Genomic DNA, 144,179 nt, shown 5'->3' with positions numbered 1-144,179 from the left:
ATGCAGAAACCTTTTGCAGTTGCTTTCATCATTAACAAACAAAAAAACCAAGGAACATCCCAAACACCACACCAGAAAGCTTCCTCTATTGTGAGAGTATTATAGTATAACTACTGATGCAATGCTTAACTGTATCCACCTTGTAGACCAAAACTGGAGAACCTGAATTTATCAGGATGCTGATGTCTAACTAGTTTTCTAAACAACTAGAAAAATACAGTGTGATCTACAAGTCATTAACTATTAGCGTTTTTGTCCAGATGAAAAGATTTTTTTTGTTTTTAATCTTGATTTTATAATGGGATTGTTTGACAAAGAATTTATTCTGATGTTGTAAATAGTTTTATCCACTAAGATCCATAGGATTCATTTAATACCTTGAAATTTATTGTGGAGAAACTTTTTTTGTTTAATTCTGATTAATAGAAGACCTTACCTTTTTTTCCTTTTTTTTTTCCCCCTTATGTAAGCCACCATAGATGCATATTCCCTGCACAATAACTTTGTTCCTTTTAAGAAGTTTGAAAGATATGAAACATAGCAAAATTCTGCCATATTTTTTATATTCTTAAAAACAGTGTCTTCAGCTAAAAATAAAAGAATATAGAATGCCTACTGGAATCTGCTCTTGGAATTCTTAAATGCCAGGGTGTGACCATTAAAACTGCATGTCTTAAATAATTTTCTTTTTATAATTGTTAACATAAACCTAGAATTCTGTGTCATTAAATAGTGTGCCTCAAGTATAGCTTTATTTTAGAACCACCATTCATATTTACACTTCTGATTATGACTGTGCAGCCATCATAATTCTTTATAAGCAGAGAGGTTACATTTATTAGAAAAATCAACATTGTATTGTTCCTAATTTGTCCAATATCGCTTTATCATAAGTCTTTAAATATTGTAGGAATACAGGAAGGGACTACTGAGGTCATAAAATTGAGATGGTGTCAGCATTTGTTCAAGGAAGACTAATACTTATTTCAAAAGAACAGAAGATCTGCTCCATGTGATCATACGCTGTTCCTTAAATTCTTTCATCAGCTGCAAATCTTGACCCAATTGGGAAACCAAACCACAAATACATAGACAGTTTGAGGCATCTATCACAAAGCCAGACACCAATGAAAATTTTTCTAGTATGGAGACAGTGCAAGCAAACAGGCTAAAATAAGACATCTGAATTCAATTGTTGCCTACAGTCTTTCTTCATTTTCCTGTTAGAGGACCGGTTCCAACAAGTCAGTGTAAGGAATTCATGCACTTGAAAACAGAACAGTGGCGAAGATGTATTACTTAAAAGTTACATGAAGTAAAATTCTAGGAATAAAACAAGGCACTTAATATCGGCTGCCTGAAAGCAAAACAAGAAGAGTATCACTTTGACCCTAGTTGTCCATATGATTCATTACAAGAGTCACTTTCAAAATCTTATTATGTATTCTGGACTCCAAGGACAGTTCATCCAAGGAGGATCATGCCTTGGAAGAACAAGCCTGCAAAGTTAGCAATTACACAATTCTTGGAAAATAAAATACCCTTTATCAATATACTAGCTGGGGGGTTTTGTTTGTTGGTTGTGTGGTTTTTGGTTTGGGTTTTCGTTTTTGTTTTTTTTCCCCAAAATGGAACAATTTCATTGCCAAGTCCTGTATTCTTATAGTTAATACATGGCTTTTAGACTGTAGCCCTATATACGCCTGTAGGCACACAACTGGTCCTGTCACTATCTATCCAGCCATGTCTCATTTCCACATGCAGAAAAACAAGCAAGTACAGGTGTGAAGATATAAACAAGGCTTATACTTGACTGTTGGGATCCATCTCCATGATCACATTCACCACTGTTCATTACATTTATCATTAAAGTAGCAAATATGCTACGTTAACTTAGCATACATTATCATTAGTTCAGAGCTTTCATTGCCAAGATGGAAATTTCAGTTATTGTCTGTCTTCCATCTACTTCAGTAAATATGAAGGCACCAGATGGCCTTTCCCTGGAGGGAAGGAAGATATAAATGCATTCAGCTTTTCTAGTACTACACACTATATGGTGGGAAGGATTTACCTTAAAATTTATCCAAGAGAACTAGGAATAGTTCAGCTTAGACACTTCCATTTACACTGAAGAGGTGTTGCCATCTGAGGTTTTGGCCAATATTCTCTTTACTGATCTCCATTAGTCACTGTTGTCTTTGAGAGAGAATTATTATTCTCAATATTTATTCCATTTAAGCACAAAATATCAAAACAGGTACAAGTTATGTCATCAACCAGGATGTTTTCCCCAGTACTTTTTCTTTTTTTTTTCCGTACACGCAATAGTCACTGTAACTAAATACTTTTAAAATTTTAAAATATATGCAATTTTAAGGTAGATCTTACCTGCAGTAACCTCACTAAACTTTACCCAGTGGTGACAAGGTATTAACACCTAATAACTTATAAGCTGTCTCAGAGAAACGTAGGTTTTGTGTGTGCCTGGTTTCTTTGATGTTGTTTTGTATTTTCGTGAGGTTTTTTTGTTGTTGTTTGGGGTTTTTGTTTGCTTTTTTTGTTTGTTTTACAAGCAGCTCAACAAGAGAGTTGGAAATCTATAGATATTAATATAGATGTGTGCATTATATGCATAGCTATAAAATACTGTACTACTATCTTCTTAGTAATGCATCACTTCATAGTATGTCAAGAATTCAGAAGAGCTAAAGAGACTGGAAAAGCATTAAGAAGTTTCTTGGATAATTCTTGGATAACCTAAGCTAGTCATAGAGTCACAGGTCATGTTTGCAGTCTTGGGTCACTCTATCAGTGCCCAGAACTAATAGTTTAAAAGGGTTGTACAGGTGTCTCAAATGCTTCACATTCGCCTAATATTTTTGTTATTTCAATGGCCATTCAAATGGTTGCATTTAAAAATAACACTTTAAAAAGCCATGAAATAGTTAGAGAATGAATGACAGTCTTTGCATCTGTTCATAGTGCATTATTTCTTACGTTGATGGATAGGAAATAAAAAGAAAAACTTTTGAAACACACTTGAAAATTAAGGATGCCAGTGAAGCCATTCTTCATGGATTAAAGCATTTGTCTTTTCCTGAGAGAGATTTTAGTCATGTATTATTCAACTTCTGTAGATTTAGTAGCAACAGTAAATCCAACATTATGCATTGTTAACACAGTAATTACACTTTCCACTTCATAAACCAGCATGTCGTCATCTCAAGATCTGTGCCATCTGGACAGACAGCTGACAGCAGAGTCACCTGGGACCCAGCAGGAAGTTGAGCTCCAATTGCATCTCACTCACATTGCATTATACAAGCAAATAGCAAATTTTGTCAAGCCATTCATAGTCCCTTGTATTGAAAACAAATTTTGTCAATTAAAATGTAACTATGAATGCTCATTCATTCAAAACAAGAAATGAATTATTCATACTTTGAACATTCCTTTTTCTGGACTCTTTGTCTCTTCTCATCTAGAATGATTAGAAGTAGTCTCAACTCCCAAGGGAAGGAAGGCCTTGTATGTTGTTATTTGTTTGGTAATCGTGATGGAAAATAAGATTTTTGAAAGGGACCTGCATAACTTAGGAACAGAATCCACTTCTGAAGTTGGAACAGGGGCACATAGGCTGGACTATATATTCTGGATTATTACGCTCCTTGTTAAAAAACAGATCTGGGAAATAATAATACATCAAAAAAGTTACACCCTGCCCTGAATCTCTCCCCAACTTTGTAATCTTCATGTCAATAACCAAAAATTAACAAACCCTACTGACAAGTTTTGAATCCTTCTGTAAGACAGTTTGTCATTTCTGTATTTTTAATAACTATATGAAAAGTTATCATAACTACTTCCCAGCAGGATAAAATCAATTAGTAACCAAAAATACAAAATGGGATTCAGAATTTTTCAACTGATACCTCTGTGGAACCCATATGCCCTGTAGCATCAGCTGTTACACATGTTCTGGTAAAGCAACTAGATTTCTCTGTGTATGCTTCAGCTGACAATATAGCTTCTTGGTTTTGTCCTCCTATCAAGTTCTGTATAAGCTGATAAGGAAGATTCCATTGCAAATATCTGTACTGAATACACACTGTCTGTACTTATAAAATATTTGTGCACAATTAATCTTTACTGTTATCAATCAATTAGAAAAGTCTGGGGCAAAACTACTCTTACCTTTTCAAGCTTTACTGAAGAACAACTAATTACCTCCAGCATCCCAATAAATTCTGACCTCCTCCAAAAGCCTGGAGAACATCTCAGCTCAGACTGTGCAGCTTAATTAAATATCAGGAACTATCACTACAAGTTAAATACTTGTGAAAGCAAGATTTCTGAACCAGGCAGGTCAGAACTGCGCTACAGAGGGAGCTCTTTGCTGGGACAGGAATAGAGCAATGTTAAACTGTGATGAAGTGTGCTCTGTACAAATATACCACCCAGAGGAAACCAAGCTATGGTAATAACCGTTTTGTCTGCATACCTGCAGCTTCATTAGGAGTTTTGTAAGCACAATGATACTGATCATGATTTACTGTTTCCTGCAGGGGACAAACTTAAAGAGGAGGATATCATTGATTCCACAGTGTCATTCACAGCAGACACAAACAATTCTCTTGGCCAGAGAGAGAACTTTTTCTGTAGAACTCACTGCAGAAGTTTCAGGTAAGGCACTCTGCTGACATCTTGCCCTCATCTCTGATTGTCAGCAAGATGTTTTCAGTACAGTCTCTTTTCCAGCTCTTGAGCAGCTCAACCTCCAAGACTGAAGACTAATTACCTATTCTCCTATACACGACTGTTCTGCACCACAGAGCTTGCACTGTTTTCAAGGAAAATTTTTTCGACCTTTACAAAACTGTGTGAATAAGGTTCCTGCATAATTACTTTATTTCTTAGCATATGGATTTTGCTCCCTGGCGTGCTACTGTGATTCAAATTCCCTTGAAAAAACCCCAAACGAACAAAAAAACACCCAACCAAACAAAAAACCCACCACAACTGTGGTAAAAACAAGTGCTCCGTGTCATGATCAGTCCCATAGTCCCATTTTCAAGTCTGCCTTCTGTCATTTACATGTATCATGACTTCTACATTGCTAAAAGCAAACTGATGACTGCAGTACATTCTGCCCAACATATGCACTAGTGATAGCTCTCAGACACTGCCCTAGGGAACTACATGGTCCTCTGCTCTGAGCCCATAGTGTTATACCGAGAGCTTATTTTAAGAGTAAGATGTTTTCAGTTAAGCAGCTATCATCCCAGAAATCATTCTACTCAATAACTCTTGAACACTAGATGTGCTTGCTGAATCTTTTTAACTTGAAGTTTTTCCTCAAAGAAAAAAAAAAAAAAAATGTTCAGTCTATTATGTTTCATTGAATTTAGGTAGGGGAGGAAAAAAAACACAAAGGAAAAAAAAAAAAAAGGACCACTGTAAGAAACAGAGGGGATAAATGGTGGGGGTTTTTGCTTTTTTGATTAAGGATTCTACAGAAGCATAAAATGAATTATCCAAAAAGAGGGGGGGGCGGGAAAGGCAATCTTGTTACCAAATAGACACCTCCTTATTGTAGAGTAGCACTCAGTGAATTAACATGTCACAAAAAGACTCAACTATAAGCCGACTGCTCAGAAAACATTCAGTTATAGGTGTGATAGAAAATAAACAGGGGAAAAAATTTAGAGGCCTCAGCCTTCCAATAGATCCACTAATATTGACATTTCCTGTAACATTTACTCTACCAGCTCAGGACTTACTTTCCCAATAAATGGTTTTCATGTTCCTAATGTTTCTTTGGCATCATATTTTAGACAAGCAAGATTACTTAGTTATTAAAAACAGAGAAGACTGCAGCCTTAGGAAGAAGGCAATAATTATATTAAACATTTGGTCAATAATGAAATAAAAAATAAGGCATACAGCAAGGCAAGTGCCAAAGAAACATGAAATACCATTGAAGATCTTTAAAAATGCCTTAGAAGATATTGATGCCCAATCTCATTCCGTATGACTGAAAAATTCAAATTGATTATAGACCCTGGATGGTCTGGGCACAGATGTATTAAGAATATAAATGTTAGATTGGGTGAATTTTTATCAGTGACAACTGTGGTGGAGAAAGTTTACTGGGGAGATTTAGGAGGAAGAAGTGCTCTGGCTAGACCAGGAAGCAGTTAGGTTTTTTCATAGGTTACCTTTACATTGCAAATAAAGTCTTTTTAATGAAGTGTACCACAGGAAAAAATCACATTACAGCCAGCTCCACAAATTCCATTAATTAAGGCAGTCAGTGCTTTACGTTAATAGTCTCTTTTCAGAGAAATAACTGTTTGGATAATGGATGAAAACAGCCTTAAATTACACTGAAGGTTTTTTATAGAGCTGTGATTTGCCATGGTAATTAAATTTTACAAGAAAAACCTGCTACATTTTACAACAACTAGATGGCACTGTCCAAATAAATGGTTATGTTCATGCTCATTTATATCTGCTCATTAGACCAAGTTTCCTATTTAAGCAATTAGTTATATTTAGAATAATAATTGCCAATCTTCATGAGAAGAATTTAAAATAGGGATTTTTGTAAAAAGGGGTCCTTTGCTAAAACAAAGACTACAGCAAATTTATTGTAATTTCAAGTATTGACATAGAAATTCTGGCCTGACAGAACTCAATGGCAAAATTCCCAGGGGATTTGGGCAGAGCCAGTGTTTGACTCACAATGCCAGCATTCATTAGTGGGATTATACAAGTTTCCCCAAACTTTGGCTTCTTTTAGTCCCTCTCCCCACCACGCTAACACACAGCAATTATTATAATATTCAAAGCAAGAAAACCATTGACATTTTCCAGAACATAGTGGAGTTTGGTCATGTTCTCTCTCCAGTATAACTAGGCAAGGATTCCGGGTACTTTACTGGCAGTACTGCTCAGTATTTTGGAAATTGCCTGTTAGTAAGAAAGGAGACAACATAATGAATGAACCACCAGAAAGTCAATTTTCAAAAGCCTTCAAGTAATAATCTGTACAATGGAATGGGATAAAGAAAACCTGACGCTTCTGAAAGGGTTGAAATTAGCTAATGCTAGAGGTATATTTGAAGAACAGATGCATTGTCTCTATTTTTCATGTTTTGCTTCTATTTTATACACATATGCAGTTATGTATAGTTTAAATTATAGCCTAGTGAGTAATACAGCAGATATAAAGGACAGCATTTGGTGCCTATATGCAGGACTTGAGAGAGCATTAGCAGTAGCTACTGCCCCTTGGAGACAGGCTGATGGGGTTAAGCGTGTGTCATCTTAAGCAGGGAAGTTTTATTATTTATTAACTTTCAACTTCCATGCTCCAAAGTGCAAAATACACAGGAAGTAACTATTTTCATGCATTACAATCACCGATACACTGCCCGCTACAAAAGTTAAACCCTAGAAAGTTAAATAACAGCCTAATGGTCTTGATCCAGTCCTTGTCGCTTTATAAACCCAAGTTCTTCCTACAAGCTTGCTGCAGAGATGCACAAGCCAGGTCCCCAGAACAAAACATAAATTAGTGGGCTTTGCTGACAGCCCTGACTTTCAGGTACAGGGAAAAAAAGCCCTCACAGAGTCACAGGGAGGTGCCCGTCTCACACAGTCGCAACCCTTGTAAGGAAAACATTGAGATAAACTGCACCTAATTCAACGAGAAAGCAAAGAGAAAAAATATAAGGGATTATACTGGTATTGCTACATTTATATGACAAACTTATTTGCTCCACAAACAAGTAGTGATCAATTTTGAGCAGACAATCCTTGCTCACCACACTTTTGCACTGATCATTGCCAGCAGCAATTTTCCCAGAAATACGGAGTTGCTCTTTGTGAAGAGGTCACTAGCAGTAGTGCTATCCCCAGGGACCTGAACGTCCCTGGATTGAGGCACTCATGCATATTGACAGAAGGAAGAGTTCAGTTCCTTCCTCTGCTTGACTAGATTCGGTCCCACATCCTCCCTTATCCTGGAAATGCCCTGACCTCAGCGATACAGTAAGGTGTCCTGGCAAAGTCTCCTTTCAGTAATAATGCTTTGCCTCTATGCTTGCTTGCCTTCCCCAAACATACACAGTGTAGTCTAATGAGAAATTTTTTTCTTTATGCAAGCCAAGGTCTGCATAGAACATAAACAAATAAATAATAAAATCACTGGAGCAGAGAGTAAAACCCTGTCTCCTATCTCAAGAGCACATCCTTGCCAGCAGGCTGAAAAGCTATTCTTCTCTTGTTCTATCTCATCAGCTATCTAATTCCTTTATACAAGATAGGACAGCTCTAACAGGAGGTTAAGGCATCCTCCTGGGTGGCAAAAGAACATAATTTCAAGTCTCCCACTTGCCAGGTGGGTACCTTCACTACTGCATTATTACACAAAAGAGCTGCCTGTTCCTCCAGCACTACAAACATAGATCTTAGTTATCTTTTCTTGCAAATTCAGACATAAGTTGTTCCACACATCTTAAAACCTGTGGGTTTTTTTATTTTTAATATTACTTTTTCTTCTTAAACACCTGCTCAGGACACAAAACCAGATTAAATTGATTCAAATCTGGTTGAGTCACTACCTTTCTTTTTCTTCACCTCTACAACAGATACAGGGGTGGTGAGGATGGAGCAAATAGCCCCTCCTCACAGGACTCAAACAGATTTCTCTAACGAAAAAAACCCAGTTGGGTCTGCTGAGGTCTCACAAGAGAGTTGTGAGCCAAGGACTCTGAGTACAGTGAATACAATTTTATGGGAAAGAACAGGCACAGGCCTGTGAGCTAAAATTTGTATCCACATAGAGGCTACACAAAGGCTCAAAGAAAAGGCTTGCCCTCTACCAGACAAATCACATCACACCGCTTTGGTTCACTAATCCTTTTACAAACCACACACTTTCAAATGCAAACACAGTGAATGTTTTAGGGGAACTCTACTAAGAGTGTCCAAAACCCAAATACTTCAGGATATTATGCAGATTGCAAATTATTTGCATTTTGATTGACTAATCAGCTTCCTGAACAGAGCTCTCTATATACTATGATTACTGTCTTGATTGGAATTCAGTTTTTCTAACCTCCTCTATTTTAGTAAATCTACACATTTATCTTGAATAACAAAGATTCTGGAGCTTTTCCTGTTGTCATGATTGCTGAGTTGTTTTTTCCTTTAGACTAAGTTAAAAAACAAAAAAGAAAAAAAAAAAAATCATATGTTGTCCAAGATCAGTAAAAGCTTTTATTGATTGTGCTTAAAATGAAACACGGCCATATTTAGGCTGGCAGCTCCTGTGACACATTCACAGTTTGGAAAGCATCTGAAAGGTTTTATTTAAGAAGGTAATTTTCCCTTCATGCTTGCTTCAGCTCACAGCCCAATTCTGAGGCCCTTAGACTCAGCTCTTGTCATAAAGTAGAGAGTATTAATCTAGCACTGTTGTTTTCAAGCGACCTTCTGTCCTTGAAAAGCAATGGCTTTGAAGGAGCGACATGCAGAGTGACAACTGTTTAAAGTAAAATGGAAATAAAGTGAGAGCTCCTACTAGCTTTGGGCATCAGGAGATCCAGAAACAGTATGCACTAAAGAGCTTCGCAGCTCTGGTAAATGTGCTCTTGTTGATTTATCACAACGTTCCTTGCTTTTTATGACGATATTGTTCATCTTCCTGAGAAAATTTGCCATGATGCCAGAGCGAACACTAGCTAAGCGGAGCACACCACAAAGCATACACTGGATCTGCTGGAGCACCACTGGGGAAGTGGCAGGGAGAACAGTACCAGACACAACAGGTAAGAACTCATTTTCCTAATGGGAGAGAAATAACATTTATGATTTAATTTGCATTTATGCAAAGCATTAAGTTGACACGTAAACAACCTTTCACCTACTGAGTACACAAATTACAAATAAGTAAATAAATTCACAGTTTGACAGTGCCACCGTCATCAACTCCCACCAATCCTCAAACTTCCACTGTCCTAACAGGGGCCATTCCCTGCACCCACTGAGCAGAACTTCATACCAGTAGTTGCATCCTCTTCCACAGTCTGTATTTTGCTAAGGAAAAAAAAAAAAGAGAGAAGTTATTTTAGTGAGTCATGGAAGCAGCACCTGCAGCACCTCCTTTCTGAACAGTGAAGACACTGAGCAACTTCTGAAAGATGTTTTATATCATGAAAATTTAGTTGCCAATTTTTACTGGAAGTAAAGCTTTTGCCTACATATTCTAAATGAAGTCACATGAAAAGACTGGTGTAGGAAAGGACAAAGCAGCGTAAAAAGGGAAAAACAGATCCTGACTACTATCAAATTGGTCCTTTTTGGAGTATCTCACCAAACCCCCCCCCCCCACCAAAAACAAAACCACCACCACCACCACTACCACAAACCCCACAAAACAAAAAAACCACACACACAAAACCACCCCCCCACCCCAAAATAAAAAAAGCACCCACACACACCACACCACCAAAACCAAACAAAAAACCACCATACACAACCACACACTCACACCCCTAGGAAGATGAAAAGGGAAAAGAAGGAAAAGAAACCAACCACACCACAAACAAGTAAGCTCAGGAAGTGTGGAAAAGCCAGAAAAGCCAAAGACAACAGCTACAACACTCTTTACATCACAGCAGTGCCAAGCACCTCAGTGATGACAGGTAGAAAAAAGGGAAGAAAAAAAACAACAGGAAAAAAAAAAGCTAAAAGCAAAATATATTAATGAAAACCAGAGCTTTCTCTCCTCTTCTCTTAATACTGAGAAACACATCTGGCTTTCCTCCTACAGCATCACTGTCAGGATAGAAAGACAGCAGCTGAAAAACACCATATTCTAGGAGACAATTCAACAGGGGAAAATATATGCTGCATGCAAGGAAAAGCCAATTAAGTAAAAACTGAGAAAAATAACAAAAGGTTCCATTCTCAGCAATTTGAAATAATACACATGACACCGAACAAATTAGTCCCAAAAGTAAAATATGAGCATTTTTGGTTGCAAGAGAGCTTTTAAAAACCCTCTCAACCATCTGCTGTCATTATTTGATCTCTGAAGTTGGAGAAAATCCTTCCTTCCAGAATAATTTTGCTACATGGTAGTTAACACACAGATGTTTTCTTTAATTTTTTACAGCATACCTGGATTCTGACAGGGATGAAGTTGTCACTGAACTATTTGTGGGTTGTTTTTAGTTTCACTACTAAGATTTAAGTTTTTTCCCATCCAAAAATTGATGAAAGTTTCATAACCTTTGCCTGGCAGGTTTCCTCAAGACCATGGCAAATTAAGTACAGAAAGCCTTTTTGGATGACACCAATAATGACACACCGAACAAAGCAGCTGAGAAGGCAAACAGAATGCTAATCGTCAAAGTGTAACTTCTGTGAACAAAATGACAGACTTGTGTTTATTGACACCTGTCTACACTTGTAATTTTATCGCAATAGTTATCCTAAAATAACTGTTTTGGTTAAAACAAAAGTAACTATTCCAGAATAATTACTGAGAAGGTTTCTTTGGTATATTTCCAAATATAAGCAAAATCTCAACCCTTGAAACTGATTTAGTATGACGGAAGATGTGCGACATTTATTGATTTTCTTTCTAACTCAATTAATGTGTTTGCACATCACCCAGTACAAGATCACCATTCAATCTTAGCCTTTACTCATCTACTGATATAATAAGAAGTGGGACTTTCTGTAAAGGCTTACTAAGATGCACAAGTTGAAATATGAAACAGTAAATTTAACAGTAGAAAAAAGGCTGAAGAAAGCTTAGTAAGAGTTCAAAAATATTTATTTTGTAATTGAGCTACTGAGAGAACATAAGCATTTGATATATCTCCCATCAGATAAGCTACGACTGAAATAGTTACAGATACTTACAGGAAAAAAAAAAAAAAAATTGTTCCAATGGCAGCAGGTGCTTCTCCCACGTGGAGCACTGCAGCACCATTGAAACAAAAAAAGGAAGGAAATTTTTGGCCTTTCTTAGAATTTTTCAGTGTTTTACCAAGCAAAACCAACATCTGCCTTAAAGGCATTTTTGTGTAAAAATGTAAATAAAACAACTGTAATAAAATGTGTACAGAATAATGCTTTGGTTTATATCTGGGGGGAAAAAAAGTGCCACAGTAATCCTTTTCAAAAGCAATAGCTTTAGACAGGCCCCCAGCAGAAGCACTAACACCTCAGTCACATCTGCAGCTATATTTTCCCAACAGCTTTGAATATTCCCTAAAGATGAACTATTAAACAAAAGAAGTTGCGTCAATGTAGTCACCTCTGAAAAGAGCGGCTTATCAACAATGACTCAATATGCAAACAATACCACAGTGCCAACATTACGCTAAATGATCCCAAAATAAGAAAGTGAAACACCAGTTGACAATCCTTTTGGGTGTATTTTACAGTCCAAAAAATGATGCCCACTTTATATAGAAAAAAATTAGTATGACTGTCAATAAAACAAGATGCCTTGAAAGACACCAAAAGTGGAAATTCTGCCTTGAAATTCCACACTAAAAATGTATTATAGTCAGTGGCATGTACTCTACTTAGTACAGGATCAAAATATTTCTGGCAGTGAGGCAGGAACACCACACTTTCTGTACTATGACCTCTGTATCATAACAATTTATGGTATGATCTCCAAACAGAAAACAAGGCATGGACCAAGCATGTAGAGGTTCTACAGTGAAGTAATCTGACCCCTCAAAATAGAAGGAAAGGGTCAAAAGTAGAACAAACCTAGGTTTCAATTGTCTAGTCTGAAAAACTTAACTTGTGTCACATTGAAGAGTCAAGCCTAAAAGCAGGTTGAAACAGCCCTGGAGGAATGTCACCTGCATGAGGAGACTTTAGCTCCATCAAAACTTGACTGAAACTTGTATGTCTGTTCCCAGGGAGGTGTCCGCATGATGATCTGGCATTTCATGATTCATGGCAGAAACAATAAAAGAAGTAAGGCAAAAATTCATCAACAAGTCCCAGAATATCAATACATGATTAAGACTTTCAAAATTATTTGAGCAGAAATAAAAGCATGTTCAATAGATTTACAGAACCAGTAGACCTGCTCTCTTTTGTCTTCACTGTGGTCTTGACCTACTTCTAATATAAATATGCACATTTGAGTTCCAGTTTAATGGCAGTAGGCAGGCAGGTTATTTCAGGCTTCAAGGCCAGGCTGAATTCGTCTAGGGTACTGGTGAAGGCCAGCTGGCTGCCTTCCTTGCCTATTGTTGTGCTTCCCTTCACAGCTCCCCCTTTACAGAGGGGAATAAAAAAAAAAAAAAAATTTAAAAAAAAAAAAAAAGAGAGAGAGAGAAAAAAAAAAGCATATTAATTGTCTGATCAACTATCCCCCTCTGCTTCCCTCTAAAGGAGTGAATTATACCAACAAAAAAAAAAAAAAAAAAAAATCAAGATCAGTGCTGCTAGAACAGAACAACACTATCACTCAGCAAATGATGTCCTGAATAACTGAGGCCACTACTGTTAAAAATAGAAAGTAACACAGGCAAATCATATGCACACTCTTGAGCATCACTTCTCTTATTTTGTGTGCCCATTTGTTTTATTCATGCTTGAGGTTGCCCTTGCTCTTAGCAGATTTTCTCCAGGTTGAAAGTACATGGAAAAAAAACACACACACCAAACCACAAAACTTCCACCACTGAAAGTACAAATAATGTGCAGTTATGTCAGGCCAAAATTCAAAACTGAAAAGCAGTAGTCCGTTGGGAGATTATTTTTGTAGTTTTGATTAAAACTTTTGTACACTGCTACACAAATTTAAGCAAAAAATATGTTCTCGGAAAAGTTATTAGAAAACTAGAAAGCTCATAAGACAACATTTCTCTGATAAAGCATAACTAAAGAATTTTATAATTAAGAGACAAGCAAAATTATTTTGGAAGAGTTCAGGATATTCTTTTTAAAAGGAAAGGGTGTGACTGAAGCCAGTACAGTAAAAATAAAAATCTTAAACACATTTTTCCTGTCTCATATCGCCTTAACTACACTGTCTCTGCAGTTTTCTTTAAAGTATTCTTCTATTCAAGTGAAACTACATTTTTTGCTACTTCTTTACTGTTAGTTTTCTCTTCTAAACGTGGCTAGGCATCAGCCACAAATGGGAATATATTGTGATAAGCATCGCAGACAGAACAGCAGGTAATTTAACTACTCCCATTGCAAGCATATGAGAGAAGTAGGATGTGAAGAAAAGAATGTCGAGTAACAAATGCAATGAAAAATTACACATGCAAAACTAGAGTTTGCTGTAGGCGAGATGTGGCTAAGAAGATATGATAGAGTCATGAGAAGTGAATGCAACCGGGTGGAAATGGAAAGAGAGAGAAACATGAAGCCAAGGTGAAATGTTCAATTCTTGGCAGTTATTCAGCTCCCAAATACATTGGCTATAAAACTGCAAATCATGAGTATAAAGCCTGTTTGCATATAGAAGCTAAATCTCATTTGATCCAGAGTTCCTATTAACCTCACGACATTACACATCAATGGGACACTACCTCTGTTCAACTGTCACTAGTCTACAATGTCAACAATCTACTAATAAGTCATATTCACAGTATGCTGATTGCTTAATAAGTTTCATTTTCAAAGATTCCTAGTTTGAACAATTTAAAAACCATCCTAGCAATTATGTTTGCTAGAGTTTTCACAAATCTTTCCCACATGAAGGCTGTTTCCTTATTAGAAATGAACTGCCCATCTCTCACCATTACAGCTGTGGAACTATTCTAAACAGGTTATAGCATATAGTCCTGAAAAGAGAAAAGGAATGTTTTTCACCTAAATTCTGAAATGAGAATATTGTGTTACTGTCTTTGATGGGGGAGAAAAAGAAATGAATAAATAATATTAGACAACAAACACGCACGCAAGAGCTACAGAATGGAAACAGTGATTATAGTCTGTTCCACACAAACTTTAAAGCTTGAATGAGAATGGTGCAAAATCCTTCTTGTAATCAACCTGCTATTCTACAGCTCCCTGTGAAGGGACTGGAATAATCCAACTAGTTTCACATCTGCGAGCAAGACCTGCTTGACTGCATTAGCCTTTCCTCAGAAGTAACAAACTTATCAGATGAGTCAGGAGAAAGTCATTTGAAGACATAAAACCTGTTCTGCCTATCTGGTACCTAAATTATTCTTTATATTTGATGCTTCCTATTTTAATGGGATACCACCTACATGAAGTTACTATCTGCCTTTTCAAAAAAAAGGAAGTTTTATAACTTAACTGGGGTTAATTGCTGTTCACATGAATTCACAAAACTGAGCAAGCGGCAAAGGCAAAATCATTCTCATGCAGAACACACTGAAGCTGAAATATAATTCAAGTAAGCAGAATAGAAAAAATCATCATGTAACAAGCTACTTTTTGAACCAAAGAAACAATTTGAAAGATAAGATTCACAAAAGCTAACTCCAAAGTCTGCCTCTCTTGCTTTTAAATAAACTAGACTCTCTGAGGATTACCTTACTATCATGCACAAACTCTACTCAAGCCTTTTGTGTTTATTATGTTGTTGTATAGTTTGGTATCAGGTTGCATCATTTGATTGGGTTTTGTTGCTGTTGTTGTTTTTAATATATGCAGTTATGTATCCTCAAGATGCCAAAGATATACATCCATGTTGAAATCCTCTAAGACTACAGTTTAAAAAGTCAATTTCTTCACAATCAAAAATGTAAGGAATAAACGGTGTTTCAAATGCCTCAGCTGTATCTGACTTAATTGAAAAAGCCACTCGGTAATAGCCCTGCGTAACAGAGTTGGTGGTTATCAATTAATTTCACAGTAAGACACAGTGGAAAAAGTGCATCTGAACCAGAAAAGGAAGAACAATTTTCCAGTGAGCTACTTGGAATAGTGCATATCCAGACCAGACATCCAGGCAGATATCCAGGCATAATAGTAAGTGATATTTGCTGATATTATAGTCTTATCTCCTTAGAGAAAATCCCAACAGAGCAGAAAATAATTTAGAATAAATTCATCTTATTTAGGCAACATAGGTTAACTTTAATTAGTAATTAATCCCTCAAGATCCTTCCTTTCTTCTGCTCCATGAATAGATAATCCATCATCATTTATAATTCTTCACTTGAGTAAATGAGGGCCTTATTACAAACCAGGGTGAAATATTATGTTAGATTTTTTCATGTACTTCATGACTGAAAAGGTTGATTCTGAAGTTAAAACCATCCATTGTCTTTTTTTAATTTCTGAAATATTTTTTCTAGTTTTTCCTAATAATCTTATATAAACTGTAAAATGGCTGTCATTAAACTTGTCATACTCTTGCCTTGTCACAGACCAATTACTTGGAAGTTGTTTGAAACTTGAAAAACATCTAAAAATTATAAATTAAACTATATAATATTATGGTTGATTACATGTGAACCCTGTCTTTATTGTTTTTAAACAACATTACTACTGACTACATTTATTTCAAATGCTATGGTGTTTGAGCCAAAGCTGTTCCTTAAAATCATTTTGCCTTGATGGAAGCCTGTTGTAACTTTCATTTTTTCACTTTGTGAACTACAAGGCATGCTAGACATGCCAGCCCTTCTCCTCAAACAGGGAAAGAACAAAGGCCACATCCAGCCCCATTTAAGTCAGTCTTCTCCTTAAAATCAGTATATACTCTTATAGAGGTGGGGGAAGAAACGCACAAACAAAAAGTAACTAACAAAAGAAACAAACAAAAACCACAACAAAACAAAAATGCCAAACAGGTATAGTGGTCTTCACATACAAAGGTGGAAAATGTACCACTGCACAGAAGTAAGCTTTCTGGGCATCAGTGAGTCAAGCCTAAGAAAAAAGCCTGTAGGCTATTTTTTTTTTCTTCTCCCAATTCTTTATATAGATTTGACTCATTTTCCCAATATGTTTCCAAAGCAATTTTTTCTGCATGGTTGGAAGGGATACAATTGCTGAACCATTTGTTCAGCTCAGCTGTGCAAATCTATTGTATTTCAGTGGTTATTTTCAGCAACAGAAATATTCTGTGTTTGTCTTCATAACTCTAGATAGGAAACAGAGAAATGTTTAGTCAAGACAATGACAAGCATAACATGATCTTTTTCCACCTCCCAACTCTCAAGCATTAAGCTCTCACCTGATGTCACAGACAGTGAAAATCCTAAGTGCATTTGCCATTCCCTTCCAAAGGAACAACTTCATTTGCTAAAACATTCTGAGCCATCAAGTTTAACTAATCAGAGGGTACATCCTGACACTTTCCAAACAATTGCAGTAATCTGACACTTTAAGATATCTGAGGTGTCAAATGTGTTGTTATATTTCAGCATCAGCTGTTAAAAAAATCAGAGTAAAAGGCAAAAGAGTAAAAAAATATTTCTGTGTCAAAATAGCTATTATGAGCAGGCTAAAATTGTAGCTAGTTTGGAAACTGTTTCAGGAGAGAATAGGTTACAGCTTTATATAAAGCTGCAAGTTTTTCCCTTACAGTCTTGAGATCCCCTGCTTTTCAATAGCCATAGGTTCAGTTGTGAAATACAATAAGAAGCAACTCAGAGATGCCTTTACTGCTGCCATCAATAGCAGCACATACTTGCATTTACTGACTCAGCAGGGCTCAAACCAGCTGAAATCCAACTTGCAGAAGATTCAATATAGATATTATCCTCTACTGACAGCAGGCCCAGTTTTCTATATCCCATGGAATTGGGATGGCATTACCCTCTCTTTCTTGAAGGACTGAGAGAAAACAAAGCAAACAAACAATTCAACAACAAAAACCCACAAACAGGTAGAAAGATGCCTTTTAAGAACACAGAGGAAAGTACAAGTCCATTGTAGGGAGCCTACAACAGCAGCCACAAGCCCCCATCAATAGTTTCTTCAGGTTCAGAGACCTTTGGTCTCTTTTTATATGGATCACAGAGAGTGAATGCAGAAAGAGTTAAGGCAAGCCTTAAAGTTTCAAGTTTTGACACTCTTAATAGGTTCTTCAGAGAACTCTCCAGTTATTGGGCTACTAATTAATACAGTCAATCAAAACCAGCAGAAAATACAGCAAAGGATTAGAGCAGAAATCATTTTCATTCCACTGCCTCCTGAAAAGGTGCATTTCCTGGTCTACTTTGAATAAAAAAGCTGAGAAGGTTAAATTATGAAGTTTGTCACATTCTTCTGAGTTTTCAACTATTGTTTCCAAGGAAACATAAAACTAACCATCCAGGTAAATTATCTCTAGCTCAGAGCTACCAGAGCGCAGCAAGAGAGAGCCAGCAATGGCAAAAATAATGGCAGCTTGTTTTGTCCCGTGTAGTGCAAGAGCAGCTTCACCAAGAGCCAGAGGAAAGAAAGCAGGAGGATATAGGTGGATGAACAGGTGACTGAACCAAACAACTAAGGCAAAGGAAATGATTTAACATGAGAAGTGTGGCTGGCACAGAGATGAAACAATTAAGACGGATCATCACAATTCAGATAGAGAAGAAAGCAGACAGGTGAAAACCAGAGGAGGTATGAAAAGCTGGCTGTGGGACAGATGAGAAAAGTGACCACAATCAGAGTACATTTTTGAGTATTAATAGAGTAATAGCAGCCACTAGACTGCACAATGACTTGACCATCCCAATGAGACTGAGGGATACTGATGGTTAAAATAAATAAATAAAATTAAAGCAACAACTAGACCAGGGATGTCAAAATCATTTTCAGTGGGGGCCACATCAGTCACACAATTGTCTTCAAAGGGCTGATGCAAGAGCCAGCAGGCTCTGGACTTGTCTACATCAGAAAAGTTTCCATAATAAATTCCTTTTATCTCAAAGTGAATACTTCAGCAAGTTTTGCCACAAGTACTTTATTCATCTTTGATAGTATTCTTCTGCCAAGTCATTTTGCAGTCATTTTCCAGTGGGCTGTAGTCTATTTTTCCTTGAAGTAATAGAATCATATCAAAGAGTTAACTCTGAGTGCAAGGATTTAAGATTTAAAATAATGAGATGTGTAGGAGGAAGCTGAAAAGAAAGGGAGTCTGGAACAGCAACATGACAAATGTCTTAGAAGATCTCACTGCAATTGATGGTTTATAACTTATTTTTAATAAGTACCAGACAACAACTTATTTTAATGCTATCTTTTATAGACATGTACATAAATGGAAGTTTTCATGTTGTAGTGTTCTTATGACTTATTTATTGAGTCACAGGGCCTCTTTTTAAAAGTACTTTATAATAAGCTAAAAGAACAAACTAAAATAATATTCACATATTATGGTAATCATAATGCAAGCTGGACCTTTGTGCTATTATCTCATATATAAAACGAAGCAGAGCTGGTTGAAATTTTGAGTGAGATTAGGAATGGAACAAAGTGGCAAAATGCTGAAATTTCTGCATGCTCAGTATCATATTCTAGTGTCAACAGCATCACATCACCATAGTCTCTTGAAAGTACATTAGCAGCATGGAAGAATGTTCAAGTGGATCACTGTGGTGGACAGAATTACACTGAGGTAAGGGAGATTTGATGATATTTTTGGTTTGGTTTCTCTGTTCCTTCCTTTCTCAGAAAAGTTGAAAACAAAGGTCAGCAAGAAACAGAGATATTACTTGGCTGAGGGAGATGCATTTACTCAACAGGACGAAAACCCAGAGTTTGATACAAAGTCACTTAATTGGCACTAGTCAAGCTAATATGTTATACAATTATACAGAGCACCCTCCACAAGAAGACAAGATGGATATCACTGCAAACTCTCTCTGATATGAGATGTCTAGAGACCAAAGGTTTGTGAGACTACACCTTGTGCTTGCTACTGGCAGGCAAAGAAGCATTTCATCATATATAAAGAGGTCTCAGGTTTAAGAACGCCTGAAAATATCAGGGCGTGATCCTGAGGAGAGGGACATCTAAGAAAATGAGTTCTGGACACCAATAGGTGCCATGAAGTCATTGTTTTACCTAGCTGTACAGTCCCAGACCTTCAGCTCTTCCACTTCTTACTCTCTCATTGCTTTCTCCTGATGTGCGGGAGATCTTAAGCAGAAGTCCCTAAGGATACAAGGCTGGATCTACTTTTGGAATGAAAGAAAAAGGAAGTGTCTTATTCCCTCATTCATTTAATAAGACCAAAATTCCACTTAGCTTACAATACAAAAAGAAGCTCCACACTTCTGCAATAAGACCCAGTTGAAGTTCTGTAATGATTAAGTTCAACATTAGAGAAGTCATTTCATAAGCTACACCTGTGCAAGACTTCTGACTATTGTAACCATGCTCCCAGTTCTATTGGGACTTTTTTTTTTTTTACTTTAACAGTTTTCATGAAACACCCCAAATTATGGTGTTTTTCATAATCAGTTAAATTGATATATACTGAATACTAGGTGGTAATTTTAGTTTTACTTGATAATGTTACCTTATATTAATGTAAATGAAGTACAATTCAGTAGTGTTACTTACACAGAATTCTTCAGGCACTGTAACACTGCTTAGGACAAAGAATGCTCAAGGAAAGACTGAAGTTTTTGCCTAACCCACACACCAGGAACACACAGAGCTAATAAAAACTCTTCTCTGTCATTTTTGAGAGTTTAATTTTAGGGAATAGATGTTTAATGAGAAAATTTTCAGGGGCATTATAGAGCAAACACACCTCAAAAGATGCAGACCTAGTCTCTTGGCAGAAAGACGTGGTGCTGCCTCAGGCTGGGGAAGAACCACATTGGTGAATTTTTGACCATCTTGTAGCTATTGAAAACTCAATATATTTCATAGAGACACATGACTGCAACAGATGATAAAATTCTTTGCCCCCCCACCCCCGTCCCCCGTATTATCTGTAACATACATGGATGTAATACAGGTGGTGGGAAGCTCTTTAGGCAGTGACAAAGCAGAGTTGAGTGGTTTTAAACAGGAAATTTACTTAAGGACATTATCAAAGGAATCACACAGAAACTTTACTGCACTTCAATCAGCAGTATCCAGCGAACATGCATTATAAAAACATACACTACCAACATTTCTTGCATAAATATAACAACTTCTGCCAAGTGATTTATATATTCAAATTATAGAACTTGAGCACTTGATTGGTGTTAAAAATATATACATACACTCTATATTAACAGGCTGTCCTACTCTTTGCATTTAACTGGTTACAATTCTATAAAGTACTATAGCAGCTTACTTTCACCTCAGTGAAACTCTCCCCCGACCATGTTTGCTTGCTCACTTTTAATGAGTTTTTTGCTGATGAGATAAAGTTCAGTGGAAATACATCAGGTAAACAAAACCTTAACAGCAGCAACAGAGCTTTTCCCCCTTGTCTCAGATCCAGCAGCCAGCTGCACCTACACACCAGACTGAAGCACTAAGCCCTCCCTAGGAGCATCAACTTCTCTTGCCTCATGCTCTTACAAGTTCTTCAACAGGCTAATGCATCTGTGCCACCTTACTTCATGTGGCAGAGGACCAGGAAATACTGGCAATGCACAACCAAGAGAAACAAGGTCATCTTCTGTGTCCCAGTGACTGCAAATTAAGTGGTTTTCTTCATTTGGAAAGTTTCAGATTGGTCCATTTAAAATCTTTGCTGCCTGGCTATTACCAGCTGCTCAGCCACCTCCTAGTTCCCTGTACCTCACACAGCTGATAAACTGTATTGCTTTTTCTCCAGCTGTAGTGCAAATGGTGCTAGTGGTTGAGATGAAAAATGAGTGCTCTTATGCAGCACAGATTTGCAGACAGAGTCAAGAAATGAGTTACTGGCATGGATCTGAGCAACTTAATTGCAAGAGGAAATGAAACCACTGTAATTCCATTTCCTGAATTTAATTCTGTCACTAACAATCCCCAGCAAAACTATATGTATATTAAGTGCATACATTAGTATGTGGTAACCAGAAAGTTAAAACGATGATGTGTCTATTTCCACCCCACCAGCACATTTGAAGACACTTTTCTTTAGCCCATCAGTCATGTTAGCACTTGTCATGCAAACTTGAATGTTTATGCGTACAGGCATCCAGGTGAAGAGAAGTAGACATAGGCAGAGATAGATCAGGCTAACTTTAACGTAAAGAACCCAAAACACATAAATGTTAATTTTAAGAGTCAATTAGAAGTATAAATAAATACATAGCAACAGTAAGGTCAAGTATCATTTAGAATCAGAGCTGTGAATACTGCAGTTACCTAGGCAACATCTGCTGCTTTTTCTATTTAGATTTTCATCTATGTAAAGTGACAGAAAAAGTAAATGAGGATTTTCACAAATTATTCAGGTCTCTTTAATGGAAGTCATAATATATATATGTGCGTGCACATAAAGTATTGTCTTAAGGGGCAAGTGTCAGATTTTTATACACAAAAATATACACTTAAAATACCACAAAATATTGTTTCATGAAAAAAGAATAACAAAAGCTTTAAGGCACCTGAAGTTAATGCCTAGGTCAAAATAGTCACCAAAATTATTTCAATACAGTGAACAACATGTGAATGATTTGTGTCTTGGATAACTAAAGCCAGTTCATGAATTATTTTTATTCAACTCAGCACTTTAGATTTCTCTGAAAACAAATAAAACTCAAACCAAGAAATAAGATTACCAAATCATGAAAATCTGTTAAGAACATCCAAGAGCATGTCAGATTGTCAAGACCTATTCAGCTTCAAAATCCAGTGGGACCTGCACTGAAATAGTTCAGAGTTAATGGAACAGTCAAATCAACCATCTATGGTAACTTGTGTAATAGAGTACTGTAGGCAGAGAAATTATATGATTGAACTTGGTTTCCTTCAACAGTAATATTTACTACTGTTAAAATCTTTCAGTTTAAAAAGAAAGTGCTCAAAGGCAAATTTGTATCCAGGAAGACAGATTACTGCATTAATTGAAATTCACTAATCTGCTCTTGCTGCAAAATGAAAAGAATAGTTATCAGATTGGAGCAAAGAACAAAATGACATTTCTGAGACATTAATCTTTACAAGATGTTAAATTACTTGTAAAAATCTCAAGAAAACAGGAATTAGTCAGACTATCATTTTCTCAAGAAATGAGAGTGACTGAGCTAATTGGATTGTGTAACATACTGAGAATATAATTCTTCAGTAAGTTTGGTGAATTAGGCAGCAAGGTTCAGTAAGGACAGCTGTCTTGTCATAGATAAGTAATAAAAGTAAAAAAAAAAAAAAATCAGTTTTTTTTTGTTGTCTGTCACCTGTTAATTTCGCCCATGTCGTTTCCAACCTGGTCTTGAGCAATACCTTGTGAATCTGAAGAGCATATGAACATGACAGTGCATAAGTTTTTGGAGCAAGGTGAGAGAAAGGATTGACTGCATAAATTCATAGAAAAAAAAAGTCCCTAATGATGTGGAAATAGAAGTAGCTGATTCCATATATCTATATTGGCTCATAGCTATACTGGTGATATCAACCCATTTATATAATCACTGTACATATCCTAAATCCAGGATAATTTCCTTGTCTGGCTGTACCTCTAAACCTTAACTATTCATAATGTTAAAATTACAGACTGTTAAAACCTTCAATCAATCACTATGAACTGGTTTTATTTTGCCATTATGAAGAGATGACACACCTGTCCTTTTTATCTCTTTGAAAAGATACCTTGTCTGTTGTTATTCAAGTGCAAATTATGGTTCCGAAATCAGCTTGTAATAATTTTCCAGTAGTCCTGTTCCATGGTTGTTGACCAATGACTTTTTTTTTTTTAAATAGTAAGAGTTTAAGAAGCCTTTCTTCACCAGGTCTGTTAGTTTTCTTGAGAGCTTTCATTAAACATTTCCCTCTCATAACAGCATCAACTGCTAAAATACCACTAGCCACAACAGTAAGAGTTCTGTCTGAGGAGAAACTAGTGGTTTTAACATTTGTTTTCATAGCATATGAGGGGGAAAGGAGACTTGAGGAGAGGGGAAGAGGGAAGGTAGGGAGGAGCAACTTTGCTGAGTTGTATGACCGAAAGCCTATACACAAGGAAGAGAGAGCCTGGTGGTAAAGGTACCATCTCCTGCTCTCTTCCTCCCACCCTGCTCTCCAACAGCAGATGCACTGCATCAGCTGACAGCACAGCAAAACCACCACAAGCACAGCAACATCTAAAGACAGACAGTGCCTTTCCTAATCTTCATTTACTCAGCTTCATGCCCCAGCTGCCTTGAAGAGTTCTGTAAACCCACCAGGCTCCATGGTCACTTCCAAAGAAAACTCAGTGCTTCAACTTGGGCAATCTGCTAACATTTCAGAGATGCAAGCTCATGTCTATACAAAACAGACATCCAGCTCCTGATTTGCAACTGCACCTAAAGTGCTTTGTGCTTGCAATTTAAAATTCTCCAACCCTTGAGAATGAGCAGGCAGCACGCAGGACCAACCTGGCATAACCACAACAGTTGCAGTTCAGTGTAGTCGCGGTATAAGGCTATATTATAGTCAGAACACAGAGGAGACGTGGTGTCAGCAACTTCTCTTAAAGGTGGAAGTGTGCATGAGCAAGGTAGAATATTTCAGAATTACATAAAAAAAAGAGTGTCACAATTGCATTTTAACCTCATACACAGCCATTACTTATTGTATGCATTTTCTTAAAAGTGTATGGGATTTTTCCTCTAAAAGCGCTTTTTTCCTCCCCTGAAAAGTTTGTCTAAACAGCCTTACTAACTAAAAATCGAGGCTGGCAACTGATGTTTAGTACTCTTGCAGAACGACAGGTTAAGCAAAACTCATGTAAAAAATTACATTTCCCTCTCTTAACTCTGGTCACTCCAAGAAACATCCAAGAGAATTTCTATTGCTCATTTCCATTTACCCATGGAAATAAGTGTCTCTACAACAAGCCTGATAAGTCCTGTTGATTCCCACAGTGCCATCAGCCCACTTTACACTAACACTTCTCAATTACCCTTCATTACATGTGAGGTCCTAACAATCTCCTGTTTAACCACTGAAGGGTTCTATGGGAGGCTGATATCCACATCTGAGCAGTGAGGACTTGCAACAAGTGCTAAAGCAGGACACAATGTCATGCTTTGAATCTGAGAAGACCCAGGAAGTTGAGAACCTGAAGCACCTTGTTTTAGCCAAGTCTCATAGCACTGCCACACACCCCAACCAATCTGGCAGCACAGTTACACTCAATGCAAACAGAATTACCTGCATGCACCATAAGCTTCAGAGAGTGCAAGTAAAGAGTCAGAAAAGTCACTGTATACTTCAGGATTTTCAGATATTTATTATATCAGTTTCAGCAAGAATCAAACAAGTACAAGCTTTTACCAAGCAACCTTTACTACATTTAATTACAGAGATATGGCAGATGTCATCAAATAGAGCCTTTTGCACACACATGTGGAGAGAAACAAAATGCAGGCAAAAACATCCTTCTGTCAGATCCAGCTCTGTCCCTCCACATGTATTTCAGGAAAGAGATGCTGCAGCTCTTGGCTATACTTCTTTCTACACCACTTAATATCGCTGGCAGGTTTTACTTTAGCCATCTGCTGAAAGTGCTATCCAGAGGTGTCATGATGGAAACACAGGCAATGAAGTTCAAAGTTTGAATAGAAACACTTGATTATGTATTGGCATGACTCATGCTTGCAGAAACTAGATCTATCCAAAGCAATCATGGCTTATTGAACATAGCTGACTTACAGGTAGAGCTGTCCTTCCTTCCTCTGAGTTGCTTGAAGTTTTAATCCCAGCTCTTAGCTGATAGTACTTTTGCAATTAAGTTCTTATGACACTTTACAAGACAAGTGGCAGACGAATTGTACCCTTCCTACAAACCTCATGTGTTTCAACTAAAAACTTGGTATTTCAGACTGTCACATTTCAATGAAAATTGTTACTTCCCACTTAGGCTGCTCGCAGTAAAAGTCAAAGGAATTACAAAATTAAACAAGTTTAACACAAATCTTAACAGAAAACCACACTCCAAGCCACCTATGGACCCTCCAGTTCCCCAAATCATTCACACTTCATGCAACTGTCTCAAGCACATTTCTCCCAGAGCAAAGCATTTGTTTCAGATGTGTCCCTATATTTTGTTGTTCTAAGTCAGTCTTTATACAAGCAAACACATGAAGTCACTTGCTCAGACTCACCACAAAAGGCTTCAGCTAACCTCAATGTCACCTTTGATGTAGGCAGCCCATCACTTGACTTTCACCTGTGTGACCTCAGGGCAGCCTACCAGCTCCTACCCTCTCCTTCTAGCTTCTACATTTGAGCCCTTAGGAGCATAGGCAAAACAATTTGAAAAAATAAAATAAGGTTATTTTTTCTTTCCACCCTCACCAGCAGTATTAGAGATTAAAGCAGAAACCTATGCAGTATGCCAAAAGCCTAATAGGCACTATACCCACAACAAACTCACCATCACACATAGAAAGTGACCTTGCAGCCCTGCACATCAATCTGATCATGGGTGAGCCTCATAACTTTAGACCAGAGCTTTACCATGTTAGATGACAGCTTTGATTGTTTGTGTTTCAAGACTGACATTTGAAACATTTGGTAATAGAGATTTTGAGTAATACAGAATTAATCCTTTAGGTTACATAGTGTTCTGAATAGAAACATCTGCAAAGTTATCTGTGTGGGGAAAGGAGCAACTTGAGAGTGAGACTGCAAAAACATTACATTTTTCACATTAATATACCATATGACCAAATTTTATTTGGAGTAACCAGATAACAGGTTTTCACTTGCAATTACATGAGAAAAGGAAAACAAAGAGTTCTGTTGAATATTTGGTTAAATTAATATCCTTTTACGTCTTAACGACACTATAACATTTACCTGCACGTTTATTTAAAAATCTGCTTGCCGAAATACAGACAAAACCAACACATTGCACTTGTGAAAGCCCAAAGATTAATACTAACTTAACTGAATTTTTAGTCAAGTATTCACTTCCATAGCAATAAATACGCAACCCAACACACCAGGAAAAGCACTAGGTCTTTTCATCCACTGCAGAAATAACTGTTCTTTAAAACCACTCACTTTAGTTCTTATGTAAGCAGAGAGCCCTTTGAAATGAAATTTTACAAAGCATGGGCTAAATAAAGATCAGAGAACTTGAAAGACTTCTGGTATTTTTATCTTTCTCTATCCTAGAAGATAAAGTCTACATCAGAACCCACTTCAATAACCTCCCAGACAAACAGCAAAAACACTTTACAGATGAGTGAAAATATTAACCTCTTGAGAAAAATAAGATTTAATACAAGATGCAAAGAAGAAAATAAGCACCCAATTCTTACCTAACAGAGAACTGGAGCTACACTGGTTCATTCCATGCCTTCGGCAGACAGGGCACCAAACTTGCGCTCAGTAACGTAAACCTACACCAGCACCCACTCCCTAAAGCTTTTTCTCTTCCATCCATCATAGTACAGAAAAGACACCACAACATATTATACCACAACACATCCTTTCTCTCCAATCCCAGAAAATCTATCTAGTTAATTACTTCAGCTGCAATTAATATCTCTCAGATCAGACTTCAATACCAACACCTGAGCAACTTCTCAGACATCAGGTTATCTCTGCAGAGACACCTGTGAACTCTCACACTTTTAATGAGTTTACCTCAGTAAATAATGCTGCTGAGAGTCCATAGAAGCAGAGCCTAGCTCACTTTCTATGTGCTCAAATACCTTATATGTGACTCCAGAAATTCGCAAGGAGAGTTTTTTGTCTGGAAGTGAGAGAAAGTGACTTTTTTACTTTAATACAGTTTTTCATTTTCAGACACGCAAGCAGAAAGACTTTGAAGTCACATCTTAATCTCTAAATAAACTGCACTTTAAGGCAGTTCAGCTGTTTATTTTGCAAAGGCTAAAATGTTTTATTCCTGGTTTGATCCAGAATTTTATCGAATAAATCAAACAAAAATAATATTTGAAACTGAAATTTAAAAAGTAAAATTTAAAAAATATTTTTTTTAAAAAAAAGTATTTCTTCCCCAAAAGATCAGTTGAACAAATCACCACTGCCAACAGCTTTCCAGCCCCCCAGCTCGGTCCATGTGTGGAGGTTTTGCCAGTTCCACTCAATTCAGGAGGGAAGCCAGTGCAGGTCCCAGCACAACACAGCTCACATCACTAAGTTTCTTTAAACATTTTGAGAAGGTGTTTCCTCTCGAGAGCAAGAAGCCCACGGGTCTCGGCTTGCCATGTTGATGTCTTATCTCATCTTAATTGTTTCAGTGCATAACCCAAAGCTACCATGCTTGCGTGTGGATTGCAAATGCATAGATTGCATGGCAGAGAAGATGCATTTAGAACAGGCAATTAAGATTTCTGGGGAAATTCATATCACCTAGTTTCTCTACCTGAACTTCAGTAAAGTTCAACTTTAGACCTGAGGTCTGGGATTACTTATATTAATAATAACAGGTTTATTGCTACAGTTAACCCTTAATAACAAGTACTGTGTCACATCTTGCCACTAATGAATTGTCAAAAGCAATGGTAAAAAATGTCAGTTCATGATGCTGATTCAAAACAGTGGTTCTACTGAAAAAGCTAAAAGTAAAACTAGAAAATCATTCCATTTGAATTACTCTGTGTCTTCCAAGCTGTGGGACAGGGGAAGGAGAATCTATCTTTAGCAGAGATATGGCACTTGCTTTGTCTAGTGTTTCATGTAACACAAACCTCCTAAGTACAATTTCACACTTCTCTGTGAGCAAACAATACTTATGCAATTCGAGCATCTGTAACCAATCACCTATTCTTACTAATTGTCAAAGTGCTGTATACCCCTGTTTGGTCTTAAAGATTTCATAACGTTACGAGCATCATTGTCGGCAGAAGTTGGTAAATCTTTTTTTTTTCTGACATGAGATTTAATAGTCTTATTTGTGACTGCTGCCTGTGTGAAAACCTCTAAAGTAGTCTGCATATCCCATACTCAGTCTAGTGATCAGCTATGAAACAATTTCTCCTGATACCAATTAATTTTGCACTTACCAAATCTCATAATCTACATGGCCCTGGAGATGTTGTCAAATGGACAAAGCTGAAAACTCACATGAAGCTCTATCTGACCCCCTTCCAAGTGTTGCCCTATACACTCATGGTATAATAACAAAGATTAGCCTTTCCAGCTCTACAGCTTGTAGTATTCTGACAGGTTTAAAAGATACACCTTACACCTCCTTTTAAAGCATGAAGTTCCCAGACAAACCCTCAGAAGAATTTCAACTCCTACTTTACAGAAAATCAAGGCCTGAATTGGTGGGCAGGCATTGTAACGTGCACAGTTGTTTCATAAACTTTGTACATGCATAAGAAGAAACTTTCATTGTCTTGGGTCGTCTTTAGCTGCAATCTCAGCTATAATTCACACCTATTAGATGTTCAGAACTTAGTCCTGAAGAGACTGGCTCACTGGATTTCTGTTGAACATTTCTAGTTCTAATATACTTCAAATTGTGGTGTGTAAATCAGTTTTTATTCCTCAGTGCAAAAGCAAGGGTTTTTTTAATACCTACATTTTGATTAAAAACAAACAACATCCTGTAAACTCTAAGTAATTGTTTCGAATTGAAGGTTTTTCACTCTCAGTCTTCAGCAGAAGGCTGATACTTAAAATAAAAAAGTGTTTCATCTGTGTCTAATTGCCGTTAGATTACATCTTGTCCACATGAACTCCTCAATGAGAAAGACTGATAGGTAGCTACTCAGAAAAGTGAGCCCTAAACATGACACATCAGTAGCTCTAAGAAAGGAAAATATTTAGCATGGGACTAGGGAAGAGAGTCTTACCTTCAGCTGTGGTAAAACCACATTTTGCTTTTCCAAATTAGATAATCTTTAAATGTTCTCACAAACTTGCTGAAGCATTTAATTCATTATGGCAAGATTATAGTACAGATATGTACAGCAAGATTTTATAGTTACTTTTCATGTCATTATTTCTAATGTAAGCCATTATTGAGCTAACATATAGTCTAATGGGTTTGAAGCCCATTTACTGCATTAAAAAAAAAAAAAGCTGTATAGCTATCTTATTACCAAGATAGTGTTTATTCATTATCTATTGCAGTGATAAGGTTTGTATGATTTATTACATGATGACATTCATCATTGTGGATTATCTCATAAGGAATGAGATCATCCTGCAGTCTTCTCCTCTCTTCTCTGTCTGGCTACCTACTTTCATGAAACCTGTGAGGGTGTAGTAATTTTCACATGTCCACTTGTGGATTAAACAGTTAAGATGTGGACACACATTGTATGGTTGTATAAAGTCTTATCTCTTCAGGAAACCAAAGAAAAAACACCCACCATCTGCTGTATTAGGTTGCAGACCTCATAACTTATTTACAGCTGTGCTTTGCCATGACTTTATCCCAGAAGAGCTGTGGGTAACTCCAGCAGGACCAGAGCAATACATCTTCCAAAAAGGCAGACGTGTAAATCCACTCACCAGGTGAATGGATGCAACTGCCACAGTCACCGTACACCCATCTGCTGAACGCTGGGCAGCTGGGCTGCCCTCCAAGCCACTAGGCACATGCTTTTAGATTTTAAGCCTAAAGAAAGTCCAAGAGTGGCCTCTAACAAAGTGCTCTGGATGTACTGCCAAGGTTTTTTAGATGTCACAGGAAACACACAGATCCAGATACACTGACTTGCAAGTATGGGATCTTCCCACACTTCAGCTTACTTTACCTACTGAAGAAAACAAGAGGATTTTATTATTTCTTAGGCAGGCATCAACATGTTTTATGCTGTTTTTCCTTCTGATGAAAATATTTAAAAATATTTTTGATTCAAAAGGCAAACAAAACTTTCAGGCAAAGACAGAGAGAAAGAACTTGAAAAGATAAAATGTAAACTGTGATTAAGTTTCACATTCAGGGAATTTCAGCAGTTTGAGGCATCTCTGGACTTGTCTGGACAGACTTGCTGGAAGCTTTGCCTTCCTCTCTGTCAGTGTTGTCTCAATACTCTCCACTCACAACCCCACTACCTCCTGCAAGCAGATATTCAGGCACAAATCACACTGTAAGGAACAACAGCATAGCAGATAATTCAATGAAAAGCTGAAAGCTCGTCCTCAGAGGCAAAAGGCTCTTGAACAAACTCACAACAACTGCAAACCAAATTTTTAAAGAAGTTTACTTCACCACCAATGAGAGCCATCTGCCAATGGCTATTAGTAATTATTGGTATATATTGGTAGTAAATAAGGCACAGACTAACCATCTCATAACCTGGAAAAACATACCTTTGCCCTATTCTTGGTGGCACTTTTATTACAAAACTCCCTTTAGGACATCTTTTTTCCTTCTTCTCCGTACCTTTGATTAAAAATAAGCCAAAAAAGAAGGAAAAACACAAAACAAAACAACCTCCCCCACACACACAAACCATAAAAGTAGTGCTTTGGTTTTAGTTTTGCAGTTTCTTTAGAGAGAGGTAGAAAGATATAGGATGTTTCACTACAGCTCTCATGTAATTTGGCAATCTCTGCAAGCATCACTGACCCACATCGCAACTTTCAAGAACAGATAGCATTTTGCAGAGCATTACAATTACATACTCCAGACAAACATGTAACAAAGAAAAAAAAAATCTTGGAGTGGCATCTAAATCCAAAGAAAGAGGCACTACATGAAAGTGGGAAATTTACGAGAACCTTGTTAAAGAGCCTCAGCTCTTTTTCTCTTTATGGAAGAGAATCACACCAATATATTGTACTCAGTATTTTTCACCCAGAGTAAAAGCTCAGCATCCTTTTAAAAAAAGCAACCAACCAAAACGAACCAACCAAACCACAAAAACCACCACCAATCAAAAAAACTTTCATAGCTACACAGATATTTCTCAAAGGAAGTCAATATCGTTTGAGATAAGGAAATGTGAATGTTTCCACAGGTGTTTTTCACCACTTCCCAGGATACTAAAGCCTGGCTTTCCTTTGGGTTACCTAATAAAATAGTTCTGTACTGGTTCTTATTTGCCCTTGCTTAAACAAAGAGCCTGCCAGGGCACTCCAGTTGTCCCTGTGGCCCTGACCAGGCTCCGCCATGACCTGCTCCCACACTGTGCTGTGGGATGGGCCCTGTCCTGGCACCCCCAGGGTCTCCCTTGGCTCCCTGGTCCTCAATGCACCCCAAAAGAGCCAGCGGGGAGAGAAGAACGTCGCACTGTTCTGAAGAAGAAAATGCTAATGGAAGTGGAAGGGCCCATCAACTTATTACCAAGTCTTTCCCTTGCACCAGGCACAACACAAATCAAACGGCTTTCATTCTGCAGAAACACAGCTGGTTCTGTGTCTTCAGTTTAATTTGCACCAGGTTTTTATAGGTGTCTCGCCAGAGGGTGTGCCTATAGTGACCTCAAAGAGAGCAGCAAAACTGCAAGAACAGCTGTCATTGCTTTTCTGACTTCAACATATCCATCCCCAGCCCTCCTTTGTACACCTTTTCCTGCTGATTTTGAAATACGTTTAGTGACATAAAGGTCCTACTCTAACAACATCATGAAGTGATAGGGCATTTACCCTCAGGTTCATAGCTGCCAGACGAATAGTGATGATGATGAAAAAGGGAAAAGACACAAACATAGAAAAAAGGTTACTTGGTAATGAAACTTGTAAATCTTGCTGTCAAGGAATAAGTTCGCTGTGTAATTGGTACCTTATCTGGTGAGTGAAAAGAACTGGGAGTTTCTTTAGCCCTGACAATTTCAAACCAAAATCGGAAAGCAATGTTAAACAGGGGCCCTTCTAAAAGCAGAATATTTACAAAAGAGAATCATTGGATACCTGCACATTGTCCTCTGTTGTGGACATTTCCAACCATAGCACATATGCAACCACTATGCTTGGAAGGTGACTCTTACCGTGATTCACAGCAATGATTTACACAAAGATCTGGAATTGACCTACATGACCCTCATACTACTCTAGCCACCACCTGTGATTGTCTGCCCATCTGCCTGTTCCTTCCTCCACCCCTCCAGAGAGCATTTGAACCATCATTGCAAAGTGGGGGGAAAAAAAAAAAGTCAATAGGACAAACTGAGAAGGGCGTGGTAGTTAGGTCTGGGTTGTTATGAAATCGAGGAAACCCATGACCACCGGTAGGGTGTTAACCAAGGTGATCTAGGGCAGGAAATCTCCACTGGTGGCTCTTATTTTGTAATTCTAATCTTCTGTTTCCTTGGCTTTATTACAAATGCTCTGAAATCAAGATGTTCTGGTTTGCATCAAGCAGAATGTTTTGTTCTATGCAGAATAACATATGTTCTTGTTTATTCCAGAATCGATAAACTCAAAACTGATCTTAGCTGATCCTATTATACTGATCTTCAAGGTATTTTCCCCATTCAGCACCCACGTTATCATCACATTAACAGCCATATTATTCTTGCAACCTTAGTGCAGATTCACCAAGATATTTTCCATGAGTATCCAGCTCAGCTAAAAATCACTCAGCGTTTTCATTTGCTTAGACTCAAGCAAGTATCTGACTGAATCAAGGCCTAAGCATAACACAGTCAAGCTATATGAAAAAGGAGAAAGACCATTATATCTTCTTCCTTTTCCTAAAAAATGTAAAGCTATTTATAATTAAGAGCCACAAAGTTTCTTGAAATATATTTATTTTAAAAGGCAGCTATGCTAATTTCAGTTTTCCCTAAATAAGGAAGACACTACAGAGACATTTTATAATACAGTTATTGACACAGAGACAAATTGCTTTATATGATAAATAAACTTGTTTAGTATCGCTTGCCAAAACTGCTTGGATTTATTATAAGATTAAGTCCCTGTGAACATTATACTCGGTTATACCTTGACCATAGCAGGGAACAGACGCCTGCTGTCTTTCTGGTTGTGAGAATATAAACCTCTGAAAGCATTGTTATCTACCAGGTAACAGCTGCTATTTCAGACATATCCAAAGACATGCCTCATCCAAACTACAGTTCAGAGAATTCTCAATATAAAATGATGCCTCTCAGAAGAGCCTTACCACCTTACTGTACTTGTTAGTGCAGTTATGCCTGTGTTTTCCAGCCAAAATACAATATATGAATAACAGCTGTATACCATGGCAATTTAAACCAGTTTCTGTATTTCTATGAGAAAGATGCAAAAGCAGAGAGCAGAAAATAGAATGAGACACAGAAGACATATATGGAAAGTGCTGCTGCTCGACAACTGAAGAGTTCAGGACAGATGGAAGCTGAATAATTATAGAATCATAGGGTTAAAAGAGTTAGAAAAGCTACTTTACAGCTCATAGCTCTACCTGCCAATTCAGACTACCTCCCCACGCACAGGTAGGCACTTCAAATGCAGACTGGAAAGGAAGGTTAAGGCCCTTTACAAGACCTACAAGCTAGAAACAGCAGAATCATAGAAATGGCTATAATTGCTTCTTTATACAGTATATTGTTGTTACAATAAACCAAATAGCTTTATTTTCTGAATCACTTATTCACAGCTTTCATGTTTCTTGTGTTGCTTTTTCTACCTTTCATGGCTGTAGAAGACAAGTTATTTGAACGGCTTAAACTGATTTCAGCTCTTTGGAACTGGCCACTGATAGTCAAAACTGTGTCCAAACCTGCTCACTCTAGAGCTAACTTAAGATATCTTTTCTGGGTGTTGATGATGCACTTATTCAAATTGAGCTGCAAATTCCACTTGCCCTTTTTACTCCCACTCAGGGATTGCCAAATAGGATCATTTCTAAGTATTTTCACATCACAGAATGCCTTCTGTGGGCTTCTGTCTCCTCTTGTGGAGCACCTGAGATGGCATCGCATGCTGCCCTGTGCTGATATTGCAGATAACAAGAACACAGGTACCAACAGCCTTTGCTGACAGGCACTCGCGTTTGCTTGTTTCAGGTTTGAAGGCAACTAAGACCAGAAGAATTCGTATGGAGATGAGACTGACTGACCCCTTCTCAGTCTCAGATTTCTTTGAAACTGTTTAGAAGAGACCAGACTGAACCAACTAAGCTGTATTTGGCTAAAACATCTTCTCTAGAAAGGAGGACAACAAGCAGCGAGTTTACCTGTTCGTGCAGTGATACACTAGAAATACTTAAGCCTTCTAAGTCTAAAAAGTTGTGCTTATTTTCCCATTTGAATTGCCTTGGTCTCTGCGCTCCTAAATATTGATTCAGGTCTTGCATTTTTCATTAAACTCAACATGTTGGTGTCTGAAATGCAACCCTGAAAAGGCACTCATTGACACTATATTCCAGAAACATTCTTCCTTTCTGTAAGTGTGACCTTGCATACATTGCTGCTAGATGCTTTGCATTTAAAACATATTTCAGTTGAATAGAGCTGAGCTTAATTCTATGATTTACCTCTCAACGTAATTTAACAACCTGAAACTTTGTAAAAAATTTCATATACCTTTCTCTGTTGTTCATAAAAAATATCAAGTTGTATCAGACCTAGCACTATTCTTTACGGTTCCATTGGAAATACTGCTGTTTAATGATGATTTTCCGCTAACAACCACTTTTGGAGATTTGCCAGTCCCTACACCATTTCTCCTAGGCTTTGCTGTTATAGTGCTATTACCTTTTGGTTGGTTGTCTGTTTTTTGGGATTGTTGTTGGTTTGGTTTGGTTTTTTTTTTTTTGGTTAAGTGACACTATAAAGTCCCTGAGTACTTGAAAATTGACAGGATGCCTTTGAGAAACGTTACCGAACAACATCTCCAGCTTCAGTGGGAGAAGGCACATCCCCTCCCTGTGTGGAAAGGTGTAAACAGTATGCAGGAAAACAGCCATTTGGGGCATTACCTCATCGACAGGAGTCATTGTGCATATTTTCTCTGCCCTTCAGAGAAAGATACACAGCAATGAGTAAAATCCTCAAGCGATCAGTGCAGAAAATGCAGAGCAAAACCAATAGAATGTCTTCTGCAAAGCCAGAGGCACTCAAGGGACTGGTCGAAAAAAAGGCAAAAAGCTATTTCACATTATGAAGAAAAATCATGCACTTTTTGTGCCTCCAAACAGCCATTCTTTTTCATAAAAAGCCTGCCTACTGTGCCTTGCATTTGTGTTTGGTTCGAAATGTACTTTGGCTATTTAAATTGAATGTGAGGGAAATTTCACTCAATTCTCTGATCCCCATTTCCAACATCACCAAGACCCTGTCAGAGGTAGAGACAACAATGACAAGAAAAATACAATTTGTAATAGGGTACCTTGGAGTAAATGAAAGTTTTTTCCTTTCCCTGCACATGTACGTGTCTCACTCTGATAAGACATTCAACTCCTTTGTAACCAGGTTTGGCCAAACACTCCATAGGACAGTGTCGGTACTCCAGACATTAAGGCCAGCAGAAGGTTGCATGAGGACTACCACATCAAAATTCAACTTCTCTCTCCGACAGGGGTCCCACATCTTCTGTGGCATGTTCAAATCTGTTTGTTTTCTGGAAAATAATTAAACAAAAACAACAAAAAACCCCACAAACAAACAAAAAACTCTAAAACCAAAACACACAACCACCAAATAAACCAGTTGTACCTGGTATTGTTGACGTAAGGCGAATTCAGTTCCATGATTCTCAAATTCAGTAATAAACAGTGAAATACCATAAAGTGGGAATTCTAGATGTTAGCAAAAAAAAAGGAAAAAAGTTTGGAAAGAATCTGTAATTTTCAGACTTTTAAAGTAAATTATAACACATAGTTACAACGCCTTTCTAATAATTTACACCCGATTTTGAGTTCAGGCTGCTTCTTCCTATCCTCCATGACACAGACAGAAATTTTTCTGAAGATCCAACTGTACCATATAGTTTAGCAGCTATAATTAAATGAGAGGAAGCTTGACCTGTACTCTGTGACACTGGGTTGTTTAAAAGATTTGTGAGTAATTGGCTTAAATGAGAACAGCTGTAAAATTATGCCAACAAGTCAGACAGAGCAAAGATTTGGCTACCATAATAGAATTTGAAGTTTAAAAGTCTTTTTCTTCTCCAAATGTACACACAGGTACACTTTATTTTATTTACCTTTTTTATGCTGAAACATCCTGAAAGGTTAAAATGAATTCCATAAAATAAAAAGAAAATACCAATAAATCTTACCCATAAACTGCCTCAGATTTACTCCTTTTGACAGATCACTCTTTTCCAAGAATCCTTTCTTCCACTTGTTAATGGAAATTGGGACACTGAACTCTGTGAAGGACAAAGTTTAACTGAGACTTGGGACTTTCCTAGATTTTTCAAAGATGACCTCATGTGATTTTTCTAGGAGTTTTAATTAAATTAAAATAAAACCAGATACTGCCAAAGATAACAAATCATGCTATATGACACCACACTTGTTATCTATTTTTTTACTCAAAGGTAGACTTTCTCCTATGCTTTTTTATAAGTTTTCTAAGAAAAAGATGTTTACCAAGGTGCACACCCCAGCATACCTCAGATTGTAAGGGAATTCAAGGCAAAAAAATGCTTTGTACATAAATTATATGAAGACAGACATAAAGTAAGCTGCAAATTCTTTACTGGTGCAGGGTTTTGCATCATAATTTTATTTGTATGTCTCTTAACACAAGTTTCTAAAAGGGAGATCAAATAGGCTGAGATGAAGGTATGGCCTTATGATCTCTTCTGGAGCATTTTTGCTTGCAGAGTGAAGATAAGTGACCAAGATCCACATTAGGGACAGTTGTTCGATCCACATAAACCCTTAATTTAGCATTGTTCTAGGGGCACTAATATATTTGCCTTTTACGTCCTCAGCTGAAGTAAACCAGCAACTATCAGTATCCGAGTAGAGTGGACAATCCTTGTTTACACTTTCAACACAACTCAACTAAAGCAAAACTGCAATTGAAGGAAAGCTTTCTCTTTGCACAGTCTAGTGCAATTTCTCCCTCCTTCTATATGGTTGTGTAGAAAGTAGCTCAGGAAACAGATTTATGGCCAGTATAAATCCAAGAATGAGCTGCTGATGGGCTGCACACAACCTAATTTGTCGGGGATCCCCGAAAGAGTTTGCTAAACACTAGAAGATCAGCAGTTCTCAGCCTAATGACAAGAATGTGCCTTCAACACTGATAAATATTCAGAGACTATCAGCTGCTGACTGCTTGCTGTTTCCACAGAACTGGGTAGATTAACTCCACAGGGGGCCTGAGAGGGACAAGCTTAAACTATATAAATTCTGAGATTTTGGCATGCCACAAGGACTGAGCAAGCCACAAGTTTAAGAATTACAGGCTGGAAGAGAGCACAGGGCACTGTTCATCAGCACAGCTGAGCTGATGGACAAGCTCACGGCCCCATGGACCACTCCTGCTGCTCTGCACAGGCTCTGCACCCAGCCGCATCCTGCCCCTCCTCGGTGCTCCCGCTGCAGCTGTGGTAGTTGTCCACTCCCTCACCAAGACAATCCCCCTTCCTCAAGACACGGAAAGACTGACTCGCTTTGCTCCTGGGGAAGTTTCCTGTGGCTCCTCTCAAATGGTCTGTTGGGTGCTGGTGCCAGCACTACATATGGGAGCAAGAAGAGGGACAGCAGGGACACAGAACTTCTGTGTCTGACAGTGACAGGTCAGTAGATCAGCTCACCTTCATCACTGACTCCTGGCCAGAGACATTTGCAACTCTCAGAAAAGAAGCAGTACTTAGTCTAAGAACAGCCAAAGAATCTTGAGTAAGAAAAAAAACAAAACAAGTCACAAACAGGATCAGGCCCCCACAACACTTCAAAAGGGGAAAGGTTGATATATTCTACCAAGACAAGGTTATGTATAAAAAATACCAAAACAAAACAAAATCCCCCTCAAAACACCTAAAATGGGAAAAGCCTGGCAGAATCACCATGTCAGGGAAAAACCTAAAAACAGTTCCTGAAGAGACGGAGACTCAGCAACATCTGATTACTGATGAGCAGATCAGACCTGCCTTTTCTATTTTAGATGTGTTATTCAGATTTTACCTTAGTTTTCCTTGAGTTAAAAGTAATTTCAATGTAACCAAATAACAAGAATCTCCTCCCCAACCATAGATCTGATAGATTTATAAAGTGGCCACAATAGGGCATAAAAGCTCTAAATTCTCATGCAAGACGAGGATTACAAATAGAGAAAATGTCACTTAGTAGACTAACTTATCTTGTACAGATGGAAGAATTAGAAAAGCCTTTAGATATGTAAGCCCTCTTGATCTTATAAGGACAATTACAACCTTGGACCATCACAGCTACCACAAATCCTGTATGTTGGATGATATATGTGCTATATATATATATATATATATGTAAGGAGCCATTGAAGGAAGAATGTTGTTTTTACAATTGATCTGGCATCTGACCCCAGTGCAGGGAGGACCGAGAGACATCTGGCTATGAATCTTTAACGTAAAACAAAGTCTCTTTGAACCAATCCTGGCGTGCAAACTGATTACTGTATTTAAAAAGTTAAAAAAGTATTTAAAAAGTTTAAAAAGCTAGGGGGAAGGGTAGGCAGAGAGCCAGAAATCCATACTTTAAATCAATAAGGGGAGAGGGTTGTTAGAACTAGATGAATGAGATGGGTAAACTGAGGCAGGTGTCGGGTAGTCTGTAAACCCTGCAGTACCCAGCCAATGGGGAACAGGGCAGGGAATTTGTGGCCGGGATTAGGGTGATGTAAGCAGGGGCTGTTCACCCTATTCTGTGTGCTTACCATTAGGACAGCCAGTTTTAAAAATTGTTAATAAAATATGCTTTGCTGAGAGATCCTTCCTGAGCCTATTATATTGGCAAGATCCTACATATATATGTCCGTGCCTAGCATAGAAGATAAAATCAAAATTGCTGTATGAAGCAGTAACTAGAAAGTGGGGACTGAGTATGTGTGCACACAAGCTTGTCTGATTTTTTTAGAAATATCTGTCAGTCTAAAAAATATCTCAAATATATTACCTCTGTTTACAGAATCTTGTTATGCACGTTGTTTTGGGCCTTCATAGCTACAGACAAATCTCATGTTTTAGCACAACTTCTAGATCCCCCGGAACATACCAGGCTGGGATGACCTGAAGGAAGTAGAGCTGGCACCTCATACTGACCAGGAGAGAGAAACGTTTCTTCCCTCAAATAAGGGATAATCAAGGGAGTGAGCACAGGGAATGAGCAGACATCTAGAAAACATGACCTTTCAAGAATGGCTGAAAACCAGAGAACATGAAAGGCCATCTTCAAATACATCCAAGTAGTTATAAAAGGGTTATATGCTATTAGGACAGAACAAGGAATAATGAACTGATATGGTAGTATTGGTATTTAGAAGACAAGTAAATCTAAGGGTAAAGAGGATGAGCTCTTGGACTAGGTTTCCAGAAAGGCCTGGGCTCCCATTCTGGGGGGCTTTGATGCTGGATGGGGCTACCATCCATCATAGATACAGCAGAGTGACCTAATTCTTAGGAAACTCATTCAGTCTGACCCTCTTCCAGTCTCTTATTCCTATGGCTTTTTCTTTTATCTTCTAGTTCTACATACTGCCATTCTTCAGGCTATTTTGACTGCACTCAGTAATCCTTTTCCTAAATTTTCGTAGAGATAATCCACCCTGGTTTTCCCTTAATTTTCTGTTGTTTAGTTTACTGAAACACTCAAAAGACAAAAACCACATGAAAGGCATTCGAAGTCAGCAAGGTCAAAATACATTTGAAAGGCTTATGCCTAGATATTTTCTGAAGGTTGTGTTCTTTAAAAAGGGAAAATTAATTTCAGAGAGATATGCAATGCAGGACGTTTTTTGAAGATTGCATCCTGCAAAGGTTGACTGCAGCTACCGTTGAAGTTAAAAATTAGCTTTATCCTTGCCAGAGGTGTGCTATTCTTTTGTGATTTTGTTGTACCCCTCTAGCAGAGACCACACCTGAATAGCCTGCAGACACTGCTGATCTCTACTAGAGGAAAATAACCTCATTGACTGTAGAAAGTCTTTTTGCTGATGGGCAACAGATAATACCACCTCCTCAGATTGTCAGCCTCAAGCTCCTACCTTTCCTAGTTTCATGGATAAATTCACAGCTGTCAGATAATGGCTTTGACAGAATACAGAACAGACTGGGGAGAAGTGGGAGTTCAGCTTTCTACCACGCTGGTTTTTGTTCTCACTGGCCACTGATGGAGCTCTGTGACGTTTCTCTGCTCCTGTCACTGTTGACACCATAACTGAGCAAGAGGAAGTCCACGTTAAATTTTTGAGACAGACTTGTAGAACTTTATTTTTGGTCAAAAAGTATCTGGTGTTCACTAAAGGCAGGAGGCTAGAAATGTGGCAATTTTGTTTAATTCATTTGTTTTTCATCACTTCACTGTTTGCAGTGCTACAAAGCAGCACTACAGAGACCAAGTACCTGCTAGTGAAAAACTTTTTCAAAGACATGAGGTAGTTTAGCCTTTATGCTTCTGCTAATTTTGAGGTTATACTCTTACTAGCCGTTGCTATCATCTTCTGCAACTCTTTGTTTAAACAAAATCAACTTGTCAGCATTTGCTTGTCAAGGAACCTCTGGTAATGCCAGCAAGTAATTCGGTGCTTTAGGAGGTTTTGTTTGACCAGCGTCTATGAAATTGTAGGTTTTTTGCTGTTTTGGCAGGCTCTAGGCCACAAATTTCTTACTTTTCATTCAGAACTCAGAGGTTATATCTCCTAAAGTATTTGCTTCTGAATAGAGTCCCTCAGGAAGCCACAGGGCTAAATTCTGCTTGCAGGCAAATTTCCATGGAAGCCAACACAATAGCATCTGATTGCATTTAAGGGCAGGTTTTGGAACTCTGTAGTTAACACAGCAGTCAGTCAGGGTAGGTTGGATAATATAGCAGCTAATACATATTGTTTATCACACAGGCAATTTGTTCCAATGCAATTTACAAATTAAATCACCTTCCAAGTTGGGATAGGATACTCTAACAAAAAGGTATGTACGTTCCCAAATAATGACATAGTTTCCTCTTCCTGCATTAGTCCTTAGTGTGCATATCTTTGAATCACGGCATTGGAAAGCAAAACTGTGATGTATGAAAAAAATAAATCAATTATCTAAACTTTTAAAATTGGTGCATTCTCATATCAGTATTCTCTGCAATAGTCTTTTATCCAAGTACCTGATGTTCTGCAGTGTCTCAGTTCTGAACATATTTTGGGGGTTTTGTCCATCACCGCATCTGTTATGAGGTCTTTGAAATCACTGGCAATTAGTCTTACTATTACATGGACTCGTGTTTCAAGTGTCTTCAGCTAATGCAAGAAAAACTGATAGCAACCAAGAGAAAAATACACCGCCCACAGTTTTAATCCATTGTTGTCTATGTAGTAATAATTTAATTCATTTTCAGTCGTTTGAATCTTGACGTTAAAAAAATACCATTTAGTGACTTATTGCATCTGGAAACCAGTTTTTTATTTAAACAATAAGATTGTTAACTAATAGAGTTTACAAAATCTGAAAAATAAAATTTTAAAAATATGTCACAAGTCCTATTGTGCTTTTCTCTAGCAATAAGATCTCTGTCAGCAAAGTTAAAAACAAAGCCAAGATTGATACTTTGATTCTCTATATGGGCTGGAAGAAAAATAGCAAAGTCAATTAACGTTACATAAAAAGGGAACTGAGAGTCATCAGCTGTAGTAACTAACTGTAGTAAACAGGACCCTCAAGCATTGTTTTACTGTAGATGATATTCTGTTGAACTATAAAACTGAAATACTGATGAAGAGCATAAATCTTCGTAAGAGAACAGAATGAGCTGTGGAATAAGCACTGCCTCTATTTCGAAAGCTGTGGCATGTTAGGAGAAAAAGCAAGGGAATGGGGAGAAGGAAGAGTTGAGGACACATCTACCAAGACATTTGTTTCATCTCAAGATAGTATGACTTCAATACTTTATAGGCACCTTCTCCTCATCTACAAAAACAGAACAGCCTCAACACTGTGAAGTTAGTTAGCCTTTCTGCAGTAATTAAAGCTGCTAGTCAAAAAACATTAGCCCTGTCTGGGAGTCGTGTGTGGTGAGACACCTACTCCTTAAGCCACAGAACAGATATATAGATGGAAGGCTCTGAGGATGTAGTTATTCAGACCAGCATATGGGTATGGGGGCACCACTGCAGCTCTGAGCAGGCAGCAGATATTGCTTAGCAGCGCAAGTTCATCCGTACAGCTATAGCTGATTTGAACACGGGCTGATCCCTCTGGTGGTCCAAAACCACTCCTGCCATCTCATGACCAAAATGTTCAGCTGGCAAAAATTCAGGTACTGACCATGCTATAGCTATTTGAGTTTATGGAAGTTGAAGTTCCATGCCCAGGAAAAGAGTATAGGTAAAAAGTTGAGATTCTGGACATTCTTCTCTATGGCTTAAAAGAGAATACCTGAATGCCTTTACCTGGGGTTTGCATACACCAAAATTATCTTCTCCAAGTCAATGTCACCACTGAGTAGCCCACACAGTTTGTAGTATACTTACTTTAGGAGCTCATAGCATTCCTTTGCCTAAAGCTTTGTTTCTCCGTCTCCACAAGTCATGCAGACTCCTCTGCTTCCTTTTTACTACCCTCCTCCCTGCTCCTCTAAGTTCCTTGTTTAACAGGATTCATGTTTAGTTCTGCCATGATGCTGTTTTGGTCTCTTCACCATGGAGAGACGGGTCTCTTGCTTCCTTTGCCATGTAATTTACAGAGGAAGGCAGAAAAGCAGGTCAGGCCATCTTCAGCTTTGGATACTTGGGATCAACTTTCCCACCTTTGAAAGGGGGAGTTCTTTATCCCTTCCCATAGAGGCACCCTCCTCGCACTGATGGTGAGCTGCAAAATACTCCAGGGGAGTGGGAGACAGGACAGGTGATTTCTTGAAGCCTTAAATCTCATACTAAACCACCACAGCTCTCCTGTGTTAGTGGAAAAACTATCATCAGAGGGCTGCTCTCTAAGCTACGTTGGTCTCCTAACAGCCTAGGAGCATTTACTAGATCATTCAGCTGCCCCTGCTGCCAGGGAAGCAGGCAAGGACACACAACTAGAAGTGGTTTCTGTGTCACCTATCCTTGTTTAACTTGCCATGGACTAATTTTTCAGCAGTTGAATGAGGGGTGTCTGCATGAGAAAACCTTATATGAGAGGAAACATTTCAGTCTCTTCCACTAACTGTTCACACGAGCTTCGTGATACTTCTATTCAAAAACTGTATCAATCGGCAAAGGTGAATACAGCACAACACTCGTACTTCTTGTAAACCCCAAACTGGTCCAGATGAGCAATTTGCAGACTATATTCAGCAATGCTGACAGACAAATTGGTCCACATAGTGAAATAGGCTGCTAATGCCGTTCCATCAGCTCCTTGGAAATGTTTCTTTTATGCATTTCCCTAAATAATGCCATTACTGCTAATTTATTTAAAATCTTAATGCAAGAAATGGGCCCTTACTGTCAACACTAAGACAAAGCAACATTCAATAGGAGAAGCTATCTGAAGATCCAGCTTCTGCTCCCAGTATCAGATTGACAGATAGGTTCCAATCTCCCTTCAAATTCCTGCTGAAAGAAGCACAATTGCTGATATAAACTCAAGATGTACTAATATAGTCAAAATTAGAAACAGTTGCACACTCTCATCAAGCTATAAAGTAGCACAAGGTATCACATGATTAAACTGGGAACCATACCCTTGAATTCTACATAAAGTTGCTCAGATGGTCTGGATTTCGAGGAAGAATGTGAGAGCAAAAATGCATAAAAACAGTGCACAGCACTTTAAATGTCTGTAATTCCATTTATTCTCCATTTCCTAGGGATTAAAAATTACACGCAACATCAACGCTTACGAGGTAACTGTAAAAATGACGGAGGCAAAACAAAAGTCAGAAGAGAGGAAGGCAGTGAAATAGATGTCAATACCTCTAAAGGCATTCAAAAGGGATATAAGATGATACTATTTGATACAAAATATTAGTTTTAATATAGTATTCTTCACTAGATTGAAATACTCCATATTTAGAGAGCCCGCTTTTTCCCCTGACTTCATCTTGTTTGCTGGAGAGAATAAGGAATCTATAACCATAGCAGTTAGTGTCCATCTTGCTTTTTATCTGTAGAGCACTGACCTACAAATGAAATATTTTCCCTAGTGGCTATAGCATTAAAGTAATGGAGAGATAAGAAAGGTCACTTTATACAGAATTCATTTTTTTTTTCCCCTGAAGTAGAAAGTAAATTTCAGAATTCTTTAGGAATGAAATATTATAAATTTGTTAAAGTAAGTAGAACATTTCATTTCTGTTAATCACAAATAAGCAAATATGGCCTGCATGGTTTGTGCGTGTATATAGATTTCTGGAATATAGATTTCTAGTTTCCACAACGCTGAAATGTATAAGTTACGAAGTACTTAGTGTTTTGGTAATATCTGTATAACAGAAATTTCCTCTTGCATCAGTTATGTTTATTGCATTAGCAAACAGGAGTCACTCCTTTAATGAAATACAACTTCAGGGTTTTTCTTTTAAAAGCTGTCCTGAGACTTAAAGAGACTGACGGCATCACTAGAGTCTGACTATGTTTATGAACTTTAATTCACCAGGAAGAGAAAACTTCCTCTGTGTGAGATTGTCCAAGAGATTTCCTACTGGGAACTCAGTGCTCCAGCTTTGCTTAAGCAGTGCCTGCAAGAGAAAGCACTACACCTGGCCTTTTTGCATAAGCAATAAATTTAGCAGTCAATATTAGTGATGAGAGCATCTATCTAATCATCTTAACATTATTAATAGATGCTAGAAAAAATTAATGCCATGTGGCATTTCACACATTGTGGTCATATGATTAAAGAGATGACAAACTCTAGGCATTTTTTCCAGAATTTGGTTCAAAGTGTTTTAAATTGTCATTTGAAAAAACAAGGATTATTCAAATGTATTACTCAGATAATAAGTTTTAGCTGGCTGAACTGCTTGGAAAGAAAGACATCTAGAGCACCTTGCACACAGAGTTTCCACAAAGCAATCACTTCTCTAATTTCAGAATTATTCATCAAACCACTGAAAGCAAACAAACGGAGACTGTTTCTTAGTGGCTGTGGAATGCTTAGTGCTCTGAAAGCTGTGAACCAGGTGATTTACACTTCATAAGGTGTGTTTTAACTTCATAAGTTAAACAGATGACTGAGAAGTAGCCTCTTTCTCCTGACCTCCCATCATAGTTCAGGACAGACAAACACTTTAATAACAAAGAAGCTAGAATGTGTCCAAGTGAAGTGTTTTCTGGGATGTTCCTGTTGGTTTTTCCTAAAACGAATACATCATACTGAAGTATCCACATGAAGCTCATATTTAATAATATCAAATCAGGGCTAGTGAGATTCCTTCCCGCCAAAAGAAGAATAAGTGACTTTTTCAAATATGCGTGAGCACAGAGACATCTCTATAAAACTACTTTCCTCAGGAATTCAGTCATCGCCTTTACTTCAACACCTACCTACACTCAAAGAATAATACTACTTAAAGCCACTTTTCAAAGACATCCCTATACAGCAGCAGTATGCTCCTTCCGAGAGAACTAAAGGCACAGATTTTTTCATCTTTTCTCCAAATGCCTCTTCCTCGTCAGCATCTTAAACCCTAAATACAAAAATACAGATAAATCATGTCCAAATTGGCATGGCTCTTAAAACCAGAGTTCCTCATGGGAGAAAGGGACGATGTCAACCTCTGCAGCAACATCTTGGCTGTCACTGAAAACCAGCTATTACCACAGATGATCGTAAAACTTTCTTCCCCAAAGGAAACACTTGGATCTGCGATGGTAACATTTACTTCAGAAGAGAAGGTTGTGACCCCATCTGTGCGGAGCAAAATCCAAGTCCTCCAAACAGCTCTTGTATTTAGAATTCAAATCCCAGTTCCACTGAAGTCAGTAACACGGTCTAAAAAAGTCATTGAAAACATGAAAAGTAACATCATGTTAAATGCTGAGAGGCTGATGTAGCTGATAGTAAACACAGGTAATTTCATTCCACTTATCCCTGGGCAATAGGAATCTCAGAGACTTCGCAGAAGTGACAAAACTGTGAGTTTCAGTTCCTTAGCTGACTGCTACATGGTGCTCATGGCCAAGCTTTGGATGACAACACTGTAGCATCCTGGAGGGTTGCAGAGAGAGGAGAGTCAGTACTGTCTAATTTTCTGGGAACATCTAGTAGTAACAGAGTACTACTGAAAAGAAGTTGTGTAGTAATAACATCTCACTTGCCTTCATCACCTTACAAAGGCCTCAGCTTAGATGGAACCCACCGACAACATGCTGTCTTAAATTGTCAATAGCTTGTTAAAATACCCTATTAACTCACAGTGATAAAAGTGCTATGTTACATGTTTCCATTTAAAAAAAAAAAAAAATGAAGCAACTTATTTTCCCTGCCTGTTGTGCATTATGAAAATGCACACAAGTAAGTCTGAGACTCACCAAATGCAAAGGGGCATTTTATAAAAGGTCAATTTTATAGCAGCAAAACACAAGATCAGAGTAGTAAATAATGCACTACTGCCTTTTTTTTTTTGTACAATGGAAACTAGCAATTAGTCTGTTACGATAAAAATGCAATTTTTTTTTTAAAATAATGGTTCTGTGATATGATTGTGTATTATGAAATGTTTGATATGGACAAAAGCTCTGTTAACATCTCTTATTCAGAGTTGTTCACTCTTAGCCCTACAATGTCTTTGCCTCTAATGTCACATAGACAATAACTTGCAGATTTCTGAAATGGAAATGTTTGCTCAAGCAATTTACAGGTTGCAGTTAATCAGAGTCAGCTTCAATGGCCTCACCAATCATTTCAAGCTATAGTGTTTCATTTTGCAACCTGGTCCTGAGGCATTCTGCTCTCTGCTGGAAGCATTTGCCCAGGTCTCGTTAATACTGGAAGGAGACAGCAGGTTTTATCTGAGTGAATTCCTTTTTTCTAGGTCCTTTTGTCTCTCATGTTAATATTAATGTGGTTTTTGTTGTTTGTGGGGGTTTTTGTGTTTTTTTGTTGTTTTTGTGGGTTTTTTTTTCCCCCCCCAATCCTATCCAAAACACAAACAAAAAAAGTATTGAGGAATAGATGTAATACAGGCATTTCCCTGTGGAGTAAGACATTGCATGCATCCCCTTAGAGTAAGTAAAATAAAACTTTTTAAACCAGTTTCTGCCAAAGTTCAAGCGGTGTTATCTTGTAACTTTTTCAGTTTAACTCTAAAAAACTATCTTTATTCCTAGATAAGTTTCACAACTCATCTTTCAGCAGCAATTTGAAAGCACATGGAGTTTTCAGTGCACAGCAGGAAAAGTACAACTGGCTTTTTTATGTTATAAGCCAAAGCTTACTTCTCAGATTTCTTATTCTCATAGATCATTCAAAAAAAGAAAATTATGGTATAGCATGACTATATAGTCCAACTTTATCCTTCAGTACAAAGATCTATAAATATTAAAACCAGCAACTTTGGAAACAAACTCTACCTTAACAAATCTGATCTCATACTTTTTCTTAAACCTTGGAGGACCTCTAGAGTTCTGCCTAATGAATTTTCAGTGGAAGCATCCTTTATCTTCATTAAAAGAGGAAAGTTCATCAACTCCTGTGAAATGTTAGTGTGCAGCAATGGATGAACAGGTTACAGTAGACATGAGTGCATATAAACAAACATTTCATCTCAAAATCCTAACCTGACAAGCAAAATCCCATATGAGGGGGCTATATGCTGGTTTGCTTGTGTGCATAGCATCATTGTAGCAGGAAAAAAATTATCAGGAGGACTAGGACTTTGCCAAGAGAATGCAGTCCAGCAAGGGCCCGTTCTGAACTTTTTAATGAAGCTTGAGTAAATGGGATGAGAAGTGGGTTAGCTGAAAACCAAGTAAAACCTTTCTTGCTGCCCCGCATCTCTCAGCCACAACTCTTGGTGTGGAGACTCGAGATCTACAGCAGCATCTCGGCGCCATCTCCTGGGGGTTCTGCTGTCCTACACCGGACACTCAAGAACAGCCCAAGTAGGCATGTTTCATTAAGGTTTTTATTTTTCTTCTCTCACAGCACTAATAAAATTTCAAGAACGTTCGACTTTGTGGGATTTGAGTTCTCTTAATATATTAGCACTGCGCAACCTTATTTCATATATGGAAGCTCTTATTCCCCAGTGATACATGCACCATACAACATTGTTTGGGTACAACATTCCTACAGCCAAGAAAGTTCTGAAGAGCAAAAAGAAAATTTAAGTATTACCAGATGTCTTCTCCATGTCAAAATACAGACCAAATTTCCATTAAGTGCTGCTTATCTGAGTCATTGCTAGGTAAATAATTGAGCTCTTCTCCATTCATAGACTGAAACTATTCTTTGCTCTGCAAGTTGACTGATGAACCTTACACTAAGTTAGGAGTAAAATGAAGAGGCATATTCATGCTCAGATTTTAATTAGCTACAATACTTATCAGAAAGAGTCCAAAGACAAAAGGGAAATGTCCTAAACCAGCTTTTTGCTTCATTCTACAGAAGAGCTGAAAGGAGGACAATACCGAGGTAGCCTTCAGTCTTGACCAGCAAAACGTATTTCCCATTACTTCCATAGAACTGAAAGTGAAGCATGATAGCATCAAAAAAACCTGCTTTCTTGGATTATTTTTTTTTCTCCTGTCATATCATACCCATGTTCTTCTTGCTCAGGAAATAACTGATAATTTTGACATAATCAAAGGTGGTACACAAAGTATGATCCATTTTCTAGGCTACTAACATATAGGTTCAAACTAATACCTGTAGGAAGTACGGAAATCACAATCCCTTTACAAAAGCAAAACCAGCATGCTTCATTTCTGTATGTATTAAAAATCTGTAACTATGGAGTTTGATAACCAAGCCTACACCTATGAATGAAGTTAATTCAGTGCAGTTCTTGCAATTGCAAAGGCTACCCCTACGGGGGAAGGAGAGTGAAATAGACAGAATTTTGTGCATATGTAAAGCTACTCTAATCCTCAGACTGTAATGAAAACACCCATCCAAATAACATCCAGAAAAAACAGGTTTTCCTATAGCCTCCAGATAGCTCAGCAACACTGATAAAATTTTAGTGAATATAAGAACTTAGAAAAAATTGGCAATACGGATAGAAGTATGGCAGCATTCCTGAGTGTCATTAATGGCTTGACCAAGTTGAGAGACTCTACTTCCTAGCTAGTTGCACAGATAAATCATGATTTACCAGAGTAGTTGAAATAAACTGTTAAATGCCTTCTCACTTGTTATTTACCCACAAAACCAGAAAGAAGCATAAGTTATTCGAAATGATGAAATTTTCTGTTTGATAGGGGGAAGAACAAACACTGTCAGTCAGCGATTTCAGAGATGTCAAATGGCTGAAAATATTTCTATTACTTTCCAAACATTTGAATAAATTAAAAAACCATACATAAAACAATCAATTAATTCAGCATCCTTCCAATCCTGCATTTACCTTGCAAATGTTTTTTGGTTAGGTAAGAGCTATCAGGCCATTTGATGATTTAATAATAATCAAACTGTCATTCAAGGCAACACAATGGCATATGAATTTCACTGCAGGCAAGTGCAAGGTTATACACAACAGAAGGAATGATCCAGCTAAACAGGCACATCTTGATAGCTTCTAAAATTTGTGGAAACTATTCAGAACAACAAGTTAAGGGTCAACACAAACAGCTGACTGAGAACATCTGCTAAAAATGTAAAAATATAGACAATATGTCAAGAGAAAGACAAAAACATTTCAAGTGCTGTCCCATTGTTTAAGACTGTTAAATGACTTCAACTTGTATATTAACTGTGTCCAGCTATGAGACTTCTGTAAAATGAGCAACTTGTACCTACATGAAGTAAGAATCTTCACTGCTCTGCTCCTCTATAGCTCTGAAAGAGATCAATCCAGATACCTGGACCAGAGATAGCAGAAAACAGAAGTTCTGGGGAAGGACAAAGGGGATCAAAGTGCAAAGTCCTTCCTGTGAAGAGGTATTAAGTCATATCGCATTTATTTTTATTTAGAATTATCTGACCATCACCTGAATTTTACATTTTTCTGTTAGAATAAAAAGAGGGAAGAAAGAATATGGCAATACCAACCATGAGCTTATGAAGAGGAAATCTAAGTTCTCATTTGCAGAGAAAGAAGATGAAGTCAAAAAGCTGAAGCAATGGAAGAGCTGAGTGATTTGTGAATCAAGCTTACTGCCACTTTCAAGTTAGAAAGAACAAAACATCAATCTCCCTTCGTTCAGGACAAGATATGGAAGACTATAGGTGTACAACTCCATTTTACAGTCAGGAAACTAGAGAAATCAGTGCAAGAATCTAATCTTAACAAGTCAGGATCTACAGAACTGAACCCTGCATTATCCTTAGGAAGAGACATTTCATGCTCAGACAATTTACTAGAGAACAGTAGAGAAAACCATATCAGAGTTTGTTGCCACTAAACCAACTCTGTTGTCCACATTTAAGCTATAGTCACATAAAAAATGAAGGAAAACTACTTCCACTAAAAAAAACCAAACACACCACACCAAACAAACAAAGCACGCACAAGAAGATTCAGGCACAAGCTTTCTTGAACAATATTTCAGCTTTAATGGAGTCAGAACTGGAAGACATCAATCAGAACAATTCTGTACATCTATATACAGACTTTAGAGCATGACTAAGTATTACTTCCTATGTACAATGAACCAAAATAATACAATGGAAATATGCCCTAACTAGGAAATACAAGCACGCTTTTGCAAGGTTATTTAACTGGTTTTGATCGTAGCCGTCGCTTGAGGATCATATGATCACTTTCCTTCTCTTTTTGTTCTATAAGGATCTGAAAAAGACAATATTTCAGGAGTTACTCAGCATTTCTTCAGACACAAATGAGATGTACTTCTAGACCCATGTAATGAACAACTTTTTTTTTTTTTTTTACCCCCAGAAGCTGTTTTCAGAATAAAGTTTGCTTATTATCTTTTATTCAGAGGTTTCCAGCATAAAGAGACCATTTTAGTACAACATAAGAAGCAACAAATACTGGGAACATGCAACATTATATTTTTGCTGAAACGAATACCCAAGCCCAAAGAAAAACGTGATCTGAAAGCATCTATCACTTCTATACTCTACTACTTATTTGATGAAACAGGGAGTGTTCAGAAAACACATTCTTAGTTTAAATTTCTTTAGCTTTCTCTGACTATCCTAGGATTCAGTCTTTCACTTTTCTTTCACTTCCAAGCTTAACTTTTTTTCCTGCATCTTCCTGTGGACAGCATTTTGGTTTCTGACACACCCATTCATACAACTTACAGAAAATTCAGCAGGATCTCTCAGTATGGGCAAACACTCACCATAATGACAGGAAGAAAGGACTGAATAGAAGAGATGTACATCCGACAAAGCCAGAGTACACTCAGTGCTATAGTTACTGTCAAAACCATAAAGTTGGATTTCAGAGAAAATACATCAAGCTCTGGCCTATAAGACTTTTTATAGGCTGTCTTAGGGCACCACAGTTTACACATACCCAGCAGGCTATCTAAACTGAGCTTTGAAAAGTATGGATGTATCCAGAGACTAAAGTAACCCAAATACTAGCTGGGCCTAAATAGAATCGGAAATTACTTTAGGTGCAGACTTGCCCTGCAAAGTTAATTGTACATGCAGACCTTTAGTGTTTCAATCATGCTGTTCCAAATTTATGGATCCCTTAATGGTGTCTATTTCTATTCTCCCTTTACGCTACACTTAAATGAACACCAACTACTGGAAAAACAAATTAAGATTCAACTGCTGTAATACAGGAAAAAGTAATCCTTCACATAACACAACTAAGATATCTATGAATCCAAACTTAAAGATACCTCCACGACTGCTGTATCACCTATACAGTAATTCAGCAGTCAAACACATAGAAGATAGGTGAGAAAAAAAACCAGAAAATTAAGTAAAACAGCAGGAAGAAAATATCAAGAGGAATGGTTAAGTAGAATCAAGAAATAAGTCAGTACTTTCAAGCTCTTCTGCAACTTGATTAGATCTTCACGTTTGTTCTGTCCCTTTATTAGTTTAAGACAAGATTACAGAAATACTTTACAGTGGACACAACAGTAACCTGTAATCACTTACTGAAGAAGCAGGGATATCTAGAGGGCAAGAAATGTCATTTGAATACAGCTTTCTCTTCGCTCGTTTTGGCTTGAGCTCATTTTCTTTGATGCCTTCTGGTTCTGCAGACTTGGGAGAGGTTATTGTCGCAATCAGTTTCTTTGCTAGAAAAAAAAATTATTGTAAATCAATGTCTTACTGGTTTTATGAGTCTCAAAATTAATGAATAAAGCAAGCTTTATTAAAAAGTTTAAAAATGAAAGATGTAGTCTGCAGATGTAGTCTGAACTTTAAATATAAAAATTCATAAGTGGTACTTGACTACCACAGTTTTTTATACCTGTAAAGTTTTCTATAGCTTCAGATGCAAAAGCTTAAGGACACATTTAAATAGCACATTAAAAATCAGTTACGATTCAGATTTCACTGGAAGTTAAACACCTCAACAGGAGCTGAACAACAGACCTAAATTCTTTGTGCTGACAGAAGCACAGGGTAGAGTAAATTTTCTTTATATACTTGTAAACTTTTGTCAAACTAGTACTAGCTTGATAAAGAGATTATGAGCTAGAAGGACAGAAGAAATACTGAACAATGCTAAGCCACACAAAAGAGGAAAAAAAAAAGTACAGGACATAGTCATAAAGGTTACAAACTAGAACTCATTTGCTCAAATTAAGTATGTTCAGGGTGAAATTTTGTGCCGTCTGACTTTGGCTTTATTGATAATGATATGTTGTCCTTATGGAACCAATCTGACAAACCTGGAAAATTTTAAAAATCTCACTATCGTCATCTAGACTGTCTTACAGCAGTTAAGTAAGATGTACTCTGTAGCAAGTCAAGTTTTCAAGCTGGTACAGAGACCTTCATTTTAAATGCCCACACTGAATAATAACTGACCTGGTTTTAACCAACCACATAATAGTGTCTTTTAGAATTTAATACTTGTGATTTCTTGTGCACTCTGTTAATTTTAATCTTTCTTTTAAAAACACCAACTCAGAGATCATGTCTTACTGTAGGAAAGAATAAAAATATGTTCTTCAGTAGTAAGACCTAGCAGTTATTCTTCCCAAGACTATGCTTAAACTTAATGAAATCCATTAATAGCTCCATAGTCAGTTTATTGAAGTCCTCCAAATATTTTCACAAGACATGGTCTTTCAGATTCTAGAGAACTAATATTCCCCTCTCACATACATACATCAAAAAACATCAATAGAGTTTCCACAGAAACAAAGCAGGGCAGGGGGAAAGAGATTGCTTATAGAACAAGGTAAGATTTGGAGCTCAGATTCAGCTCTTGATTTTTTTTTTAAGCAGCACGGCAAGAACAAACTCAGACATTTTGAGCTTAACGGTTATGCTTCTATGATAAATTCATATGCACATATTCCATGCTGCGTCTCTTCATTCCAACCAGTTTACCTTTTGCACTTATTCTAAACTTTAGAACCAAGTGGTCCTTGCAATCAAGACAGTCTTTTCTACTCTGCAAGATTCAATATAGCAGGCCCTGGTTCAGACTCCATTGTTTCATAAACAAGAGAACAACTCAATGCAGCAGACATGTCCTTCAACAACATGTGCATAAATCGATTAAAGTAAAAAAAAAAAAGCCATTCCACAATATCCAGAGAACATGAAATAAGCCTTATTTATTCTGTACAAACCTTTAGAGTGAATAATAGTAGGAGAACTTTGGAAAAAATCTCCAATTTTTTGTAGTGTTCCATCTTTTTTAGCTGACTTTTTACTTGAAGAAGATTCTTGCTTTCTTAAGGTCCTTTCTTTTCTCAGTGGCTGTGTAGTAGACATCTATACAGAAATACAAGATCATTGTTTAAGTTCAAAATTAACTTATCTTCAGGTTTAATTCCACTTTATTTGACTTCAATATTATTTTCAAGCTGACATTTTGAGCTTTGCTACTGACAACTCTGTTCATTATACTAATGATACTACCACAGTAAGCAATGTAGACAACCTCCTTTCATACTCTGAAGCAAAAAAACTATCCAGGTTTCACAGAATACATTTAAGGGTGTGAGTAATACAGGAAACAGAAAGTTTCTTTAAAAAAAAAAATAGATTCAAAATTATAGAGTATTTCATTAGACAACTGGTTCTAGTTATAAGTAAACCAGGACAAAACTGATGGGGAAAATAAATCTACTACCCGCCCTCTGAACCTGACCAAGTTACTACTAAGGCCTAAAATCATATTTTTATAATTGTCATGCATACAGATGACATGAACCTTAGTTTTACTTCAAAGGTATTGCCTCTAACATCATATCTACTAATAGTATGTTCAAACTAGTCTTCATAACTATTCAATACGCAACATCCTTCCCTTTGAGTCATAGTACACTGCAGCTTGTACACATGCTTGGCAAATACAGAATTACTCTCTTTGGTTAGCTCATAGAGTTTAGTAGGAAGAAAACCTAAGTGTTTAAGAATCCTATTCAAATACATAGACAATATTGTGCTTTATAAGAATGTTTGTTCCTTTCACAAGTCCACCTTTACAGAAGAGGCCAAACTAACTTCAAAAATAGAACAAAACCAAACCATTTTCTTGTTGCTTGTAGAAGGCGAATTAGTCATAGCAGGTTTTGCATTTTTCTTGTTCTCATTTTTCACAAAATCCTAAGAAAATAAATATGGCAAATTTTAACTAGGATTCTTCTGGAACAAACAACAATTATTTACATTACAGAAGCAACCACTGTTTGAATGCTATGACTAACAGCAGGGAGGCAATGGCTAATACTGGATAGAGGTAACTATTGAAATGTAAATGAAGCACTAAAACTTGCGGAAGGGAACTAGAAATACCAGTAGTCAAACCATTCTGACATTTACCATTTTCTTCTATTATTTCCTGTACTTTTGCCTTGAAGAGATTTGACAAGCGAACACACCAATTGAAATTAGCTCAATAAATCTAAATGTAAATTCAGATTCGTGGTAACAATGATAAAAACAGGTTTGTAGCATAGTATCATTGTTAAGCTGTCATTAAGCTTCTATCTTGTGAAGCAGTGCAAAGAGATTTCAGATAACCGATAGCCATACTGACTGATAACAGTATCAGAAAACAGGAAGAGGATTTTGTTCTTTGTTTAATTAGAACGTAGTCTCCGCAAAATATTTGTCAAAGAAACAAACAAAACCAAAAAAAATAAAAGGGGGTTTGTTTTATTGTTAAAAAATTGAGATGAATACTACATGTTATTTGAGCACCACAGGTTTCCCCTCAGTCCTTAGTTTTAGTGCCAACAATGCAGTTTTCAGTTTTAGGAAATTTAAAAAACAAATTGTGTCTTCAGGAGACTTGTTACAATTTAAGATATCGAATCATTTTATAATCTATTTCTGTTTGGCATATGTAACATGAAAACAATACTTAAGAGTAACATTCAGGTGAATAAAACAGCAGTAAGATACTTTTAAATTTAGTTCCATGCTATTGAAAATTTACTTAGCTAAATGTTATCCTATAGGGCTATGAACATGGACTGCTACACTATAAAAGGATTTAAATGGATTGGTAAAACAGTCTTCTCTAAAAACATGGATAACTACTTTAGATGAAATATGTTCATCTGTAAACAAGGTTCAGTATTTTTTCAATGCTTTCAGAAGGGTGTTTATTTTTACACCTATTTTTCCAGCAGCCTGAGAGAATACTACTCTAGAAGAAAACTGGTTCAAAACACAAGAAGTTTAAGTCAACTCCGGACATTATTCCATTATGAAGTGTTGAATTCCAACAAATAAACTTAAACAGCTTTTAACAGTTACTTTTGCAATCTAAGTTTAACAAAATGAGTTTACTGAAATACTGATGAACACTAATCACTGAAGTGATTATTTCCATTAACTATTTTACCAAGACATAAAAAAAATATATCACTTGGGAATTCTTGAATGAGAAATGCTAAAAAAAAAAAAATCAGATAGTTCACACTCCAACTGAGACAAGCTCACTAGATCACTTACACCTAGCCAAACCATCTCCCTCATCTTCACCTGCCAGATTCTAAAGTTCTTGGAAGTATAAAGCTCCTTAGCCCCACAAGGAGGACTGCAAGTACATCAGGTACCACCACAATGTGGTCTTAAGGTCTCATGGCCTTAGTAAGTGTCTGGGAGGCAGTTGTGTTGGTGCTAATGCTGATACAAGGGAAAGGAATACACAGTTCAGGTAGGAACAGTGAAGATTTTTACCACCTTGGACTGCTGTGGCACCTTAGTCTCACATGTAAACACCACAGCACATTAAAAGGCTGGAGCATATAAACCTAGCGGAGCATATAACCCAGCACAGCGAAAGGAATTAAAGTGGAATTAAGGTCTACACAAAACAGGGAGATTTGGGTACTGTGCAATTAGTTCTGTACAGACCCTTTAAGTACCAAAAAAAAAAAATCATCAAGAAAAACACAGGCTGGAGAAATAAAGTCAAAGGAAGTGGTCTTGAAACTCTGAAATGCATTAAACCCAGGGGCTTAATCTCTTCCAATAGGCAATTACAAGTTATAATTGATACCAATGATTACCTGTACAAAAAAGACCCAATTCTATAAAACTGGTCTGTAATCCCACAGATTGGAGTTGGAGACAGGAGCAAATGGTACCAGCATGGAGAGAGAAATATATAGAAGGTAAATAGAAAGTGCAAATCCGAGACAAGGGGCCAGAGTCTGAATAAATTGAAGTCAATGACCTCGTTCACCACAGGGGAGAGATCCACCACTTCTGGGGGAGGGGACGAAGTAGTTTAAATACACCCTAGGCATATCCTTAGGATCTCGGTGAGAATCAGAAGATAAATATAGGATTTTAGCAAATTATCAGAATAATACACTGAAAAATTGCACACCATATTTCATCAGTTGGTCTAGGTCATACCTCATCCATCTCGTCACTCTTCCTTTTCTTTCTTGGCTTGAGCGTTTTAACTCTAACTGGTAAGGTGCTGCCCTGGTGCTTCACCTCCATCTTATTGGGTTGCAGAGGTGTGAACTGGATTTCCATCTCTGGTTTTGGGAACCGACTAGTTTTTCCATTTTCTGTGGACACTTCTGAAGAGTCAAGAACAATTTCCGAATGGTCCTGAAAACATATGGAAATTTTAAGAAAATGAGTTTTAAAATAACTATGAATTAAAGCCACCAAACTAGACTACATATCCCTCCCCAGTGGATTTCAAAGCAAGCATTCCATTTTCCAGCTGTTAGCTTTCACGACACTTAATAGAACTGAAGAATTCTACTTCAACTATAGTAGAGTTTAACTCTTATTTTCTACAACTTTTTTGTTAAATTTAAAAAAGTTAACATTTCTATCTATGATCACAGAACTTAGAAGTTTTCCTTGCTGAACTCAGCCTCATACTTCACTTCCAAGTCATTTTTCTCAAGGGCAGAGACAGCTAGTCACAATTTCCACAGCTAGAATTGGCATGATTTCCTTCATCTTATCTCTGCTGCTCCTCAGGAACTAGGAAGCAATAGGAGCTTTTGAAAGAAAAGTATCACCCTTCTCTACCTTTAGGGAGCTTCCCCTTCCTCTTCTACACCAGAGAGGTTAATTGTGCAAGTAACAAGTTCCAATGGGCAATCAACAAGCCAAATTCAACCTATGAGAGACTTCTACATCACTATCTGTTCTCTGGAAGAACAACAGGCATTCAGGCACCACGACTGCCTGCAAGCTGAAGGCCTTGTCTTGTACCTGCTTACAGTCAAAATGCAAGAACTGCAGAGTGAGGGTGGGATGGAAAGGTCAGGTCACGTAACTCCCCTTCCCCAGCAGCACTTACCTTCCACCATCCACCCAGCCCTCTTTTTCTTAAAAAAAAAAAAAAAAAAAAAAAAAAAAAAGCTAGAAAGTCCTGTGGTCTCCTTGGCTCTTGCAACTTTGTGGCAGCAGTTCCACTGCAGGCTAGCACACAAAAACGAATTCAGCAGCAGCACGAAACATGGAAGATGGGCTGCTGGGGTTGGTGATGGTGAGAAATGACAGGTGGCTGCTACTCCTGCTGCTAGTAGGGTCCCAAACACACCAGCTGCTTCTTATGCTGGTTCACCCTGAAGTATACCTTTCTCCTCTCTAAAAGGAAAGTGATCAAAGCTCATGGAAAGGCAAAAGGTAGCCACCTTCTTCAACAGGCTCTGCTGGGATTTTTGGTGGGAATACCACCACTACTGTATTTCTAAGAACAGAGTCGGCTAATAAACACATTTTTCTTTATAACTGCTATTTCACGAAAGAGTTAGCAATCTAAAAGTTACATAGGAATTGTTAGTATCATTAGCTAACTAAGCTACACACAGGAGTCCTGCAGCGGAAGAAAGCAAATCTAATTTGCCTTGCTATTGCTCATTCTTTTAAGATTTTTTTTTCGGGTGACTTATCTAATAATCCACCACTTCATAAGCATTGGTGAGAGGTAAGTTTTCAAGAGAACACAGTTGAAGTCAGATATAATTGTTCACATGATTAAGTTATATAGCTTTAATTTCTAGCAAAAGCCACTCAATCAAATGATCTGATCACCAAGAAAGGGATTTGCAGAATAAAATTTTAGAATTCTTCAGGCAACAGGCCACATTTTCTTCTCTATTCTGTATTTAGCAAAATCCATACAATTGCATAGAATTTTCAAATTTAAAGTTTTATACCAACCTCACTTAATGAAGAGACACTGCTAGAACATTGAGGTAATGAGCAATTCTCTTGAACTTCATCATCTCTTACTGGAATTGTTTGTCCAACTACAGGATTAGTCTTGCTTCTTTTTTCCATAAACTGTAAATATTTAGAATGATTAGAGATAATGATGGACTGTAAGCCTGAAAATAGCTTGAGTTTTCTAGATTTACTATATAAAAGCTCAAGCACAGACAGCTAATGAACACCTGGGCTGAAAGACAAGCCATGTTTAAGTCAGTAACATCTATTGACAATGTGATCATAAGATGTGACCTATTGCTTCTCACCAACAGCCCATCTATTATAGTTCAGTATTTTGTCTCTAAGAGTGGCAAAGGTAAATGCTATTTAGGGATAACACATGTGATCCTGGTCACCTTGTCATCTGTTCCCTCCATACTCTCCCAGCACTCTCGGTTGTTGCATTGGAAGTATCAGAGATTACACCTCTGCTTAATCCTCAGAGTATCCATTTACAAATACATTTCTGGATTTCTGCTACAAATTTTTCTAATCCCCGATGACAGTGCCTGTTTCTACTGCCTCCAGAAAAATCACTAGCTGCTTCATATTGGAATATGTTATTTTAACTGTTTTAAAATTAACTCTCCTATTTGTTTCATCAAGTGCTGCCCAGTTCTTGCAGGATTTTAGGAAGGACAGTTCTGCCTTCTGTTTACCCACCACAACCATGATTCTGTAAGCCTCAGCCCCATAGCCGTCTGGTGGCCTTAACATCTCCTAATCAGAGTGCCGGCTTCTTAGTCTCTCCCTCGCAATGCAGGAGACGCATATCAACCTTGATCACCTTAGTTTTTCTTCTTATCTCCAATCTGTCTTTCCTGAGAACTATTTGACTTCTCCCAAAACTTCACCCTATTCACTTCAACACTACCCTAACAGTTTCTCACATGATAATCCTGTTAGCAGCCTCTCATTCGTAAGAAGTATTTTGCTACTGGCTTGAAGTAAGTACTTCAGCATCAACTTTTCACAATGATTCTCTATAACTGATTTTACAGCAAAAATAACTAATTTTATGGTGCTCTCTTAACTGCTATTACAAAGCTGTATAAAGCAGTAACCCTTCTGAGAGCTATTCCTCTCTCACTCATACATCCCAAGATTTATCTATACAGCATTACTTGAACTGATGAAGCAGCAAGAAACTAGCCTGTCTTATTTGGCAGCAGGCAGGAAAGAGATTAAGAGGTGCATTTTGTCATCCAGTCCAGTACTGCAACAAGAGAGGAGAATTTTATCTTCTAGCAGCCAGGGGAAGGACTGCTAGGAAATATATGTTCAGTCCTATTCATTAGTAATGAGCAATTGAGCCACGTAGCATTAATTCAGTTTACCAGGAGAACTCTGTCATTAAATACTGTTCATGCAGCACACAAGGGTTCAGTCAGAATCAAGAGTCTCAATACAGTTGCAAGTCTTAAGTTTTGTTCAGGAAATATGCAAAGTTGATCTTTTCTTTCGGTAAACTGCAAAGATTGTTTAGCTTTTGTTTTAAATGGGATGCAAGATACTGTTCGTTTGGTTTTTTTTTTTCCTTGTGAACCCCCATATGGGCTGGGAGCTCTAATTACAGAATCATCTCTATTACCACACTATAGGTGATATCATGAAAGTTGTTTGAGCCAAAATCCCCTTAACACTGATATAACCAAACCGGAGATGACACTACAAGTATTATGTCTTCAGATCTCTAGAACCTGGATTAGTTAACTAGTTTTTCCCTCAGGTATGTAAGTTCTATAATGTAGAGGGAGGTGGTATTCTATTAACTAAAGTACTTTTTTGTTTCCCTGAGAACAAGCGTGAAAGAGGGAGATGGAAAGAATGAACAAGAACTCAGAACTGAAGATAAAGTATGAAGAAGCACAAAAAGTAACTTTTGGAGGATTCCCAATGTTGCTGAAATATATACTAAGAAAACAACAAAACAAAAGTTATTAACAACATATAATTAGTACATACTTTCTATAAATATAGCAAACATACCTCTTTGTTTACAGACTGATCTATTTTATCTCGTCCTTTTTCAGGTGAAGGTACTTTTGCCAAAGATTGAAGACTTTCATGGTTAATGAGTTGTTTCAATTCCTTTATAACATCATCTTTCTCAGACAGCTGTTTTCTTAGTTCTTCTATATCAGTTTCCTTATCCTAATAAACATAGCAAAAATAGCCACAAATTGCACGATTGGGAAAAGAAATTAACAAATAACGCAAGCATCGTTATGATTACTTGCTAACATCAGTTTTGGAATTGCAGGCTAAAATAGTCAGCTATCCAACAAAGTCAATAATTTCATGTAAGAGTGGCCACTATTTAAAGTCAAGTCACATAATAGCCTAGGAAGATGTAATGCTACATTTTTATTTTACTTATGTAGAGTTATAAGAAGTTCACCTCCCATTTGTTCATTAAGTCCTTTGTGCTGTGAAAAAGGCAGCAAATGTGACCGTTGTTTCAGATTTCTAGTTCAAGTTTGTAATCAAAGGATCAAATAGACTTGAGTGTTTATCTGAACCACAAATATTTTGAAGCTTCAGTTACTATTACATATTCAGTTTCAAAACAATATAAAGCTTAAAAAAAAGCTGCAAATGGTTTCAATATGACAGTGTTTATGAACAAAAAATAAAGCCAAAATGCAAAGAGCAAGGATAGTGTTTGGCAGAACTAGTGGATACCCCCCTCAAAAAGCAAACAAACAAACAAAACAACAAAAAAAACCCCACACAGGAATGAGAGAGAGAATTCCTGAATCCTTTACCTTTAGTGCAGCCTGTTTCAGTTCTGCTATTTCTTTATCTTTTTCTGTAGTGTTAGAAGCCAAAGTCCTGAGCTGCACTTCCAAAGCTTCTACTAATTTATCTCTTTCTTCACGCCACTTTTGAAGATTGCTGTCCTTTTCTACCAGCTGTGCAGCAAGTCTTTCCTAAACGGGGAAAAACAGGTTAGAATTGAACCCCACTTCTACACACTATCGGAACTGTTCTGATAGTTTAGTTTCATGTAGTTAGTATTTTGTGGCTTAAGTAAACTCAAGAGCATATATAGATCTTAAAAAGCACACATAGAACTAGTTTCACTACAAATATGCAAAAGTAAACAGCAAATCATGCTTCACTTAGCAAGTCCATATCTATACTTATAATCTTTGTGAAGATAATTTTTGTAAAAACTACCACTCCTGTTTGCTCACTTTGTGATTTTATTACTAACAAGTCTCAGGCAAGTGAAGTCACAGACAAAATAAAAGTAGTCCTAAGCTCCTAGCACCCTCTTGTACTGATTGTAGGTCCAGAAAGTCATTGCTAACTACTTCTAGATGCAAATATAGTTTTAGATTGTACAGATTTGTATAATCATTTAATATGCTTAAGAAATTACAACCTTGACACAGTCCAGTGAACAGACAAGGTATCCACCTTGTAATTAACTATCAGTCACTCTACTTTGAAAGTGACATGGGAGCAAAACCACTAGAATTCAGACCAAGTATTTCTACTCTATATCTGCAAACGAATTTCTTTTTTGGTCAACTTCTACTTGTTTTTTCTGTTCCTTCTAAAGCAGCATAGTCTTCCCCCCACCCCCCGCTCGCCCCACCTCAGAAAAGCCAAGCAACAAATCTTGTTTTTCAAAGTATGTTTTCTTAGCTTCATTAAGTGGCAATTAATTTCAGTGTAGGTTACTTATTGGTGTTTTACACACAAGATGAAGTTTGAAAAATTCATACTGAGGTGGTGGTGATTGGAAAGGAACAGACATGTCAGCTTCCATTACGTACTAAGCTTTTTCATTTTGTGACCCTCCTATTCTTCCTTTTTCATATTGAGGAGATCTCATCTAGGCTTTGCTAATGCGATACGGTGAGGTGACTTTGACAAAGGTCAGCTACTCTCAAGTGCCTACACTTCTCACTTGACATGAGATTTGCTCTGTACTGAAGACTTAAACCAGCGGCCTCTTCCAAGGCCTCCAGTCACTTACAATTTCTGCTTGTTGCTCTACATGACGTTCTCTGTCCTCTGCAAATTTTCTCATTTCTCTGTTGCGATGGCTCTCAGCTTCTTTTACTTGATTTATGAGTCCCATTTTTTCTTCCAGCCACTTCTTTCTATCAGTTAGATACTTTGCCTCATTTTCCTATTTTATTTAACCAGACATAAAAACATAAATAGAGATTAAGCAAAAAGTGTCTTAAAATCCAGATTACTATTAAATGGATTCATTTCAGGTAACAGAAATACTAGTACAGTTTTACTCCAGCATATTCCCAAGTATGAGTATTTGAACATCCTCATCTGTTGTTCTCTATTAAAAAAACCCCAATTTTCAGCACTTCCTATTCAGTCTGGCACATCTTCATGGAACAGATTTTTTTTATCCTCTAAAAATGCTCTGGATAAGTCTATAAAAAACCCACTATAAAAGTTACACCGAAAGTAATGGTAAAGAGACACTTTTAACTTACAAATTCCCAATATTTTATAGTGCCTTACAAGACCTGTTAGAAAACTTATTTATACTTCAAGACTGAAAGACAAAGAATGCAGTACAATTTGAATGGTAGGCAGAGATAGTGTGTACCTAAGAACATCACTTGAATCCACAGCAACTTTGCCTCCTTTTCTATCACAATCAAACCTCTTGTCAGACATTCTCCCACATAAAACAGGAGGCACCTGAAAAGCTGCTTGGAAGAAAAGTCAGCTTTCTAATCCAAGAAGTAGAGGTAAATCCTCAGCCTAACAGGAAGGGTTTATATGTCATGCAGTCAGCACAGGATCTTCAAAGAGTTTGATTTAGTCACCCAAGCAACTGTCAGGTAAGAGGTGCAGAATGAATATCAGGAGTTGGATTGGTTAAGACAACTGTAAAAGGAGCTCAGCTACAGAAGCACCATCAATGGTAGCATAACACAGGGAAGGGTGCACTCCATTATGGGGCACCAGTGATGCTGCATATTACAAAGACACCGCATCCAGGCTTTGCTGCACTGGTGTACTGCAGCTTTTACAGGAGGTTTCCTTTACCAGTGTAACAACTCACCATATCACGCTCTACCTCTTGAAGATAGTGACACACAAAAAATTTAGACTCCTAAATGAAAGTTATGGCTTTAAGACTAAGTATTAATTATGTCACCATATTTTACCTTCAGTTCTTTTTGCAGCTTTATTAATTCTTCATTTTCTTTTATGTTTTCCTCCTCATTTTTGCTCATCTTTTGCTGGCAGTCACTATCTCTCTGGTTATTCAGCTCTCTGTATTTCTGCTTCCATGCTTCCAGTTCTAGCTCAGTACACAAAATGAGGTTACATAATGTAGAGTTTCAAATGCATGTGTGACCACATTCACATCCTTCTACTAAAGTTACTTGAAAATATCAGCTATGACCACAAAGAGACAACAGAAACCTTTAACTGTTTCAAGTTCATTACGTACTATGTAAAATTAATGCCTAAATGGCAGTCAACAAATAAAAACAAATTTAAAGCAGTTATCACAATACATCCAAAATAATTTGCTTCCCTGAACCCTTTCCATGGAGAGATTACCTAAAACTAATCTGTTGATCTCTTCTAATTTGGCTTCAAGCACTCGATCTTGTTCAGTTTGAGTTTGCTCTTGTTCTTCTAGTGTCATCCGCATATCTTCAATGACTTTTTCCTTTGCGCACAGATCTGAAGATTTCAAAATAAATTTACAGATGAGCCCCCTCCTAGATCCCACCACTTTGTCTCGAAGTGCCTTCATTACAAGTCACTTCCTGAGATTGAAAGCTCTGCTAGAAAGAAATCGAACAGCTCTACTAAACTCTCCAAGTCCAAATTCTTAAGTGATTCTTGTCAACTTGATTTAGGTGAGTGTTTCAGTGTTAACGTCAGGCAGACTATGGCTTGTATTATAGGAGAAACTAACCACTATTCAACCACTAAATGTTTATCAAACTTGCCAAAACTGTTATTATGCTAGTTCATGTTTCAGTGTTTGATTTTGTTAAAATGGCCAACTAGAAAGGCAAATAAATACCAGCATTTAATAAGTTAACACTGATACAGCAAATCCACACTTTCTCTGGGGCTTATGTTTCTTATTCTGAGACTGTTTCTTTGCTTTCAAATATACCTGCCAATAATGATACAATAAAAATTAGTTCCTGACTGTAAGATTTTAATGTCCAGTTTTTAAAATACCAGTGTACAAGACACTCCAAATTCATTAACAACATGATAACTCATTATGTTGCCATTCCACACCAAAAAACAGGAACAATAATGGCGTTTTCTGACCTTTACGTGTTTTCTCATACTGTTTGGAGATTTCTTCCAGCTTCTCATTATTCAACTGCTCCTAAATATCACATTGAAAGCAAATTAAAGAAAACGTGTTGAAAGAAACAAATATATGTGCAAGAAGTGAGTAGCTTTTCATTCTGAGCTTTAATAAGTAATGAATAAAGTATTTGAGACAAATAGTCCAGAATAAATAAGTTTTTCACATAGTGTAAAGAAGCATTCAAGCTGATTAAAAAATGTTTTGAGGAAGACATTACTACTAACATATCTAAGTGTCACTGATCAGAATCAGGATATCTACAGGTGTTAATTATGTATTTATTAAGCAGATTATTTAAAACAATTTGACAGTGTCCTGCAGTGAGAAGTTCTTTCATTCATCCATTAAAACTTTCTTTCATTCATCCATTAAAACTAATTTCAGCCGGCTACTCTCATTTTTACCCCAATTTCTGGAAATCTGTCTCCTGTTGCTTGAAAAACTTGTCTTATTAATGGATTAGTTAAACAAATTAAGAGAAAGTAAAATTTTAAATAATAGAATACCTGTTTAAGTTGCAGGATCGTGCGCTGTTTGATCTCTAATTCTTCACTAAATTTGTTTTTAATTTTCTGAAGTTCACTAACTTTATTCCTCAGGGATTTCTCCTCGGATCGCATTGTACATACCTGTAACAATGCACAAACACAGCAAGTAAAGCTAACATTTAGCTATAAGCCTTCTACTATCTCTGTAAGTTATCTAAATAACCAGATACTTTAAGAGCCAAATTTTTGCAAGCATCTTAGCTAAATTTCAGGGGCTGTAGGAAGTGCACTATACTGTACATCCTTCCTAGGAAGAATTTTCACTGTAGAATAGTCTTACATTTGGCAGGGGGGAAAAATGAAAAATACAATAATAATGATTAACTAAATATATATTTTTAAAAAGCCACACAAACACCAACACAAAAAACAACCCAACAACCACCAACAGCAACACCACAAAACAAACACACACTATCAGAAAATAACCTAATAAACTACAAGTTCAGTTGTCCTTTAAGAAAAAAAAAAAGAATGTCTTCTGACATGTGATCCCATCCACTCCTTGCTACTTCTCAAACAGGATTATACACTGAATGTTGAGTAGGAAAAGGTCTTCAAACGTTCGACTGCTTGGGAAGACAAGAATACTTTTCTAAAGCTTACCTTTCAAGCCCAAACTCTTGCTTGGATTTTGGAATTTAAATTCTCACAACACCCCACGAAGTTCTGAGAAATCCTACTGCTTGATAACTAAGCTACTAACAATTAACATTAGTAAAAGTTATTGCATCTTTTCATTTCTTCTCCCCAAACTTAACAGAAAACATAGCTTAGATTTAGAAGTTATTTTAAAATTTGGATTTAGCCTCTAGAACTTAGTGCTTTCCTTTCCTGATTAATCCATCTCTTCCTCCCAGAGATCAGCATTTTCCATAAGTCCAAAGTCTGAGGCTTTCGATTCAGCACAAATAAAAACATATGGCACTGTACTGTTATGAAGATTTCTACATCCTTCTCCATAACTAGATTAGTCATAATTTTATTCATACACTTAAAAAAGATTTGTGAAACTTTACTTCCTTCCTTCGATATCTGTACTAATCCATGTTTTGACATCTAGTCTTATTTTTAGCTTACATCCTCATTGGCAGTGTAACTTAAGATTCACTGTTACTCTAAATGTATCATTCAAAAGAGATTCATTAATAATCACTTTTAATAGTCATAGCTTGAGATTGGTGAAAATAGGTTTTAACAACAGAACCCCAAGCATAAACTTGTAGAAGAAACATTTGGCCTATAGTTACCAACCTCTTTTTGTACTTGCTGAATTTGTTTCTTGGCATCAGAAAATTTCTCATTCAAATCTGTATATTCTTCCTCTTTCTTCTGCAAATCTTTTTTCAAACTCTGTACAAGGGCAGAGCTCTCAGAAAGATCTTTACGTAGCCTTGTGTTAGAAATTAAGAGACGTAAATAACATTAGTATTATATATCTCAAAGAATCAGCTTTTACACATTAACTCAGGCTTGACTGCTAGTATTATTCATGAATTGAATTTCAGATCTATCAGATCAATTGCAAGCTTTAGAATTGTACTTTTGGATTTCAGCTTCTTATTATATGATTCTGAAGTAACAAACGGCTTAGATTCACTTCTGGACACTGGAATATTTATTTTTTTTTTTTAAAGCACATTAGAGCAACTATTTTTATTATTAGATGTCCTTACAGAGTAACAAAAGGAACGAGGTTAATATCAAGTAAGTTTAAACTTGATATCTACATCCCAGACCTTGTAAGGATCAAGATAAGTAAAAACCAAAAGAAAATAGAAAAAACAATAACATGGCACCAAGTACTGCTGTTACAAGTGCTACAAAGTAATTAAGAAGTTCAATAGGTTTATTTTTAAATGGCCATATTTATTTAAGTTTACAGTAAGACATCTTGGATTTTTACTTTAAAACAAACTAATAGAAGGTTTTTTAGATTCTATAACTGACAACACAAAACAAGGCCTCACAAAAGGTAAAGCTTTCAAAGCTTTACAAGCACAGGGTCAGTGATCCCCAGACCTTCACGCTAATTTGTACTTTAGAATATATGCAGGTACCCACTGATATGGCACTAAAGAAACTCATCAGAAGAAGGGCTACATAACACCTTAAAGCTATATTTACATGATTGCAATTCCCTTACCATATAGCAAATATAATCCCTCAGACACATTTAATGTCTTATTTTTTAAAAGATTTTAAAAAATAGAGGGGGCCGGGGGAAGTTCTACCCTCCTAGACCCATTATTCCTTCAAGTTCTTATAGTAGACTGTGTTCACCTAAAATAGCTGTTACCAAAACTGGCTGTCTACTGCTTACTCCCTAGGGTTCTTTTTTTCCTTTCTCCTTTTCCTTTTTACCATTCAGTCCTTTTCAAAGAAAACATTGCCTATTTTTACGCAAGTTACAGGATATAACATTAAACTACGTCATTTCCTTCAGCAAGGGTACACAACATAAAATTATTAGAAATCCCCAAACAATTCTTCATTTCCTTGCATGCTCCTGTTTCCCCCCACAATAATTCCTAATGACATAGACCTATATTTTTGAAAGAAAATACAAACAGGTGAGAAAAATATAGCCAACAGAATATACAAATATGAAAGTCAAGTAGTGTATTAAAACTTCATAGAGAAACAGTTTGGTTAATGAAATAGAAAAACATGCAAATGTGTTATGTCAAAATAAACTGATGTTCTCAGAAAGTAATTTTGAGTCTATTCTCAATGGGCTATGACATCTCATTATTTACTTACAGTTTTATGGATTGTATTTGCTCATCCTCATTTTTCTCCTTTTCCTTAAGAGAGTGTTTCATGTTCTCCAAGCTGTTCATTAACTGCACAACTTCCTCCTTCAGATTTGCTTCTTGATCATTTAATTCTTTCAGGTTCTTGTCTGAATTAGCACATTTCTCTTGCAGAAATACTATATTACTTTCTAGATTTAAAATAATAGATTCTTTTTCTTTAATTACTACTTCTAACTTTGTTATGTTGTCATCTTTAGCTCCGAAAGCCTCTAAGAGGCATTCAAGCTCTCTTATTTTTCCCTTGTATCTGGTAACTTCCTCCTCAAACTCTGCAATTATTCTGTGATCTTCTGCAGCCTGTCTTTCAAAATCCTGGGTTTTCTTCTGGATTTGCTCTTGTAACTGATTCATAAGTTCTTTTTCCTTTACAGACTGTTGATCTTGATTTGCGATCTCATTTAATTTTATTTTTAGTTGATTATTATACTTCTTAGTGTCACCAAGTTCCTTCTTTAAGTCTTCAACTTGTTGAAGTAGTTCTCGAATTTGCTGACTTTTTTGTAAAGAAGCCTTAATAATATTTTTGCATTCTTCCCACATGCTTTCAACACTACAGTGAAAGGAGCTTTCCCGTCTCAGATCTGCTGTAGAAGCAGTTTGGGACTGCACACATGCAGGACTCACTTGAGCTCTCTCTGGTTCATCTTTTTGAGAGTTTAAGGAATCCTTTAGAATAACTAAATCAATATCCATAGCATAAGACTCTAAGTGACATGTATACAACTCATCTACTTTGGACTGCATTATTTTAATTTGTGACACTTTATCAATTATATTTTGTTTGGCAACTTCTACTTCATTATTTAGCTGAATAATCTTTTCTTCTTGCTCCCTGTTTATAGTTTTCTGTTTGTCCAATTCAGAAACAATCTCTTGACAGTCAGTTCGACACTGCTGAAGTTCTTCACTTAAGTCAGAGGCCCTTTCTTCAGAAGTAGAGAGCTTGAGATGCAAGTTTGTTATTTGCTCACTGAACTCTTCCTTTTTGTTTTTTTCTCTTCTACATTGTTCTTCAAGTGCAGCTAGCTGACCTTCCAAGGTTTCAATTCTTTCCTTCAGTGTTAGTATTTCTGCATAGTTCTCAGAAGTATTTGTTTTCACATATTCAGTTCTCTTTTGCTCTAGAAAGTCATCTTCACAACTCTCCTTTGTATCTCCTGAAAAAACCCACATCCATCCAGCTCAGTTTGATTAAAACCAATAGTGCAAGTCACTTGTAACACCAAACAGCAATTGCTATATGGAAAATGGTCACCATCTGAAAGCCACATCCTCATATCTTATGACATTTTGAAATCTTGAAGTAGTTGAAGCCCTCCGAGCAGTTTAACATGCAATAAGTGCCTCTTGCGCTTCTAGGCATACTTTGCAGCAAGAAGCATTCAGGAGCCTTAAAGAACACTTTACCATGGCTTTATCTCTGCCTTCTACTCTGTACCACTAGTAGAAAAATCTAGCTAGTTCTATTAACATGTAGAAATACCTATGAGCTAGATAACATCCACAGTTATATCTAGTTTCCACCTTCACTGGTTAAATAATCCCTTTAATACATCCAGCAATCACCCATTCTACATTTAGAAGAGCAACAGTATCGTACACTTTTCCGAGAAGTTTCGTTCATACTCAGTATTCCCTTAGGTTGAAAATGAAGCTAAAAATCCAGCACAAGTTTCTCCACTTAGTGTTTGGGACCTTCCTCTTTTTTTTTTTTTCTCAATTGCTTTTTAAACTAGAACATGACCAAATAGCCTGTTCTTCACAACAGGAAAAAAAAGTTCTCAGTGCTGACATTAATTGCAACTGTAATTTCCTCTTTGAGAAGAGCTATCACTTTTCTATTTTTGTTTTGTTTGTTTAAACAAGCTTCAGTCATGAGATTATAAACAAACCTACTACTATCTAGCATATCAAGGACTCTACATCAACTTCATTTTCCATCCCCTTCCTGTAACTTTTATATAAGTGGCACCAAACAGTCATGCTAGGACTCAATATTCATCCCAACCAAAGACTGTAGAGACAAATGAGCAATGTGTCTGGTGCAGAGACAGAAGCTTCTCTTATGACAGACTTCAAATAAGATTTATTTGAACAAGTTGTACAAACATCAGAAATGCCCTACTGGATCACACACCCCATCGCTTGACCCACCTAATATCTTACGATCTTTTGCTACTGTTGGTAGGCCCAGCCACTTCCTACAGACCTTTCCTGACATAGAACAATTGGGAATGTTAGAGGAATGCAAGACAATACATCCCTGCTTAACTCTTTTAGTGTTCACATATCAACCTGTTGGCTGTTAGCTTAGCTAACCACTTCTGGAATATGAGAATTATCTGCCTCTCCCACCTTCTAGTGCAGCAAATATTAGAAGCTCACTACCCACTCTATGAAGTGCTTTGTTCCATAAACTTAAACTCATCTTCTATTGGACTGAGTGTTCCTTAGTTCTTTCACTGCAGAAAGTGATGACAGTCCAGCATTCAGTTTATTCATTATCTGTATCCTAGTTTTCTGTGATCACGTGAATTTGACAAGTCTCCTTTTAACGTGTTTTATCTCTCTTCACAGAGATAGATAATTTCTGCTCCCCATTTTTCAACCTTATTACTCTTTTTCTACCCCACCCTCACTCAAACAATACCTGGAAGATATTCTTATTTGCACCTGTTCTGCAGAAGGCGGGCAAGAAAGTAAGGGACAAAGGGAAGACTTTCATTCTCCTTTCATATATGCTTTCCCTAGTTCTATGAGAAACGGAAGCCTAGCTGTGCGCTGAAGTCAAGTCAGTCCCATATAGCTCAATCTCAGTGATTAATGGACTCTAATGAAATGGATAACATAAGTAGTTGTGTCCTTTTAAGTTTCACCCTTATCTTTGGATGTCTTCAACTGCAGCTTGTTTATTCACCTATTCTAAGACTGGTAAGCTCACAGATAAAGCAAGGAAAACAAAAAGACTGGAAGTGCAAACGAGAGAGCCGCACATATATGCCACCTTTGGACTTAAAATAATTTTACTTCTATTTAAATGGAAAGCTTTTCTCCTTTGCCAGCACTGCCACCTTGACCAGAGCTAGTGTGTTCACAGCATGCATACAGAAGGGAAGTCCAAGTTTCACAGCACATACTGTGTGACTGAACAATCAGTAAGTTATTAACGCTGTTAACACCTGCTTAGACAATTTTTAGAAACTGGATCAGGAGACACTGCTTTCCCAGAAGTCCAGCAACAGCAAGTTTAGTACAAAAAGAACAGTTAAGACATTGCTTAAGAACTACAGCTGAGTCCGCAAGTACATTAACAGGTGAGAAAAAGCAGCAGAAAGGAAAGAGTCCAAAAACTTTTATTTTAAGCATTTAGGAGGGAACAGTATAGGACCTTCTGCAAAACAGATGATATTTACATAAGTTACTTCCATTTACAGTTTAACATAGTGGATTTTCTCCCCATACCATAATGTTTACGCTTCACAGCTTTTTGCTTTTGTTCTGGAATAGTAATCAAGTTTTTTTGGTAGACCCCCTGTTGAGGGATGGTAGAAATTGTACCTTTCTTTGTAGGTGGTTCTTCTTCCACAGTAGTCTTATTTTCAAAGCAACGTTTTCTTCCCACTTCCAATACAGTTTTGTCACAATCCTTGAACTGCCTGCTTTCGGTCACTTTGTTATAGTTCTTTTCTGCCAATTTTCTTTTAATGGTAGTTACAGTGTTGTCCTGTGTTAAAATAAGATGAATTACTTTGAAGTTTTACAAAGTGAGCACTTAAAAGGCTTAGTAACCTTTTATATGCAAATACTTTTACAAAATTATCTGGGTAATACATATAGGGGTTGTCAGAGGAACAAGTCAGTTACTTAAATCAAAAGCAGGTACACCTTCAGATATTAATAAGCACAATGCTTTGCACTGTACAGAAAGCAGAGCAAGAGAGTAAACTAAAAAAAATGCAAGACTTCATGTAAGAGGAGTTTGTTTACCAACTGAAAACAATTTCCAGTGTCAAAAGAGTTTATGAAATTCCCGATTTGTTCAAAGGGCAAATGGTCAGCACTACACATTTGTCACTTTCTTGTCATCATTGGTAGAGTTGGTAGTTTTAACCACCTTCGGCAAAGCCACATATCATTTTTATTATGACAGGTCTAATGCAATTTGAAAGCCTAGTCAGTTCTGTCATACATACTTTAGGCTATATATTTCACTAAGAACAAAGTGTCTTTAGTTGCAGGATGAAACAACTGGCAAGCCATGCTGTTTGCCAAGGACCAATTTCTCATCTTTCAGTAAATCATTAGAAAAAATTTATAAAGCAGATTTGAGGCTCATGGTCATGTTTTAAGTTTCATGACACGCAATCCCATAGAAACACAGGACAGAGTTGTAGCCTTGCCCTTGGAAGAAGTAGTAATAGGAAGCAGTCATCACAACTCTTATCACTCTCAAAGCACTCATACTATTGAAAAGCTAAGTTGCTCTGGGGGCCAAAACCTTACATTTACAGTAGAAGAGAGAAATGGATCAGAGTGCAGACTAAGTTTCTTTTAAAATGTTATCAGAACTACTTCATGTTACTGGACATCAGGCTCAAAAAAAACCCTTACCTACTTTTTTTTTTAACCCATATACATTTAGCCAGACTAGTCTTCTGGCATTCAGCAGCTACCAGCAGACTAATAAGTTGCAAGCTTTATTAATCACATCCTCTTAGTTCAAACTCTACTCAATATATTCATATTATTGCTCTTCCTTTGAAAGTGTTTGTGCATAGTGGTGGTGGGTAGAACACCCTGATTTTTGTTGCCAATTTATGCACTGCCCTCATATTAACTTCTAACTTCAATTAAATTTGACTGTTTACTGCAGCAGAACCTCCTTCCCTCCAGGCAAAAATAAAGAGACAGTGACATAATCCCTCTATTCCAACTGCTTAAATCCTTCCAGTTTGAGGTTGGTTGGTTTTCTCTAGAATGGCTCTGCAGTTTCATCTACAATCCACCACTAATAACTCCAGATCACTGGTTCCAAAAGTCCCATTTTTCACAAACATTCCCCCTCACATTTTACTCTAACTTTAGTTTCAGTACCAACCTCACCTGCTACCATTTCAAGCAAATAGCAGTTACTTACAGAAACTTTCAACTTTCCAAATAGTTAGGTCCATTATAAGCATATATTTAAGGTTTTGTATAAAGAAACTTGAGATGTTTAAGACTTACATAGTCTTTTATTGTTTCTTCTAAATGAGATATCAAATCTTGTAGTCTTGTAATAACATCCTCTTTTTGCTCCACAATGTTCATTAGTTCTTGAATCCTTTTATTCTGTGTATTCATTTTCTTGGAAAATAAAGTAGTTCGGTCAGTGTTAAGCTATATCATGCATTTAGAAGCACGATCAGTTAAGCTATACTTGATATAAAGAATTGCTGTAAGTGTACTATAGTATCATTTTAAGCTACTTGAATTTTGTATTAAAGCAAGTAATTCTGCACAAGTTTTTCCTTAAAGTTACCTCAGTTGCTTCTTTAAGCTGGTCAGCAGACTCATCCAATTTAATCATTTGCATTTCAAAGTCTGTAATATGAAAAGAAGCCTGCATCAAACAAACAGCCATAGTTCACTCACTAATCCATTTTTCCAGATCTTCTGGTATCTCATAGAATCATTCCAGTTGGAAGAGACCCTTGGGATCATTGAGTCCAACCATAACCTACCTCCAGCACTAAACAATGTCCCATAGCTTTTAAATAAATTGATGTATTTTCATGTTGACTTCTACTTATTATTTCTATTTTACAGCAGTCAGTCATTTCTTTTTTCTGCCTTTCACATCACGCTTACACCCAGCTCACCTTTGGTTTTCTGAGTCAGCTCTTCTTTAGTTTTGAATAGTTCATTGGTTTTCTTTGTCAGCTCTTCTTTGGTCTTAGTTAGTTCAGTGGTAGTTTTTCCCAGTTGTTTCTCAAGCCAACCTATAGTCTTCTGCGGCTCCTCTAGGGACACAATGTATCTGTGTGCTTCTTCTGCCTGCTTTTTGATATCGGTGACATCATTGTGCAGAGAATCAATAATGCCTTCAAGACCAATGTAGGTGCCTGGCCCTATGCTATGTCCTTCATCCTGAAAGATAATTTATATCCATTTAGAAATAGCAAATTATTACACAATAGTCATTATTTCTACAGAAAAATTGGAAGACCATGAGTTCAAACAAGTACAGTTAATTCTGGCTTCAAAGTCATCTTGTAGGTTCATATGCAATTTGATCACTAACTTGTCTACCTTCACACACGAGTCTCCAGTATCAACAGCTGTTTTATTTTTATAGCATTTAATAACCCACCACATTCCCTTTTATATTACTTCAAAAGCATTACCAAATTTATTTTAAAAGCTAGTATTTTTTTACCCAATTAGAACACTGAATGAACATGGCAAGTGAACAATTTTAGAAGGAATATATCTGAAATTTTCATGTATCTGTAAAAGTTTGTGAGGTGAAGTAAGTTTGTGGTAACTTGTCAAATTAAGTTGTAAACAAAACAATGACTTCATATCTTTCACCTTTGTTTTTTAAAAACAAAGGTTTCCACACTCATAAGAGCTGGCCTCAATTTAAGAGTCTAGATATGGCTCAAGTGTATACGCAATCCTCATTGCTTCAATTGTAGTTTCAGTAGTCTTAAGAACGAAAAAGTCTCTAGGACCACTACAGTACAGTCCATATATGAGGCCTAAGGAGGCAGTTTCAAATACTTTAAATAGACATTTAATGCAATAGAATTTATACCATAATGGCAGCTTTTCCCCTAGTTTCTTTGAATATAGTAATTTTCACTTCATGTTGCAGAAGTGCAGAAAACCCCAAAGATTCCTAAATGTATACCCAAGGTTCAGCAACTACTCCTATTAAATATGATAAACACATCTTGCTGTGGACATAGTTACATAGCTTCCAATTCCTTGAAGCCATCCTTCTAATCCTCGAGACATACCATCACCATAACAGGTAGTCAATAAAAGGAATGTTATCAGGGGCAGATAAAAATACCAGAGGTCCAGCTTGTTCACTGCAAGGCTGATCCTTTAATTTATTTTCTTCATCTGTATTTTTAGCATAACCATTTACAAGTTCCTTGAAGATTTCCAGGCGCCTTTCAGAATTTTCTTCAAGGAGTTCTCGCTCATGAGAAAGGCACTCTCTATAGTAGGAAAAATAAGTCAGCAACAAGCTAGCCAGCATGAGCTGCTAAGAAGTTATTAGTACAGTTGCCTATAAACAAATACTTTTTTAAAAAATGTTATTTTGGCATGATAGAACAACACACAGAACAATGTTGCTACACCAAACCAGAAGTATACTCCCCCCGCCATTCACTCCTCTGAAGAACGAGGGGAACACATATATACACAAATTATGGACAGCGCTTAACTACAAGCATTTTTTCTAAGCTTCTTGAGCCAGAACACCTGTTTGGAATATCACTGCAGTAACTAAAGAACGTGCAAGTGTACTTTCTGTAGACATCCTATCAAAGCTCTTCTCTTAGGCAGAACTCTGCAGGAACAAACACTGTTTACAGATTCCATGTACACCCCTACCTACCCCCCAAAAACCAAGGCCTTTTCCTACACAGTATTTTTCCTGAAGTCATAGTCCAAACGAATTGATCTATTAACAAAGGCAATAAGTCTAGCAGAAGAATGTGGTCTCTTACAGCCAAGAGACAGATTTAAGAAATAAGTTAATTTACTTTGATTTTTTTAAACCAGTAACTTTAAAACCACTTAAAGCTAACTTACTCGAAATCTGTTTCCCGCTTAGCAAAATATTGGGTAAATTCTTGTGTCACTTCTTCACGAATTTTTAGTTCCAGCAGTATCTTATTCTTCTTTTCAGTAATAAGTTTGTTCTTCAGCTCTTCTAGGAGACTTAGCAGTGCCTAGAATTACCATTAGTATTAAGTTTTTCATAAAGAAATAGTTTCCCAGAAGTGAGGTTTTTTCCCATTCCTCGGACACTACAATAACACTTCCAGCTTGCAAGAGTTCTTCCAGTTCTTTTATTAGTTTATTCATAAACAGGAGGATTTATGAGTAGATTGAAATATCTGTTTGGTACTAACACAGCAATTTATAAGTTTGCACAGAGCAGGCATTTGCAAAGAATATTAAGTTTTATTACAAGAATTCTTGAAGTTGCCTTAAAAAAGCAGGCTTAAGCTCCACAGGATTTGGCTCTTTTTTCCCAGATGCTCATTTCTGGGCAGTATTAATGAAACTTCCACAAAACAGTCTCTAGTCCTCTGTTCCCTCTTCCTTGTCTTCTCTAGAAGTAACTAAAATTGCTGTTCCTTGAAGAACTGTTCTCAGAGTTCTCTCGTGCATGGAATACAAAGGAACAGCCTTCTGTATTGCTAAAAACCAGGTAATACTTGCTGTGCATTGACCACAGGTTACCAAAAGGAGAGAAACCCAAATCTGCGATTCTTACTGTTCTGTCTGTATTTAGACACTTGTTTCAGAGTTTTTCCACAATAGGCACTTAGTCATAAGTAATCCCACTTTCAGTTCTTAACACTGGATTTAGGCAGAATGAGGGTGATCAGAAAAAAAAAAACACACACAAACCACCACACACACATCCCCCCACACACAGAAAATAGTTGAGATGAGAGAAACTAGAACACCTTGCTTCAAAACCCCATGCTACACTAATTCTTAAAGTAGTCTTGGCACATACCATATAGTCTTGTTTTCCAATAAGAACTTTTTCTTCGTCTGTCTGCACTGCTTCTTCTCTTGACATATTATGTTGTTCTTCCATCTCATCATCAGCTTCAATCACATCTTCTAAGCTTCTGTCCCATAAGACAGTAGCTCTTTTCCTTGGGACCAGCATTTTAGTGTCACTAAGTAGCGATGATTCTCTTGCTGATTTCTGTCCAAATGACTGATCTTGAGGAAGAATAGATGTGTCCATAACTAAAACCTACCCAGAAAATAAAGAATATCAGTATTTTTTATACCTCTACTGGTACTTCCAAGAGATACCTGTTGCACTTTCCTGTAGGTCTCCTCAGCGTAGTATTCCCACAGCCACCTATCCTCTCTGAACAGAGTCACTATTTAGAACAATTTCCAGCTAGAGAACAAAGTCACTTTATAGTCTAGCCCTTCTTTTGATCCCAGGAACACCAACTTTCACTAGCTTGACAATCTACAAGAGGGTCGCCACATCATGCACTGACAAATTTCTCTATTTCTTATACTTTGAGTTTCTAGTTGGGTTACACAAGTGTCATCCTACAAGTTCTATTTCTTGAACATCTGAATCACCCTTACACTCTACTACTTTTGGTGTTGTACTTAACCTGCTGAGATGATCCCACACTGTAAAGGGCCTGGGTCTCTTGTCTTTTGAACATATTTTACTGTCAACAGGAGTTTCCCAAGGCTTCCATTAAGGCTACAGCACTGATCCTCAATACTTTCATCTTCCAGCCTTGACAGGGTTATATCACTGTACTTTTAGTCATTCTACTTCACCTCCACATTCCCAGTAAAGCCATAGAGATGACCTTTCAAACTCTTTGGTGCTTAACCTATTTTTGTCAATATTTCAGGTGAGCAATACTCCAAATTAAGATAGCAGTAGTTTATTGGACAGCTAGAACTGCTCCTGGATGCGAGCATGTTATGAGCAAAGAGGAAAAATCTACCTAGATCTTGAGAAATTTCTTCCAAACATAGCAAGTGTCTTGTTAGGCTAGACATTTTATAGGAACTATGGATTTTCAGTAGGAGATGCTCCCACTCCCACTCCCGCAGTCCAAAGAAAAGAGTCAATCTACTAAAGCCTTTTTAAAAGCTTTACAATGAAATAAAGCCTGACTAGGGAGTAACTAGTAAATATTATTGCAACAAGACAGAAAATCCAGTAACTAAATTCATATTCTTAGAAGTGAGAGAACCTGCTCTTCAAATGCAGTTCAGAAGTACTGATCAACAACATAAACTACACCACACTTACTTTTTGTGCAATCGCCGAGAACTTTAGCACATTGAGTGTTTCATCATATGCTGAAGCACATTGGCTTATGTTTACTATCATGTATACCTTCCCCTTTCCACTGAAGAATCCTTGAAGGAAATGAGTTAACTTACTTTCCCGAAAGGATATGTGCTGCTGCAACCTTTAAAGACAAAAGAGGAGATGACCAGAAGTTTGATCGTTTCCAGTTAATAAGAGAAACCCAGCCTGAAGAGTTAGAAATATTTATAAAAGCAGTAGTCTTTAAATGAATTAAAGTTGTTTTGGACTAAACACAGCTGTTTGTGAAGAGATTGCATGGTTGTTGTGACTGCTGCTGCTTTAGCATTATGTCTGATAGAGGATAGCAATATCAGTGAGAGCACTTAGACCAAAAGCCCATTCAACAGTTAGCCTAGGTCACATAGCCTTATGCTACACCAAATTATATCCCACCTCTCTCTTCCTTTCCATATTCATGAAAAGGACATATCTAGTTCTAGGCATGCAGTATCCAACATTACCAGAGATCTCTCTCACTCAGTATATCCTGCCTCTGAGAATGGACAACAGCAAGCGCCTAAGCAAGATGAGTGTACACCAAACACATGGAAATACTTTTCACAACTGTTTCCCTAATTTCCCAGCAGTTTGGCATTTCCTAAATCAGACGTTGTGCCCTTGAATTTAACAGCCATTGATTTAGGTTTTGATGCTTATAGGAAATTTTATGAGAATCCATAAAACATGACTAACCACACACTTGCCACTGAATAGGTCACCTGCATTTCAGACACATGACAGCTATTCAGTTATATGGAAATGCTACAGAACTCAGCAAGATTCCTGCCAGAATACATATATGGCTCATAAGTAGCTTTGCTGCAGGACTGATAAACAAGAATCATTTTAAGAAAGTTACTGCTTCCTATTCAACTTGCAAAGGGCATCTATTAACACTTCAAGAGATCATGCTTTAGAACGTTTTTTCTATATTGTTAAAATTCCAAATTATTAGGATCAGAAAAAGACATTGTGAATAGATTAACAGTCCTCTAAGCAGCTGCTAGTTTTAATATGGCCTTTCTATCTGTAAAGAATAGGAAGATAAAACGACTGAAAATTCACAAAACATAGGTTGAATCAGGAACACAAACTAGCAAAGCTTCATCTTAAGTTGTGATAGACTTTGAATAGGCTGTCAGGATCAGTGTTACATGGTAAGTGAATTTGGCAAAGCACATCTTGGCATGTCGATCAGCAGACAGAGTTCATTTAACTTCTGGGACAGAAATAGATGAGAATTCAAATGAGAACCTGTGGAGAAAGCAGTTCCTGGACAGCTACATCCAGCTGTGGCTACATATTGTAGTGGTTTTAGACAGCTAACTTTTCATATTATTTCACTCTTACTCAGATACTTGAACTAGGGTATAAATAGTGGGAAGACTTGCTTTTGTATGTGGTTAGCTAGATCAGGAGGAGAGTTGTTAAAGTTGGGTCAAGATTTAGAAAACAGCAAATTTTATCAAAGAGCACACAGTTATGATAGCACAGCAATAGCCTCCTGGTGAAAAATGTTACATTAGAATGAAAATTGAGTTAGTTCACAAAGGTGTAATAAAAGGCTGAAAATTTGACCCTTACTATGACACTAGTAAGAGTGGGGTTTTGAACTTATTCCAAAGTTTGTTTGAAAAACTGAGCTCAGAAGAAGAAAGTTCATTTGCTAGCATCTATAATAGCATGTTTAAAGGATGTTAGAGTTTGATTGATTTAAAGAGCAAAACAAAGAAAATTTAATATAACTTTGGTATAACAAGACTTTACACTACAGAATTTACAAGTCTATACATCTTTCCTACCAAAAACTTAGCGTTAGTGTTGTATATTTTAAACAATAACTTTTAAACATTGTAGGCAATACCTAAAAACTACAACCAGTTTGCAATTCATAAAAGAACTTACTTGGCCTGTTGACAGCTCTTGAGTGCGTTAATACACTTGCGGAGAATCAGAAGAGAGGTGTTTATATTTCCACTCTCTTTCAATCTGTCACCTTCATTGCGGGTCTTGGTATATCTTTCCGAACCAGCAAGATCACACATTGACAGTCTGAAAGCAGGTAAGGAAAATTCTCTTTATTTACCTTAGAACACACACAAGTTATTCACTTTTTAAAACGATCACTTTTCTTAGAGGAAGCATTTCTTGGTCTTCATCTGCATGAACCCTTTCACCCTTTTCAGTGTTGTCTCCCCAATCAAATTGCACACTACTTCCTGCCAAACCCTTCCTCACACGCTTCCTAATTTTCCTCCCTGTTCTCTCCCTTTTTGAGGACTTAGGTGAGTTCACAATCATAGCAGGCTAGCAGAACTCTGTGCTGACCAGAGGGGACAAGATACAAAACAGTGTTGCAACCTGATGGCTTGAGGTAGATGGCCAAGTATTGTATGAGTGTAGAACATGGGGAAACCACCACATGTGCATGAGGCTCTGCCAGAGAGCACTGGGTTACATAGTGCAGTACTAATACACCAACATGCAAGATAATTGACAACTTCATCACAAAAGAATAGAGTGGCTCTGCTCTGAACTTACTCATTGACTCGGGTCACTCGTGGTACTCCTGAATCTTCAATTTTCAGTATCTTAACTGTGAATATGCTGTGACTAAAAGGAGAGATTTTAAAATCAGCAAAGTAGTAATAAAGTAGACCAATACTTTCATAATATTTTTAGCCTCCGCAACATCTGTTCAAAACATTGTTGAACCTGTCAACATATCTAAGCATATACTCTATCAGAAACAAGCTTTTAAAGGTATATTTATGTAGCACTTTTGCTTATTTCCTCAGGCATTTAAATAGAATAAAGATAAGTGCATCTGCTTGAAGAAGAGATTTGATAAAACGTTGTTAGCTTTTATACATGTTCATCTTATTGAAGGACTTAATCCTTTTGGTTTAAAACATTGGGACACAACTGCTACAAAATGCCAAAACTGAAACGTAATTATCTAGACCTTGTTAAGGCCTCTTGTCCTCCTAAAGGCCACAAGACGTATTTTAGTTCCTCCTTCCCCACACATATCATTCTACGCCCAATGTTACTCAAATTGTTTCTCACCTTCTGCTGGAGGAAGTGTTTAGTTTTGTGCTTGCAGTACTCTGGTGTTTCAATCCCAGTTCTAGAAGTTTAAATGCTTCTTTAGAATCACAAATCTGAACCCACTGCAGATCTTTAGGAAGAACAAACATGATAATCTTGTAAATATCATTATCAAAAAGTAAGAAGGTATTAGGGGATAATGTATGCACACCAAAAATAATACATTTACTCGAGACACACAAATGTTTTACTAAGCCTTCTTCAAACAGAAGTTATATGACGACAACTAAGATCAAGATTCTTCCTTCCCTGGGAAAGGAAGGACAAGTATATTGCATCATTTCATTCTATTAGCACACGAAAATACATTCCATCCAAATTAAGTGAGACACCTTAGCCTAAACACTGAAAAGCCAGAAGGTAGGGTCTACTATGAGTATGAAATCCCTACATTCATAGTCATCAAGGCAGAATTCTACCTGGACGGCTTCTCTGGTTTAGGCTACAATCTTGAGGGAGGGGAAAATATGGACATATTTCAGGGCCATCAACTAAAAGATCAGTGAAGAAAGAATTTTGTCTGCAATATGACAACTATATGTCATCTTGGTATGTACTAGAGTAAATACCTACAATCCTACTAATAGAACTTAAGATGAACATTATGGCCTGTATAACTAGAGGTCACCAAAGTTGTACTAGCAAAAATACTAGTTGTGACCAGGAAAAATCATTAACTGGTATGCCTCAATAACATCAGGAACAGCCTTACATTTCCAAGATTTATTAAAAAAAAGATTATGTTGAAGCATAGTTCAAAGCAGACTATTTCATACTTCACACATTTTCTAGTGTTTGAAGAAATGAAGGAGCTGGGTTTATCATCCAGTTCAGGTTTTTGAATCTATAGCCCGGCATAAGAAAGATAAAAGCAGCAGGACAAACACCTACAAAGAAAGCCTTTAATCTAGAATTGGTGTCTTGATTGTACAAAGAACCTGTAACAAATCAAACGGGTTTCAAATCCTATTTTTTCCACGGCCAGAAACAACAGAACTCAAAACCAACAGTTCGGTGTTTAACTCCCCACCCTCCCCAACCCAAAACAAATTACATCACAGGTTTGATCAAACAAGAGTACTGTAAAATGTAATTTGTAGTCAGACTGAACTTCCTCACATATTCTTTGAAGTCTGTTTCTCTACTTAAAATACTAAAAAAAGAACTGTTGAGCCAATTATAACTATAGTCAAGAATTTCTGGAGTCTCTTTTTTAAGAAAATGGAAAAAATTACTAACAAGTTTATCAATTGTTTTCAATATTTCTCCAATTCAAAGAAATATCAAGGCAGGGGAGTGCATGCAGGCTTTTAAGAGTTATAGTCAAGAATAAAGAACACACACTGTTAAAAGTACAGATACTTCTATGTACGTCGATTGTTGCCTTTCATGCTCAATGTAGACACTTCTAGTGCCACAGTAAATGCAGTTCAGAGTTTTCTAATTTAGAATGAGCCATTATTAGAGAAAGACAATTTTCAAGTTACACGTTTGGCAGTTTGCAATGTACTCTAATCACCTTTTAAATAAGAACATCCCTTAACATCTTGAGCAAGGCGTAGTGTTTTTCTCTTCTTGTCATTTGATGTAGGAATCAGAAGATCATAAAAACATTCATTGTAAATCTCAAAAAATGAAATCCAAACAGAAAACTTAACATAGTTTTTCACAGTCGTGCTAGGTTGTTCCAGGTCATTTAAGAGTTCTTCCAAACCTGCCAAGTACAAAATGTTACAAGTTAATATAGGTCTGGTAAAGTGAATTTAATTTAAAAAATTAACAACCAAAAATTGATATTAGAATAGCTTTCTAAAAAACACACCAGACAAAAAAACCACTGAAATTTCCCCCCTTTTTCTTAAGTATCTGGGAGTCATGTGGTTACCCTACATACTCACAAGAGAGACCTACTCTACCAGGTCCTTTTCCACTTGCAAATTCTATCAAACATGTACAGCTTGGATTATTCAAGTCTCTTCAATATCTTTAGAAGACAGAGAATTAAACTTACAAGTACACTTCATTTTAACTTTTTAAAGCAAACTTATTATTTAGGTAGTTTTTAAATGCTAGAATTAGGTTCATCTGATTCTATATAGGTACTCCAAAAGCCTGTCAGGATACCACTAGGACCCATAGCATAAGTAGTACTACTTTACCTTGCTATAGTTTCATCTCATTTAATGCCTGTTCAGGGATCCTTCTAACCACTTTATCTTTGTGTTTTCTGCCCAGATAACTTGCTCACTATCCAATTCACAAGCATATAAAAATGCCAAGTAGTCATTTTATTATTAACATAGGCCAGAAGTCAGTTATTGACCTTAAGAAAGCATCTTTGCCAGCTTTGATTGCAATTGTTTAATATAAAACATACCCTTAGAATCAACCACTTCTTTGTCGTCAATGCTATTTTGTTGGTCTATCTACAAAAGAGAAGAGAGAATTTAAGATATTTTGTTGACAGTACTCCACCAGGACAGCACCAGTTACTTTTGTAATAGCTCTGTTGTCCTAATACATAGGTTGTCCTACTACATATAGTTGCAATATGCCAATACAAAGATCCCAGCTACACATCATGACTAGTTCAATGCACCTATACACTCCTGTTGGAAGGGCTGTTCTTACCTCGACAGTCATTCCTGACACTTCTATTACATTACACCCTATCACAATATATTGCATTTCAGCTTGCTGAACCAGAAGAAAGCAAGCCACAGAAAAATAGAGTGGTGGGAGCCCATACAGAAACAGTGTGATTTAACAGGATTATTTGTAGGAGTCCAGTAACAGTTTACACATTACTCTTAACCTGTTGAATCCAGAGAGACCAGAGATTTTTATTACTGGTATTTGGTAATTCAGGATTCAATATCTTACAGTTTACTAGGTCAATCCTCAGAAATAGAGTTAAATGTAGAACATCCATTCACTTAAAAAATAAAGTGAGTAAGTAATTGCTTCATGATACAGGCTGTGGAAGCCTTTCACAGTTGAAATAAAGTCTAAGTTTTAGAAAGAGAAGGAAAGATATCTTCTGCTGAGCTCTTAAAAAAAAAAAATGGAGGGGAGGCAACATAAACCCCTACAGCTAAAGCTTATGAGGTTTCATAGACATATAAACATACACTCCATTCTCAGAGCTTTTTTTTAAACTTTATTTTGGGCACAGAACTGCAAAGAAATGCAACTTATCTACCAAAACCAGTATGCTGAAGACAAGAAACATGGATTAAAAAGAAACAAGAAAGAACAGATGTGGTTTGGGCTCTTTTTTTTTTTTTTAATGTTTTGTCACAAGTATATTTCATGTAAAGCTGGAATTCCATGAAGTGATTCCTGAAATTTAAATATTCATGTAATCAAACCTTTTACATTTAAGCTTTACACATGTGAAACACCAACCCAAACTTGTCTCTGTTCAAGTAGATGCAAATTCAGCTCATAAATTTGGTAGCAAAGTTACTGTTGTTACAGCCACAGTTTTTGAAACTAGAGAAGACATATGTGTATACAAAACCAAATGTGATGGAGTTGTCTGAAGTCCATAAAGACTGCTAGAGCTAGATTTAACATGTGCCTGTGCTTTTGAAGTGAAGTCTTGAAGAATTTTGCTGCCACCTGCTTTCCAGACTGGAAAAGTCCAGTTAACTATTAAGAACTCATGGATTAAAAAAAAAAAAAAAAAAAAAAAAAAAAATCGAAGTAAGAAATATTTCATCCCACAACAGCCAGAACACATCATTATAACCTAGCATACCACTATGGAGATGCTTAATTCTTTTTGTTAAAGATAAAAAAAGCACAGTAATCCCTTCCTAGTTCTAATTCCTAGCATATGTTCAGTTCTTTTTATATTATCTACTTAACTTCAGAATTTAAGGTACCAAGAAAATGGTATGTTTACACGAAATATAATTCCCCCATAACTGTAATTGGACTAAATAGCATTAGAATTCCAGACAACTTAGGAAATTTAAGTGTATTTCTAGACTATTCAACAGGAATCTGTTAAGAAATGAGGACCATTGGCCTCCTTTGAGGCTATTTTCCAAATTGGACTAGGAGAACAACCTCAAAATCATTAATTTCTTCCAAGTATCCTGAAAGACAGTAAATCGTTTAAAAGAACATACCTACTAGCATCCCCACAGATGAAGAGACTATTTGCATTCAGTCTTTATTAAGCACTAGTAACCCAAGAGGAGAAATTGTGTCAGGTGCCCAAGCTACAGAAAAGAAAAGCTTAGGGTTTACATCCTATCAAATACTCAGCCACAGGAGAACAGGGTTCATCAGCTCTATTCCTTACTTTACTACTAATTTGAATAGCTGGCTGACAGCAAATGGACATAGCCACACTTAAATACAGTTAGTATCTTCCCACTGAAAAAAATAAACAGGGTAACATTGAGCTATGTAAATATCCCTGTACTCATCAGAATAAGAAGTGCTCCTCTACCTCTTTTGTTAGGCGAAGTATTGAATTTTTAATAGCAGTTTCTTCTCTCACTTGGTCTTTAGTCAGCTTTATATAATCTCTACACCGATGGGGTTTGAGATCCATTGCTGTATATAGCTTTCCTTGAATACTTTTGAACAACATATCCATAGTCCTTGGCAGAATACCAACATCATCTTCTGTCCCTGAAAGCAACATACCAAAGAAAGAACCTCATTATTACTGTGAGCAAGTTACACAGATAAATGAATACAGAAAGAGAAGCAATTCTAGTCTCAGGGCATACATGAGAGATTTGGAGGCCTTTTTACAGCACAAAGTAGTGGGGTTTTTTGTATTCTTACAGTCACAGGAGTGTTAGAGTGTTTTGAGAGGTATTTGGCTTTCAGCAACAGCTCATGTTCTTAGAGAGTAAGGGGCATATAATAATAATAAAAAAAACCAAAACTCCATCATAAAACACCAAAAATCCCTGCTGGGGTATTCTGCATAAGCTTAGCCAGAAGAAAAACTACCCAAACAAACCACAGTCAAGATACATTTAATACAGATTTGCAGTTTTTCAGTCACATTTCACAGGCTTCCTTCACTCCCTTCTCTCAATTAAGTAATCTTGAAATAAAACTGATGACTGATCTCTCAGCCATAGTCCTGTAGCAGTTCCACAGACTACACAAAAAGTTCTAGAAGTCTTGTGAGAACTCGCTCCATTATTGATAAGCTCAGAAACTTGAGATGACAGAAATACTTGGAAGTAATCAAACATGTTTCAAAAACATTTATTCTCTGCCTATAATAATTGAAAGAATCATACTATTCCTTATGTGCACTGTCTTCAAATAAGATGCATATATTTTAGAATAATAAAAATAATAAAATACCAGGTTGGAATGGACCTCAAGGATCATCTGGTCCAACCTTTCTTGGTTAAAGTATGGTCTAGACAAGATGGTCCCAAAGTAACAAAATGCTAGTTTGATGTAGAGTGACTTAATATACTTTTCAAATCCTGATATATAGATGATATACTTTCCTAACTCCCTCTCCTCACTGACTTTCTAGATACTTGGAGGAAAAAAGAGAAGTCACACACACCAGGCTGAAATTATTACAGCCTTACAAAGCAATATCACTATATGTTTATGTGAATTCTGGTAGTGACTCTGACAGTTTAGTGACATTCGTTATGGAAGGAGACTTTCAAGGGCTATTTATTAATATCCAAGAGAAGCCAAGGTATAGGGCCTACAGTTTAAATAAAGCAAAGAGTTAATACAGGGTGTTTAAAAAAAAAGACCAAATTTGAAATCCAATTCAGTTTGACATCAGGTGCATCTCTTTGAAATACTGTATTTCTGCTAGAAGTAATCCTCACTTTAAAAAAAATGAAGTTAATTCAAGGAGAATGCATTTCTACTTATACCTTTGAATGTGTAGGTTTTCCCAGCATTTGTGACGCCATATGTAAAAATAAGACGATTACATCCATCTAAGAAGTCTTGCACTGGTTGCTTCATGGTCCCTTCAAAGAATTCTTCTTGAGTTGTTTCAGGTCCAAACACCTAAGCATTACCAAGAAAAACCTGTCACTTTATTTTGTTCACACAATAATTAGATACTTTTAAATAATTTTTTAAACTCTACATTTACATAATCTTAAAGACTATTGACAGTTTAAAATATATTATTTAATACCAAGAAAAATAGAAGTTAAACAACTATTTTCCAGGAATAAACTAAAAACTTAAGGACAATTCATTTACATGTGAAAAAGTGAACTTCTGCATCATCTGTCCAGCAGTTTTTTCACTTAGTCGACTCAAAGAGTTTTTGGGAGGCTTCAGTATGATGCTCGTTGAGTCTTCGATTGAAACACAATCCTATTAAAAGGAAGCACAAGCAATGTAGGCATCAAAAGAGTATAAAGATCTCAGCTTACAAGAAGAAAAAAACACACCACCACACACACACCTCCCACACCACCACCCCCCCATCCATTTAAGTTAAACTAAATGTCACACCTGAAATTCATTTTCTCTTTCCAACGATGTAAATGGCCTAATACGCAGGCAAACTTGTATGTGTTCCTTAGACTCCAAACTGCTCCTCTTAAATAAAAAAAAAATTTTTTTTAAAAGTTAGAAATTTGGCTCAATTCTTTGTTTGCTAACTAGTGTGTTAAGGCAGTTCCATTTTCATCAGGCTATTTTGAATAGACTGACATGAGTAGCAAAAGTAATTCACTACACCAGTTCCGACAAGTGCTTATGCCCTTGTAGGAGTTTGCTGTGATAACTTAGAGTTAATAATCTTGCAATAGATATGTATATATACACACACACTCTACATTCAGGCCAACTAGAGATCAAGAATAAAACCCACAAAAACATTCTATAACTGGCAATTAGTCTCATTCACAGAAGACTGATGCACCCAATAAGGTATCAATGCAGTGCCACACAACTTAATTTAATCCTTTGTATCTCCTCCAAATTAAAAACATATTCAAGATGCTTTGCATTTTTTCTGTAAAATTCTGACTATTCTTATTGGTGAAAAGACTAAGCTTATTTAAAATATATCTCCCCAAAGAATGCTAACATTAAAGCTTTCTTACCTGGCTTGTGTCTGAGCTTGAAGAAACCAAAGAAAATTCAGCAGAGAGATCTGCTTTAATATCTTCCACATTTGATGGTCCTGTTCTTTCAGGCAGCTCAGCACTAGTAATATAGGATGGTCTGAAAAGTTTCTCATTACCACAAGTCAGTTCCATCCTGTAAGATAAAGCAAAATTATTTTTTTTGCTCTTCGATCACATATTGTAGAGCTTCTGAAGTCCCTTAGAAGACAAGTCAATTTGAGACTGATAGCTGCAACTTCTTTAAGGAGAAAGCTTTCTTCATCGTCTTCATAATTTCCATAACAAGTTTCTGATAGTTTGGGGGAAAGGTCTGCAGAGGGGTTTGCATCATGATGAAACAAGAACAGATATTCTTCTCTCAATGAAAACCAACCATTTACCAGGGAAAAGCCTTACACACATACCACAACCTTGCTAAAAACCATGTCTGACAAGGAAGATATGAAAAAAAAAACACCCACAACACACACCACCACAAACACAAAACCAACCACCCAAACCACACAACACAATCATATTGTTCCACATCCACTTCTCTGTCATCCCGTTATAGTGTCAATTTAGAATAAAAGCTCATTGCAAGAATAACCCAAGCTTCATGGTTATCTCTGCAGGACCTGATAAATAGTTGGTATTATAAAGATAACACAATGTATCTTAATAAAAGACAGAGTTGAGAAACATTCCAAAGACTAATAGATACATTTGGCTATTAAGGGGACAGTAGAAAATTAGAAGACCTCATGCCAGAGCACAAATTAAAGTATTGCTGTTAAGTAATTTTTTCAGTCACTTTACAGATCAGCAATTCATTTATTAATTCCTAATTTAATTATTTTTGTGCATCTCCAAATCTGGGCAGTGAATAGTTGTTATAGAAAATGAAAATAAGTTGATTCAGTGTTGATAGTAGGCAGGTAAATTTCAAAATAACCTTTAAAAATGCATTTTATTTAGGAAAAAAAACAACAGTATATTTTGTCTGCACTTTACCCTCCTATTGCTTTTTCCTGTGATATCACAGATGTGACTTGGCAGCTTTTGTTACGGATTAAGTTTAAAATAACTCATTGGGCAATTATTCAGACTATGGCAGCAAATGTTCTAGCAATTAGACACCTACCACATGGCCTCCTACAGTTTTGAAGCTTTGGACACAACAATTCAGTGGTCTTCTAATACTACATTCCCATGTCTATGCTACAGCGATGCATACGCATTGGCTCTCTAAATACTAATGGCAAACACACAGTGTTCATTAAAACAAACCTCAGTGATACATAAGCTAAGCAGCAATGCTTACTTTGTTCCTTCTAATCTACAAGTTTTATTTTTGTCAGGCAACTGTATGAAAGCCAGGAAATACTTGGCCTGAAATATTATCACAGCTTGAACAAACACTGACCTGTGAATAAGCTACTACTAGAAGGAAATATACCTGTGCTGTCAAGATCTAGAAGTCTTATTCATCAGCTACACTCTTATCAGACCTTGACAAGAAACATTTGTTAGATAACTGACATCTTAGTTGATTTGGTTTAAATATAAGATTATTTCAAAGCGTGGTTTGTCAAGATTACGCTCTAATTCTGTGTCTTCTTACATAAGAGGCAAAAGACAAACATTAATTTATATACGCAAAGCTGGAACTGAAATTTTTCATATGAACCCAGGTTTCAGACAGTAAAGTACAATTCCTGCCAGCACACAGAACCCAAGATACAGACTGTCCATGTGGTAACATGCAGCACTGTAATTACCTTAGATATTCTGGTATAAACAGGTATATTGGCTTGCTGTAGCCACTGAAAGGTACTTGTAACTGGGATATGTTGTTGTAATTCCGCTTATCATGACAATAGAGTTTAGAGCTACAGACACCCCAAGAGAAGGGGATCCAGAGCGGCACAGGCGGCAAAGTGTGGCCACAGCACACATAGCCCGTAGCTCTGGCAAGCAGCACAACAAGGGCTCCAAACCACACAATAAGCATGACAGGTTATATAACACACTAAGCATCAGCCCTTAAATGTAAAAAAGAAAAAAAAAAAAAAAAAAAGAGGAAAAAAGGAAAACTTTTCCCTCTGGAAGTATTAATCTTTCACTTCAAGGCTTCGCACGATTTTCCTGCTCTTACGGGACGCTGCTGCACCGTTTTATCAGCATCACGGCCCCGTACCAGGCCTTCCCCGCGACTCTCACGCACCGAGAAGTTTTCACACACCTCCCAGGACTTTTCACCCACCGTGATACCGGTACCCACGACCGCCGCAGGGGGAAGCCAGAGGAAGCGGCCTCAGCTCCGCCCGCCACGAAGGCCACCCAGGCTGCTTCCAGCTCCGCCATTCCCAGCTCCCAACCACCGCTTCTTTCCCTCCTCAAGCGAAAGCCCCGCAACCCCCGGGCTTACCTGAAAGCCCACGCCGGGCGGGCACAGCCGCCGAGCCCCGCCGGCTACAGGCAGCTCCGCGCCCCTGCCCGGGTAACGGCCACCGGTACAACGCAACCGGCACCGCCGCGGCTTCTTTTCAAATCCGACCAATGGCAGTACGCGGCGCCGCGCGGCCTTCTGGGAGGGCGGACGTTACGGCGGCGAAAGGCTCGATGGGAACTGTAGTCTTGCTGGGGCTGTGGGAGCCGGGTGGGGCCGAGCTGCGGGGCTGGCGGCTGCCGGGCCAGGGTTCCTCTCGGGCGGTGGCTGGGCTTTGCCATGGCGGTGGGCTCGGAGGGGGTGTTTACTGAGACTTCGCACCTGGAGTCATCACGACCTGTCGCTTCAGCGGCATCAGGGCTTCAACTGCCACGGGAAGGCGCCCCGGCCCCGCCGGGCCTGCCCCGCCGCCAGCCCTCACCTGCCCGCCTCGCCGGCTGCAGCGCCCCGGCTTGGCCTCCCTCCGGTCGGGCAGGAGGATCCATGTAAGTTCAAGCTTGTCGCTACTCCGGGTGATTAGAGTGGTGTTATTTCCACAGGCGCTTTGCAGGCCGAGAGGCAAGCAGAGGCTTTGCAGCCCGTATATACACAGGATGATCACTTCGCAGGCAGTGAAAGGCCAGGCGACCGGCTCTAGCTGCAGATGTGCTGTATCAGAGCAGGCATCAGCAGAACTGGCAAACTCCGGTTTGAAGTTCAGGCTGTGCCTGTTCCTCACCCTGGGTTGCAGTACTGACAGAGTGACAGCTGTGGAAAACACTTCATAAGATGTCTTTGTTTAAAACCTTCCCCAGTTGAAAATTATTGTTTGGTACCAGATTTAACTTCTTAAACAGCAATTAGAGAAACCCTTTGGTTTTGTTTTCAAAACAGTGTCATAATGCCAAACAGACCATCCTTTTGTAGAATGTCAGGGTATGGAAATGTACAGGTTTTGGTAACAAAAATCGCGGTAAGTTTCTCCTTAGACTCAGACAGGAATTCTTTGAACTTTAATAAGGAACATCTGCCTGTTTTAAATTGAAATTTTAGAAAAAGTAACTTGAAAGTAGTCAGTAACTACCAAAACCAAACGTTTGTCTTTCATTTGAAGAAAATAATGCCAGCTAGTGCAAGCAATTCTGTAAAAGAATTAATTCTACACAGATCCTATATCAGTTGCTTTGATGAGGTTGTCTTTAAGATTAAATCCCATCTTTCCTAAAACAGAGGCTATGTCATGTCAGTAGATGTGTACTTGATTTCAGTTTGGATGCAGGCCATGTTGCAAGGGTTGGTCTCTTTTAACAGTAGAAGATGGTGGAACATTGAATTTGAAATTGTTTGTCAAATAAATCTTGAAAAGCTCTTGTAGACATTCTTTAAGACTTAGAGTATCTTAGTTTCTATCCTGAACAGAACAGTGGATTCAAACTACTGAACTAACCTAACAGCAAACCATCTCTTTCATACCAGGAGGAGACTGAGAATGATTCTCAAAAAGAAGGGAAAAATGAGCTCCTGGGAGCAAACCTGAAAGTTGTTCTCTTCCACTTGTTGGAAAGGAAAACTGAAGATCTTCTCAGAATATTTTGCAAAGTATATTCCTAAAAAGGTTGGGGGCTCTTCCCTGTAGAAATTGTTCTTGCTAAGTTGTGGCATAATAAAGCACATGGTACAGGCAACAATTTGGTTTTGTTTGAATATTAGAATGCTGAAACTTTTTATAATACTGCACATGCTGCATAATTTAAACTAGTATCTCAAAAGGCTGCCATCAGCATACTCAAACAACAAACTAAACCACAATCTGACATGTGCTCCTAGCTTCACACAAACCATGATAAAGAAAACATTAGATCAGCATAACCAACCCAGCCTGTTTTGGAGTGTGAGATGATGAAATCCCATCTATGTAAATAACCTTCATGTCTTTCCACCAATATATTCTCCTTAAAGTGGTTTATGCAAGGACAGCCAGTTGCAACAAAAATATCTGCTGCCCAAACTGTTCTCATTAGCCCCTGAAATGTTTATTTTCAAATTCCTTATAACTTGTGGCACAAGGATGCCACTCCTCAAGAGGAAAAGATTTTTTTAATAAATTATTTGCTACGACTATCTGCATTAACCTTAGAAACTTACACTCCTTTTATTTGGGACAGGATTCAAAAGTTGTGGATGGACTACTCAACTGAGTGATGAGATGATGCCCTATGAGACAGCATACCTCGGCTAACTTTTACATTGCTGTCAGAAGTAATTAGAAACACAGTCAACACTGCTGGGACTTGGCCCAGCATCATTCAGCACATCTGGGCAGCAGCCAAACCAGAACTGCCTTCAGCTTCTTTGTACTCAACTCACCTTCCCCAGGGAATTAACAAAGTGCTACAGCTTCCTCCTGGCTTTCGTGGTTCTGCTGTTCTTCCCTGTGCTCTGACAGCGCTGCCTTCCCATCCTGGTTGGAGGCAGGGTCCTTTTGCAGGGTTCTCTTGGAGCTGACTGGCAGGAAAGCTCCGTTCCTTGTCACAGAGGTGTCTTGGAGGAAAGTAACGTCTGCCATGTCAGCCCCTTTTCACCCCCATCTTTCAGGGCAGTGCTTGTCAGTTATCTTGTAATTTGCACAGACCTGTGGATGCGTTTCACACTTCCTTTGTTTTGAACCTATTCGGTGGTACCCTCACTTTCCCACTCCCGTCAGTTGTCTTCAGGTGACATTGTTTCTAACGCATATATAGCTGATTTTATGAACTCATGAGTTGCAGGCTGTTCATTTGCTTATTTTTTTTTAGTAATATAGGTGTGTTTTCCTTTATCATTTCTTTTAAGCAATGACCTGCATCTTCAATCTCACATCTCCCAGTTTGTTCAATATCATTTTTCTATGGCAGACTTTTGATTTTTTTAATCTCTGTGCTTGTTTCCTGCTCATCCCTCTTAAAACATCTTTTGCTGTCTGTCAAAGTTAGTGTTGTGTTCTCTGAAACAGCAAGGCTAGCTTTAAGGTCACAAACTTAAGAGAAAAATGGCTTGGGTTTGTCACTCTAATTTTTGTGCTTTAGCGTGTGTGCATTCAAGTTTCCCCTTAGACCGAGCAGCACTGAGGCGGTCACCTGAAAGCAAACAATTGTTCACGTTGCCATCCTGTGTACGTTGGCTGGCACAGCGTTTCTTCCTCTAGACAGGCCCAAACATACTCAAGTTACTGCAGACATGGTGGTACGGCCCAGAGTGCGAGGCTCGCGGTGACAGCCGCACTTGGTGCCTCGGACCCGTTACAAAGGCCCCTGGCCCTGCTCGCCCCGCAGCGCTGGCCGAAGCCGCCCCAGCAGGGACAGCAAGGTTGTAGCTCGCCCTCCGCCGTGCGAGCCGGGGACGCTCCCTGGCTCGGGACGCTTCACTCCGGGGGCAGAGGAGCGGGGCATCTGCGCGGCAGCAGCCCAGAGCGGAGGGGGTCCGGCCGGACTGAGCCCTGCTGTGGTGCGGGACCAGGCGCCGGAGCCAGCCCCGGCGGAGTTTGCAGCCGACGCAGGGAGGCGGGCACGAAGGGCGGCTGGCAGAGCTGTCAGGGCCCTTTCCCGGGTGGGATCAGGGATCTTCTGCCAGCCCACGGCCTGCAAATGCTGCGACTGTTTTGCGGCTAATTTGGTTAACTGAGTCATTGTGAGATTTCGGGTGGGGTGGGAGGAATCCTTCACTGGAAGGAGCTTGCGGATGGTTGTGAGGCCGCTCCCTTGAGATGCTCTGGGAGCATAAAATAGAATCCGGAAAATGAATCAGAGACCCTCTGGCAAAGAGGAAGCTTGAGCAGCACATGCCAGTGTGGGACAGCCAGCCAGGAGCCTGGGAATGGCTGATGGGCAGCTGGAGGCGATCTATAGTGCCTGGTGCTGGGTCTTGATGCTTGGCCTGTGGCTGCTTGGCAGAGCCAGGGCTGGCTGCTTCAGCAGGTTTGGTGTTGGGGTTGCCTGTGCTCTTTGGCCATTCACTGAGGAAAAAGGAAACAGGGAGCTCACAGCTGGAGACCTGGATTTTGTTAAGAAGGCTTGTTTAGGTACTGCACTGTGTGTGCTTCCAATAGATGCAGTGAGGCCACCTGGTCCCATGCCAGTGTTTTATGCAATGAAAATGTGCTACATGTGCTCAGCATATTGTTTTAAAATCCTTATAGCTTCATTTGAAAACCTGTGCGTGGCAAACATAGTATTACTCCTTGAGCAGGAGATGCATTGTCTTACACAGGATAAGATTTGAAGTATATTTACAGAGGTATGTTTTGTTCAGTTTGCATAACTCAAGACTTAGTCTTTGGAAAGAGTGCAACTGAGACAAAAAAACTATCGCTGTTTCTTCCTGCTTCTCTCTCAACCCTCTGGTTATTCCGTCTGTTCTTGTTTGAGTTATTGCATAATTTTCTGATGAGCTAAAGAGATCACTTCAGCTGTAACCAACCCTTTAATCTTGTAATTAAACAAAAAGTTTCAAAATCTATTATTCTCTTTACTATGGTAATACAAATACAGTTTTGAAGGTCAGATCTAGCATTTTGAAATCAGAACCTTCTGCCTCTCATCACCAGGCTTAAAACGCACCTGAAGACATAACTGTCTTGGATTGTTGTGCTTGCCAAGTGTATGTGTGTACTCAGGTTCTCAGGTTATTTTAATTTGAACAGCTCTTTAATAAGCATGTGTAACAAAGTGCTTCATAGTGATAGTGTTCTATACTGGCTCTAGTGACTAAAGCAAGTGAATGACTGGGATATTCTGCAGTTAATTTTTTGAGTAGTAGTGTGCTGTATATTTTCTCCACCTACCAACCCATATTTAAATCTTTTGTTATTATGAACAGGAAACTTTTCAAAGCAGGATCATTATAGCCATCTGTTAGGGCAGTTGTAATCATGTTTTCATAATATAGTGGGATTCTTAACCTCACATGGCCTTTTTAACATCCTCACAGAATAAATGATGATGAAATATGTTTCTTAAATGTTTCTATGGTATACCATACTCATGTGAACTGCCAGTTTGGAGTAAAATTTATCAGGCTGTCAAGATGAATAATAATTGAAAAATATTTTTTTTGTATATGTATATTTATATGTATTTTGCTACCAAAGGAAACTGAAGCTTTACTAACTAGAGGGAAAAAAATAAATATACTTTTTTTTTTCTTCTGTGTTTTCCAGTGTATTTCTGTAACACTGGCAACAGATGCTACAAGACCACAAGTGATGGCTAAGTATTTTGCTTCTTGGCAACAGATGCTACAAGACCACAAGTGATGGCTAAGTATTTTGCTTCTTTATTATCAAAAGGGGCTGAAGCATTTAGACACGAGTCAGCTGACCAGGCCAAACAACACAATATCGTGTTAGTCAATGTAACAGCAAAAGCAGCCTCCGCTGGAGAAAATGGTAAGAACTGTTTTCACATTGTGGCATAAGTATTTGTCCTTCAAATGTATCAGCTGTTTTGCCTGACTGATCAACAATAATGTAGCGAATAGTGTGGTTAGTTATTCAGGTGTTTAGGATAGGTGTTGTGAATAGTAAAACTATTGATTAAAAAATCCACAGTCAAAGCTTTGTGGGTTTTTTTGTGAAAGCATATTTATATGAGAAAAGATGACTTAAATTGTGTGCTGTCTTATTATTTTTAAGAACAAGTCTGCATAGATGGCTTTTCCATAGAACTGGTTGCTAAATATAGTTTCTGGGGCATTTGTGATGTGCCATAGAAGAGTAACTCCATCCCAGCCAGACCCAGTACACTGTCTCACTTTGGGTTGTGATCATGCTGAATCATGTAAACTAGGCATTTTTGAGCTACTGGTAATCGCATAATTCAAAACTTGGCAGAGAATCTACAAGCAGGAAGACTGATGATTGAAATGGAGTAGATGTGTAATATTCTTCTTTCCTAGTCAACATTAGACTGATGTCTTGGGATGTACTGTTAGAAATGGCTCTACACCTGGAATAATAAATGGAATCCTGTACTCAGAGAAGTCAGTATGAGTTTTGCCATTGTTTTCACATAGGCAGGATCTTACATCTCCATTTTCCTATGGATTTCAAGTCCTTATGTCCTTTGTATAGAAAAATGGAATAGTGGTGTTGATACAGAAGGACAGATACAGTCCAGGAGCACTGGCTACTTCAGAAAATGTTTTTTATACATGCTGCTTATATTTCATGAAGAGTATTTCAACTGTGTATCCCAATTTTATTTGGTTCTCTGAAATGCCCCCTCTTTTGTTTGGGTTTTTTTGTTTGTTTTGGTTTTGTTTGTTTTTTATTTTTAAACCTGTGCCTAAGTTCTGCCAATATTTGCATAATGCCTTTTTAGCTCCTAGTCCAGGACTAGGCCTGTTGCCACTTTTTGCCATACATTATGTTAATTATTGTCTTTGCAGAGAGTGTGCTAGCTTGTAATTTCCAGGTTAAGGGCTGGGGATGCATTCCAAATCTTATTAGTAAAACTTCATTTCTCTGTGTGTGTTGTTGATTCTTTTTCAATCATCCACAGAGATGTATAAATACCAACATGTGTAACCATAATTTAAAGGTAAAATCACAGGATTAACTTTTCTAAAATGAAACATATGTTTGAGTTTTATTTCAATTGAGGTTTTGGGAATTTTATTTCATTTCAGGCTGCTTTTGAAAATTCTTCCTGGTGTAAGAAATTCAAGCTTTAATCCTTAGGCTTACCTTTTTGAGAATACTATTTCTTCTTTTGTAGTCTTACATAAAATACAGGTGGTAAATAGCTGTCTAATGGTCCCAGAGCCCTCAGAACAGCCCCAGGAAATTTTACCAAAAACATTCTGTTGATAGTTACATTGTCAACTGTTGCTCTGTTATCTTACTGGAAATGTAACAAGATAAATAAATTGGAACATGAAGTCAATACATATCTAGAGCAATGCAATTTTGAAACAGGGAAACTGGCCAAGATACCAAGGTATTTCTAAATATATATCAGATATATAGCTGAAGACTGAAAGATTTACACTAATGGGGTGTGTGTGTACATAAATAAATATGTTCTGTGTAGAAGCCAGAAGACTGGACACTTCTGTGCCTCAAAAATATACGATGCCTCAAAAAGATGAGGTTCAAGAGCAAGAAGCTTACTGTTCATGTAACATGGGCTAAATCCCAGGAGCAGGATATGTTACAGTGTAGTCATTGCAGTATTTCAGTGTAGAATTACTCATCTTTCTGGCTCTGACACCCAGGACAGAGCTGCTTTTATTCTTGGCAGGTGTCAGCTGTCTGTCTTGACCTCAGAAACTAGTGCTGTTCTCTGATATTATGTACCATTCCCCCGAGTGTCGTCATGGCTTTAGGCACTCAGGGCTTCTCGTTGAACTCATGTGAAGACGTGATTGGAGGGAGATAGTCACACCACTGACCTTCAGATGTTTTAACTTGGACTTCCTGTAGAGCCAGTGAAGAGAAGTGCTCAGCCTGTTTTCAGGCCCAAGTTAAATTCTTGTGCTGGAAGTGCAGTTATGCTACATGGTACAGCTAAGCAATATAACCATAGCCTGAATTGCCCTCTGGAGGAACCCTGCTTTCTTCACTAGCCTCTTAGTTTAGTTATAAAAATTAATATCTGCTATTGGGTGACACAGTTATCCTACAGTATGATAAAAGGGCAAGGAATGAACATTTAGAAAACAAATTTCTTAACCAGTGACTTATCTTTAAAGGACTTGAAAATAATGGCTCTTTGACAATAGCAAATGGCCCAGGACTTTTCCTGGTTTTGGTCTGAACTTGTACTTTTTTTTTTTTTAATTGAGCTTATATTTTATTAGTATTTCAGGCTGGGCATTGCCCATACTGTAGGATAAACAGGAGGCAGGGAGCTTAATACATGCTAGACATCTGCCCTGCATAGAATGAAGTCATACTCCTGAAAAGATGAGCTTGTATTTATACCATGCAAACAAACTACAGTGCTCGTTGCAGTCCTTGAAGAGAAAGTCTTCTTACCTGAAAGGGGACCAGCAGATGAAAGACAATTAAAACTTATAAAGTCTCAGGTGCTTCTCAAGGGGGAATTAATGAGCAGCTAATTTTTTTAAACACATTCTTATACCATTGTTTTCAGCCAAATCAGCAGGTAGATCTATGCAGCCAAACAGGTGCTGGGACAGCAGAAGAGCAGGTAGAAATGCTGGTGGGATAAAAGGGCAGGGCTGCTTCTCTTCTGTTAGGCAGTCTTAGATTGCCTAAGTTGCTTGTGAAGTTGCATCTTTGGCAGTTCTTCAGCAAGGAGTCAAATATGCAGGTGGCTGGCTGGATTGCAGCCTTTGGGCTAATTCAGACTTGCAGAGTTAGAGTGTTTCCAAACACAGTTCAACATATAGTTCTTAATTCGGTGCTGCCCTACCTGATGTTGTCACAACATGCTGCAGCCAAGGATAAGCAGAGTTTTGAAATGGGCCAGGCTTCCTTACTGAAAGTTTGCTCGCAGCTGAAATCTGAAGAAACTGAAAGTTTTCCACTGAAATGTTGAGTGGTACCAAGCACTGGCTGATCTGACCCTCTGTAGTCAGAATAAACCTCATTTTGAAAAACTGAGATGTAAACAGCAAAATTCCATTGTTAGTAATTCAGTTTTGTGCATCTGAATTTCCCTTTGTTGTTTCAACAGGTTATAGGATCTGACTGCAGTTCCAGTCAGGTGCTTTTGTGTAGTGTTGCCAAGTACTGTCATGCTATCATGCTTCATCATATATGTGGGTGCACTGAAGAATACACACACATTTATAAAGCACCGTAAGATCTTTCTGGGTGAATGGCATTATAAAATGAAGATAATTATTCCAGAATTTATCTAAATATTCTATATAAAGCAGATTTTGGCATTGTGAAAAGAACCAAAACATGCAACAATTTAGGCGTAAGGGAAGAATCCTTTTATTTTAGGGATAATATTAGTATAAAGTTTGAAGTGACTCATTCTCTATCTCATTTCTAACTGGGTGACTCATGCTCTTGGCAAATTATTTTCCAAGGTAAGTGACTGGGAAATAGACGGTATAGTTTTATTATTGTTTTAACCAGATGGCTATTGCTGTTACAAATAAACATGAGACTTGATTTCAGGTATAAAAAAATGTAGCTATACCCTGCAAATTATGCCACGGTGCTGCTCAAGGATGTGTTACACATGCCAGATTTTTCTATCTGATGGGTTTTTTCAGTTTTAGGTGGATGGTGTAGCTAGCTCCTGGATGTCTAAACCAGCCATGGCCACCAAGAATCTCAGCAGTGAACTTGGGCAAGGAGAGTCTTATATGGTATGTAATTCTTTCCATGCAGGAACTGTGATTTATTAAATCCTCATCACAGGAACATTCCTATGAATATATTTTTCATCTCAGAATTCTTAATAAATTGATAGATAAATATTATTGAGAACATTGTTATGCAGATGATGGGAAGATACATGCCATCTTTGCTTGGAGTGGACGTGGTACCATATTGTTGGCTATAGCCCTCTCTGTTTTGTTTCTTTTTCTCTCCCTGTCCTCCCCTCTCGTCCTTGGCTGCAGGTTGTAAGGTGGTATCACAATGTAGGTCTAATCTGATGAAACCACAACTAATGCTGACACCTGCCTATGATGGGAAGAGAACACAGACCACAAACTTGGGATTACTGGCCTCTTATTAGGCAAGTCTATTACTCATCTTCCCCTTCCCCCTCGAGTTCCCTTTGTTCCTGTCCTTCCTCTGTATCATTAACTCATATCAGAGTTCAGTGTCACTGGGAACCCATTTGGCTATTCATACATTCTCCCCTGAAGAAGTCAGATGTTACTTCCATGTTGGACATTCATCATGCAATGAAAATATGGAATACAGTTTTATTGTAATAGTTCTGAATGATTTTCAGCTGAAGTAATTAAGAGAAAAGTCTGGCACATTTTAGTGAGGTATTCATGTTTCTCAACTATGATTCTTAAACTGGGAGTTTAAGTTTCTAATAACATTAGAAATTGTTTGTGTTCATTGCAGATACCTATACATCCTTATTCTTAAAAAGTAAGCTATTTGCTAATATAGCTGAAATTATTCCTGTACTGAGACAGGAGAATGCATTGACTAGTAGTTTATATTCTCTTTATTTTGTTCAGTTATAAATATAATAGACAACAGACCAAATAACTGTTGACGTAGGGAATAACATGAATTATGTCAAACAAGGATTTCAAACAGTGCGTTTTGAGGTCAGTAACCTCTGTGCCAAGAACTTTGATCACACTGGTAACAGCTGAATGACATAACTTACGTGCATGTACATGCAAAGATAAGTAGGTAGCTTTTAGCTGAATTTTACAAGTAGAACAGCAAAATGTCAGTGAAGTGAAAATGTATGTTTCAAATAGGCTCAAGGAGCTTTAACAAAGGAAGCTAATGCTGATGAGTTAATTTGCTGAAACTGCCAGGGCCCTGCTATATGAAATGGAAGACAGCATGTTCTGTCTGATGAAATGTGAGTTTAACTGCTAATCAGCCAACTCAAAGAATTGCTAGACTAATAGCCAATTTTGCTGAGAATACAGCTTCTGGGGAACAGAAGCTGTTTCTTGAGTCTATGATTGGCTGACAAAAATGGGAATTCCTTTTAAGAAAATTAACATATTCTGATGTTTTTCTAGCAGAAGTCTCTTTGATTTCCATTTCAGCCATGACTCTGCCTAAGCAAATAAGTTAAAAATATGACGAGGGCTCTGGAATACTAGAACTAAATGCTCCAGTCGGGGAGCATCAGTATTTTAATTTCCATTTTGGGTCAAACCAAATATGGGTTTTAGTTTGGAGGTGAGACCCATCTGCAAGTCCTTTCTCAACTCTCTCACTACTTTTTGCTTTAGCATTCTAGCTTTTGTTTCTTTAAATGGGAGGTGAGAAGAGCAGTTGTTCACAGTTCATGGAGCATCTGAAGACCTGTCAGTACAGAGCACTACATAAGTGCAAAGTGTTTCAATACAGAACTATGTTAATGTGTTCGGTTTTTGTTATGCCAGTCTGTGCTGTGACTGAAATTAATCTCCTTATAACCAAATTTAAACTCGTTTGGTGAATATGGGTGGAGAGTTATGGTGGTTTTTTTGTTTGAACCACAGACTTTTTTTTTTTTTTTCCTTTTTATGTTTTCATTGATTAGGTAGTCCTTGCTAATCAATCTGCTCTAAAAATGACTTGGTTTATGTATGCGTTGTTCTCTTTATATGTTCTGGGATGATCTAAGGTCTGAAAACTGGCAGTGATAAGAACGTCATAAATCAGACAAGTTTTCTTTGTTTAGGATTTTAGGTCAGGTATATCAATTCCATCTTATACTAGATTTCAGTTGTGCCTGTGAATGGAGACTAGAGAACATAATGTAATTTGTCAGGATTCTCTAATTTGCAATCCTTGATCACTGATGCTTCATACCCTCATCTGATGGGGTAGCTGGCTTGTGTGCTTGTTATCTTTACTTTTTTTTTCTATTTTTTTCTTTTCTTCTAATAGGAAATGGAATGAAGGTAAGATACATGTCTCCTTTGGTAGTTTAACTAAATTCTAGAGCTGGAGGAAACGTAGATCAATGGGTGCTTGCTACTTTTTAAGCAGTGAAGCAGAAAGTATGAGATTGATGTCTTGGCCCTATCAGTTGTGTTTTCAGTGGATATACAGAGGTTTTGTAAAAAAAAAAAAAAAAAAAAGTATCTTTGTCTCCTGTTTTACAGGAGATGCACAATGCTTTAGTTGTCTCTTCCCACGTGTGAAATGCTGGCACCAAAAGTAACTCTGTAGCTTCTTTATCTGACTTTCATGTCAAAATTAAGGATCAATGCAACAAATTTGGTTAGTAGCATTCATGAGATCAAGTAGTCTGATTTATTCTGGGTTAAAAAGAACAATAATTGTGTATAATTGGGGCTTTATATGTGAGTATCAAAATAATGCTTTGGTCCCAAGGTGTTCAATTTAAATAACGAGATAATACAAAACTCCTGTGCTCTGTGGTACTTGGTATGTTGTTTTAGACCCTTTTAGGTTAATCATTGATTCAAATAACTTGTTTTGATGACCCAGATTGTCTCTTTGAATCGTAAATTTCCATTAGACCAAATGTGTGTTTGCATTAGTTAAGTTTTATTACATGAAGACAAATATTTTGGTGATGCTAAGATTCCTGCAGTGAAATGCAAGTTGCCTCCTACGCAGGGGAGAACCTGGAAGTTTTTAGTTTGTTTTTCTTTTTTTTCACAATGTATCTAATAAGAAGACAGATGTTTATGATTATAGTTCTGTGTTTCTCTTTTTGTGTATAGTTTGTATTGACCTTGTGAAAACCTGAAAAGTCTAAATTTGCCTCTTGAACAAAACGAGATTCACTGTAATATTTACTCTGAAAGGTCACCAGTCCCAGAAATATCAGAGGATGTAATTATGGCAAACCAACCCAATGTTAGCATAATGTTTGGTTGTTTCCCTTCTTTGTTACTAAGTAGTTGGAGCTTTTAGGAACATATTTGTCATTTATAGCACAGCTCCTTCATACACAAGTCTCTCATTCTTTGCAAACATTGATTAAAAAAGATATTTTTAAAAAGATTAGCATTTGAGTTTTATTGTCTGTGATTTCAACTTAATCTCACAAGGACATATTAAATGTTTTTTTCAGCATCAAAAACCTAAATAAACCGAACAAACCTAAACAAATCTTTGGTTTATCTATCTGTAAGCAGAGTCATATTGTTCAAGTACTGAAGTTTTACCTCCAGATAAGTTGTGGTGTTTGGACTTAGCCCTGTGCCTAAATGCTCATTCAGACATACACATCCAGGCTACTGAAGGTGGCTGAGGAGAAATACCAAAGGTGTGATGTGTTTCTGTTTTACACTAATTTGCATCTGTCGTTTAGTGTGGAAGAAGGAAAATAAAAGCTCTGCATCCTTCCTACCCTATGATGGACACCGTGTGTTCCCTCCTGGGTTAGAAGAGTAAGCCAGTTTCGTCTGTGTTGGAGGTATGTGTGTCTAGCCAGAACAGTTCAGACACATGCCTTTATTTCCTCTCCCACATACAGGCATAGAAAGTCTAGTTCTCTGTTGTTACCTGATTCGTAATCATTACTGCCCTTGGGTATTTCATGTCAGCATTTAAGTTCTAGGAATACAGACTAATGCAAGTGAAAAATCTCCATGCAGCTGAGTATTGATAGGAGAACCGGTTTCTCCTTGTCTTCAGATGTGCCAGTGCTGAATGAGGAAGAGAGAGTCTTTTGTAACTGTCAGCCATTCTGTTGTTGTCTTCCAAAGTGCTTGTTTTAAAACTATCACTTCCCTCCTGATGGCATTATGAAGGACCATATAAAATGCTGAGTTGAAGAGAAAGACATTCAGCCACACAAAACCAGTGTGCATACATACATGAGGATACTTGTCTGTCAGGAGCAAAGGCCATCGTTTTCTCTGCCAAATGCTCTGCCACTTGTTGCAATCATTTTTTTTTTTTCTTTATGATGATGAACAGTATTTCTCAATCAGTGGGTTGCGAACTTGAATATTTTCCAATTACATTTTGTGTATTTAGGTTCAATAGTTAAAGATAAGCAGCAGTATGCTCAGCCAAATACTTAGGTATGAGATAGAGTGGATAGGGGCTAAGGAGAGTGCATTTGAAATTAGATTTTTAGCTTTTTTACATACTTAATAGTTTGAATCCATTACCTGCCTTTTCCTTTTTTACAAACTCTGCAGAATAGAAACTGTGGCATGGAAAAAAAAAGATGATTCACCTCCAACATGTACTTTATCTTCACTGGTTTTTATTCCTAAGCAATAATCAAGGACTAGATTTTAAATGTTTACTAATTTGGGGAGTTTTATTTGAAATGTCTGAACTAAGGCACTGAGGATTTTTGTTTCCTATAGAAGAGGAGCACTAACAGCTCTGCCAGGGATCAGTTAAGCTTGTGGAGAGTAAGTGCACCTGCAGATTAAGTTGTAATTGTCTAGTTGGACACAGAGAAATGGACATATTGGCAGGGAAAGCTTTAGAAGGAAAAGGTTCTCACTGTTCTCACTGTTTTGTGACTGCTGCACGCTTTTTTTTCAGTTGGTATGAAAGATGGGAACCACAATCTCTAACCTCATCCCAGAAGTGCCAGAGGATAACTGTAAAAACCACTTGGGCCTCTGCAGAGTCTGGCCACAGGGTTGGGCAGGCCGGTCAGGCTAGACTACACCTCTATACTCTTCTGACTGTTATTCCCTAGTCTTGGCTGTTGTTGTTAGATGTGTAAGTCATGTCCTACTCCAGACAACTTTTTCCAGTTAGCATTCATACTGCCTTGCCTGGGCACACAGCTTGTCGCTTGGGCCAGGACATCTATCTATGCCCTATTTCAATGAAGTGAAAAAACATTATTCCTGAGGGCTGCTCAGACTGCCAAATCCAAGTTCCTGCTTAGCCAGAGTGCCTTTCTTCATCTTTCCCTTGATTATACTGAAGGGGAGATGAGCAGTGAAACAGGGCTTTTCTTCATTAAATCAACAGGTTTTGTTTAAATGTCACAGAAGGCATAACTGAAAGGAGCCTGCACCAGGAGGTGGGTGGGGAGGGAAAGAACTGATGGTCTCAATATAATCTTTCTTGGCCTCAATCTGGCAAAGATTTAGGCATACGACTAAATTTATGCCCTTCTCTTCTTCTGTCATCTGCAATCAATTTCCCCTCTCAGATGCATTAGTGTTTGGGGAAAGCAGAATTCTCCTGCTAGCTAGCTGTTGTCATAGTAAGGCTTAGCTTTCCTGTGATCACACTGATAATACTAGCGCCCTTTGAGTCCCTTTTTAAATAATCTGTCATTGCATTTTCCAGACAAGAATTCTTCACAGTTTTAGAGCTGTTTCATCCCATTTGATTTACACATTTATCATTTCTCATTACATAGTTACGTTTGACTGTTGGTCTTCTAGCCCTGCAATTTAAAAAAAGGGAAAAAGAGCATTAAAATATATTTTAAGCATGTGTCTGCCAAAGGTCCTGCATATGCAAAAAAAGCCCAACTTTCCCCTAGTTTTGAAAAGAAATTAGGAAGAAATACAGGGCTCCTACACTTGGCACTTTCCTTTTGATATGTGGGATATGTGAATATACCGAAAACAAATCAACAGTATCTGTTTTTTGCAAGGAATGTTCTTAATATTTTATGTGAATTGATTAAGCTGTACTCTGTGTGCTTTATTTTCAAAGGGGAAAAATGGAACAAGAACTAGTATGACTGTTTGGTAATATAGAAACAGGATAAACACAGAAGCAACCTGAATGGAAATAGAAATAGCAGAGTCCCAGTAAACCCTTGAGCATAAATCTGCAAGCAGCTATGCCAGAACTCTGTTTCATTACACTCTTTGTGTTGCATAATACAGTTTGTGTAAATTGAGAAGATGTGTACATGTTCCTCATTACCACTTCTCTCCAAAATATGACTAAAGCTTTGTAGCTGGCTGGCTTTGAACTAGAATTATACCACTGGTGCTCTGTAAGATTTTTTTATTTTTTTAAATGAATTTACATGTGGACTGCACCTGTTTGGTGCTTATTTTAGCTTAGCCTGAGACCAGGGATATGGGAGCCCTACAGAATGAGGGAGGAGCAGCTAATCCTCATAGGTTCCTAAAAATTTCAGGCCATGTTGCCTGATGATAACATGCCTGAAAGGGCGTTTTGTTTTGGTTTAGTTCCATTGGTTTTGAAACTGTAAGGACTGGAGCACAACACTTCTGATCCTGTGGTGGAGTATCTTAACCATGGGGTAGTTGTTAGTTTGCTGAAGCTGACTCCTAGAGATAGAGAATTGCAGCCTGGCTCTCTGTGTTTATAGACAAATAGAGGTGATAGAGAGCTGGATGTCTGAAGTACAGGCAGGTATGAAATAATCTGCGAAGTGTTTGCCGTGCAAATGTGTAATACAGAGTGAGTCAGTATAGCAGACTTGCTCACTGTTCCGAGTCCATTTGTGTCCTGGATTCTTCAGCATACTGTGTGTTTGTAGTCCTTTTTGCACCAGATTTCTGGTTTACAGTGACATATATGGGAAAAATTATAAAAATAACTAGTTTTCACCTACTCCTGTTCAGAAAGGAAGACAAAATACTGACTGAGTAAATGGTAATATCGAAAGAACTGGGAGCATCCCCGATTTTTTTGTTTGTGGATATTGCATCTCTACATGGATTGCTGTCTTGCAGGTTAGACTGAAAACTGAACCGGTACACAAGGTTCCTTTAGCAAGTTAGGATAAAAATAAGAGGAAAAACTTTACTTTGTTTGCCCCAAAGTGTTAGAAACTGAACCCCTAATACATGCCCTGACTTCATTGATGGATATTTTATGTTCCACCTAGTTCTTGATTTGCAGTAACTTAAATGTATACAAAATATACAGAAATTAATATAAAGGGATATAGAGCAGGTAGTAACACAGAGCGTATGTATGTTGTATGAAGGCAACAGAGTGCAGTACGTCTTAGCAATACCTGCTTTCAGCCAGTTGTGCTGTGATGCATTGTCTCATAAATAGTATGGACAAAAAAAAAGCAGACAGCAAGTCTTGAGCCAGTTGCTCAATTGTGAGAGTAGCAAGACAGTTTATGTCTACTTTTTGTCCTGTTTTGAGGAGATGACATTATCACTTGTTATATTTCTTCTGGATTGTGTTTTCTAAGACACTCAAGATTTTCAAATATTAAGTGTAATGTGAGACCTTCATGTCACAAATTTAGCCTCTGTGCAGAATATTAGAAGAGCTCAGACTGTCTACGTCAGGCAGTGAGTTAATGAAATGTGGTGTTGTGGTTCTATCTGTGGCTCACAGATGATGCAGAATACGATGAACAGGTCATGTCAGTTTCATCTGTATTAATATGAAAGGCTCAGGTCTTTTTCCCCTTAATGCCAAATGAATTGCACTGTAGTTTGCTTGTGCCTAAAATAAGCAGTGTTAGATACACCTGAGGACATGAGATTCCTTCATTTTAAACCCTGACAGATAATCACATAATAAATTAAACATACTATAATTTTATTCCCTTTGTCTTAGTTTACATTGCAAAAGAGCTGAAGAATTTTGAAATCAAAACTGAAGAGGGTATGTAAAGCCTTTCTAAAAGCTCGTTCCAAAATTAAACAAGTGTAAGCAAAAATATATGAAAAAGGTGGTATTTTGCAGTGGAGAAATCAGTCCATGTGATACTCATCAGTAAAAGAGTCTGAAATTGTTTTGATAAAGCAGCACATTGGTTTGAAACTTAAATCTTTCCACAACAAAGCAAAAAGTTTGGAAAGTGTTTTCATCCATTCTTGTTAGAGAGCTTACAAGATCAGGGAAACTTGCATGCTTAGAATTGGATCTGTCTCTGTACATAAAATCTGTCAATTGATTTGGACAGTCTTTAACATTTCTACGTTTTTGTTTTCTCCAGCATTATTTGAGGTTTTATATATGCCATTGGTCTATGCTTCCTCTGTTCTTGTCAGTAATTTGGATCAGATCCTAACAGTATTTTCCTAACCTACTGCTTAGTTTCAGCACAGTCTAGTCCACTTCTATCCTGGGCATAATTGTGCAATATTTACAGCAAAATATTAGGGATAAGTTTAATTAGAAATAAAAGATTGGAAAAAACTTAGAAAAAGTAAGGCCATGCCTTCTCCTTGTTCAAAGTTAGGATCAGCTTTACCTAGACTGTTCCTCACAGGTATTTAACTTCTCCTAAAAACTTTCAGCAACAGACAGTTGAGTCTGCTAGAGCAGTCCAATGCTTGTCTAACTTCATTGTAGGAAACGTCTGCCTCAAGTCCAAAGTGAATTTCCCTTACTGCAGTTATTGCTTATTAATTCTTTCTTGCTTCTCAGCACCCATGATGTATTTCCTTTGCTATTACCTGTTCCAGAATTGAATATCCTTTCAAATCTTTCATTTCCTACCCTAAAACTTGATGTTTTCATTTAATCTTTTGTTATTTATTCCTGAAGCCTAGTGCCTAAAATTGGTTACAGTATTTGAAACAGGTACTGTATTCTACTGCAGAGTCAGGGGACGGATCGCTATCCTACCACAAGGAAATGTAAGTATGCAATTAAAGGTGGTCTTGCTTTTGTTGCAGTAAGGTAAAAAGCTGACACCTTTCAGCTGAGATACAGTAACTGCCCACATCTCTGCTCCCAGTTACTCTGCAATTGCAGACAAATGCAGGAGGTTTGCAGGAATGATCCCCTGTTCTGCATCAGGCTGGTTGTATGCACTGTTAGTTTCTCTGTCGGGGAACGGGACAACCATTGCCAGCGGGGGACAGTAGCAGCAAGATTCCTCATGCCCTGAGAGGTCTGAATTAACAAGGACAGTTGATAAAGTGTAACTAGCTAGCTGCCTGGAACTGCCACCAAGTGGGATGAAGGTGCCTGCGAGTGCAGGCAGCAGCCTTCTGGGTTTTAGTGTAAATATAATTCAGTAAGTAAGTTCTCAAAGACTTTCAGAGTTTTGGAAGCAGTACAGCTCCTTGCAGCAGTAAATGTACATAGCCTGCCTTCTTTCCTACCCTCTTCAGGGCAATTGCTTTGGGGCTGGCAATTACAGCAGTTGCTTATGCATATATGAGGAAAATTTGGAGTGTTTTAATCATCTTCAGAACATTGGTTGCTGGTTTTTAGGAAGGAAAATTTTACTTGTTCTTTGTTCTCCAACAGTCTTTTTTCATTTCCCCAGCTTCACATGCATTTTTTCTGTAGCTTGCTCCCAGTTACCTAATGTTCTGGTCCCAGCCAAGAAGCAGAGAGAATGTCTTCTTACCTCCTGTGAAGCAATTTCTTAAAACAGTATCCCTTTCTGAAGGCAGTTAGAATAGCTCTTCATTCTTTGTAGGGGTTTTACAGTGGAGGGCCTGTGTCCTGTACTAATTTTAGGTGTAAGGAGGAGCCATTATGTGACCTCTTTTAAGGACAATCATCCATGTAGTGACTGGCAGTTTTTATAAAGAAATGACCTTTGTGTTCAGAGCAAAATTAAATTAGCGTTTCTTTTAGAGTATACACATGACACCGTAACACAATTCACCCAGTTTTATGTCCACTTGATATTTAATACATTTAATTCAGAAAAATGTGTTTTTACACTTTGATGTCTCAGTGGTCAGGGAGTAAATCAGTCACAAGATCATCAGTGCTGCACAGGGACAAGCCAAGATACTAAAAAAGCATGAGGTCAAATGCGTTCAAGGTCACGCCAGTCCCTCTGAGCTCTTGAGGAAGCACGTGACAACGTAGACAAAAAATTAAATGTTGATGCACGAATAACTTTGTGTGAGGTAGAAGGCAGACCTGAAATCACACGCACAGAGGCCTGGGAGACACAGATACCCGAGTCACGGGAGCGTGCGTGTGGGCACGCCGAAGCGAAAGGGACACCGCAGCCGGTCACAGGGGCAGGCGTGCGCGGTGGTCACCAGCGAGCAGCGTCACGGCAGCGAAGTCACCTTGAAATTGCACCGACTGCCAGCTTCCAGCGTGACCTGCCAGCCTGCACCCTGCAAGTGGGGGCCCGCCCCGAGCCCCCCGCCCCGCCGCGCTCCCGGAGCTGCCCGCGAAGCCCCGCAGGTGCCGGGCGCGGCGGCCGGGAACGCGCACGTTAGCCGCTGCGGGGGGAAATCGCCGCGTCCCCGGCGGAGGGCGGTGGCCGCCCCTCTGCAGCGCGCTGCGGGCAGGACGCCTGCGCCGTGCGCCGCCGCCGGCGGGGGGGGCGGGCGCCGCATCCCCAGTGTACGGAGCTGCAGGCACGGGCGCCGGCATGAGCGGAGGCTCCGCGGCGCCCAGCCGGACCTGAGCCGGGAGACAAAGGGTAGAGGCTGCCGCCATGGGCGAGCACCTCCGCGCCCAGCCCGCCGCCCCGGCTGGGCCGCCAGCGCCCGCCGCCGCCTCCTGCTCGCTGCTCGGCGGGCTGCTGCAGAACGGCTTCCACCCCTCGAGCCAGCCGCTGAGCAACGGCAGCTGCGGGGAGGCGCCGCACCCGCTGCTGCTCCGCCCGGAGCTGCCGCCGCTCAGCCACGGCTCCCCGGCCAAGAAATGCAGGCTGCGCCGGAGGATGGACTCGGGCCGGCGGCACAGGCCACGTAAGTGATGAACGCGGTGGCGCTGCGGGGCGGCCGGGCCCGCTCCGTGCGGCGCCGCCGCAGCCCGGCGGGCCTCTGCATCCGCCCGGACTCGGGCGGCCGCGGGTCCTGCGCCTCCTCCCCTGCAGAGGGCCGCCCGGCTCCCGCGCCGCGGGCGCCCCCCCGCCCCCGCCGGCAGGCCGGGCGGAGCGAGCGCCCCCGGTGCCGGCCAATGCGGCGGCGGCGCCCGGGCACGGCCCCGCTGCCGCGTGGGCCGGGCGCGCCCTGCGCCAATGGGGCGGCGGCGGGCGGGGAGCGGCGGCCCGGCACAAACGCGGGCGGGCGGCGGGCAACAGCTTTGCGCCGCGCCGTGCACCGCGTCGGGCGGCGCCCAGGGTCCTGCCGGCCTCCGCAGCCTCCCCGGCGCGCCCATGAAGCTCATAGTGCCCGAGCAGCGCTGTAAGTAACGCCCGGGCGGGGGTGGACCGGGGTGCCGTTGCGCGTTGGGTGTCGGGGTTCTGCTGTCTTGGCACATGCTCTTTGCCCTTTTCCTAGCATTGTTAGAATTAAGAAAAAAAGTAGACCCGAGTGCAAATTATTCCGACTGGAGGAAAAAAAAAGTATCTTGCAAACAAATTTCTAGTGTGCTTCTTATGAGCATCACCTGTGACTTTTGTTTAGCTGGTTTGGGAGGTGTTAGTGGACTGGCTGTCTACTTCATGTTTTGTTTTAAGTCTATCAGTCTATGATATCCATATCCGTAATATACTTAACAGTATAAGATTTGTTGATTAATAGTGTGTTTTACTTACTTGTTCATAACTAACTTCTTATGTGAGGTACAGACCAATTGAGTAATTCCATGGTAAATTTTACAAGTAAACCAATCCAATGGAAGAAGTACTCTGTTTCTTTGCACTTTCACTTCACTAGCCCTTCAAATAAAGCCAACAAATGTTTGCTTCTTTGTTAAAAGTTCAGTATGTTCCAAAAGGATAATCGGGAATAGTCAGGATCACAGCCACCCGCTGCCAAAAGTTAAAGATGTTTCTACTCAGTAGGAAGTAGTGTGCATTCAGCTACTCTGGTTTGTTTTTTTCTTTCTTTTGAAATGAATACTTGAACAACTTTTCTGTATAAGCAGAGCAAAATAGAAAGAGCCTTGAAGAGCTACAGCTTTCACAGGGCTACTTATTAGCTGGTGCCTTCTCTGGCTTTTTATGTGTTTTTGGTGAGCTACATATACTATTTTCCCTTAGGATGTTCTTTGTATTGATTCATCCTATAGTGCTTACAGTGTCTGTTGATAGTTAACATAGTTTTCTACCAAATTTAACATATTGATGAGCAAATCATTCTCAGTCACAAACTAGTTTTGTAGTCTTTGTGCGGCTTCACATTTTCATTCAGGAACAAAAACTGCAGGACTTGGACTAACTTCCATTTTGATTTGGTGTAACTAAGAAGAGTCTACACTTGCATATCAAACTCTTCAAAATAGTAAAAACTGTTTTGAAGCAGATAATAAGACCTTTAGGGATTTATGTAATCACTTGAATAAGAAAGCACGAGGAATTTGGAATTTGCCTCCATCTGGAGGGGAAAAAGAACCCTTCAGAGTCAAGAGTGTAGGTGACTGGCTGTATTGTCCAAGGTGTATGACAACCAAGTCTTCATTGTGGGCTTTTACTGAAATGAGGCTTTCATGAAAACAGCAGGTGAGGGAAGTGCTTTGTAGGACTATTTTTGTGGCAATTTCTTTGCTGAATAAAATACATGAATTCTTGTTGATCTTACGCTTTTTTAATTTATATGGTCTATTTTGTACAAGAATAAATTTGCAATCTAGTATTAATCTTGCAGGAAAATATGATAGCGCATTGTCACTAGCTTAAAAAATTTGTTAAATTTTATACTCAAATTGACCTGGTACTGCGCAGCTTCCCACGAGATCCATCTCTAGTGAATACTACACAGTCCCGTTTTACTGGTTTTTGTATTTAATCCTGCCCTTTGCAGGTGTTTGTTCTGTGCTTAAGGACACATTGCAAAATGAAATGCAGTTTCCACATGGCCTGTAAGATTTCAGTATTGATTGTGGGATTTGCTTTGTGTGGTGGAAAAGATAATGAGATAATTGGCATTTCCCAATATTTCATCAAGTGAAACTTATCTGCATCAGCTACTCCTTTAAATCCTTATAATTTATATGTTTTCTTGATTCTTTTTACTTTCTGGCAAAGCGAGGTAGACTTCTATATTCGCAGGTCCCCTCTGAGGAGGGACGATTCCCTGTGAAAAGTGTGCTTTGATTAGCCTGCAGTGAGAGGAACCGAGGACTAACATCTGTTTGACTCATGTTTTACTTCTGCTGAGAAACTTGTCTTTGCTTAGTTTTTTCCTTAGTTGAACTAGATGAGTTGCCAGGGAAATTAGGCTTGTGTCAGTTTGCTGCTTCCGCTCATTGGTGCAGACTCTTTAGGACAAGGGTTTGCATTACCTTTCTGTATCACAGCACTGTGTAATGAATACAGAAAAGTATCTGTTATGATGCCTTGCGCTGTGAAGCACTCCAGAAGAAAATAGAACACTGAAATGGTGTGAATTCTGCAAATTTCAAAAGCCTGCTGGAGTGTCATGTTGTTCAGTTGAAATGTGATCTTTGAACAGAAGAAGGGCAGTTAAGTGCCTTTGTTAATCCCTGTGAAACAGCACTGTAGCCAAGTAAGGACAAAGATTTCAGCATGGCAGTTAACTAGACTCCTGCTTCACAGCATTATTCTGCATCAGATGTAGGGAAGAAGCCAGCTGGACTTCTTAATTCTATTGCATTTCTTAAATTAAGATAAAGCTTTGGGGTTTCTGTTCTAGTCAGCATCATACATCTCACCCCAAGTCAGTTGGTAGTTGTTAGGAGTCAAAGAATGTGTGTTTCGAGGCAGTGTGACTGTTTAAAACTTAGATGCATTATAATTGCCGTGGTTAATTTCTAAACACTTCAAGTTGTAGCTTCACAGTAAATCACTCTTTTGGCCAGTATTTAGATTGTTACACCTGTGACCTTTGGCTGCAGCATGGTTATGTAGTACTACTTAAGGCCAGGTGGAAACCGTGGAAAACCTAGGGGTTATTTTTGCCTGCAGTGATGTTAAACATGGAATGCTGTGATTATGCAGTATATTTGCGTGAAGAATACTGGAGTGAAAATGGTTTTGGTCTTGCTATTGTTTGACACAGTGAATAAGTAAAATGTTGTTGGTTACTGAAATTTTGTCCAAGACATCGGAATATCTCACAGTTTTATCATCTTAAGAATTTCTTCAGGTGACAGGCTGTGTAAAGTTAGTCTCCAGATGCTTTTTAATGTAGGTGGCAGTGAGGGTTGCCTAAGGAACAGGACTGGTCATAACAAACGGAACTAGTTACTTTGCTGTTGTCCAGCATCCTGCAAGTTAAAACTGTGTATCTGCCTTACCAACAATGTAATGTGTTTCCAACAGAAATGGGAAACTTACGCAAATCACCTTCATCAGGCTGGGTGCTGTTAGATTCTAGAATGATATTCTCAATCGCTAATGAATACTTCTTGTAGCTTTTTATTTGCTAGGGTTTTTTAATGAAGCTCTACAGGCTAGGTAATGACTGGTTTGTGGTATTATGGCTGCATATGTGTGGATGGTCACAACTGTTTAATAAAACTCTGTGCCTTTGGGTTTGAAGTGTTGTGGTTGGGTTTGTATTTTTGGTTGCGGTTTTGTTTCTTTGTTTTTCTGGTGAGGAGTTAGACATTCAATAAGCCCTTGCTGCTGAAAATGAACTGGAAGGCTTCACCTAGTGTATGTACATGGTTTATTTAGCTCTAGCTTTGTAGGGTTTGAAGAAACTTCCATTACTAAGCAGATATAATTAGTTTTTAAGCTTTTTATTCTATTTTTGTTTGAAGAAAAACAAATTCTTCCATTTTACATGTTTGGACTGCTCAAAATAATGGTGTAAAATAGGAAGACAATAGCTTACAAATATTTGTCAATCATATCAGCTGCTTTCTTAATAGAAAGCAGCTTTCAGAAGCTGTGAGAATACTATCCCATCTTGTGTGACTCTTTTGATTTTCTTTTTTTTTTCCTGTTCTTATTTTGGCTCTCTCTTCCCTCTAGTCCCAATTAAAACAGGAAGTTATTAGATCATCAAAGCATCAAGCAATGCAAATTAAATGCAAATGACAAATGTAAATGAAGCAATAGGATTTCATCATATAAAAGCAGCTCAAACTAAGATGGTTCATCTGAGATATTTATGACTAAGAAATCAGAATATAGATACCACCATTCAAATTATTGATAAAAGAATGAGATACTGTACCTGTGTTCAAGAAAATACAGGTCTCGTAAGAGAGATGTATAAGCGGAAACAGTTTTGACAAAACAAGAAACTGTGGCAAATTGGTCATGGATAAATCTAGGGTCCAAGTAGAGAGAAGAAAGTTCTAACCAGCAGGATTCAGGCACAATCTGTAAGAGCTGAGGAGTAAAAAGATTCTGCTAACCTTATGCGGGTTATTTAAACATAGGAAAAGGATTGCCCTCGGTTATGATCTTTAACGGGGGAAATGTTACTCAGTGACCTAGGAGTTCCCTTTCGTTCTTGCTTCCCCTGATCTTGTCCATATTGTGATGTCATATTTACCCTCCACACCCCCTCCCTATATGTTAAGCATAGGATTTTTAAAAATCAAATGTGTTCAATTCTGATTGTGATATGCATTATAGGAACAGCCTTGTTGGTTCATACTCTTCAAAGTTTGAGCAGAAACTAGGTAAAGTGTGTCATGGAATTTCTCATGAGTGAACCTTTCCCCCAGATAGCACAGCTGTTGGTGTGCATCGGATTACCTAATTATGCAATGCTATAGATACCTTCTCTTTGCATTGTCACATGCTTCTGCAGCTAAATTTTGGAGTAATGGAGATTTTTATCTCAAGATAGCAACCCAGTAAGTAGTTGGTGCAGTTTAACATAAAGAGAATTAATTTTCTGAAGAAGGTAAGTGGAGTCTTTTGATTAATGCTAGGCTTTTAAGAATGCATGATTCATCTTGATGCTTTCTGTATCAGTTCTATGGGACTTTGAACTAGATTTTATAGTGTTGTTATTTTTTATGATTTAGTGCAGTGCAGCAATACAGTAGAATAGTTTTATTTTTTCAACATTAACAGATTGCATTGATCCAGTAGGTATGAGAGAAATCGGCTATAACAGTCTTATCAGACAGTTTTAGTTGAGGTGCCTTTTTTGCGCTGTGAAGGCATTTCTGCAACATATCCAGTGTCTTCATTTTTCATAGTAAATCACACAGTTTTGAATAACTGTTATCAGCCTAAGTTGTGGATGTGATGGATTTTACTTTCTTCTCCTTGCTTTCCTGGCTTTTAATAACCAAGAAACTGGACATTTATTCATGTTATCAGTGAAATGCTGGAATTCCAGTTTAAAACAGGAAAAAACTCCACAATTTTCCTCCAATTTTCCCTCAATTCTGTGGAGACTGTATCTACACAAATGCCTTTCTTCATACTCCCTGGCTGTAGCAGTGAGGGTCCTAACAATTTTGGTGGCTTCTGCATGGTCTTACTCCCTGTATTCAGGGAGGCAGCAAACCCCCAGAGCACCTTGCAGTCTGCATGCTCGCTCCCTTAGCACTGCATTCAGTGGTGGCAGGAAAGTTCAAGTGTGTAGGTTCCAGCTAAGGTGACTTCTAAAGATACCGAGAGGAACTGATGGTGCTTCGGTGGTGTGTTTTGCTTTGGAACATATTGAGAGTAACAAGATAGACTTAATAAATGTTTTAAATAGTCACTGGAAAACAGGAGCGTTTCTACTGTCACTTCAGTTGTACAGAAGTTATACAAATTTCAGTGGGGCTTGTCAGGAACTTTGAGACTTGTTTTTTGTCCTAATTGGTCAACCAGTCAAAATAATTGTCATCTTTATTCAAAATGATTCCAACAGATCACTGATGTTAGCAGCTGTGAAGAAAACTAAGCTACTGTTCTGCGTAACTTAAGTATCGGTTGTTGCGGACTGAGCTTTTGCTCTTTATCTGTGCTGAAGAAAACTGCTGCTGTTCTAAGAGCAAAGTTCTTTTCTTTCTGCAGCTTTCTGTTTGGCTCACAACAAAATGAAAGGAGCTTAGATTCACAGAGAGAATAAACAACAAAAAAAAAAGTGTCTTGGCATTTCCGCTTGCTTTTTAAATGTGAACTGTATGTGTACCTATCCCCAGAACTATCTATACTTGAAATAACTTTATAGTTGTTTTCTACACTACTTATTCTTTGTTAATGATTTAGTTATGACTGCTCAAAATGTTAACATATGAAAGTAAATGTCTTGGCAGTCACTTGTGAATAACTATCAGCTGCTAGTAATTAACGCTTTTATTGCTAGCCTTGTGTTTTGATAGGAGGATGGAATGTTTCTTTCCCTTCTTAAAGATTAAATCTACACTATAACTTTAAAGCAACCATTAGTGCGGGTAGATTGCAGCACATTTTTATGCCCTTCGTGTAGAATATTGTAAGTTGGCTTACACTGAGCTACAGGGTGGTTCTGTATCACACAGTCCAACCCCGTTGCTTTTAAAATTAAGCCTCCTGCTTGCATAGTTAAAATGCATCCAAGGAGGAGACTTACTGTTCCAGTGGGACAGGTAATTAAAATCCTCAGTAGCTTAAATAAAGCTTTGTGTAAATCACTAATGGGATGGTTGTCCTGAGCTCTGCTGCATTGTGGTGGTGTACAGTGTTGACCAGATCACTTTCACTTAAATATTTACCTTGTGCTTCCAAAAGTGTTTGGGTTACAGGTTAGTGTATGGTAACATATTTTTCCTCTTTAAAGTAAAGCATATTTTTAAAACACTTGTTTTGAATTCTTCCCATTTCAGGGAGCTCTGATGCATCTGCATAGGATATATTTTCCAAAACCTCAAATTAGACTTCATTTCAGTGTCTTTTTTGTCTTGCAGCTTGTAGGGCATGGAAACAGAAATTGGACTTTAAAACTAACAGTAGGTGCTCTTAGAAAAACTGAACTGTAAGCAAGCTACTTTATGGGAGTTTATGTATTCTCTTTCTGCTAATATGTGCAAGTGGTGTAGTTCCAACATTGCTGCTGGTTCTGGTGGGTTGAAGTCTGGAGACTCCCAGCATAATGAGAGAGTTATGTATTGCTGCTCTTCACACAGATCCTCGTGACTCTGGAAATTCCAACTGGCCTTAGAAAGGCAATTGTAGATGTTACACAGTGGGAATGTGACTTGAGAAATCTTGTTCTCCTGATTGTTGGGTTTTTTTTGTTCCTCCTCCCTCCCTAATCTATTTTGAGAATTGGTGCCAGGAGTCAGACTGCGTGAAATGCAGTAGATGTGCTCTGTCAAGAGGTACTGTCTGAAGAGTAAAATGTTTTCCTGGGGAAAAATATTTTCTTAAAACCTGCTTCTCTAAAGAAGAGTATTTTGAGATTTTTTCTTTATTCTTTTTTCTTGACTGGGGTTTCATGAAGTCTTAACTTAGGTGTTTAATAAATGTGAATTGGACACATAAGTGACCACTACCTTAGGAGCAGATGCTGCTACTGTGACTGCAGTGAATTGTGATTCAGCAAATGTTTTAAGTGATATGGCTAACCTGTATATTCATATCGACTTTCTCTTTCTTTCTGCCCAACCCCCTTGTCCTTAGCATTTCCATGGTTTGGAATGGATATCGGTGGAACATTGGTTAAACTGGTCTACTTTGAACCTAAGGACATTACTGCAGAAGAGGAACAAGAAGAGGTGGAAAACCTGAAAAGCATTAGGAAATACTTGATGTCCAATACAGCCTATGGTAAAACTGGCATTCGCGATGTCCATCTTGAACTGAAAAACTTGACTATGTGTGGACGCAAAGGAAACCTGCACTTCATCCGCTTTCCCAGCTGTGCAATGCACAGGTTCATACAGATGGGTAGTGAAAAGAACTTCTCAAGTTTGCACACTACGCTCTGTGCTACAGGAGGTGGAGCTTACAAGTTTGAGGAGGACTTTAGAACGGTATGTGAACAGTTCATGTAAGTTCAGTGGGAAGTACTTTGGGAAAGCATCATGGGAGTCCAATTAAAACTTAAAGAGAAAACATTTTTTTTTTGTCCATCTTAACTGGTTAAGACTAGCAGAATCAATTCATGTTTGTTAATTTGTGGAATAGCTGAGAACATAGAGGGGGCAGGGGAGAGTATTCTACTTGCTGGGATATTCTACTGAAGTATTAGGGTAAATGGTAAATGGTTTTATTTAGAGTACAGCTGTGATGATCAGATGCCTCATAATCAACTGAGGGTGTATTATGACAACCTAGAAGCCTGAGACTACAGGTACTCATCTTGCGAACTGGATACCTATTGGAAAACCAGAAATAAAACCATACAGGTTGCAGATCAGGTTCAGGTTCATTTCCCCCATATTAATCTTCAAGCAGACTTAAGTCAAGAGTCTGAAAGACTGAGTGTGGAGCAGGGGGACAAACAGTGTATGGAAGCATGACAATAGCACCTAGCTTTTGATTTGAATTCTGGGAGTACATCATGCGAAGAAAAGCAGTTGGTGAGGTGACTAGGTCCCAGATCTCACAGAATTTTAAAATAAACTCTTCAGGGAGGTCCAGAAGCTGATGTAAATCTGAAGTATTTGGATGCTGGTGTTTGTATAGACTTGAGCAATAGTCCCAGCTCCTGAATGAGTGCACTGCAAAAATTGTAGTGACAGAAGCATAGAGAGCCATTGTACAAACTGCGTTAGAGAGAAAGTCATTCAGGAGGCCGTTGCCTGTTGTGTGTCTCTACTGGGGCATACTCCATTTATTTTCTGTAAAGGAATGACCAACTTGCCTGTACCAGATAAGTCTCACAAAGATTAATATTAATTATTTACTTGGCAGGCAGGTCTGGCATGTCTATCACTAGCTTTTGGCCTGATCTGGAGACTGAGGGATGGCTGCTAGGTATGACAGGTTACATCAGTTGCTTTTCTGTTTCTGCTTCAGTCCAGGGAGCTATCATACTGATTTACCAACTGCCACTGACTGCAGTCCTGGGCTTTGAATGTATTTCACTTTTAACTCCAAGCATCCATTCCTGCAGTACAACCGTTTTTGTCTTTATCAATACCTCTCACCTACCAGATGACCAAGATCCTAAAGAGTAAAGAGAATGTAGTAAGAGATCAACATGAATTCCAGCTGTTATACTGTTGTGCAATCATTTTCAGTAAATGTTGGACATGGAAGCAGACAGTCTAATGAAGGGCTATTAAATTTCTGAATTGCTGTAGTAGTCCACTACTAGTGCCAGATTTCTTGTCCTTTAGGCTGATTGCAAGTCCCTTACATATTAAGATCTACTGATGATTGCGTCCTCAAAAGTTTTAGTTTGTGTCACACTGCGTAAGGATGTTGGCATCACAGTAGGAGATGAGTTCTAGTGCTAGTCAATGTGGCCTTAGTTCAAGTTTTCAAGCGTTCTTCCATGTGTCCAGGGGATGATTCAGGTCACATTCTCAAGTGACAGCGGGAGGTCACTTTGAGACTTTCTGAAGAGGGTGACTATCCCTTTGGAATGGTCAGTCTTCTCAAATGCATCTCTCTTGCATCATGTAATAGCAGCTAGAGTTGCTTACTTAGTAAGAAAGTTCATGTCTCTTGCTCCCACAGCTGTAAAATTGAACTGGAAGTTACTTGGCTATCACAGCTAGTCATTTCTACATAGCTTTGTCTTCATCTGGTGTAAATATGCAATTTACAGTGAGGAACCAGTCTCTGTCATATCAGCTGCAATAGAGTTGATGTAGCACTGGAAGCCATGGTTGAAGTTGGGGCTGTTGTGCTGGCTATTGTACAAAAATATGAGGTCACATAGCAAATTACTGGTGGACTTAGGCATTGAAATCCCACACATCTGCAGTGTTAGTTAACATTCTGTGTGCTGCAACACTTGTAAGGAGTTTAAGAACGACACTATAAAGGCCGGCTGGGGTGTTTTGCAGCATGGAGCAATCGGTGAAGTGCACTCACACCTACGTGAGTGCTTTGGACATGTCGTCTTACAGCTATTCAGTTCCACACCTTCCTTTATAGCAAGTGTTTCTTGGCTCAAACTGTAATATTTGTAGAGTATTACAGAAGCAAAATACTATCTATTACATGGAGGTTTGCTTGTTTAATCTCTCTTGAAGTACTGAGTGTCCTGGTTACTGGCACTGAAATTGTCACACTTCGGTAGCCATTGTTAACAGCAGCTGGGTATCTCTGTGTGTTCTGCTGACTGTAAATTGACATTGGGCAACAGCTTCGGGATTGCTCTCTCAAAGCATTGAAATGTCTGTTTCAAATATTTGATCACTCTAATACACCTGTAGAAGTAGAGAACATGTGCCAAGTGTAGTATGCTTCCCCTGGAAGTAGGAAAACTGACTCTATTAATTAAACTAGACCACAGAAATAATTTTGCCAGCCATATGGTTACACTTAATGGTCATCGAAGGACATCAGTAAGTAATTCACTAAAATGACTGTTTCCAGCTTAGAGTGTTTTATCTTGGTTTTGGTTTGTTTTTATTTTTTCTTTCCTTTCTGAGTGACTGGTCTTTTTGGCTGGCTGACTTTATTTTCAGGTAACAGTGCTGTTAAGGCATGGATGAATCTGTCACCTAGTTCTGATAATCCTCCTTCCTTTTCCCCAACTATGTACCTTGGATGTTCTGTAAATGCTCAAGTAACATCACTTCTGTAAAATTAAGGAGTACATAAACTTGTTTGCTTGTGTACCTGTAATATAAATCTCTTTATACTCTCTGACTCCTTCATGATAGCGCACACACATTAATTGTACAAAAAGTATGCTCTTAGTGTAATGATGAATGAATTCCTAGGCTGTCACTCAGTTTTGTAAAGCAACTCAATGTAAAGGATACATAGGGGATGAGGGAAGAAAGGACTATTCAGACCTTTGTCTGAAACCTGCTCTATTGCAAAATTCCTGTTGATTGCGATGGCTCAAAGGTGGGATATTTGTATTCCTTTTCTGAACAGACACCTACAGAACCTGACTTGTCTTGATAGAAATTATACTGCTGGTTTCAGTGGAAGCAGGGTCTGGGCTGAAAAAACCCAATCAATTAATAAGGAATATTTGGGGCAGGGGAAGAAAGAGTAAGTTTGGCTGTTAGAAAGTGATTTCCTTGTGCCAGTTATTAGCTGATTCTAAGGCTTGACTTTGTAGTATGAACTGAGTTCCTGTGGAGGACTTGTAGACTGTATTTATCTTAAAACAGATAAACTCACTGTCCTTGTGTTGTAGGATGAGTACACTGTGTCACTCTTGGTTAGTGTGAGACGTGCAAATCTTGTACCTCTTTTGCCTATAGTGGGTAGATCTGTGCTGGAGCTGAAAGTGGCATTCAGAGAACAGGAGAAATAACTGTGATGCCTTTTGTTACCACCACTGCAAGAAGCGTGGAAACTCTTCAGAGAGAATGGGGAGAAACAATGTGCATCTTTTTACCTGTGGAGAGAGGGAAGGGATCCTTACAGCTAGCTGGGTGAGAGGGCAGATCCTCTGCGGAGGATCCCAGACTAGTGCTTTTTTTTGCCCAAAGCTGGTGCAGAGTCAATCTTCTGCCTCAGTGAATGTGGGGCTTACTCTTAATTTGTATTAGACTTCGTCGGCTTTGAATGTGAATGGATATTTCCCAGCCTCAGGGTATGGAGTGAGCTAGGGCGAGTACCTCATCTGAGCTCAGAAAAAGGCAGAGTTGGGGTTGAGGTGAAGACAATGAGAATATAAAGGAAGCAAATTACATCTTTATGAAAGTGGAAGAGAGGTAATGGGGGGGAGATAGAAGGAAAAGCTAGACTGTAAACTATTATAACAAATAAAAACTAGAACAATGCTCAGAGGGCATATAAAAGCCAGTGATATAGTAGAGGAGGCTGTTGTAATTGATAAGTAAAAATTTGCAAGATGTTACATTCTTAACAGTTTCTTACAGGAAAAAAAAAAGTATTTCTCTTTGGAAGTTGAAGAGACAGATGAACTTGTAACTGCATCTAGGTTTGGACATCACTGTGCCCACCAGAACTCGGTAACAGTGTGAAAATTCAAACTGGGTGAAATCTTTCATGAGCTGGAGATTCACTGAAAAGATGTGTGCACACCAGTGTTGATCCATTAGGCTTCAGCTTTACTGCATATGTGTCATGGCTGCCCTCAGCTTGCTTCTAGATAGCTGGGCTGTTTCATGTTTTCCTTGATGAGGTGGAAATATTTACTCATCCATAAAGAAACAAATGTGACCTAAGCCTTCAACTTCTGTGCTTCTATACTTCAAAGCTCAAGCAAGTTGGTGCCACATTTTTTTTTCTTTTTATACTGTCTGGTACTTAAATGCAGCCAAAAATTTTCTGACATAAGGTGTATTATTTAAAAAGCAAACAAACAAAACCCTAAACTTGAACAGACAGCACCGTTTTCCAGCACGTTTTGCAAGTGTACAGCAAGAGTGGCTTTCATTCTCCTTAGAATAACATCCGTACACAGTGACTACAGACACTTTGTATGTCCTTGAAATCAGCTGGGTTTCAGGAGTTTGTTGCTAAAGTGTGAATTGTTGTGGGGAAGTGTTCACTGCTTCCTTGCTGTGTTGCACCTGCTTGTAAACATGATTAAAGTTCCTCCTTTTGATGGTCCTGAAGAGTTCCTTGAAGTCCAAAGTCTGTTTTTTTTCCCTTCCCACAGAATTTAAAAACCAGTCTAAAATAAAGAAGAATTTTTACAGTCTGACTGTAATGCAGAAAAATTGTTATTTTAAAAATGTACATATGGTTTCCTTGTAACAATCATAAATTTTCCCTCCAGGGTCCTGTATACTACTTTGTTCTGCAGTTCTTCCTGTCACAGCACAACTTTCTGACGTAAAACTTCTCTAGAGAGGCACTGTGGTGAATATATTTACAGGAGTGCAGAGCAGTATAAGTTGACCGTTATGCTGTCTGCCCTTGTGTTAGGGATTATAAAGGGCTGGAAAATATCTGCAAATGCATTTTATAAAAAGTTGTAGGAAAAAATTTCAATTAAAATGTGCTTATATACACAGCTCCCATTTTTGTTTTGCATTTTTGCACATAAACTTCAGTTCCTAGAAGGAAAAATAGTTTGAACAGATGAAATATGAGGACAAGTAGAGTGTGGTAGATCAGGTGATGGCACCAGAAAAGAACGTTTGCCTGCTCATACTTTAGTTACGATGTTTACAGGCACATCTGTTTTGTCATGAAGTTTTGCTGCTTGAGTCACTGAGTGAAGAAATGAACAGAGAAGAGGCAGTTCTATATCCAGGGAAAGGGACTGGGAATTATGACCCTGGCTCTGTCACGGCTTCGTGTCCAAGATGGGGTTACTACATTTATTGCAACTTGTGCCCTAATTTGTGTTCAGAAGCAAGAAGAGCGGTGGCTCCCTGCGCTGTCTGGAGCTTCAGAGGTCTAGTGGCTGCAGAGCTGGCAGATCGACGTGGAATACTGATGCCAGTCTTGCTCCTTCCAAAAATGAAAACCAGACTGCTGCAACAATGCAGGAAAATATTTTTTTTCAGTCTGGTATGAATATCATACATGAAAGAAAGCAGTAATAGGACTTTTCTGCTTACAGTATATCAGCTGTTAAATATAGCACAGAGCTATAAAAAGCAGAGCAAATTCTAGTATGTCTTTTATACATGGAGGGCTGGACCCAATAAAACTTCTATGCATAGCGCTTGAAAAAGAACCTTTGATTAGTTTCTTTTGTTCTATCCTTACAAAGTTGGTAGACCGACTAGAGAGTTTGTAGAAACAAGGTTTTTGTGTGCGCCTTAGCCCTGATGCAAGTGTTTTACTCTTAGATTTGTATTGCTTGCTCAGGTCTTGCACGGTCTCTCCCGAGTACCTATTTATAAAAGTGTGACATGGATGACACAAAAGTAGCTTGTGGCTGGTTATTTGGCTTGTGGGAGCACAGAGGTTTTGACAATAGGGGTCATAAATCTGCTAATGACTTGTCTTTGTGTAGCAGTCTTCTGGTTCATGGCATGTTGGTGCATGTTGTGTCTGTGATAGATTGTGTTTGGTCACACAGCATCTGGCTCATACAGTAAAATGAGGAAACTGAGGCTGTATGGCACATAACCTAGAGAAAGATCATGGTTAGTGTAGAATCCTATTTTGACTAGTTATGTGCAGAATTAGTTGGGTTTTAACAAAAGAAATTTGCTAACGAGTTATGACTTAGTGGGCTTCATATATCTCTTGATTGGAGCTTTTCCTCTGTAATAGCAAGAAATTGCTGAAATCCAAGATATTTGTAAAATAGCATTACAGTTTTTGTAAAGTTTCTTTAAAATCTTTTTCTCTGAATTTGTGTTTATTGTTTTTATTTGCTGGCTAGATGGTTCAAGTCTTTTATGCAGCATTTCTGTAACTGTAATTTGTGTAGCCGTGTGATAACCAAGGAAAAAAAATGAAGGGATTGCAAAAGTTACAGGAGGAGATACTGAAACAAGAAGAAATGATCTCTAGCTAGTCTCTCTTGTCCTATGAATAACTGGTTCTATATTGACATCTTGGAGACTGCTGCTTTTTGGGTTTTTTTGGTCTTACTTATTTTCTGTGGTTCCAGGATTTGAGGACTAGCAAGTATAACAAAAGGGCAGACCCAAAGAGTAGAATGGATTTCAGTTAAGGCACGTTAGAGCTATGTACAAGTAGAGAAAAAAAGTTAAGGGGGGAGATTTAAATAGCTCAAAAGAATGTAACCTCTTGGCCATGCCCGTTCCACAGAAATATCTTTCCTCTTTATAGTGACTTAATATAGCTTCCAGAATTAAAAATAGGAGGTAGTTTGCATTGTAAATCTTCTCCATTAGCTGTTATAAAAACATCCTGCAGTATGCAAATGTTTGAGAACCAGCTCTGTGCTCTATAACTCCCTTTTATTCCTAATACCCTCTTGCTTTTTCTGCTAGAAAGTGGAGTTAGGTAAGACCTCTTTGCAGGTGTGAAGATGCAAATGACCTCAGGGTTTGGACAGGCAACTTTACTATTTTTTCTCTCTCCTTATTACAAGTCTAAGCTCAATGTCATCTGGAAAGGAGACTTTCTACAGATTGTCACTGTATCCTATTTCAAGAAAAGGATGCAATTTCTAATTCTAGTAAACAGGCACGTGTACTTGCCATAGCATTCTGTTTAACCTGTGAGACCTCAGAGGGAATGTCCTCTTTAAGCTCCTACAGTTGTTTTTCTGCCTTCTGTTACAGTTAAATTTTTATGAACATTTTGCTGGGGGTATGGGCCTGACAATATTTTTGTTTGGGCTTTTTATATTATTTTTCACCAAACATTAGGAATATGCTTTTTTTCATGAGGCATTTTGAAGTGTTCATCATAATTTAAAGAAATAACTCTCTCAGATAACTGGTGACATATACTAAAAAAATGCAAATCTCTTAAGCATAATCCACTGCATATTTGGTGTGTATTAACATAAGCATGTGCCCTTTGTAAGGCTTTAACTATCTTGTTATTTAAGTTTCTTGATCTTAACGCTGCTACTGAGTATTTCATTAAATTGCTGGGAAATGTAGTTGGATGGTGAGTTAAAGCACGGTGCATCCTGAGGAATGCTGCTGCGCAGGCATGAGTCAGATACCGTCCAAGAGCTGCAGAACGCAGCTCCTCTTGGGCTGGAGATGAGGGGAAAGGAATTTATTGCTTCAGAATACTGAGTGGGGGGAAATGTTTCCTGCTTGCAGAGCAGGCAGTATTTCAAAGGTGAAGGAACTGAACAACATTACTGCACAGCACATCATTGTTTTCAGAGGTACCTGTTCTCAGGCAGATAGTGAACTTTTTTACTTCGGACTTCATGCTTCAACAGATCTTTGTACTGTTTAAGTAGCATAATGTATTACTATTAAAGTGATCAAAGTGCTTCAGCTGAGCCTTTTATCCTTCTTAGTGTTGTATTATACTAGGAAATGTTTGTTTATTAATTTCTTGTTGTTCTCTTCCAGATTGCTGATCTACAACTCCATAAACTGGATGAATTGGACTGTTTGATCCAGGGCCTTCTTTATGTTGATTCGGTTGGTTTCAATGGCCAACCAGAGTGCTATTATTTTGAAAATCCTACAGATCCTGAACAGTGCCAGAAAAAACCTTACTGCCTTGATAATCCATATCCTATGCTGCTAGTTAACATAGGCTCAGGGGTCAGCATCCTAGCTGTGTATTCCAAGGACAACTATAAGAGAGTCACAGGATCCAGGTAAATTTAATGATCTGTTCTTTTAATTCTATTTTATCTTCTCCTTCATAATGAAACAGATACAACCAGACAGTGTGACTAGTAGGTGCAGCCCCAAATTGTGCTTGTCTTCCCATTTCTTTTAAAAGCCCATCAGTAGCAAGGCTGGAAATATCCTAGGATTTCTTCAGAGGGGGGGTCTACACCAGGGAAATAATTGATCCATTTAGCTTTAGAGCTGCCTTAGTTTCTTTTTGGCATTCTTACCTACTTCTTATTTCTTGCTGTGAAATAGCAAAATAAAGCTGTAAAAGTAAATCAGTCTTTTTCTCTGCTGCTTTGATCCTCTAGAACAGCCAGAGCTGTAAAATAAAGATGTTTGGGCTGAACAAAAACCTTTGGTTAGTACTTAAAATGTATCCAGGATATAGGAAAACTCTGTAGAATTACCTGCTACGACTGGATTTTGGCGGAGGAATCTCACTAAATCTCTTGTTTCCTTACTGGTTGCACTAGTCTTTGGATGATGCCGGTAAAATAAGGAATGCCGACGTGTAAAGACTAGAATCTCATTGTTTGTATTGTTACTTTGTCCTCAGCATGATTTCAGCCTGGGTCAGCTACTGATCTCTGAAATGGTTTGTAGGGTACAGCTGAGTTGAAATGGTCTCTGGCCTATGTTCAGTAAGAAATTTAGTTGTGACTGCTCTGTTCAGAAGTTCAGTAGTGTAGGTGCAGAATTTTATTCCCAAGGCAAAAAACCTCCCTCAGGCATGTTTAAGTTTTACCTAGAGATGTGGCAACAGTGCTTACTTGTAGGAAACCACTTTATTTACAAATGTGTCCATTCAGACTAGTACAAATACCAATAAATTTATCGCACTTTTTCCTCAAATGTGCAAACTAAATTGATAGATTTCCTTTTTAGTAATCTCTTAATCTTAGAACAAAACAACAACAAACTACCAAAACAGAAACCCCCTCAAAAAACCCCTTCAATACACCAATTGAAGAAGCTTTTTGGATTTTCCATAGTCCCTTTAAAAACTGGATTCTGTTCTTCACTGCATGGTACATATTAATAAAGTTTCTCCTGCATACTGCACATGACTGCATATGTGTCTTCTGTTGCCTTATGTAGGACATATCTTTGCCACAATGGTAACCACGAGCCATTTTTCTGTATACAATACACATGAATGCAAGTTGAATGGAAGCGGTATTGATTTTCTTGCAATTCTGGTTGTTTTTCAAGCATAGCCCTTTTGATATTTGTAGATGTGCTTCTGAACCTTTCTTCTACGAAAGGAAAAACATGACTGCAGTGGGTTGTTGACTTGTTTCAGATGATGAAACCAATACTGTCTTGTGACTGGTGTGCAGAGCTTCCTGCTGTTCAGATGCTGAATATATTACAGTGCTACTAGATGTGTTCTGAAAAACTTGCCTGGTGTACTCCAAGAGCACTGACTGAATGGTGTTCCTATCTGACTTCCTGTGCTTTTTTGTGAAGTGCAAGTGTGGTGTCTCACTGATCCTCTTGTTTACAGTGGCTCCAGTTGGTGTGACTGCAATCAGTGCAAATAAGCTAACTTTCTCAAGGGTTAAGAGAGAATGAGGAAGGATGTAGAGGTTAGTAAGCTGAAGTTCATGTCTGTTAAGACTGAAGAATCCAAAGTAGAATTTTAATGAAATGAGTTAGCAACCTGTTATGCACAGTTAAATACTCCCTGCTAAATTTATATAGTCATTAAATATTGTACTTGAGCCTGTGCAGGGTATTGAAATGACCACTCCTTGCTCAGAGTTCTTTGAAGGGCTGATGATAGCCTTGCCTTGAACAGAAACAACCAGTCTGCCTTCTGCCACTGGCTAGGGGGACAAGATCTGTCTTGGCTGCATGCCCCTGCATAGATGTTTAGCTTTGATCACTGTTTATTCTTTCATCACTGACTTAAGTGATCTGCTGGCTAATTATTCTTGCACAAGGAAAACTTTTCTTGAGAGCTACAAATAGCAAACTGACATCTGTGGTATTGGATTGGACCTTATTCTCAGCTAACCCTTTCTTTAGCATTGTTTCTCCTTTTTAAATATTAAGGACTTAAGACCAGTTCAGTTAAAACTACGCTGGACGACATTTGTGTTAAACAGAAACTGAATTTAGAGTGTGTGTCTTCATTCCTCTGAGTTGCAAGATACAGTTGGTAGCTATGCAGACCATGTTGCAAACGGGAGTGTGAAGAGCTGTGATAGAAGCTTGTTCAAGCTGCTGGTCTGAAGGCACTGTGCTTTTCTAGTCTTGGAGGAGGAACGTTCCTGGGCCTGTGCTGTCTGCTGACTGGCTGCGAGACGTTTGAAGAAGCACTAGAAATGGCTGCGAAAGGAGACAGCACCAACGTGGATAAGCTGGTGAAAGATATTTATGGAGGAGACTATGAGCGGTTTGGCCTTCAAGGGTCTGCTGTAGCCTCAAGGTACGTGCTAACTGAGCCGTTTTTAAGGAGTTCCTTGGGAAACTTACTGTGCATGCTGAACTGAGTGCATAATCCCTGGACTCTGTCCACGTGGAAATGTCACTCTGCATGTATCACGTGGTTCGCCTTGGATCTCTCACCTACTTCTTGCTCTTTGTTTTATAAACAGATATAAGCAATGCTTGATGTAGTTTGCTTCTGTTTATATTACAGTTATTTTTAGAAGAAGTGTCTTGAAGTGTCTTTGGTCATTGTTCTGCCTTCCCAATGAGATCACTTTTCACATTTCAAATCTGTCTCAAATTAATGGATGTCAAATCTAAGCAAAGTTTATTAAATGGTAAAATTTCTAAGGGCATTTAGCACTCCTAAATAACTCATATTAAAAGGAATAATCTTCCTCACACAGCTTTGGTCATATGATGAGTAAAGAAAAGAGAGATTCCATCAGTAAAGAGGACTTGGCCAGAGCTACTTTGGTCACCATCACCAACAACATAGGTTCTATTGCTCGCATGTGTGCATTGAATGAGGTAAGATAGCATATTTACTGTGACCTTTAGAAACAACCCAGTAAGACTGTCAGAATACAAAAATGTGAACTGGCCTTGGTAAATATGCATATATTTAATATGGTGTCCTAACTCTTGTGATTTGTATTATATGTATGCTTTGATGCAAAGTGTAAGGTGCTTTAAGCTTCAAAGGAAGGGAAGAGAGGAAAAAATTAACTGTAAAGACCTCAATCTCCTTGATGCCTGGAGTTGTTCATTTGCTCTCAAGCCATAGTGCATAGATATTAGCACCTTTGTAATCCAAATTAATGCTCTCAATTACCTTGTAGTTAGTAGCAGATCTTACTATACCATGACAGATTTTTTTTTTTTTTTAAATAGTACTTTGCTTGGCTTGTTCCCATAGCGTGATGGGTTTGAATTGTGTATAGTGTTAAATGTTTTGGTAGATAGAAGATCCATTGTGTTGGGTCAGATAATAAAAACATAGTTCCTGCCTCAAGCTCCTGCCAGATGCTTGTTACGTTCTTTTCTTTAGGCACGATACCTCTGGATGGATTGTTTTGAGCAGCAAGCAGCATCCTTTACTATTAGGTGATAACTAATCTCTCTTATCTGCTCCCAATTAATGTATCTAATCTTTTAATACATAGATGATTTTAGCTCCACAGAATTCAGTGGCTAGAAGAAAGTGCTTCTTTTTTATTTTAATCAAGAACACACCCACATAGCAAAAAAAACCCCAAACCAACAAACCCAAGAAACTCACGGAACTGCCATGAGATTACTTTATTTGGTCCTGTCTAGCTTTTTTCTTTATGAGAAATAGCAAATAATTTATCACTAGTGCTTTTGGTGGGCTTTTTTTTGTTTTGTTTGGTTTTGGTTTGCTGCTTGTTTGTGGTGTGGTTTTTTGGTTTGTTTGTTGTTTTGGGGGTTTTTTTGTTTGTTTGGTTGGTTTTTTTTAATAAGCCTTTGCCACACATCCCTCTTGGTCTTTCCAAGACAGAAAGTCCTAATATTTAACCCCTTCTCCTATGGAAGATACTCTGTGTCTCTTTCACACTGTTTAATTTTTTAAAATCTTTTTATGGTTCTGATTTTGAGATTGAATGATCAGATCTTCATGAGCTGGTCAGTGTGGTTGCACAGTTCATTTATGTGATGACATTGATAAATTTCACATTGAGTTCCTTTACTAACAGTTCTTAATATTTTATTTTTGTAAGCATGGAGCTCATATTTTTAAGAAACAATCTACAGTCTTTCTTGAGTGGTGGTGGCTAATTTGGAGCCCATCATTGTGTCTGCATGCTGAAGTCTGTGTGTCTTGTCTCCTTTCATTTGTGTCATTTCACTCATTTAACTTTATCTGCCATTTTATTCCTCAGTCACTGGGTGTAAGTCTCTTCAGCATTACTATGCTGTTCATTTTTTATTCTGATTCTCCTGGATAACTTTGTATGCCAATAAATGCTGTGTTTGTTGCTATAATAATATTCCTCTCTAGAGCACTTCTAAGATATGTTGAACATTACAAGTCTTATTGCGTGCACCTGTCAAATGCCACCGATAACCTCCCTTCATCATGAGAAGTGGGTATAGACATTATTTGTTTGGGCAATATGACTCTTCCAGTCAGGACAATTCTCTTTCATTGTTCTCTTTGCTTTCAGCTTCTTTACAGTGTTGCCTTGTGGCATGGAGTTCAAGCAGCATTGTACAGGGCTATCAAAGCATGGAGAGTGGCAGCAAGGAACCGCAGGTCATGCAATCAGCGCAGGAAGTGGGCTACTAATGAAACTAACACTTCTGAGTCATTGTGAAAGAGTTCGTAACATCTTTGTTTTGTGGGCAGGCTTACTTAAAAACTGGACACGACCCATGTAATTTTTTGGAGGAATGTGGATTGATGTGTATAAAGTACTCTTCATTTCACAGACGATGTCAAAGTAGACTTTCTCTAACACTTGAACTAAATAGTTTTGTAGCTTTAGAGAATGAAAACTTCATTTAGTAGCTTTATATACTATTAAAAAGTCAGACTTCATAATTGCAAGTAGCTAATCTCCAGATAGCTTGCCTTTGGAGGTGGGGGATGGGGGTGTGGAAGTAATGCTATTGTTCTGCTAAATAATCTAGATGTCTAAATTGCCTTTGGGAGATATGGCTCTGACTCTCACCAAGCTTGATGAATGAAATGCTTAAATAAGAGCTTAAAATCAGTTGAATATGGTGTATTCTTCTGTGGAGTTTGTGTATATTAGATTAGTGTTATGGTGAAGCTCACTTTTAGGTTCTTTGACAAAATCTATTTATGCTCTGAAGCATGAGATTTGATAAGTGGTGTGTGGGTTTGGTTTTTTTTTTTTGTTTTGGTTTTTTTTTCCAATGATTGCAGCTTTAATATTGTGTTGAAAATGACTTGCATATGTGCAGGAAAAAAAATGAGGCTGGGGAATAAATGAAATATTCTGTCTGCAGAACTTCAAAGCAAAGTTTGCTTGCACAAAGTTGGCAGTGGGGTAGAAAAATTTCATAGTCTGGAACCATTTGGCTACACATCATTCGAAACAGTCTGTCCTAGGCACAGCAGAACTGCATAAAGGAAACCAATCTCCCTGGTTTATACTTTTCTTGCTAGCAGAACATGTAAGTTGCATCTTAATGAGGCTTCTTGCAAAAATATTTGCAGGTTTTTTATTGCATCTTTGATATAGATTCCCCTATTCAGTTATATTGGCAAATACTTGTATATACTGTATTGAAGCTCTGCTATAGCTTAGCTTTCTGCTACAGGGTAGATGAACAATTTAGCAAGACCCCACAGAGTGAAAGAGAGTGCGTGTCTTTTGTAGGATGTTGTAATTTGGTTAGTTTAACTAAGCATTTCATCACCATCCCTGCATCAGTGTAAGACTTCTGTCTTTCAGCTTTGACTGTTTCAGCGGTGAACAATTTAAAAGTAAATTGGCAAGACTCCCTTAAGAGATGAAAGTAGCATTTCTTCATTTTTGACTCCCAAAAAATGCTAAAGCTGTTTTTAGTTCAGTTCAGAAGTCTAGGAAACTTGACAAGGTTAAAAGTTATGTTAAAGATGTAAAGTCAGGGAATGTTGGGAAACAAAAAAATATATGAAATTTGTATGTTGATATACAGTCTGCTATTCTAGTATATATGACTAGTATTTTTAGATTTAAAGTTTATTTTTATACTCTGTGTTAGGTACTGCTTGCTTGAATTTCTGGTAACAGTAGCTGTGTGTGTATATTCAGAAAAAAAAATCATTAAAATGAAATTCAAATGTAGATTCTAATCAATTTGAGAGTATTGCATTACATTGAAATTAGTTACGTGTTTGTCCCTCCTCTGTCAGAAACTACTTCAGAGACAAAACTGCCTTGTCAGAGGATGCAAAGTGCTCTTGGCCATGTTTAATAGCAGCCTTTTGAAATTTGAGAAGTTCTTATTTTCACCCATATAAGTTCCTAGGAATGAGTATGAATGCATGCTGATGTGACTGCAGAGTCTAAGGGGATAAATAAATATTTCAGGTTCATAGTTAAATAAAGTTCGTGCTGATCTGTTTGGTTTGAGGACAGTCAGACCCGTTAGTCATTGGAGGCTGGATAAATGAGTTACTCCATCTGGCTATCAGCACTCTCCAACGTGGAGCATCCAAATGAGGATGTTCTCTGGATTCTGTCACGTGCACGGGACTGGACACAACAAAACTGCAGCCTGTTGCACAGTAATTGCTGCAGAACCAGGTGTTCGGCTTTATAGAGCTGTATGAATGTAGAGAGGTAACAGTTGGTAATTCCAGCCTCTGTGCAGATTTTGGTGGTGATTTTCAGCAGAGGACTCTTAACAATACATTTCAAGGGCTCCTTCAAGACTCCTTTAAAAGCTTATGTCTTCAGGATTTGGTTTCCTACTGAATCTTCTAGACCAATTCTAGTGTATGGTGAACATCATATGGTACACCAGTTAAAAATAGGAGTGCATTTTTGTGCATAACAGACAAAACTGGGCTTGGTCAGGTAGTTATGGATATTGTTTAAGCACCAGAACTGTTGCTTACATGTACTGATGTGCTTACAAGTTAGGATAGTGTGTGGCTGTCTCACTGATGGTGTAGTGCTAATTGTTCAAAAATCTTAAGCTTCTCTATGAAAACCGAGTTCAAGTGAGCTTTGTAACAAAGGAATGCAATACACATTGTGTATCTTGGAGGCCACGTTTTGCTTGCTTTTTGAAGATGGAACCACAGTCCAGATAATAGATAACAAAAGATGCTTCTTCCCATCTCTAACGTAATCCTTCTCAGATACCCTTCAGAGGTTCTCCATCTGGATTTAATAATCATAGTGATCTCTGGAAAGTCGCTTCATTTAACAAACAGGGGGAAAAGATGTCTTCAGTGCAGTCATGTAATATACAATTGGAAGAGAAAAAAAAAAAGCACAAAACAAAAAACTACTCATAATCCATGTTGGGACACTCCTGGGCTTTTAAGCAAATATTCACCATCTGTGATATCAGCTTCTCACCTTCTTTGGAGTAAAACTTTTTTTTCCTTAGAACATCTCTTCTTAGTGGTCAGTAACTGCAATTTTTCTTTTTAGTTTCAGTCTGGATAACTTAAACATAACCCAAAACTCCCATTTAACTTTATAGTGGAGGCAGAAGTATATGTTGAATGAGGCAAATAATATAGCTGAATATAATTTTTGCTGGTCTGCTTTTCAATTTTACAGAACATCGACAAAGTGGTATTTGTTGGCAACTTTCTCAGAATTAATATGATTTCTATGAAGGTGCTAGCATATGCTATGGATTATTGGTCCAAGGGACAACTGAAAGCTCTGTTTTTGGAACATGAGGTAAGGAAATACATGTGGAACTTTTATTCGTAAGTACAAACACCTTGTGGTTCTTGACTTGGTGAATTTAAAAGAGAGAATTTCAGTGCCATTGCTTTGAAATGAATGCACAAACAAATATCTGCATAAATATAATTCAATTACAAATTCATTTGAAAATACCCCTTGTTAACTCCTTGGTTTGATCACTAATCTTGTGGTATTTATTGCTAAACATTGCACATCTCTGATATTTGCTTTCCAACCCTAATGCCACCAGTGTTCATTTGTGTGGTCTGGTATATAAACTTCAAGTAGGTTTAATTTTTGTAAGCATAATTTTGAGGCAACTGTCAGATGGATGTGTTCATAATGGGAACTGCCCTGCCTCTATACAGCATCATTATTAAGGTTCTGTAATTTCTTCTTTTTTGACAATTTTTGAGAACTGTGTAAGATTTCTCCCAGTATAAGGCGCTTTCTTGGACCTAAATAAGATCATATTAAGTCATAATTCAAATACAGCAAATAAGTGGCACAGTGGGCTGATATTATAAGAAAGGCCTTTAAATTGTCTTAACAGATGCTCATGCTTGTGTCTTATTTTGGAATTTGACTGGTTTTGTTTTGCTTTGCTTTTGCCTTGTTTGAAGGGTTATTTTGGAGCTGTTGGGGCTCTTCTAGAGTTGCTTAAAATGACAGATGATCAGTGACGAAGCTGTCTGAAGAGATTCCTACTGCAGATGCTGCTGGATAAGAGTGAAAGCCACTACAGAGATGGAAATGAAGCCATTATGGTAGTTCTACCTGCTGGATTTGTAAATAACTTAAAATCCCTTTAGCTGATCTTTAACCACTGGGGTTTTGAGTTTATACTTCAGAATTCATACTGGGAATAATGAGATTTTTTTTTTTCTGTACACTGTATTTTTTAGGGGAAAAATGTGCAAAGTGGCCAAACATGCAGATTTTATGGATTTATTTTAAAAAGTGGATACTGTTTAGTGTAGGACCTGTGACATGAGGCATCTGCTTTTCTTCTGGGGTTTACTGATTAGTGTGGTAATTTTAACTTCATTTAGTAATCACTCTAGGAGATTTTTTTATCTTATTTTCATGACGTTTCATGATTTGTTCTTGGTTTCAAATGAAACTACAAAGCTGATGCATTTTACTGTGAAAACTAGTCATTGATTTTTTTTTTTTTTTTTTTTCCCCTTGCCTTTCTTCATTAGATGAGACACTTTTTATATTTAACATCCCCCTGCCCCCCCCGAAATGTAAATTTACAAGCTTTCTGTGACTACATGTGTTTTTTGGCAAGACCGTGAGAAAACTTGGCGGGGGCAGGGGGTTTAAGGTTGTCATTTTTCAGTAGTCGTGACTTGCAACAGGAACAGAATGCTCATGGGTTTTGCAGGACTAATTCTACTCTATATTAAAATTTTTAAACAAGATGCGAACTAAAATTTTAAATATTGGCTTGACATTAAAATGAAATTCTATTGAAAATCTCTGATCTATATGAAGAGTTCTGTAGTACAGATGTTATTTATAGGGTACATACTTGGTGTTAGATGACAAAGGGAGGAGGTTTTCATTTATTTGAAGACTTTTCTGCAGTCTGCAATTTTTAACTTGATCTTAATTGAAAACAACTGATAACTGCATTATTTCAAAGCCCAGCTTCTAAAATTAGAAAAATACTGACTGATGTATTTTCTGGTTTTAAGCTAATGTTAACTTTCCCTCTGGGACACTAATATTTGAGTGTTTATTCCAATACATATTTTCTACCTTTTTTTGATTTGTAGACCCCTCTAGATTTTTTTTTCCAGTTGAATTGAGACCCCTTTGAAATCTATGTACTTAGGTTGCTGCATAACATGTATAAACTTGTTTTTCTTAGACACCATGAGGGCTCACAAATCAGAGGCTGAAAATCAGTCCATAAATTATTTTGTCTTGCAAAACTGTATGTGATGTCACATAATGTAAAGGGCTTATCAGAGGGACAGTATCGGATTCAGACACATGTATTATCCAATATATTTTTGGAAAGGGATTTATTTTGCCTTTTTAATAGCCAATAATTTCTGTATCTCCCAAATGTTGAAATAAATTAATGTTAACTCAAGTGTTAACTTGTCTGATGGAAATAAAGACCACTACTGTTTTGATGGTTTTAATGTATCTGCGGAATTCATTTTTTGAAATAGGTGATTTGAAATACATAACACTGTTTTGTGACACATGTGACTAGTTATTTCCATGATAATTCTTTGGTTTTTGATGGGTTTTTACCCTTTGTTACATTGCGTTGGTCTTTGAAGCTTTTTGCCTGCTTGAAGTTGACTTGTTCATAGACTGTCATCTACAACATGAGACAATTAGCATGTTGTAGTTGATATTTCATGTAATATTGAGCTTAAGATAGGCGGGGATAGTTCTACTCAATGCCTCTAACTTTTCATTAGCAAAATGAAACTTTCATTAAGCTTATCTGCTAAGTTTTACCTGCAACTAGAGATTAGTTTGGTTGGATCTGTTTGGTTTTGTTTATTTCTCTTTGAAAGATGACAGCAGAATGTTAAGAGGTGACTGCACTTCTTATGATAAACCATAGAGGGAAGCATAACATTGACAATATAAATATGTTTTGCTAAAGCAGTGGAGCTCAGGCCAATTTGTGGGATTGGTTTGTTTCAGAGAAAGATTCTTGTCTTTTTCTCCCTGGTCAGTTTTTGAAGGAAGTTTTATATGGGAATATATATCAACTAGGTGTTCTTGCATTCTTAGCATTTATGGTTTTGTGAAGGTAAGTAAAGCTAAGTAAACAAATAAGAAATAGCGCTTATTTTAAGATTAAAATCCTCTAGTCTTCAAAACCAAACAAAATTGAAACCCTAGCAAGTCATTTAGGAAAATACATATGGATCATGCAAGATGCGCAGATTGAGTCTTTGTGGTTGAAGAAGGAAAGCCCAATTCTGGTAGCCCTAACATTAGCTGTAAGATTCCAGGGACTGTCAGTTAAGTTGATCACAGCAGTTCTAAGAGAAGGACAAAATAAAACTTCAATTTCAAAATGCTGATTTGAAACTTAAAATGCTTCATAGATAAGTTGTCATAGTAAAGACTAGAAAAAATACTCTGAAGTACATGCTACACAAATTAATACATTTGGTTGGGAAAAATGTTTGCAAACTAAAATTAATAGAATGGAGAGTTGTGAGAAGTCACTAAGTAGGAGAAATTAGAGGAGGCTGGTGTAAGAGGAAAGTGACATTGTAAGTTAAACTCCTTCTGTACCGAGGAACAAAAGCCTGCTGCAAAAGTGTTTGTTACCTTGAAATCTACAGTTGATGGTGTGTTTTGTTTTGTTTTGTTTTCTTTCCCCGCCAGGACCGTCATATGAATCTGCTAGTAGTGCAATTTGCTTCTTTACCTTCAGGCTTTGCCTGCCTTTGCTAATCCTAACTTCTGTTTTCTTCCCATATACCTCCACAATTAAGGTAATAGACAAATGACAGTGTGATTGTTTTCTAGCACTGTTCCAGTATTTTTGCCATAGGGGGGAGCACTTTGGGGCTATTCTAAGAGCATCACTGTTGTCTTGGATTTTTTTCTGTTTGTTTTGTATCCAGTTGATGTCTGTAGTCATCTGGTGGAGGGTTCTTTGTCCCACTTCCTCCTCCAGAGGTATCTAAAGAGTCTGAAAACAGTTTAAGAGCCTTATTGGACTACACAGATGAACCTTTGCTGTATATAGCTGGTACAAACTGGAAATTTGAGCAAACAAACTCTGTTGCAGTGTTATGGAAGAGTTGCACTGAGAACCTAGAAATAGCCAGATCCTTGGATCTTTTTGTTTTAAGAACAGTGAAGGAGCAGACTTCCCTAAGGAACATCAGTGAGTTTGCAGATTTCATATGTATTCAAAGTACTTGTTTTGGTATAAATTGATGAGATGTCTTAACAAGCTAGGCTGTGTTAATCTAGCTTCTCCTTCTGAAACATGTCAAGGTAATTAAGGTAAGTTGAAGCAGAATGAGTGGGATTCCTTGCTTGCAGTTGTGATGGCTTGTACCAAGTTCTGCTTCTTTTGGACTCAAACACTTGTTCATGTTGAAACACATGCTACTCTCCCTCCAACAAGAAACCACATCTTAATATTTTTTTCAAAAAGTCTAGTCACATCCCATAGGAAGACAGGTCTATGTTTTCAAGTAAAGTTTATGGACTAAATTATTGCAGAAAAGTTGCTAATGCTGGCTGAGGAGTGAGAGACAGCTAAGACAGAGTATTTACTCGATCAGATTTGATAGAGGAGACTAGCATGGGGCGCATGAGGGCAGTACGAGCATCTGACTTCCGGGACAAGTGGGTTGTTTGCAGTGCATTCCAACCTCAGCAAAGCCGTCCTGGTGTTTCACTATTATCAGCGCTTATGTTCCCGTTAGACTGTCACAAGATACTTGCAAGTGATTTTTGGCAGGACACAGCAGAATTTTAGAAAAGGGAAAACCATATGGGGTTGAACTGGTGACAAAATAAACATACTTTATTGTTTCCAGTTGGATGATTTCTTCTACTGGGATCTGGTTTTAAAGTACAAGGTGTTTATGAATTTGGGATTAAATGGAATACAGGCTATGAAAAAGACCACAGTCTGTTTTGTGTCTTGCTGCCCCTCAGTACCTGGGAGGTAGAAGACACCAAATCTGTAGGATGTCCTGGAAAATAAATTCTTTTTTAAATCTAAAAACTGAATCCAGTTTCTGATTCTTTTAAGTATTACTGGTGCTGATTAGAACTTAAGAGTTGCATGATTATTAGCGTGTTCAGAGAAAGAGATGTGGAAACTGTGCAATAAGAGTCTGTTCTTCAAACCTCCTGCTACTGTCTGCCCCCCCCCAAAAAGAAAAAAAAAAAATCCCAGCAAAAAGAAGCAAAATAAAAATTGTAGTTCTAACTGTAGAAGTTAGGAGAACCTGTCAGCTGCCTTGGGAACTGAGATTCATCTCAAGCGAGAGGAGGTACTGGCACTTGGAGAGATGGAAGAGAAATGAGTAAGAAATGCTGAGGCTCACAGGCTCACAAGAGGGGAAGTTACTGAACCTGGGAAAGGAACAGGGCAGCAGCATCTTTATGGGCTTCTGGGGGTGACATGGACAAGGTGGGAAGGGGACTGCAGGGTAAGCAATTAGCTGGCTCTTTGTTAGTGCAACCAGAGAAGGGTGGCAGAGGTTGGGGGTCAGGTTGTTTTGCAGAATGGCAGGCAGCATGTTGTCCTCATTCAGAAGTGTGAAAGAAGGTTGCAGCCAGGTGCTTGTGAGCTGAAGCAGTTGGTGGTTATTGGGTCAAGCATCCCTGTGTAAAGCACCCAGCGACCTGTGGTGAAGCGTTCGGTCTCTAGATGCAGGTGTGCTTTCTGGTGCAGGCAATAGCCTGGTCTCAAGCATGGCTTGTCTCGGTACGTGAGACACACAGTAGGGAATGTACTTTTTTACATTGAAACCAGTTTTATCGTATTGGCAGGAACACAGCTCTTCTCTGCTGGCCTTCAGAACCTGCTGCTGTGTGCAGCTGTGCGAAGCAGCTGGCTGCAGAGAGGGGTCAGCAGCCTCCCCTGGCTCCCCCAGTAAACGCCACGCTGCTTAGGATGGGCAGGATGGTTCAGCCGGCAGAGACCCCAGAGCAGAGTGTTCTGGTTCTCAGAGTTTTATTTCTAAACACTGTAGCTGCAACTATGAAGCACCAAGTCAAATGTATACTCTAAGGCAATAAAGGAGGACAAACAGTCTGAAATGGCATCATGTTGTGCTGAAAACAGCAATGTGTCGCTCCCTGTTCTTAAGTGTGGGGTTTTTTATTTTGTTGTGATGATCAGGGCACTTGCAGCTTCACAAGTGCCATTCCAGGTTGACCACTTACACTGTTTTCCAGCTTTTTGGATGGATGACCCATGCATTTCTCTGCAAACTTAAAGGTTTGAGTGAATCTGAACTTTGTGTCTAGTACAAAGCAGAAGTTAAGCTTTAAAAAATGCTTCTATATGCCAAAGCAGCCTGAGCAATGCCTGTGCAGGGTTGAGTTTACCTGTTACTGAGATCGCCATTCGTGCCCATCAGTGGGGATATGACCTCAGCTAACCATGTTACCACTTTCTCATGTAATATGTTAGAATTATTTTTTCCAAGTGGCATACATAAAAATGTGTATTCTTATGTGAGAGGATCTTTCCCCTGTGAAGGAATGCATATTCTCTGCTGTATTGAAAACATCGAGGAACAATGCTTAGAGCAAGATAGAGCCTCATCAAGAACAGCCTCTGGTTTGATAATGCAGAAGATTGTTGCAACGGAGACATCAGTGCTTCAAGCAACAAGATGGTATGGCCACTGGTATGTTGTGACTTTGGGGGGGGGGGGGCTGTTGTTTGGGGTTTTGTTTTCTATTCATACGTGTTAGCCAACTGAACAAAAATTAAATAGCTGCTCTCAGGCTGTAGGAGTTCCCAATGCAAATGTTAAGCTGGGTGGAAGTGGGAATATGTGTGTGCTAGTAAGGATGAGGAAATCAGTGCCTTAAGCCCATAGGAAAAATGTGCTGATCAAAATGTTCTTTCCTACAGCTTTTTTAACATTTGCATCAGTTAGGAGACTGCAATCGAACTATTCTTGTGTAAATCAGTAAATCATTACCAACTGGCAGATGTAATACTGTGTTGAGGTAGTTGTATTTTTACCTACTCTGCTGAATCTGCCCCCTCTTGCCTCCTGCTGGCATTATCGCATCAAAATCCTGATGGTCAGCATACCCTTAGCCCAGCGTGCAACTCAGGCAGCACAGTAAATGTGGTGTATGAGCACATTTTTTGTGAAATACAGTGGCATAATGTGGGCAAGTTAATTCAAGCTGTGAGAAGCTTCTCCTCTGAGAAGGTTGCTTAGGCTTCACCTGGAGATTGAAGTAAAAAATTATTATTGGAATTTATTTGAACAGTGAGAATGCTCTCCTGTATTTGAAAATTATTTTTACTCTTTATCTTTTTAAAATGAACTGTAAAATAATGCATATTCAAAAAACCTAAATGATCAAATGAATTTTCCATTTTCAAAGCTGGCTGGCTAAATGAATCACAAAATGCTGAATGTACTTAGATTTTGAGTTCCTTTTAGCAGAATTGTTTTGTTTTTTGAGCAACCTCACCCCTCATGTTATTTGAATAAGGAAACAAATACATGCTGTTCTTAGGACATAAGCATGGAGCATGCTGTTAC

The 144,179-nt window shown here is 38.1% G+C and overlaps 2 protein-coding genes and 1 long non-coding RNA gene across 6 annotated transcripts; 2 read left to right on the top strand and 1 right to left on the bottom strand.

The window, feature by feature from the left end:
- Positions 1-51,735: 51,735 nt before the first annotated feature.
- On the bottom strand, positions 51,736-92,584 carry KIF20B (kinesin family member 20B). 3 transcript variants are annotated; one of them, XM_065639230.1, is made up of 34 exons: positions 92,485-92,584; positions 90,051-90,207; positions 89,455-89,541; positions 89,197-89,313; positions 88,857-88,995; positions 87,434-87,618; positions 85,346-85,394; positions 84,488-84,682; positions 82,927-83,038; positions 82,399-82,470; positions 81,763-81,909; positions 79,795-79,957; positions 78,505-78,753; positions 77,565-77,704; positions 76,813-76,963; positions 75,614-75,881; positions 75,274-75,335; positions 74,979-75,098; positions 73,311-73,476; positions 69,697-70,909; positions 68,188-68,326; positions 66,892-67,014; positions 66,340-66,400; positions 65,605-65,730; positions 65,202-65,338; positions 64,034-64,189; positions 62,811-62,975; positions 62,032-62,196; positions 59,995-60,117; positions 58,216-58,419; positions 55,870-55,947; positions 54,966-55,110; positions 53,311-53,453; positions 51,736-52,012 (listed from the first exon to the last, which is right to left on the bottom strand). In XM_065639230.1, the coding sequence occupies exons 2-34, from the start codon at positions 90,204-90,206 to the stop codon at positions 51,935-51,937; spliced, it is 5,634 nt and encodes a 1,877-aa protein (XP_065495302.1). In that variant the 5' UTR covers position 90,207; positions 92,485-92,584; the 3' UTR covers positions 51,736-51,934. The 3 variants fall into 3 exon arrangements, with proteins under 3 accessions (XP_065495302.1, XP_065495304.1, XP_065495305.1); XM_065639232.1 differs by lacking the exon at positions 92,485-92,584 and adding an exon at positions 91,835-91,870; XM_065639233.1 differs by lacking the exon at positions 59,995-60,117 and having other exon boundaries at positions 51,737-52,012.
- A 123-nt stretch (positions 92,585-92,707) lies between these two features.
- LOC135991151 (uncharacterized) lies at positions 92,708-105,093 on the top strand. The gene is made up of 4 exons (XR_010606488.1): positions 92,708-92,990; positions 97,679-97,906; positions 101,716-101,811; positions 102,067-105,093. It is a non-coding gene; the product is annotated as an uncharacterized LOC135991151 (long non-coding RNA).
- Positions 105,094-112,189: 7,096 nt separating this feature from the next.
- Positions 112,190-139,082, top strand: PANK1 (pantothenate kinase 1). 2 transcript variants are annotated; one of them, XM_065639068.1, is made up of 7 exons: positions 112,190-112,680; positions 120,402-120,754; positions 128,804-129,057; positions 131,337-131,513; positions 131,923-132,046; positions 136,789-136,914; positions 137,547-139,082. In XM_065639068.1, exons 1-7 carry the CDS (start codon positions 112,425-112,427, stop codon positions 137,604-137,606), a joined length of 1,350 nt encoding a protein of 449 aa, XP_065495140.1. In that variant the 5' UTR covers positions 112,190-112,424; the 3' UTR covers positions 137,607-139,082. The 2 variants fall into 2 exon arrangements, with proteins under 2 accessions (XP_065495140.1, XP_065495142.1); XM_065639070.1 differs by lacking the exon at positions 112,190-112,680 and adding an exon at positions 113,008-113,118.
- The last annotated feature ends 5,097 nt before the right edge of the window (positions 139,083-144,179 follow it).

The sequence above is a fragment of the Caloenas nicobarica genome, chromosome 7, assembly GCF_036013445.1.
Source record: "Caloenas nicobarica isolate bCalNic1 chromosome 7, bCalNic1.hap1, whole genome shotgun sequence".
Taxonomy (NCBI): domain Eukaryota; kingdom Metazoa; phylum Chordata; class Aves; order Columbiformes; family Columbidae; genus Caloenas; species Caloenas nicobarica.
This window is presented reverse-complemented; position numbering and strand designations above follow the sequence as displayed.

Bases quoted from the DNA above. Each gene is read 5' to 3' on its own strand.
- PANK1 (XM_065639068.1), top strand. From the start codon at position 112,425: ATGGGCGAGCACCTCCGCGCCCAGCCCGCCGCCCCGGCTGGGCCGCCA. The intron at 129,058-131,336 runs GTAAATTTAATG...GTGCTTTTCTAG, and splicing joins AAGAGAGTCACAGGATCCAG to TCTTGGAGGAGGAACGTTCC. The intron at 132,047-136,788 runs GTAAGATAGCAT...TCAATTTTACAG, and splicing joins GCATGTGTGCATTGAATGAG to AACATCGACAAAGTGGTATT.
- KIF20B (XM_065639230.1), bottom strand. From the start codon at position 90,206: ATGGAACTGACTTGTGGTAATGAGAAACTTTTCAGACCATCCTATATT. The intron at 85,395-87,433 runs GTAGAGGAGCAC...TCTCTTTTGTAG, and splicing joins TACTTCGCCTAACAAAAGAG to ATAGACCAACAAAATAGCAT. The intron at 65,731-66,339 runs GTCAGAAAACGC...TGAAATCTTCAG, and splicing joins GTATGAGAAAACACGTAAAG to ATCTGTGCGCAAAGGAAAAA.